The sequence below is a fragment of the Echeneis naucrates genome, chromosome 10, assembly GCF_900963305.1.
Source record: "Echeneis naucrates chromosome 10, fEcheNa1.1, whole genome shotgun sequence".
Taxonomy (NCBI): Eukaryota; Metazoa; Chordata; class Actinopteri; order Carangiformes; family Echeneidae; genus Echeneis; species Echeneis naucrates.
Window position 1 is genome coordinate 11,698,307 of NC_042520.1, and position 116,789 is coordinate 11,815,095.

General features: G+C 41.5%; 10 protein-coding genes across 11 annotated transcripts; 2 read left to right on the forward strand and 8 right to left on the reverse strand.

Moving 5' to 3' along the window:
• Positions 1-17,938: 17,938 nt before the first annotated feature.
• slc43a1a (solute carrier family 43 member 1a) lies at positions 17,939-35,073 on the forward strand. Its single transcript, XM_029512634.1, has 15 exons — positions 17,939-18,155; positions 22,380-22,543; positions 23,100-23,292; positions 23,753-23,808; positions 24,560-24,636; positions 31,341-31,433; positions 32,090-32,223; positions 32,337-32,467; positions 32,726-32,872; positions 32,973-33,008; positions 33,103-33,232; positions 33,386-33,515; positions 33,596-33,669; positions 34,351-34,474; positions 34,876-35,073. Exons 2-15 carry the CDS (start codon positions 22,390-22,392, stop codon positions 35,071-35,073), a joined length of 1,677 nt encoding a protein of 558 aa, XP_029368494.1. The 5' UTR covers positions 17,939-18,155; positions 22,380-22,389.
• Positions 35,074-37,588: 2,515 nt separating this feature from the next.
• Positions 37,589-40,592, reverse strand: med19a (mediator complex subunit 19a). The gene is made up of 6 exons (XM_029512635.1): positions 40,231-40,592; positions 39,713-39,835; positions 39,103-39,236; positions 38,776-38,872; positions 38,605-38,699; positions 37,589-38,037 (listed from the first exon to the last, which is right to left on the reverse strand). The coding sequence occupies exons 1-6, from the start codon at positions 40,448-40,450 to the stop codon at positions 37,972-37,974; spliced, it is 735 nt and encodes a 244-aa protein (XP_029368495.1). The 5' UTR covers positions 40,451-40,592; the 3' UTR covers positions 37,589-37,971.
• Positions 40,593-40,699: 107 nt separating this feature from the next.
• Positions 40,700-43,710, reverse strand: pmf1 (polyamine modulated factor 1). The gene is made up of 5 exons (XM_029512976.1): positions 43,462-43,710; positions 43,195-43,300; positions 43,015-43,115; positions 41,375-41,570; positions 40,700-40,857 (listed from the first exon to the last, which is right to left on the reverse strand). Exons 1-5 carry the CDS (start codon positions 43,683-43,685, stop codon positions 40,792-40,794), a joined length of 693 nt encoding a protein of 230 aa, XP_029368836.1. The 5' UTR covers positions 43,686-43,710; the 3' UTR covers positions 40,700-40,791.
• A 617-nt stretch (positions 43,711-44,327) lies between these two features.
• tmx2a (thioredoxin-related transmembrane protein 2a) lies at positions 44,328-48,560 on the forward strand. Its single transcript, XM_029512285.1, has 8 exons — positions 44,328-44,613; positions 44,730-44,790; positions 45,556-45,669; positions 45,843-45,919; positions 46,314-46,420; positions 46,675-46,740; positions 46,855-46,984; positions 47,087-48,560. Exons 1-8 carry the CDS (start codon positions 44,425-44,427, stop codon positions 47,243-47,245), a joined length of 903 nt encoding a protein of 300 aa, XP_029368145.1. The 5' UTR covers positions 44,328-44,424; the 3' UTR covers positions 47,246-48,560.
• LOC115049772 (zinc finger DHHC-type palmitoyltransferase 5) lies at positions 47,759-56,264 on the reverse strand. The gene is made up of 11 exons (XM_029512284.1): positions 55,881-56,264; positions 55,363-55,484; positions 55,087-55,244; positions 54,415-54,587; positions 54,206-54,308; positions 54,034-54,125; positions 53,649-53,781; positions 53,026-53,134; positions 52,720-52,826; positions 50,533-51,464; positions 47,759-50,018 (listed from the first exon to the last, which is right to left on the reverse strand). Exons 1-11 carry the CDS (start codon positions 56,027-56,029, stop codon positions 49,913-49,915), a joined length of 2,184 nt encoding a protein of 727 aa, XP_029368144.1. The 5' UTR covers positions 56,030-56,264; the 3' UTR covers positions 47,759-49,912.
• Positions 56,265-59,213: 2,949 nt separating this feature from the next.
• On the reverse strand, positions 59,214-65,497 carry clp1 (cleavage factor polyribonucleotide kinase subunit 1). Of its 2 annotated transcripts, none has more exons than XM_029512374.1 (6): positions 65,360-65,497; positions 63,912-64,186; positions 63,626-63,733; positions 63,409-63,528; positions 61,589-61,726; positions 59,214-61,449 (listed from the first exon to the last, which is right to left on the reverse strand). In XM_029512374.1, exons 2-6 carry the CDS (start codon positions 64,182-64,184, stop codon positions 60,763-60,765), a joined length of 1,326 nt encoding a protein of 441 aa, XP_029368234.1. In that variant the 5' UTR covers positions 64,185-64,186; positions 65,360-65,497; the 3' UTR covers positions 59,214-60,762. The 2 variants fall into 2 exon arrangements, with proteins under 2 accessions (XP_029368234.1, XP_029368235.1); XM_029512375.1 differs by having other exon boundaries at positions 65,356-65,412.
• Positions 65,498-73,371: 7,874 nt separating this feature from the next.
• selenoh (selenoprotein H) lies at positions 73,372-76,069 on the reverse strand. Its single transcript, XM_029512925.1, has 5 exons — positions 76,024-76,069; positions 75,542-75,665; positions 74,835-74,977; positions 73,983-74,102; positions 73,372-73,740 (listed from the first exon to the last, which is right to left on the reverse strand). The coding sequence occupies exons 1-4, from the start codon at positions 76,037-76,039 to the stop codon at positions 73,996-73,998; spliced, it is 390 nt and encodes a 129-aa protein (XP_029368785.1). The 5' UTR covers positions 76,040-76,069; the 3' UTR covers positions 73,372-73,740; positions 73,983-73,995.
• Positions 76,070-81,231: 5,162 nt separating this feature from the next.
• Positions 81,232-85,962, reverse strand: rtn4rl2b (reticulon 4 receptor-like 2b). The gene is made up of 4 exons (XM_029512788.1): positions 85,914-85,962; positions 84,349-84,575; positions 83,995-84,228; positions 81,232-83,025 (listed from the first exon to the last, which is right to left on the reverse strand). Exons 1-4 carry the CDS (start codon positions 85,960-85,962, stop codon positions 82,153-82,155), a joined length of 1,383 nt encoding a protein of 460 aa, XP_029368648.1. The 3' UTR covers positions 81,232-82,152.
• Positions 85,963-90,221: 4,259 nt separating this feature from the next.
• On the reverse strand, positions 90,222-98,534 carry slc43a3b (solute carrier family 43 member 3b). The gene is made up of 13 exons (XM_029512474.1): positions 98,240-98,534; positions 97,611-97,961; positions 97,248-97,377; positions 95,367-95,413; positions 95,168-95,244; positions 94,631-94,723; positions 94,397-94,536; positions 93,699-93,808; positions 93,423-93,566; positions 92,907-93,014; positions 92,343-92,529; positions 91,579-91,702; positions 90,222-91,464 (listed from the first exon to the last, which is right to left on the reverse strand). Exons 2-13 carry the CDS (start codon positions 97,795-97,797, stop codon positions 91,348-91,350), a joined length of 1,464 nt encoding a protein of 487 aa, XP_029368334.1. The 5' UTR covers positions 97,798-97,961; positions 98,240-98,534; the 3' UTR covers positions 90,222-91,347.
• Positions 98,535-102,602: 4,068 nt separating this feature from the next.
• Positions 102,603-106,886, reverse strand: LOC115050419 (basic salivary proline-rich protein 2-like). The gene is made up of 5 exons (XM_029513262.1): positions 106,473-106,886; positions 103,795-103,798; positions 103,433-103,711; positions 102,684-103,213; positions 102,603-102,614 (listed from the first exon to the last, which is right to left on the reverse strand). Exons 1-5 carry the CDS (start codon positions 106,884-106,886, stop codon positions 102,603-102,605), a joined length of 1,239 nt encoding a protein of 412 aa, XP_029369122.1.
• Positions 106,887-116,789: the final 9,903 nt, after the last annotated feature.

Here is a 116,789-nt window from a genome sequence, read left to right on the forward strand (position 1 = left end):
AAAATGTATTTAAAAAAACCATTTGAACTTTTCAGAATTTCATAAAGCATAGTGGTGCACAGATTGAGCAATATACCCCTGAAACCTTGGTGCAGTCACAAGTTTAAAATGTGAAAGATTAAAAAAAAAAAAAAAAAAAAAAGATTCCTGTTACTAACGGTGCAAGGCTGACAGTTTGGCTGCAGACATTTAGACATGATATGAGGCCGTTTATGAGACTTCCCACAGTTTCATCTGGAGGCATGACTGACTTTAAGGCTCCCCAGGACCTTCTGTCATGTAAAATCAGTGGTGCGCCACTTAAAGGATTATTCACTGTGTGTCAGGAAATTGCAGCGAAAGTAGAAATTCTTCACATTCATAGAAACTGCCAGGAGAGTGGGAGCTGACAAAAATCATAAGTGTCAGTCTGTGAATATCCAAATGTAAGCAGAGGTCAAGCATTTCATAAAATCATTATTCTACATTCATGGAGTTGACTTGAACATTATGTTTTACAATCAGTCGTCTGTGTCAGTTAGGGTCAAATCCGACCCATAAACCCTTTTTATGGGTCACAATTGCTTCCCTGAATGGCTTTCTCACCAGTGAGGTACCTGAGGCTCATTGATATCAGAGCACTATACTGACTGATGGCTATATAATGTACATCAATAGTATCACTATTCAAGAAAAGTATCTGTTGGAAAAAAAGTTAGGACTTTGCAGCAATAAAACACACAGCTGGACACAACCTGATAGGAGGAGGAGGCGCGTGACAAATACAGAGATTCACTTAAAATATGTAGCTAAAATCAGTTTTCAAACTGTGAGTGACTACAACACCTGTTTTTCCTGTTCAAATTATGTGATATATGGTTCAAATGATCTGTTGATAATACGAAAGTTAGACATTTCCAGATTGGGTTTATAGCCGATACGATCTCGTCATCTTCCCTGAGACCACGAAACATTCAACATCATTTTTGAGTCACATGATGATTGTTTACGTAGGTTGAGATGGCATCATTGTAGCTGACCAGTTGCCTGATCTCAGAAAACCTGGTGTACTCCTTTAAGACACACAGATGCGCTCGTCGAGCCGTTCTCGGACCTCCTCTTCCTCCCCGTCTGTCTTTTTCGCTGCGATTTTCTCTCAAGCCATTTTGGTCGCAGTCTGTCTCCCAATCTTTTTTCCATATGTCTAACTGCCTTCCTGCTTCACATCGTCCATCCGTAGGCCTTCCTCCGTAACTGCACGAGTAGCCATTTTGTGACATTTTCTGTCATTTTTCCTCATGTGTCCCCTTTTCTCTGCTACAATCAAACCCTTTCACGCTTCCCTCAAATTCCCTCGGCCACCCCCGCGTTCTCTCCCTCTTTTTCCATCTGTCTATCTCCTCTTCGTCTCCCTCCCTCTCTGTTCTGCTCACCTGCAGCACATAAAAATTCCTCTTTTCTTTCTCCAGAGAATTGTTCAGTCGCTCAGGGATTTACTGCATTCTTCTATGCTGTCTCTCCTTCTTTCTCCTCATATTTGTCTCCCCTTGTTTCTCTCCATTTTGGCAGCACTACATAGCACTTGATGCAGCCTCTCTTGTCCTTTATCCTTTTAACACATTTGTATCCTTCTTTAGCCCCTCTGTTTTCTTTCTCCATCCCACCCTCTTGATAAAATAACATATACTAATCCTTAACCTGTTGTTTCCATGACCCCACCTTAATTTTTTTCACTCCAGAGCACCCACTCTACCTGGCCCCACCTGGCCTCTCCCTCTTCCTGGGTTTCTGCCATGACTAGGAACATCCCGCCTCCACTTACTTAGCTGGAGGGCACAGGGATGGGCTGCAGCTTCTCACCACCGCTTTTTGGGTTGGTGGGGTGGAGGAGGAGGAGGAGGGGTGCTTGAGGGCCCGAGGTGAGAGGTTGATTTATGAGTTAATCAATTGGTTGTCTGTGTGAGTGAGCAAAACCACAAAGGTGTGTGAGCTCTTTCATGTCACTCTCTGTTCTTGTTGACTTAGTCCCTTAGGAAAACACTGGGAGCTCTCATTCCCCTTGTTGCTCGGCTTCTCAACATGTTTTCAGAAGCAATTAGGTAGAAAATGGGGCTGGGCGTTCATTCATTTGATGGTTGAATGGCTTATATGTGTGGAGATTCGTGTACGGTTGTGTGGGTGTCAAGGTCTTACAGAAGCCTTAGCTGGCTATGAAAAGTAGTAGCAGCCAAAATGTTGGCCTTTAAACAACAAACACGGAATGACAAGCCTTGATTTGCTGTGAGTAATGCAGGCGCAAAATCTTCACGTCTCTCCCTACCCACTGAAACTTGTTGCCTTCTGTAGTATTTTTGTCATTACCTTTGTCCAAAATGAAACACCTGATCAAAACAAATTTTTTTTTTTACAGTTGGTAAACACAAAGCTGCCCTCTGCAGCCAACCCCTGGGAGAAGTGGTGGAGCAGCAGGTAATCTATATATAAGGCTCATTTATAGATATCACATCACCTGACAAAATCAACATAAAATCAATGGTCAAAGACAGAGTTGCATGATTGTAAAAAAAATGCTGAAGACTTAAATATTAAGCAACAGACTACTAGTTTTGGTGCTGCCAAATTCATGGTCCATCTGCTCTTCTTTACATATTCTCCTGTTTTCAGTTTTCTGTTGTCATAGAACCAAAGCATTATGAAGTAACCGTTTAATCGTTATCCATAAATGGCTCGGTGTTTAAAAAGGGGACAATCAGATCCATTCATCAGATGAAATGAAAAGTACCTTTAGCTCTTTCACCTGATAGATTATCTGAGATCACAGCTTTGTACCATCACCATTTGATGCTGGGCAGGTAAAGGGCTATTAGCTTGTGTGAGCATGTAATGTGGGAGTTGCTGCCTGTAGGGCAAACAACTCCAGTGACTCCTGATTCTCCCCTCCTGGAGGACCAAGACAGTGACCTCAAAGCATTGACTGACAGCCAATCAGACAATTATTTCAACTTTGTAATGCAACTCTGTGATGTTTCTTTTTTTTTTTTTTTTTTTTTAGATTACAGTCAAATTCCAATCTTCAATACACTAAAACTGGAGTTTCACAGTCAGACATGTCCAATGAGTTCGCTCTGATAAATTTGACCCTTGGTGGGAAGAAATCCACAGTGGCACACAGGAAAATGTTACACCTGTTTATGACGGGCTGTGCTGTTATATAGCAGCAGTTTCAGTGTCATAAAGGTGTTGTGTGTTGTTTGTTGCAGTTTGTGCTTGTACCTCGTCTTACTGTCTGAGGAAAGGGTTTACACCTCATCTGGTGAGAGAATGATGAAAAGAGAAAACCAGCACGTTAAACGGGAAAGAATGAGAGCGAAAGCATAACCAGATGAGATAAATGATAAAGAGAGTCGATGGCATCTAATATATATGATAACTGTCATGCACTCTGCCAAAAGTGCACAGACAGACAAATTCAAACAGGGATTGGGGGGGGGTGTGAGTAGTGGGGACAGGTGGCCATTTTCATGCAATAGAGTGAGCAAAACACATGCATCCAAACACAGGGTACATCTCAGCACCTTTGTCCCTCGAGCCAATCTATCCTTAGGTGATTCCAGCAGCTATAGCCAGGAACTTCCCTCTGCACATTTGTTTTGCTCTTTTTATGATCATATCATATCATATCATATTCCTTCTCATCCCTCGTATAATTTCATTTATGATTAATGGCTGTGGCAGAGTGTGTGAGCAAAAAGTTGTTTCCTTTCCTTTTCCCTGAGGCCTTGGGTGGGAGTCAATGAGGCATTTTACATGTTGCTGTGTCACGGTCTACGTTACATGTTTGACATGTCACGGTTTGTTAGAAGCTAAAATGCCTGTTTTGGACCAGCTGTCCACCGACTCTATAAGGACTTACAGTGTGCTCGCTCTCTCTCTCTCTCTCTCTCTCCCTCTTACTCACTCACTCACACACACACACACACAAACACACACACCTCCATCCTGCCCTCCGACCTGAAAATGGGAGATTGGTGCGAAAGGTAAATAGAAAGCTTTTAAACTGTCTGAGAGACGCACAAAGACAGGAGATTATAGAAGAACCACAGACTCCCTCACGCATACACTCACACTTGTTTTTGTCACTCAGGAGGAGACATTGCATTCAGTCCACGAAGACCCACCCACTTAACCTTAAAAACATGTCTCAACCCCATCTTAACCTGACTAAATAAGTCTGTTTTTCTATATAGCTGCTATTGTCAACAAATTTCCTAAAAACCCCCAGATAATTACTGCCTATGTCGTCAAAGGCTGAGAAAGCTAACTGTCTCATGGATCTCTACTAAACACATAAAGGAGCTGCACTTTTGCACTGGGTTGCCTGTTTCTTCATCATAATGACCGTGAGACTGCTGTTCTGCTGCACCTAATGTGTATTAATCCACAACTGAAAATAGTCCCAGACAAATGGACAGTTTACAAGCCTTGAAATGAGCGCAAAGGCTGTTAGAAAGCAAGATTAAACAGTCAATATAGTCAAAATAAAGCGAACTCTTCAGGAGATATCAGCTTTATATTTTATTTCATTTTTTTTTCAGTGAGCATTTTTATGAGGTTGGCAGGGGGGGGGGGCTGTGCTCAGTGCTCCCAGCTGCTTCTTTAAACTGGAGCAGTGATCAGAATATACAGCAGATTAGACACAGAGTACAGATACGTACCGCAAACAAACTTAACTCAAATAACATGAACTATCACTTTAAGTCTTTAGGGGCTTGAGCCTTTAAGCATAAAAATATGTTCAGTATTTGTGACTAGTTTTTAAATCAGGAACCAACAGGCTTGGGGTTGCTGGAGTCACAAAACTTGAGACAGATTTATTCATTGTTGATTTTGGTCTTTTCATGAGATTTGCAGGAAAGAATAATATGTTCGTTGCCATATTTTTTAACCCAACATTAACCAAAAGCCTGAACCCTAAAATTTATTTCAGGATGTCTCCTCAGTCACAGACAATTTCCCCTGCAATGTCTTATACACACCTGTGCAGACACAACAAAGAGATAACACACTTTTCCCAAGCTTCCTGTTTTATCCTGTCCACAGTGCACCATTTCAAAAGGCAGAACCAAATATTTTCCCATTCCAGGCCTGTAAAGTACACAGGGCATATCTTTTTACGGTCCTCTTAAAAACCCCACAGTAATATGAGGCTATTTCTTCATTCCGTAACGCTGTCTGACTTTTCTTTTCTTTAATTCTTTTTTGATCTTTCACAATTTGAGGACATTAGGATGAGACTGGACCAAAACAAACTCAAGGGAGGCATGCTTGTCTTGAAGAGCGAACAGGGATGAGCAAGAAGGAAAGGTTAAGAGAGAGTTTTGACCAGAGAGATGAATGAAGCCAATTCACACCCCACTTGTGACACAAACTTGATGTTCCACAGAGATCTGAACTCTTCATCTCAAATCAGCAGAACCACATCCACCGATATCCAGAGGAGCGATTGCCAGCATGTATCTCTATATGAATTTGGAAAGTTTGTTCATCTTGAATATTTATACAAAGCAGAAAAAAAGCAGGGGAAAGAATAAGCTTACAGCTGCCATGCATCCCTTCCATCCAAGTATTTATTGCTAGGAGCAATAACATTCAAAGGGATCCAGAACAAGTTGTTTTGAATAAATTCTGCTTTCATGTGGGGTTTTCTTGGTAGATGGAACAAAGATCAGATGCGCTGGTCAGTTTCGCCCTGGGTGCCCTGGTTCTGTGTGACAGTCAAAGTTAATCCCTCGGCAAAGAGCTCAGTGGGAGCTGAAATAACGAGTGACGAGAAGTGGATTTTGTGCAACGTGCCCCACTTTGATTGACACATTCTCCAATCAAATCAAAGTGCTGACAGCTGGGACTGATTTCACACAACTGTTGTGGTTTAGCAGCAGAGAATCGAACGAATGGGAAAGCAAAATACAGAGAAACACAGCAAAGCAGAGACAGAGCTTGAAATACGGGTAAAGAATGAAACTTCTTTCCTCTTTGACATCACATGAGATTATTTTTTGGAACTTGGGTGCTATTTGTTTTATATTAGGCTGACTGTTGTAATTTCTGACTGGGAAGAGTGACTGAAAGCAGGAAACTGAAGCACACCACAGAGATCCTTGGATAAAATGGTTTCATAGTCCAAAACATGACAATAGTTTTATTTTGGGGGCTATTGCAGGGATTTCTTGACAGTTTAACATAAAATTGTGAAACAAAACAAAACAAACAAACAAAAAAAGTTGTTGCTACTGTCTCTAATCCAACAAACAGAAATCGAGGCTGAGAGTCTCAATGCAGCTTTAATTCCGCAATGATTGATATATACATATATATATACATATATATATATTTTTTTTTTTTCCTGCTGAGCTTTAACACAAAACTGGTGTATTATGAAATTTTCACAAACTAATGTCTTATACATCCAGCAGAACAATATTCTTATTAATTCAAAATCATCCTGTGATTTTTTTTGGGTCAGATTTGAATGGCTTTAAGCTGTTTTTCTTTCCCAACATCTCCTAAGGGAGATAACTGGCGTTGGATAAGAGTTGGATGAAAACCGTCTGTCAATGTGTTTCTATGCACAGCCTAATTTTCATTACATATCATCATTTTACCCATTACTGTGTTGATATTTGTTTCAAATGGCTGCACTCTTGAGTCGGGAAGAAAATCCTGTTTTTCTCCTGGCTGCATCACAGCACACAGCCCTGACCTTTCTCCAACAAGTCTGTATATCTCTGTACTCCCAGCATGGCAACCAATAAAAATGGGGAAAACAGTTCAACCTTACCATCGTCAAAAGCCATTGGAGGAACTACATGAAACCTGCACTGACGTTTCAGTATCATTGTTCATACTGGAGGAGCGCTCTCTCCTGTGCTGCTTTTCCAAAGATTTCATCCCACTTTCCCTGGGAGAAAAGGTTTGGAGCTTTGTTTTTCAGGATGAATCATTTCACCCAAACAGTCAATCCGTCAATGCTGTAAATATTTTAAAGCCATAACAGGAATATTTAGGATTTGCACTATATAAAACCCATGAAGGAGCTGGATAAAAAATGTGTGTGTGTGTGTGTGTGTGGGGGGGGGGCAGACAAGCAATTTTGGGGTGAAGCATTTGTTGGAGGGCTTTAATCAGACACACATGAGTCCAATAAGTGTCAAAGGTTAAAGTTGACTGAATCACTGCTGATCTGAACCCAGTGATGAGGTCGATGTCTTCTTGATTCCTAATTTTGCTGTGAAGGCCTCTTCAAAATCCACATTCCTACAGACATGCTAAAGTTTTGTATTGTGAAATTGTACTCTCCCTGCTGCAAATTTTGAAAAGAATAGCAAAGAAAGGCAAGACTGTAACAGTGGGTGGTTGAAAAAGAGAAACATGGTGAGTGTAAAGAATGGTGAGCGGGGAATTTGAGGTCAACACGAAATCATGAACTGAAAAACATCTACCGGAAACATGTATTTTCCTAACCTTGTGTGGGACCCATCTTTGCGTCTCCCTCTTTAAAGCTCTTGGTGGAGTTTCATTAAAGTATGCTTTTAAGTTAATGCATGATCTTATCACGCATCTCTACTCAGCTCAGCTCAGCTCAGCTCCTCTCCTAGCCTCTCTCACTTCACGTGCTATCACTTCTAATCTTCTTCTTTCTTTCAGCGTTTCCCCCTGCCTCCCAGTCGACCCTCACCCCGCACACACACCTTTTCTCTCTGCCCTGTTCTCTGTCTGATTTACTCAGCCTGCTTCAAGGCACTCATTATCTACTTGAAGTTATGGAGTTCCTTAAAAGGCAGAAATAGAAGACAGGCAAGAGGAGACCGTTAATACTTGAAGCCTGAGACTTTAAGACCTTCACCATTCCTCCGTCAAGCCATCTTTTGTTTTGCCTTTCACTCCCATCCCTCCATCCAGAGTTTGTATTACACCAGTTGCCCTGTCTCTCTTTCTCCACTCACCTTGTTCATGTTTTCTTTCCCTAGCTCATCCATCATGTGCTGTCGCTGGCGGTTGAGATGCTGTCATGTAATTATCTCATATTTATGCGAATATGCCTGTGCTGCACGAGTGCTGCTTTGGTTTATGCACACACAGAGTTTTTTGACTCAGTGCCCATGACTTAAAGAACTTCATGTCATAATTCAAGCCAGAGGTAGATGTTTGATTGGGCCAAGGGCCCAAAGGCAAAGAGAAAATCTCTTTGATTTTACACTGGGCTCAGTGGTAGCTGTCATTTTCAGACAGCAGGAGTCCCTGTGGAAAGAAAAAAAAGATGAATGTGCTAATTACTTATAGGCACCTCTTCGCCTCACAGGGTACAAATGCACCATAAGCAATTTGGAGGATACTTTTTATCATTGGTCCCTCAGAACTGTGCAAACATACAGTTTCAATTTTAGGAGCATTGGTGGGTTTAACCCCTAACCACAGCTCGGCTGGTGCCCTGCTCTGCCCATTGAGGATCAGAGCAGAATCGTGTGGAGAAACAGCAGGGGGGATAATCACTGCCTGCACTCAATGCCCCAAAGGCCCAAATGCCCCATGAAACAAAAACTATGGCCTCATTCAAATTGGCCTCCATTTTCACATCATCTTTCAATTCTGACAACAGGTCTACTTGGTCAAAATAAATCTGATCTCTTGTGCGTCTTTCTTGCCTGGCTCCTCACTCTGGCTCCATTCCCAGGGCCTGCGTCTACCGTTCGGCTTAATATTGCCAAAATTGTAAAATAGTACCAATGCAGCTGTTGCTCCCATTGCTTCGTTTTACACAGAGTGTAAAACAGTTTTTAGACATAGTTGAGGTAATACCCATTAAAATTCACACCTCTTGTTTCTTCTTGCAGCAGCTGACTAGCATCGTAGAGGTAGCATTAAGTACAAAGCCCTTTTACTTTTCAAAAAGGCCACGTATATATACACACACACGAATACACACACACACACACACACACACACACACACACAATATACAATATGTCAACAATATTTCACAGCAGAAATTGGTTTTCAATTTAGATCCCACACAAAACAACTTTTGAAGTCTGTGTCCTGTCCTCTGTTTTGTTGTTTTCCATATGTCCATATGATATGAAATGTACATCAGGGAGTTGAAAAACAAATGATCTGAGAGTGCATTTTTGGAGAATCCAATAAGCTTACGGGATTTGAGGGCCACAGCCGCAATGGGAAGATGCACAAAGATGTGCAGTGAAGCAATCACTGAGATATTGGGCAGTGTTGGTGTGATGAAGAATAATGGGAAAATACTTTCCAACTTGGATGACGCAAGAGTTTTAAGTTTTTATGCCGCTAAAGCCTCCAAGTTACTGGAGGGACCAAGAAGCTGGAACCAAAAAGATGTGTCAAGAAGATGAATTCATGGTTTGTATTTCGGGTTTGAGGAGAGCACTGGTTTATATTAAGGAAAGAGCTCCTGCTCCTAATTTTAACAGTGAGTAAATAACCCCACTGGAAACTGTTTTCTCTCAGCCCAAAGTTGTGTTTTCTAAATGATTGGCCAGTAGTTTAAGAGGTTAAATTGACAGCGCTTGTAAAGAAGAAAAAAAAAAAAGTTGCACCATGCTGTTTTTATGGGGCTCTGTTGCCCTCCTGTGGTAAACAGAGTGCATTACTATTAGCTGTACATGACTCTGCAGGAGTTGGGACCGTGTTGACCACCTGTGTGCAGTTCTGAGCTGAGAAGAATGATGTGTTATGGTCTTCTGCTAATGGAATCATGGGATTAGATATGTTTTATGTTTCAGGTACCGTGAGACTCAGCCGCTCCCTTGCGAACCCTCAAACCGTCCTCACATTAATGAAAATTAAGACCACATTGAGTTTGTGCGAGTGTGTGTGCATTCACTGATTGCTGTCTGGACCTTATTTAAGTAGAAACAGATTGAAGAATGATAATTAGGTCTAATAAGATGGAATTTCCCTAACTATGTCAAACAGCAGCAGCATCACAGGGCTGCTTTTAAAGTGGCTTCTGATCATATGGAGCTACACACACACATAGCCTACAAAAGGTAATAAGGGCCTAAGGTAACTTTCTTTGCTATGACTTTCCTTATAAAAATATTATTTAAATGTATTACATGTGGTTAATAACTAGATGTAAAATGAAAGCAATAGTTAAACTTTTTGGCAAAGTGTACTAAATTGCATTTAAGTTAGAAGGGAACTAGACTTAATAAAAAAGAACTAGAATTACTTTTGCGTGTTCTTGTGAAACATGAATTTACAGTTAGCAGTCTGCTAAACTAAGCACAAAGACTGTACAGAAAAAGAAAACAATTCTGCATAAAATTACAACCTGGTGAGTAAGAAAGAGGCAAAAACAACTACCAGGCTCTAAAATCTGCCAAATGGCAAATCTAAAGTTCCCCAACTCAGATGTTTTATCTTGTTTTTTATCCGTCCAGTACTGCCTGCTTAATTTAGCCTCACATTTTAAGGACAAATATGGAGATGGCGAAGATCATCTCCAAATCCCAGGTACATTTTCAATTTCCAGAGATATGAAATTATTCTATTACATTTAAACCTTATCATATATTCATTTGAGTGAGTTCAGAGCCATGGGAATCATAAAAACAGGTTATTTGCTGCCTCTTTGTGAGTGCTCTATGTTATTTCTATATTCTTTCAGAAAAGTGAAAGCTATCCTCTCTGATCTGGACTAGACTCAACCGTTTCTCATCTGACAACCTCTGGCCTCTATCCATCAGAGGAAAGCTATCACCTCACAGGTTTTTTCAACCCGTCATATCATGATCAAACACAATCCCACAACATCTCAGGAGAGAAGATGTTGACGCCTGTCAGTCTGGAAGTTCTTCCAAAGTCATTCCAAAAGCTCCAGGGCTTCACTGAACCCCAGCCAGCTACATATCGTACAAGTGAAGAAACTGTGGGACAGCAGTGAATCTTCCAAGAAGTGTTCATCCTGCCAAAACGCAAAGGCAGGCAGAAAGTCAAAAAGAACCTGCATTTCAACACTCAGCAGTCTGCAGCCGTCTTTGTCCTTGGCTTCGGTCACTGATCATGAGTCCACCATCAAAAGGAAGCTGGAGAAAAATGAGTCATGGCAGGACACCAAGATAGGAACCACTGCTCACGAGGAAGAGAAATGAATGCTTGCCTGAAGTTTGCCAAAACACACCCATGTGATTTCTGAAAGTGAAAACCTTTGGCAGATACACATACAGTAGGCTTCATAACAACCCCTGCTGTTGATGGCAAGAAACAAATGGTGCATTGACATCTAGATGTATAGTCATAGTCACACACAGTAAAACAAGCATTACTGTTGCTGCATTGACACTGAATCTGGGGGCATAAGTCTTTGATTAAGCTTCTCTGCCTGCAAATGATAGTATCAAAGCCAGACATGTTGGCATGGATCTGGATACTTACTTTTGTTCCTTATTGTTGTTTGGGAAAGCAAAAGTATTTGCAATCAATTAGCTAGCTATCATAAAATACTGACACTCTCTTACAGAGCAGACACTTCGGTGTTCCACATTCATGATGTGTTTGAGTTGTCATAATTATGAGCTTGTGCACTGTAAATATGAAGGTTAAGCTCATTTCTCCGAAACTTGGCCAGAAAACTAAAACCAGTGTGGTCGTCCAACATCAACCAGAGATGGTGTTACATTGACAATTTATTTTAATGACCACCTCTCTATTTATACCACATCTTGGCAACAGTTGCAAGTCATTAGCATGGGGCTGTGATGTGAATGTGGCAAAAAGCACAAGCGCTCTTGATAGCAGCAAAAACAGTTGCATCTCATTTAGGTAAGCCAGCAGCCGTGTCCATGTTCGTCACCGTCATGAAATGCTGCAACATTTTACGGCATTGAGTCTGGTTTGTCTCACACTGGGCCTTTTCCTGCAATTTTGAGTCAGTGATGTCTGCTGCGAATATGGACATTTGCGTTCGCATACTGACATGTATGGAACTTCATGCACACAAACAACAAATGCTCTAAATTTGAGCAGTAGGCAAAAGTTTTTCAACGAGGAACATTTACACAGTGAGGAGGCTCAATTGCAAAGTTAGTTTCTAAATATGATAACCCAGCCCAACCTGCCCAACCCTTTTTTTTTTTTTTTTGGTCTATGGACCATGCAAGCATGGGAAGAAATACAAAGTTAATAAAAGCCCAGCTCACCGTTAGGCTGACCAAAGCGTCTCCATGTGCCTCCTTTGCCGGCCTGTCGCCTGTCACCTGTAGCGCAGGACTCCTGTGATCGTCTTTGAAATGCAGATTTCTTTTTATTGGAAGTCCGAGGCGTTTCTGTTCGGGCCTTTCCCCTTTCCAAAGAATTTCTCCACAGACGTTTGTTTGTATTCGTTTTTGCCGGCGTGTGGGCTTAATTTTTGATGTACCGCATCACGTGACCGAGACGAGCATCCTGACGGATGTGTCTGGTCATTTTTTTCAAAATAAAACATCTTTCAGACGCTGACGATCAATAAAATACTTTTTTATTCAATCCTTTTGTGCACCCTTGGGCCCGGTGGTTGGGGAGCGCTGTATATATATAGAAGTGACATTTCAGCTGTCACTTCATTATTTCTTTGGGTTTCTTCAACACACTCATCTTGCAGGCACATAATGAGAACCCTTGCCTGTTATTGTGAAAGTCAGCCCTTGAACTGCTCATTGAACCATGACTTCATGAAATGTATGAAAAACAACTTTGGAAAATCCTGGCAGATGACCTAAACACAGGATGTCCCAACTCAGATAATGGAGCTAGTGTTTTGGCTATGCTGTGTGAATTAATTCATCCATTCGTCTTCAACCGCTCATCCAAAGTCTGGTTGTAGGGGTCACAGCTTCAGCAAGGAGCTCCAGACTTCCTTTCCCCTGGCAACCTTGGCTAACTTTGATTGGGGGATCCAGAGGTGCTCCCAGGCCAGTGAGGAGATGATCTCTCCACCTGGTCCTGGGCCTGCCCTGAGGCTTCCTCCCATTGGGCGTGCCAACAGGTCCTCCCAGGGAGACGCCCTGGTGAGATCCTTACCAGACGCCTGAACCACCTCAGCTGGCTCCTTTCCGTGCAAAGGAGCAGCGGCTCTACTCTGGGTTTCTCCCTAATGACTGAGCTTCTCACTCTCTCTCTAACGGAGACCCAAGCCAGAGAAAACCCATTTTGACGGTTGGTTTTGTTCTTTCGGTCATGATCAGAGGTGAAGGTAGGAACTAAGATTGGGTAGATCGAAAGCGGTGCAACACTACACTAGCTATCCCAATTCTGCAGTCAATCTCACGCTCCAGAGTTCCTTCACTCGAGAACAAGACCCTGAGATACTTGAACTCCTTCACTTGGGGAAAAGACTCCATCAGTTTCCTACTGTCAACCATGGCCTCAGATTTAGAGGTGCTGATCCTCATCCCTGTCGCTTCACACTCAACTGCAAACCGACCCAGTGAGGGCTATAGCTGTAAGGCCAATGGTGCCAAAAAGTCTACATCATCCGCAAAAAGCAACAATACCTGCAACCCCTCCCCTACACAGCTGTGCCATGAAACCCTGTTAATGAATATCATGAACAGAATCGGCGACAACGCACATCTCATGGAGGCCAACACCCAGCGGAAAGGAGTCTGACTTACTGCCGAGTACCCGCGCACAGCTCACGCCTTGGGGATATGGGGATCAGATGGCCCTTAAGAGTGACTCCCTCACCCAATACTCCCACAGCGTCTCCCACAGAATATGCCTGGGAACCTGATTATACACCTTCTCAAGATCCACAAAGCACATGTGGACTGGGTATTGTATTCCGAGACCCCCTTTAAGGATCCCTGCGAGAGTAAACACTTGTTCCATTGTTCCACGACCAGAACAGAATCCATATTGTTCCTCTTCAATGTGGGGTTTGAAAATTGCACAGACCCTCCGTTGCAGTACCTTAGAGCAGACTTTTCCGAGGAGGCCCTGTAATTGGCACAAACCCTCTAATCCCCTTCTTGAAGCGAGAGACCACCACCACGCTGACAGGCCCTCCATCCAGAGGGCCTGTCAGCGAGCGCCTGGTGGCCAAGGCACAGCTCAAAAGAGCAATGTGGACACTCATCCTCCCCCATTTCATGGACCTACCATCTGTGCGATAAACTGCCGGGGCCGCTGCCATATGGGTGGTGGTGACAGCGAGGACAGTCATGGAACATCACCTCTCAACATTGCGCAAATTGATATTGATTTACTTCCTGTTGACCTTCTGAACATCAATTTGTTTCCCTGAATTTCTTCATAAATCCCTTTTTGTATTGATATTCAAGTATTATTACATCCAATGTATAATTCCAATGAACATAACATCACAAATTTCTGCATAGTTTCTTGATAAATTTAAAGGCAAGTTTATTCAGTTGTAAAATTTAAATATTTTTGTTATTGGCCCCTAAAAGACAATGATTGTCCATCCAGGGCACTCTTTGCCTTCCATAAAGGGTCTTTGAACCTAAAATGTGCCAAATTGAAACTTGAATCTACAAATCTGGAAATTGGGAATTTCAAAATGTTATGTTTTCAGAGCAGTTTTTCAGTGTTTGTTGCTGAATTGGATCAATCTGGGTCTCATTTATGTGCGTATTCATTAATAAACCAGTCTACACATGCTCTTAGTGTATTCAAAATCACTCATGGAAGTCAGATGTCCTCGTTTAACTCACCAGGCGCTACTCTGTTTGTCCAAAGTTTGCCCGTTGCTCATGGTGATAAAACAATTTCTTTGGTCTCTGGTGATGAGACATCAGTGTAGAAGAATCAAAGGGTGTGTCCCAAGGCTGTCAATGCACATGGCTAAAATGTATTTGCTCTGAGAGCTTGCTTTATCGTGCACTATAAGCATAATAAGATGTATAGTTGGTCACTCCCACTGTTCCCGCTTTGCCTGATTTCCTCGTGTTTATTCCAAATGTGTCACCAATGAACAAATTATTTACAAACTGTACATGATTAAAACTGCTGCTCAAGAGCTGCAAGGTGATCCGCTGGGTTGTGGCTGTTAGTGCCGTTCATTTGAAATTGACCTGGCCTTTCACTTTCTTGTGATCTTGCCAAAAAAAAAAAAAAAAAAGAATCATGAGCACAAAAGAGTCAAAATATTTCTACTGGTAGCTCCCATGGTAGTTTGAAAAATAATGCACATAAAATGTTTTGAATCTTACATAAAATTCATCAGTATATTCAACTCAGGATCCAGTGTGAGCTGGAGCCAATCCCAGCTCACATTGGTTGAGGGCAGGGGAAGACTTGGACGTGCTAGAGTCTCATGGCTGACACACAGAGACAAACAGCCACCCATACTCTTATTTAGATCGATACTTATTCAGAGTCGCCACTTAATCTAAACCTCTGCGCCTTTGGACTGTGGGGGAGAAGCTGAACCCTCTCGGACGGAACGAGAACATATCAACTCCACACAGGAAGCCCTCAGGCCTGCGGTTTGCACCCAGAGGGACAGATGGGACACTAACTGTTGCACCTACCTCTGATATGACGTTTTTGATTTAACTCTTACAAAGCAGAAATAAACATTCATTTTAAATTATATAGTATTTCATCTTTGACTCAAAATTCTAAATGTGTGCATAGTTAACATGCGGTCTTATAAAAAAATGTGCTCCTCCCTGTGCTTGATCCCTGAATCCCTCATCAGTGCTGCTGCTTGTCCAGCAGGTGGAGGCATCGATCAAAGGTCTGGACTTAAATATCTGTATTCTTGTCAAAATAGGTGTCTGGCCACATTAAAAAACACATTGTAGAATTCATACAGTGGGAATTCATCAGCACGAACGCCAGCATCATTGGAAAATCTGTCAAATGAGTCACTTAAAGGGATAGTACACCGCAGCAACACTGGCTGCACAATAAGGTGTAGGCTAATCCAATATTGCATGCCGCCTTAAAACCTGAAAGGTTAGTGTACAATTGAATCAACATGTCCCTGACTGCAGATTTTTGCCAAACAGACATAATATCTGGATTTTTGCTACAGCTGCGGTTCATAAAGTCTCATTACTCCAAAATGATTCATAAAAGCATTAACTTGTAATGTATTTATGGCCCATGACTACACTGATTCAATCATGGTCTTCTAATTTGTTGGCAGGAAATTGAAAACTCCAGGATTATTGCTGCTTTCTTAGAAATCAAAATCTATATTTAACTTTATTTAATTTTTTCCACCTGCTTCCGACTGAACCCAAGAAAACTGGAGCGGCAGTGTGTAGCTGCATAATTCCTCAGCTACATATTTCAGCAGGTTTCCCCACTGTGACAGAAGTACATTAGCCTGAGTTTAAACCAACCTGACTGCAGGTAAGGTTAAAGGGCACATTTTCAGGTGTCCACAGCTGGAGAGAGCTCACACAAATTCCAAGAGGATTATTTTATTAAGAAATTGGGGGCCTACAGAGTCCTGATTTGCCGCTGCAGCTGGAACAAATGTCTCATGACCAAGTGTAAAGCTACGAGTGTAAAGCGACCAGCATACAATATGGGAAATTGCTATAGGCTCTAAAAGCAGAGCGCCTCCCTGTAGAGCCCAGCAGGATGCAAATTTTCTTTTGTAGTATGAACCCTGTCTGGAGTGCTGAATGCAAATGACTAATGCCTTTGTATGGAAACAAGGAATTACTTGAGAATTACTAGAGCTCAAATGTCGATCAAAAAAAAGTGAGAAAGATGCGGGCTGAAAGTTCAGTGCACAGCGGAAAGGTAAGCTGGTATAAACTAGATCCATGTCATGTTTGAAATAACGGACTCCTCTGCCTGCAGCTCCTCTTTGAGGAAAATAATTTGCAGTTCTAGATATTTTAAGCTTTATTACCAATATCCCTACATCATTTGTGTCTAGAATTAGACTCTCTCTGGTTGAAGTAGGTAATGGAGGCCAAAGGTTGCCATCCTTAAAGCCGTGGAGGCCGAAGACCCAGTGAACTCTTGCAATTACCCAAGAAAGTAGAGAAACCTAACTCTCCCCCCTCTTAGGTTTTAAGGTAACTCACAGAGTTTTCAATCACTTGTTGCCCCGTAGAGTAACTTTAAATGAGCAGTTCTACCTTTTTATTTGTTTTAATTGATAGCCTTTATACACTCACTGCTTACAGTAAGTCAAATCAAATAAAAATTAAAATAAAAATTACAGCACCACCTAATAAACACTTTACATATAGAGCAGGCCCTATTCTGACATAAAGACCATATTAAATAATAAACAAATAAATAAATAAATGCCCATCTACGAGTAACTGCTTGCATTTGAGTTTTCCCTTAGAAGACAGCCTGCGATGGTGCAAAATACTGAGGGCAAATATCAAAAAAATACACTCACGAGTCCATATAACAAAAACAAGAGACTGTAGCCACGTCTGCCATTTGTGTTGTCAAATAACCTGAATGATTTTTAACCTCAACAACGGTAGAGGTCTAATAACTAACTTTGCGCAACTCAGTAAAACTTTTTGAAACGTGTCCTTTTAATTTGCATTAGTGGACAGAAATGTCATCCCTTCTTCCTGCTTTGAAAATGACTTGCACAGGAAGCAGAGACTTTTACCTCAAAGCTGAGAGCATGCATTCATTACCATACCTGCTCTGCATATGCTACTAATAACTCAGGCAAATGACATCCGCAGTGCAATTTATTTTTACTTCCATAATGCCATCTTAGTCCGCCACATTGGTGCATTTCAATTGCTTGAGTGTCTCCTGCAGGCTCAGTGAAGGACATTTACGTTGAAGTGAGTGAAGCAAAGACAGTTTTTCAGAGTTTAGGGGATGAATGGAGGCTGGACTGACTCTCCACCCCTCAGCGTGGAAAGAGGGAGGGAATTAGAAGTCACATTTGAAGAGGGGGAGTCTGTCATGAAACCTAAGAAAGAAAAGAAGTGTGGCGCCTGGTAGGACCTACCACGAAACCCCCACAAGGAAGAAAGGAGGCAGAGAAAGTCAGGGCTGATTGAAGAAACGACAGAAGCAGAAATCAGCTGAAAAAAAGTCCGTTTTTAATTCCTCTTTCACAATTTTTTCTCAGTGAGCAACAAAAGCCATTAAAAGACTTTTTCCTGTCAGAGAACACATATACCACAACTGAAGTAAGTAAACGTGTTTTATTTATTTATTTATTTATTTTGCACCTATAACCTTCATTGTGTTTCCACTGTGTGTGCATAAATGTGGAACTAAGTGTATTAAGGTGTGTTACAGGGCGAACCGGCTGCAGTTTCTCACACGTGGCATTACACGGATCAGACATCACAAACGTCACTTTGTGAACCAAAAAGTGTTTAAAAACTCAACCAGTGGCTTATGTGTTAGATTATTTGTGACAAACAGGAGATCTGAGGTTCACGGAAGAATTAAAATTGCCGCTATCAAACCATCAAAATAAAGATGAGAGGTAAAAGAAGCGGGCTGTTTCGGAAGTGACCGCCTCCTACAGTAGTTTTCTCACCAAAACTCTTTTCTCTAAACACCGTGATGATCTGATGATTTGTTAGATTCAGAAGTTTTCCTTTAGTCCTCCTCAATCCTCACAAACCCGCAAGTGTACGTTTTACCAAACATTTATACACTTTATTATGTATTCATTTACTTCTAACTTTCCAGTGAGGTAGACACGCTGTTTCAGGAAGATAATGACAAAGTGTTGCCTTCATGTTCACACACTAAAGTTAGATTTTCCATGAGCTTAAATCAAACAGTTACCTCAAAAAAAAAAACAAACAAAAAAAAAAAAAAAACAGTCGAGATGACGAAAGCAGTTCATTGCCCTAAAAGGGTGTTTTATCTGTATTTGTTAGCTATTAACTTGCATCCTGAAAAATTCACAGTTCAATCATAAGCTAATCATTGAGCCTACTATAATATGAGTTGATAAAAGGCAGCATTTGTCCCAAAATAAAAAAGTGAGATATCATCCCCACATAGACATGTTAAAAGATCCAAATTTATAATTGCATTTGTTTTCAGTTAATAGTAAGGCTGCTGCTGTTTTGCTACTCAAACGGCTTGAATAATAACTTCTACAATTTTACAAGGAATGAGCCATCCATTGATCAGCCAACCGGCCCATCATTTCAGCAGTCGGTCTCACTTGTCGCCTGGTATCAGGGGAAATTCGGACGAAATCCCACATTTCGGATAGTACGTGAACGGCCCAAGTGGGCCGGTAACCGGACCCGGCGCTGAGGTCAGACCCGCAGAGAGACAGCTGCCCAGCAGCCGAGCGGCCTTTCTGGGCTTTGAGAACAGAGGCTCCGAGGGGCCGGTTTATTTTCTTATAAACTTGTGAGCGTAAAGAGTTTGCCCAGCGGCCCTTCATGTCCAGCCGAGGTTGATCAACACGGCTGGTCATAACTGGTCAAGGTCAGAAACCGCCCCGCAGGGAAAAAAGAGCAGGCCTGGATGCCAGCAGCAGCAGTGAGACTTGAAAGAAAGCAAGAAAACCACGTGGTGAATGAAACATGCCTTAAATTTGGATACAGAGTGACCTGAAAATGTTTGTTTTAACAATAATCGTCAGCATCACTATAAATACAGGAACAGTCCGCGGCCATAACAGTCCAGTAAGAGGTCGCAATGTTGCATCATTCAGTAAGCAGCCTCCTTTTATGGTGCTCGTCCCAGAGTAGAGTTAGACACCACACTCGGCCGCTTTATGGACACATGCGCGCGAGCACACACTTCACAGTGTTACTACAACAGATCACAGCTGCCTGCCAACTCTAAAATGTCATGTTTTGGCCTGTTTGCGTGTCGTCGTTGTGTATTGAGCCTCCACAGCAGCACGGCACTTCTTATTGTGAACCAAAGCATATTGGCGGGTTAATAGTTGACTGCCGGTCCCCATAATGACAACGCCTAGCTAACGTGCAAATGTTTTGCACCAGGCAGCACAAGAATATGGGATAGGCAGAGGCAGAGGCTGTGCCATTTGGCCAGATGGTTGTGTTGTACCAGTAAGACTTGTGTGTCTTGCATCAGTCCATGTGGCTGTTTATCTTTAGCTCAGTTCCACAGAACAGCTGATACTGCTGCCGTCCTTACAGACAGGCAAACTGTTTTCGTCATGGATGTCCTGTTGAATTTACAACATTGTTTCCATCTTTTCTGTGGCCAATGTGTATGTTATGAGTTGTTTTCATTGTTTGTTGATGCTCAGTGTGCAGCCGCAATCCAGAAAAGCTTGTCCATGTGACAGTCGCTTCTAAATTTAGGCCTTAATGGACTGTGTCCATTAATGTCTGAAAGACTATTGTGTCTGTCCGTCCTGCTACCTCAACACACAAATACTTGATCATTATAATATTATGGTTTCTCCAAGACACACAGTTCTGAAACTAAAACAGTAAATTAGGTCACAAGACTCAATCGGTTGTTTGATCAATAAATGCTTCTCATTGCTAGGAAAATGTAATTCAATTCATTCACGTTTGCCTTCAAACTGACGTCTGCTAAATAATCCTAAAAGCCATCCCTGTATACAAGACGAGCACAGTCCAGACGTTTGCTTCCCTGATGCTACCAGAGCAGGGCCAACTCTCTGGACTCAAATAGTGATCTCTTCCAAGAGCAACTACTTTCCTTAAATGTCCAACGCACGTCTGGTCTCCTGGCACTTATTCAGGGGATCCTATCCTGAGTATTCAGATCACCGACTGCACTGAGACTTTAATGTTGTCACTTTTCCCAAAAGTGTCCTCCAGATGAATAAGTGGAAATATTAACCATTATGTCACTAACAACAAGGACAAATTACATACATTTTGAGTACAAATGTAAAGTTTAGGTCCTGTAATGTGAATTAATTGTCTTTTTGTCTTGGTCTGCTATGAAAGCAAAACTTACTAAAACTCAGGTACATTTGCTTTTTTAATGTACCAAAGGTCAAACAATTAATGGGGAGAAAGAAAAAACGGTCAGTAGTTGGAGCCTGTCAGGTGTTACTGTCGCTTCAGATGAAAGACACTCATATCTAAACCTTCATCTCTTCATGTGTGTCAGCTCACACAGTAACAGCCTGAGGTTTCTCCTTTGTGCGTACATACCAGTGTGCACTTGTTAATTGGCGTGTTGTCCATTGACAGAGCAGGCTGAAAGAACGTCTTCCTGTTCTGTCACCTCAGTGTTAAATGTTGCGGAGCACTGTGTGTATGAGCACTCAGTGGATTCTTCATTGTGGGGTGTCAATGACCAAGAAATCCCTTTCCTCTCAGCACAAAAGCAGTTCACTGGGCTGCGGATAATCGTGTTACACACACAGTTCAGGAGCACATGCACAGACTCGGGCGCACGCGTAGACAAATCTGTCCCATTAGAGCCCGTCTCTGTCCAGTCAAACACAGGAGATGCTCATTAGGAACTCCTGCGGGAGACTTTGGCTTCAAGTGGCCCTGATTTTTTTTCTGCCCACTGGAAAATCTAGCTATATTTATATCGTTGTATTTGGTTTACAGTTTTATCATGAGTGTTGATCACTTGTGTCACAGGTTACAGTGACCTGCAGCTATGACACCTACTCTCTGGGTTGTTTGTGTGTTGTTCGGATACAAACTAAATCACCTCCTACTTTTGACCCGGAGAGATAAACCCTTTGCTAGCCTGTGCTTACATACTTTTGAAAGACGCCATCAATCCAACACGGGGCTGCTTTCGGATGGTAATATGCCCATTTTCAAATCAACCTGTATTTCCACAACAAAAGCAGAAAGATTGGGAGCTCACCATTGTTTCCTTTGGTCTAAATTAAAGGTGAAAATGCTGCTTGGTTGACAGCACAATGTGTAGATAACTGAGGACAATGCAGAGCAAGGTGTCAGGTACCAAACCGGAATTTACACAACAATAAGTAGTAACATTCCTATTGTTTTTAGGGAGAAAGGAAATGTGAATGGTTTTCTAGTTGGTGGAAGTAAACAGAATGACACAAGACCTGTAAAGTGTATTTCCTCTCTATTTGGGGGAGCAATTATTTTATTTTGTTAGCCAAAAAACTGAATCTGTCCAGGTTTGGCATAAATGTTCACTTCGACTCAAAGACAAACACATTAGACTTTGGTGCTTAAAGGCCAAATGATGTTACAACACATGTTTTAGCCAACATATCAGTAATAGCTTGAGGGATCAAGTTTAACTTTGATTTGATATGTTACAAGAAGCATCTCTGGAAAAAGGTTTTTGGATCGATAGTAATCTGTACGCTTAAGCTGAACGGTTCATTTCACGGATGTTGCTCTTGCTTTGGTATTTATTCTGTCCTGCAGATGACTTTGTCTTCCTATGAACCCTTTCACATCTTCTTCCTGTCTCCCCTACAGAGCAGCAGCGATGTCGCCCTCTCTCCTCCAGGCCTACAGGAGGCGCTGGTGGATGGCAGTGACAGCGGTTATTGAAAACCTGCTGTGCTCAGCTGTGCTGCTTGGCTGGGGGTCGCTGCTCATCATGCTTAAAAAGGAAGGCTTCTACTCGCACCTGTGCTCAGGTAAAATCAGCAAATCAGCAAGGTTTTGGAGTTCTCTGTGTTAAACGATTTTCGCAGATTCAGCTAATATTTTTTTAGAACGGACAGTTCATTAGAAACAGAAAAGTTGACTCAAAAAATCAGTGATGGCTTTTATAACGTATGAAATGTGGTGGAATACTTGGCTATACGAAAGTAAAAAAATGGTTGTGCAGTCTGTTTTTGCACATGCAGAGGCAGGGAGAGGATTTGTAATATGGAGACAAAGCCAAGGGCGAACAGTGTGGTCTTCTTTGGCGTTTGACTTGTAATATAAGGCAATATAAGCTCCTTGTCACGAGTTGCATTAGAAGGGAAATGATCCAATAATTTCGTTAAGATGGATTTATGTGTGAAAACTTCAAAAACCATTTTGCGGCAGAGAAGGTATTTTTTCTGTTGTCTACATCTTTATCATCTGCAGATCTCACAGATTTAGTTTCCCACCTATTGTTCAGGTCCTGACTCAGGACATGGATTTTCTCTTCACACTTGTGTCTCATGTCTCTGATTAACCTGTTTCCACTCATTTCTACAGAGAATGACTCAGTGGTTGTGCCCTTGGGGAACTCCTCTGATAATGAGGTGGACAAGTGGCCGAGCTGCGTGGACCAGGAGGAGATGCTGAATCTGGGCTTCACCATTGGCTCCTTCTTACTCAGCGCCACGACCCTGCCACTCGGTATCCTGATGGACAAGTTTGGGCCACGTCCAATTCGCTTGGTGGGAAGGTATGGGTTGTAAAAATATTCACAACAATTTGAGTAGCTCTGGAGTTGACATATTAATATTATAACTCACCAAATTAGGTAATTGTTTCATGGAGACTTGGATATTAAACATTTAGTTTATGGAGGCTAGGCTGAAAGTGACAAATGAAAAAATGCTGAAACTTGTGTTCATTATTGAATCATTGCCGAGGTTGTGTATATATGCATATAAAAAAAAGCAGATTGGTTGCATTCCTGGAGAAGGAGGAGGGAACTTAGTGTTTGTGGGTGTGGTTCTACTCTCAGTTAGTAGTAACATATTTTTAGTTGTGTAAATGTCATCGCATTTGTACTTGCTCATAAAACTATGGGATTCTGCCATCCAGATGAGCTGCGTTATCAGCTTTTCTTATCCGCAGCTTTCAGGTTTTTCAAAAATGATGACACAGGAGCTTGAAATATTGTGATTGTTTTCTTACAGTTCCTGTTTCAGTCTGTCCTGTATTATGATGGCTGTGTCTGCCTACAACCCTCTTGGTAAATAGAAACACACACATGCTATATCAATTAATCAACTGAAAGTAACTTGTCATGCACAGATGATTTCTTTCTTTCTTTCTTTTTTTTTTTTGCAAAGACTTGCATTGTGTAGCATCACCAATTTTTCCCATTAAATGAAAATTCACACCATATTTAAATGTTGGCTGACGGGTGGAGGTCATTCAGGTTATGATTTACTTTAAGACCACAGAGATGGAGAATCAGCTTTAAGAGCAACATTTGCCACTTTAACATACATTATTTTATTGATTTTGTGCAGCACACTGTAAGTGTAAGTCAGTTAGACTAAACATATTCTCTGAGACATGGTGTTGGGAGTCAGTTTCATGAAATTGTGGTCTATGTGGCTCAGCTTTGCACAGACAGTTTAACTCCAGGTGCAAGGTGTGTTAAAGGTGTTTGTCCACATTTTTCACATTCATACTTTCACCATTGTCCACCTTAGCTACTGTGGCATGAATTCACCTAACTGCAAGGCCAACTATGTACTTGTACCTGCTGGCAGGAACATTGCTACCCAAATCTTAAAAAAGGCATTCCTGTGCCTGCAAAGGGCCTTAAGAAGTAGTATTTTTGTCCTGTATCTTTTTTTTCCTGAACTCTTGTACCGATTGCATCTTCCACTTCAGAACCCAAACCTGTCAAAGAAGCACAACTGAATTTTTGGTCCTTTAACCTTGTTTCTTTGTCATTAACTCTTCTGCTCTATTTCTGTTTTGCTCTGCAGTCCTATCGCCACTCATATTCTTGGCTCTGTCTCTGAACGGCTTTGGAGGGATCTGCCTGACCTTCACCTCCCTCACGGTGAGACACAAATTTTATACATTTGGATAAATCCTCAACGGAGACGATCACTCTTCCACGTGACAGTTCTCATTATCTTGGTTTTTGAGGTCTTTTTTCTGTTTGTTTATTTTTTGTCGTTTCTTTTTGAGGTCTTTTCCACAGCGACATCTGTATCTTGATGAGGATAGTGTTCACCACTGACTTCAGTACAAACGGCCTAACCTCATTTGAAGACAAACAATTAAAATAAGAACAAGAGAGAAATAGAAAAGAACCTGCTCCTGTTCTCTTTGGGATCGCTCTCATTTGAAAACACAGACCTCCCAATGCTTCTAGTTCTCAGTCAGAACGGCATTACAGAGCCCAGTACAAGCAGCCACTAAACACACAAAAGGAGACACAACTGAGTAGCATACCATATGTACATGAGAGCCAGCAAAAAATAATGAACCATAACCATCAAACCATACTAGCGTTGCCTTGTTATATTCCACATTAACGTTGGCAGATAGCCAGCAGGAATGGCAACATTTGCAGCGCAGATTCATATTTGAAGCAGCAAGCTAACTAACATTATCAGGCTACTGTGACCATCACAAATGAAAACTGACACATAGCTTTATGTAACATCAAGTTACTTACACATTTCACCGGGGACGAATATCTGTTGGATTTATCTGCTGTAACACTAATGTCTACTGGCCAGTCTGAATTTGAGCCAGTTGTCCACATGACCAGTCAGGCAGTCGTGCTTTTGTGCGAACTATCTTTGATGGAGCCTTTTTAGATGATGAAGGTGTTTGTTCAGTGGGGGAAATTCTCACCTTTACACCATCTCTGTTACCTGAACATTGCCGAGTCAACAGTGCCAGTTAATGTGCTGGCTGCAGCTGCATATTTCAGGCTTCAACAGGAGGGACTCTGTGTCCAGATTTAAGACAAGCATTAAAATGAAATAAGGACCAAATGTACTTTTTAATATGTACACCATTGAGCCCAAGGAAAAGCCATCATGTAGAGGAGGATCATATATCAGGTTTTTTTGTCCTAATTTGGCAGTGTTGGATATGACAGGGAGCTGTGGGTTAGGGTTAGGTGTGTGATGTGTCAGCTGGTGCCGGCATTATCAAGTGTGCTTTACTGTTGTCGTGTGTCCTGATAAGTATTTTGGCTATGCTGCGTCCCGGTACGCTGTGTATGTATGTTTACTGCGTTTCCATCAGAGCTGGAAATGACTTCTCCCACATGGAAGGTCTCCCATTTGTTTCCACCAATGAGGGTGTGTGGTTAACCACACACCCTCACAGCTCAGCCCACTCACCTCTATTCAACACACTCAAGGCTACACTTGTGTTTTCAGCTACCTCCCACTTCTGTCCTCCTTGGTTTTCTTGCAATCTTTCTGCTCTCCTGTTTCTTTTTTCTTCTCTGCTGTCAACAGAAACACAATGCAAAACCTTTTTTAGCTTCTTTTTCTTTTTCTTCTTCTTTTTTTCCAATCTGTATTTGTTGTCATAGTTTAACCACGAGGTCTGTCACCTTTTTAGGAGGTTGATGCACTTTTGGTCTTGCAGCTAAACGTTTTTATTATTTCTGTAATGCAAAACCTTTTCAACTCTACATGACACATGTGGATGTACAAACGCGTATGTATGCTTAAGTACACACAGGGAGATGAACATGAAACAGATGTTTTGATAATGCAGGCCCCAGCTGAGTGTGGACCTCTCATCTGTAACGTGACTGTGGCCTGGATCTGTTGAAAAGAAAAGCTACGACACCTGTCTCTGTTGGCCAAGTCAGCTTTAAATAGATGCTCTGCACCATCACGGACCGCTGTGCCCTTATTCCGCATTAAATACAACTACTCAAAATTGATATGTTGGAAGCAAGAAAAATAGGCAAGAGTAATAATCTGGGTGACTCTAACAAGGGCCTAATTGTGATGGCTGGGTCAGAGCATATCACTGGATGTTCCAAGTCTGCAGTGGTCAGTACTTACCAAAATGTTTTTCTGGGGGTGAAGGCTGGAATATGTGGTGTGATCCAACACATGGGGTTGTGTAGATGCAGACCAGTCAGCGTGTCCATGCTAACTCCTGTCTGCCTCAAAAGGCAACTGCAATGGATCACAGAGCAATGGCAAAGGTTGACCAGGTCTGATGGATCACGCTTTCAGCATGCAGATGGCTGTGTGTGTGTGTGTGTGTGTGTGTGTGTGTCACCAACATCAAGAAGACACAGGCTGCACTACAGGACGAGGGCAAACTGGTTGAAACAGTGTGACACTGATTGATGTGGCTCGATGGAAATTATATTCCTTGGTGAAAGGGCCCACTTTCAGCAGGATGATAATAATCATGCTGACACTGCAAGATGATTATCAGTTATGATTATCAGAGTAGTAACACATTTGTTCATAAGAATTCTTCTAGATGGATGCCAAAATATTGGAACATAAAAATGACAATGGGAAATCATATCCATATCAAAACAAAGCGCAGTAAATACAGTATGTGTGTGCCACAGGGATTGGTTGGAGATTACATTATGTGCAATGCAGTTTGTTATCACTACACTTAGTGTTGTAGTATAGGACAATGATACATGAACATTTACATCTTAAGTACTTTTTAAGACTATAAGCCAGAGCCAGAAATGTCAGAAATGGGCAGTAATTTAAGCTCAATATGTGACCAAAAACAACCTGTTTGGTTCGTCAGTGTAGTGACATGGAAACTACTTGATGCTTCCACATTGTGCTCTTCCCCTATAAATAGCATATACAGTCTTAAGTGTAATAACTGACACACACGCATGCACACAAACACCTGAGAAGTGTGTGACCTGAAAAAAACCCCTCTTCTCCTTGTCTGTGTGTGACCTTCCCTCCCTCACTCTCTCATTTCTAATTGGGTACGGTGCGCCAGCACTGACTGACCTGCGCACACTGTTGCTGTTGTTGTTGCTCTGGAAAGGAAAATGATATCAGAGCACAAAGACTGAGAGTCACCCACATGCACATACACATCAGTATTTAAATCATGTGCTCAAGAGCAAGGATAAATGTTCTTTTCAGTTACTGTATAAGGAAAGATTATGTGTCTTTTTTATAGTCAATAACACAACTGCCAACGCTCAGGGACCTAACCCCCTGATGAGGAGGGTCCGTCATATGATGTTCATAAAATCACATGAGACCTTTCATAATATAGAATAAGAAAATAAATGTTAACATCTGCTGTTGTTAACATAAATTGTAATCAGTATAAAATGTAATTCAGACACTGCTGATGGAATAATTTCACTCCACCCTCACTCTACATACACTCTTTGCCCAAAGTTGTGTGCACATTTATTGCCTATATGAGAATACACCAAGTCACGTTACAAACTAAAGCAAAAAATTGGCAGAGATGTAAATTCCCGACAAAGAGCCTATAAATTACAGCAAGAAGGCAGAGGATTATGGGGTTTGTTTCAAGTTGTTTAGAGTGGTAATGACAATTGTAACTGAGTCACTAAAGAAGCAGGTTATCTGCGCAAGAGGCGCTCTTTAATCTTCCTTGAGTAGTTTGTCACCGTAATTGGAGGAGATCAAAACATTGTTGTTGTTTTTTTTTTTTTCGTAATTGTTTGAAGTTGGGATGACTGTCTTGGAGGAATAATTCAACAACAAAAATAATAATTATATATCTATCCTTCTGGGGATTAATCAGTTATTAGCCAGAGGCAGTGAGTGGCAGTGCATTGTATTTGCAGGTGTGTATTGTAAAAACACTGGAGGGAAAAGGATGTTGCTGAACTTAATGGATGTTTGAGGTTCTGCCCTTCATTGTAGTCGCACCTCTTGGTCATTGCGCAGTTAAATATTGATCGTCCCCAAAAAAAAAAACCCCAAGCCACTTACTTAGGTTGGGCTTAGGTATTGTTCTCTAAGAATTTGTTCTGAACGATCTGTAGCCTCATTAACCTCTGAACATATCTTTGTGGTTTTGAAGTTCATTAAATAACATTGCTGCCTTATTGAGAGGAGATTCAAGCTCCATGTGTCACCTGTTTCATATATAAAGGAATGAGGGAATGAAGAGGCCCTTTTATACTTCGGCTTAACATGTGGTTGCCCTTAAACGGGATTGGCTGGATATGGGGGGCATGTCTGTTCACATGCTAGTTAGAGAAGTGCCCACTCCACTTAAGAGAGCTGTCACTCTGAGTACTTTTAGACTTGCTCAACAAATAAAATGCATTCCAGACAATTCTTAGAAAAATACTCTGGGTCGAATACACAAACACACACACACACACACACACAAAAAGCAAATGCAAGAGTCAAATATCAAGGCTAAAAGCTTCAATATCAGGAACTTAAGTCAACATTTTTACATTTGACCATTTTCTGTGTTACATAATATCACTGCAGCTGGACAAGAGCATGGTGCCAGCGCTGTGAGGACTAAGGGTTTGACCTGTCCATGTTCAGTGACAAAGGGAGCCCGAGTAGAGGTGGAGAAAAGAAGCCGGTGCTAATCAGCTGTGTTTCCCTGCTGGGAGTCTCCTCAGAGCGAAGAGCTGCAGCTGTGGCTTGGAGAGATCAATCAAACCAAAAAAGTAGCTCCCACTTTCTCTCTTTTCTTTTTCCAGCTATTTTTCATATACCTCTGTTCTTTCTTCCTCTACTCTTCCCCCGTATTCCACTTACTCTCCTTCCAGCTCTCTCACCGGGATGCTCAGAGCTGCATCAGCGCGCCAGCCCTCATTAAGCTGCTACAGGGCCAGTTCTCTCAGCAGTTGAGGCCTTAATTAAACTCGGTGCCGGATTCTTACAACACCCAAGTGAGTGAGCACAGCAGTACAAGAATCTGACCTGATCAGTCGGGACAAGTGAACGGCCAGAGTTCCATCTGTCTGTGACTTTTTGAATCCAGTTGACCCTCATGTGCCTCCACGCAGTCACGTGTTTCTGGCCAGATCCCCCTGGCAGCGTTAGCGGGCATATGCTGCATGGCCCTTGTGTGAAATATGCATTTCCTGAGAAGTGCCAAACCATAGTGATGTGAAATCATCGCATGCACTTACACATGCATGCACACATTTCAAGCTTTTGCTCTCTGTGTCACACACAAATCTCTCAGTTCATCGCTCCTGCTCTTCTGAAAGCAAACATCAGTTAGCTGACATCGCACATGGCTGGAATATCTTTGCTTTAACATTAGGAAGAGATGCAAACTCCCCTGTGTGCACAGAGGGCCCTCTCGCCTACACTCCACAAACCTCCGCAGCCAGAGAGTCCAGCATTGTCGAGCTCATGGCCACAGACGGGTCGTGAAGTATTTCAGTTCTCAGAAGCGCTGAATGAGGCCGGGTGTTCTCAACGTTGTTTTTCTCATTTTACTCAGACAGTTGGGCTTTCTCTCAAGCAACCACAGGAAAGCTTTTTTCCCTGTTTGCCCACCAACTTTGTTATTGTGTCAGCAATCAAAGTGTGCTTTCCCCTGCAATTCACAGGGACCTTAGTCCGTCATCGCCACCCAATCGTCCTGCCTCCTTTATAATAATCTCACCCACAACTTCAGTGTAAATTCTCCTGGACTCCAGGAGTGTCAACTGAGGTAATACACTTCTTAATGGCCGTTTCTTGATAGCTATGCCATCGTGTCTAACCCACCAGGGTGACCGCAACCAAATCTGACAACGGAGTATAAAATGACTACATGTATGCAAAAGAGGTATCTTGTAGTCACAAGCTCTCAGAGAATTATCACCTTTCTGATCGGCCTGGTATCGAATAGTTTTTATGATTGTATGGTTTTGGTCCAGTCTCATTATGTTCATTGGATTCATTGCAGAGACCAAAAACAGAGCCAGCTTGACATCACTTAGTCCAGCCTCAGTAAGATAGTGTAACATGCAAAACGTTGGCACAATTGAAGGAGAGAAAGGCAAAACTGGCGCTACTCTGTACACTCAATGGTGTGGTTAGGTGACGCCAGCAGATGTTTGGCAAAACAGTTAATGTTAAAAAAATAAACAAAAAAATAGTGAGTTTGTCGTGCTGCACACCTAAAATCCCACATGTGATTTTTTAATCATGATTGACCCATTTAAAACTGTAATGAAAGAGCATTAAGTGTGCAGCCAGCACAATAGGTCATTGTTGCATTCACTAAGCTACTTATTACTGTAAATAGGTCGACCTAATGTATGATGTGTTAGGGCCTCATGTCCCACGCATTCCCTTCTGCAGGGTCTAAAGAATCAAGTGACGTTCACCAAGACATGGCCATAGATCGGCTTCCATGTTTTTAATCCTAATTCAAAGACTTTGCTGAAATTGTAAGAATAAAGACCATGAATGTCTGTCTAAGCATAGCTTAGTCTGTGTTTGAACAATGGGGTCAAGACCCAAACTGGGCCGTGACTTTGTCTCCCATGACATGGAAACTAATATTTTTTTAATGAGTCTGCTGTGGCGGAGGATGTCGGTGTTACTGGGTGCAAACTCCGCAGGCAGAAACAGAGCTGTTTCTGCCCGCCCCACTTGCCCGACTTGAGCTCTCAAGTCATCCCGTTCACACAAAGCAGCTGTCTGCTCTCTGCTGGTCAGAATAACATACTGCACCTCCACTTCACCTGGACGGTCTATTCAAATGGTGACTAATGACATACTTTGAATATTTGTGTCACTTATCTTTTATGTCTCTACTCCTCTGTCCTTGCAGCTCCCCAACATGTTTGGTGCGCTGAGCTCCACTGTCATGTCTCTGATGATCGGCTCCTACGCCTCGTCCGCGGTCACCTTCCCAGGGGTCAAGGTAACATGAACAAAACTAATGTTACAATGAATGAAATGCTTTATAAAATCATGTTAAAGGATTATAACGGTAAAATGGCCAATGTTTGGGTCAGATCAAAGAGGATAGTTGCATAAGTGACATTTACATAAAACCTTAAAATACCTTCTGAGAAGCTTTTCTTTACAAGGTGAGATTCGCAGATTTATTTCCATAAACTGCAGAGGAAGTTTCTCCAACTGTGAATTTACCATACAGTTTCACAGAGTGTCGTAGCCCAGTCCAGCCCACACTCATCAAGAAGCAGGAGACAGCTGTATAGTACCCTCTCAGCTAACAAACAAACAAAATAATTGGCGCTCATTTAGTTGGTGAGAGTAATAGAGCATTTAGCAGCCAGTTATTCCCCTCCGGATTTTGTGGGGACCAAAACAGATTTTAAACACAACTGCAGATTAATGGTAATGCTTCTCTGTGGCAGCTGAACGTGTAAATAAGCAGCTGTTTTTTGATACTTTCACATTAAATGTTTACAAGGTGATAATAGGTCAGGGTTGCTTTTCCAGATGTTTCTGTTTTCAACGAGTCAAAGCCGCCACTTAATGCAGCTTTAAAAGATAGTGGTTTCTACCTCAAAAACCATAACCCTCTTTGGCTCCCTCTTTTCTTCTTCTCAGTTGATCTACGATGCAGACGTGTCCTTCCAGGTGATCATGTGGGTGTGGTCAGGCATTGCAGGGTGTGCCTTTTTAAACTGTTTCTTGAACTGGCCTGCAGAAGGATTCCCAACACCCGACGAGGTGGACTACAGGTCAGTGTGGCCTCCAGTCTGTTCCTTCATTTCACCTCAGTGCCACGGTGGCAGTAAAGTATTTATTCGGACCTTCGCTCCAATCCTGATGTGGGTTTGTGTGCACATAACAGTAAGATCCTTACGACTCTGAAGGACAAGCCTTCATCGGATCAGAAGGCTGTAGAAGAGAGCCTGAGGCGGAAAAATGGAGACGTCAGACACTCCACAGAGAAGCTTCCCAATGGTCCTGACCCCGCGCCCAGTGAGTCAACAAGCACATTCAACTGTTGGCAAACATTTAGTTGATGCCATTTAGGTCGTGTTGTTAGGGCTTGTGTTCGTCATTGCAGGCCACATATACCAGCATTGTGACCAGTGTTACCAAAGTCTTCATCATGTAGATTTTTTTTTTTTAAGTTAGTTTGTCTCTATAGTTTTTGAGCCTATAAGGTGATAGTAAGAAAATGTCTTTGAAGAATTACATTTTTCTAAAATTTTTTACATTTCTTTCTGTCTTTAGATACTGTTCCCTTCCGCCGGTCTGTGTTCTCTCCCATCTTCCTGTGGAGTTTGGTGACAATGGGGATGACCCAATTAAGGATCATCTTCTTCATGGGAGCAATGAACAAGATGCTGGAGTTCATGGTCACGCACGGCGAAGAGCATCGTGAGTGTGCAACCTTCACAAATAATAAGTGCATTTCTAAATATATTGTACATTATTAAAAATGCTCCGCTGATAAAATGGGTGCCTCTTTTTATTTTAGCATCTGAACAAGTGAGGAATGAGGCAAAAGACAATGGTGAGGAATGAAATAACGTGGCTTTAAATTTCTGTACTTTCTGCAACATGTTGGTATTTTTGTTCCTATTTTGATCCAATTTCCTCTCCTCCAGTGAGTTTCTACTCCTCCATCTTCGGCACGCTACAGCTGCTGTGTCTGATCACATGTCCTCTGATCGGATACATCATGGACTGGAAGATGAAGGAATGTGAAGAGGAGCTCGTTCCAGGAACAGAGCACAGGTGCATGCAGTGTGACATGAGAAACTTAAACTATAAAACAGTTGTTTTCTGTACGGGGGGGGCGGCATAAAATAAAGGTCAAAACCTTTACATTAATCAGTGTGTGGACTTTGACGATGTAATGTTGGAGTACCTCTGTCTGCGCACCATCAGACTGACCAGCGGGCCCAAGAGAGACCGTAAGATCCAGAAGGTGACCAATGCCATGAGAGCCTTCATCCTCACCAACCTGCTGCTGCTCGCTTTCGGATGCTGCTGCCTCATAGACAACCTGCCTCTACAGGTAGGACACACAAACACACAGACACTGTAAATACTTCAAACGCTCGGATACTTTGGTTATACTGCCTCTTTCTTCTTTAGATTTTGACCTTCATCCTGCACACCATGGTCCGAGGTTTCATCCACTCCTGCTGTGGAGGCCTTTACGCTGCTGTGTGAGTGCTACTCTGCTGCTTTATCGGCCACATTGAACTGAACGTTATCGTAAGGCTGTAAAGTTTCCCGACAGTCACATTTAAGACACAAAGCAGCTGTTAAAGTGCTGAACGAATGACAATATTTTTCGCCAAGCAGAAAAAACAGACTTGAAAAGGTGCTTTTACTTTCCAGTTCATTAATTAGATGATATATATTCCGCTGAATCCCAAAGCTATACAATATTTAAGACCTGGAGATGACACATTAGACTCTTTTCTGACCCATTTAGACTTGTTTCACAGCACCACATAAACACAGAACATAAAGCAGCACTTTACAGTGTGATAAAAGCAACCAGATATGATGATCTGTCATCATAAGGAGACATTTATGTGAATTCATCAGTCACACTGCTGTAACACTTTCTATATATTCATTTAAAATTCGTAACTGTTGTGATTCAGATGATCTATCCACTTTTAACTTTTAGCCCCTGTTACTTCTTCAAAATGTTGTCGTGCAGAATTTGTATGTACTCCCTCCTTTATCATTTGAAGTAGTGTGGGGGCCTTTACACATGTACAATATTTCCATAAATCTAAACAGTGTGAAAGTTTAGATTTCACACTTGCAGGGCGAAGTAATGCTTCATGAGAAGTTTCACTTCAGACACTTACAAGCCAGTATCTCTCCCATAGCTACCCGTCCAACCACTTTGGCACCCTGACAGGCCTCCAGTCCATGATCAGCGCCGTGGTCGCTCTGCTTCAGCAGCCGCTCTTCATCGCCATGGTGGGACCACTGCATGGAGACCCCTACTGGGTGAGCCACAACTCTCAGCACTGTTCATTCCGCCAGAAAGTTTCTAGAACAGGTTTTAGTCCAAATAGGACAGAGAAAGAAAGTGTGTAAGTTATATCATGTAAATAATTGACTACGAGGCAAAGAATGAATTTCAGAAAAAAAAAATAAAAAATCCATGAATCCACATAAATCTAAATGGATTTGCTATTTTGCCAAAGTTTTACCAGCATAACCTTCAGCTCTATTTTATACATCTGCTTCTTCTCTAATGATTTACAATCCTACTAGTGACATAACTGAAGACTAAACAGTTACAGCACGCCTGTGTAGGACATTAAATCGCTTATTTTCATTGACAAAGTAAACTGCGACAGCCACCGGGAGATTTCAGATTTTAACTTTCCATCTCCATCCTTCAGATCAATCTCAGCCTGCTGCTTTTCTCATTGGCTGGTTTCTTGTTGCCGGGTTACCTGTTTTACCACCGTGCACATCTGCTGAGGGAAAAGAAGGCCAGAGATGGGCAGACCGCCAGTCGGGAGATGGAGGCCCTCAACCACACCGAGGCCAACGGCCACAAGCCTCACAGCAACGGTTTCGCTGCTGTGGAGGCTTAAACAGCATGAGAGTGCTGGGGAATAGTAGGAATTATATTTGCGCGTGCCTTCAAGCACCAGCAGTGTAACTTTGTGCAAAAGCTTTAGGCAGGTGTGGAAAAAATGCTGTAAATGGTTTTTAAAAAAACATGTTAATATCTTATTTTAATCAATTTCCAAAATGGAAAGTATATAAACAGAAGAGAAATCTCAATCAAATCAATATTTGATTCTGTATATTATTCTGTTTTTGAAAGCATTCTTGTTTTACAGCATTTTTTCACAACTGCCTTAAACTTTACTTTATATATATACACACACACACACACACACTGCTGGTGAAAACACCACACTACCCATATTATAGATTCAACATACAGGTTATCCTCACCCACCATCCCTTGGATGAAATCATGATCGTTTCAGATTATTTATTTTTGGTGTACATCAAAGAACCACATTAGACTGATGTTAAAAGCCATAGATTTCACTGAAACGCACACGCATCCATAAATTGTAAGACAGCTATTGCTATTACTGTGGTAGTTTTGACAGCCTTCTGATAACCATCACAAGCCTCGCTGACATCGGAGAATAGCTGAATGATATTAGGACGATACACTTGCTAGTTGAGTATTGTTTCAAAAATATGCTAAATATAAACACTTCTAGTGTTTGTGGTGTGTCTACTCTTATCCCGTTACCAAAAGCTATAAATATATATCAATACTAATAATAAACGTACATGAACATTTCAATACCAAAGCTTTGAGCCAATACAGTCACTGACACACACACACACACACACACACACACATAGATATGCTGGTTGTAGAGACACATACCTACCTCCTCTGATTCCTTGTGCTGTCTCTCTGCAACTGACTCCTATGTCTGTCCATTTTCTTTCACACGTTGGGAAACATTAAACATTAATCTTTTAAACACCCCAAATGACAACAATAATCAGCACAGAATTTTCTCCTTGTGTATTCATTTTCATTTGAGGTCATGATTCAGCTTGTGCATCTGTGGAATTTTTATACGTAGGAAAAACATTTTTTTTAAAAAAGAAACCTTCACAAGGAAAATTATGACTGATTTTAATTCTGACACACAGTGTGTGCTGGTGTTGTTAAACAGTTTGTACTGCTTTATGCACAGAAATTAACTAGTGCATGTATAAAATATGTATTTAAGTGTCTTTTTTTTTTTTTCTAGTCGCAACAGCATTAAAAAGGGAAGCATTTCTTTTCTGTTATTTTGTAGTGTGCTAATCATGAATAACTGTGTCTTCTGCTTTTGCATTTTTGCTTTGTCGTATTGATTTCAGAGTACACAAACCTCTAGCAAAATTTTATTTTGTAAATAGCACTGAAGTGTTTCTTTTATTTTCTTACATATTCTGCTTGCTTTACTCTATGTGAGTGTGTGCGGTATATGAATGGCTGTCAGGGACAGTGCTTAAACCTGTTTTTTTTTTTTTTTTTTATGCATTGATCCCTTGTTTCAGCCAGCTGCACATCAAAACAGATTAGTGCAAGTTTTTTCAAAGTAACAACAAAATGCATCTTTTCTGTATATGTTGTTTCTGCACACAAGTGTCATGTAAACTAATGAAATCAGATGTAATGTGTAATTTTTTTGAAACAGCTTTAGAAGATTCTTCTTGTCTTGTTGGATTTCTTTTTCTGCTTTATGGTTCTGCACTTTTTCATCATTCACACTGAGGATTATTTCATCTCGGTGGTTTAGCGTTCATCTGGGCTTCACTGCAGTAAAAGTGAGCGTGAGATGAATGTCTCTGTAAACCAAAGCCATGATCAGGGACTGTTAAGGTAGTATATAGTACAGTCTCTTTCTCAGGAGGACATGCAGAGGTAAAAGAAAACAAATGTTTTGTGACCAAAAGCAATAGCCCTGCAGTAAAGACCAGCAATATTATTGTTGCAGCTGTTGATTCAGCTTGTTCGCCATTTAAGGGCTGTAGTTTTCTTTAGCATAAAACCATTAAGTGCATTTCAGTCAGTATTGGTAAGGATTTCTCGTTTGGCATTTGTCATTCTGTCCTTATTCCACATTACAGTAAATGTATCTGGCCTCTTTGATAAGTTGCCTGAAAAGACAAATATTGCCAAAGGACATATAATGTCCAATTCATAGTGGTTAGGGTTACAACCTAAATTGTCAGTGTATGGAGTTTAAACAAAAACTGGCAGTTTCCACGCAACAACAAAACCATCTTAATGCCATATCACCTACACTGTCTTGTCCCATCTTCTGTCCTCACCCTGAGAGGTGACTTACTAGTATATCTTGCTAAATGCGTGTCTTTCTTGCCTGTTTTCAATCAATATATTCTGCTTGTGCATTTGAAAAATAAATTAATGGATATAAACATGTTGTACAAGTGGCATTTTTCCCTATTTTAAGAGCCATCACAGGGCAACAAGTTTCCCCAATTTCAGTCTGTCATTGTTTCTGCAACAGCAGGTCACCGAAATCAGAACAACCCACAAACTTCCATTTTAAAAAAGGTCTTAAAATAGGAACAATATATAATAATCATTGTTTATTTGATTTTGGAATTATGGTCAAAAGATATTACAACAAAATCAAAGGAGGTCATACATACTGATTCTGCTCACTCGACCACAAGACACTCTTTTAGCTTCAGGTTTCTGCCTTTTACACTGCTCTGTAATATGACTTGCTGTCATCACCCACATCCACTGTGGCATTGCTCCTTTCACTCTCACATTCATCCACCACTTTCATCCTTTGATTCATCTTTTCTCATTACAAACACTCTCCATAATACATACATAAAACAGTTCTGTAAAACACACACACATCCCCACCCTTTTACAAAATGTCGCACAAACATTCAACACAGACATGCACACAGTGGGCTCCTGTCTATCTGAGGCTATTGCTGTTGGGTTGTGATCCAGCGAGGCCAGGGTGGTCTGGACTGTGACGGTTCTGGAGGTGGACAGAGCATCAATACACCACACAGTGAGTGAGCTTCATTCCTGACATACAAAATCACATTCATCTCTACAGTGAGTCTGTGGGCCAGTATCATACTTTAAGATGGCGTCAGTGTGTGTGGCTTGCCGTCTGCTGTTGTTAACGCTGTGTCTGTACTGTTTGTTTAACTTGCTAGTTCAATCTTGCACCACCCTACCTCACGAAGTCACTTCAGCCTTATACTTTACTGCTACTACTTTTTTGTAATTTGGCCATAAGCATGCAGCGCAGAGTAGTGTGCAATATCCTCTGAGCTATCTTGATCTGTGTGAGATCATATTCTGTATATATATTAAACTTGAATTGACATCATAAATTAGTTTGAAACTGAAAATTGTTTTTTTTTTTTTCAATACAATGAGATTTTGTAAAACATTCAAGATAATTGAGTTTATATATGGAGTTGTATGACAAATTAAGGGTCTCAGATGGACCTTTGCGTTTGTCTACAACACCCACAATCACACCTAACTGGTACTTTCGTGAATTACTGAGTATTTGATATATACATTTTCTTACCTTCTTCTTTTTCTTGTCTTTCTTCTTTTTCTTGCGGTCAGGATCATCATCCCGCTTTTTCTTTTTCTTCTTGGGATCAGAATCTGAGGGGGTCTCTGTGATATAAAAAAAAAGCAGGTCAGCAGATTGATTGGATTCTTTGTGTCTATATAGTTATGGTTATTGTCACACCTTGTGGTAAGGGGTCCTGTGGCCGATGGTGTTTGTGCTTGTGTTTGCTCTTCTTCTTTGGAGGTTGTATGTGCATCAGTCTGTATTGTTCTGGGAGCTGGAAAAGAAAATAGAAAAACAGTAAAAAAAAAAAAAAATAAATAAATAATAATAATAATAATAATAATAAATAAATAAATAAATATTAAACTGAGAGCACATGTTAAAAAGGGAAAAATACTCAGTTCATCAGGAAATCATCTATGTAAGAAATTTCAGCAAGTTGAAAATGAATGCGGCATTACATCTTTGAATGTATATGTATTGTTTGTGTATGTTAGTAAATACCGGTCCTGTGTGTAATCTGAAGCCTGTGAGCAGAGCACCAGTCAGTGGGCTGAAGGAATTCCCACACACTGGAGGCTTGTCAATCAAAGAGCGCAAAGAGCTGCCATCCTGAGTGCCTGGACAGTCAATCATACCTACAGCACACAAGAGAAAAGACACATTGGAATGAGAAAAGAAGGTGACAGATATCAAAGTTCACATGCGGCAATTAAAGGCTGGACAGACACAGCACAAATATTCAAGAGGTGTTTCAATGAGCTGCTCTCATTTTCTCCACTATATTCTCTGTTATGAGAAGTTAACCAATCCTATCTATAAAACCTGTATGCCTAATTTACAGACATTATGCAGATAATGTGTGGTAGGGTTTTTGGAAAAACAAGTTCAGTAACATGCAGAAAAGTGCATCATTTAACCAAATAAGCCGATTATCTGACTGATAGCTTTGTGACCCTGATGAAACTGAAAGGTGATGTTCTCTTAACGAACTTTTACTGCATGAAAGGTTTGCTTGCTAATTTTAACCTTAGCCTCCTAACCTTTAAGGTAACAGGTGTGTTGCTCCCACCAACATTTGGCTGCCAGGCCACATGTTTCTACATAAACCCACCTGGTAACTCTGGGAGGAAGTTGCTGAGCTTCTCTTTCACCTTCTTCCCACAGAATTTGTTGTAGGCGTGCTCTAGGTTGTAGTGCGTGATGAGGTTGGTGTTTCCAGTCAACTCGTTTCCCACTAAACACACAGATTCACATCGGCACAGTCAAATTCAGCGCTCATTGGAAGTCGTTGAGGTCAACCAATTGATGCATCAGTTAAATTAGTTAGCAAATGCGGCCAGCGTTAAATCATGAACACTTACCAGAATCTTTAAAAAGAGAACCAGTGTAATAACATTAGACAGCTGGTTGGGAACCTTTGTGTGTCCCAGAAGTGACAGAGACACAAACTGAAATATTAAAAACAGCGGAGCTAACACCGGCAATTTGCTTCGCTAACAGTTATCCTGCTTGCTAACATCGGCTAACGTTGTTTACAAACTGCTTAGCAACGTTTACAGAAGCTCGACTAAAACCAACAACAAAAAAATAACAAAAGAGCAAACAGAATTTCTAGAAGTCAAACAGTACCCGGTAGCTCTCTCAGCAAGTAAAAAGGTTCATTCATGGCTCCGGGCTTCCGCAGAGCAGGCCCTTCATCCCCGAGCTGCGGTGGTATCTGCCCCGACATGGAGACTTGGTTTTGCGGGAGAGGCGGCGGAGGCTTCCCCGGTCCGAAAGCCAGAGACGACGAGCCGGGCGGTCCCTGAGCTTCATTTTGCCCGAAGATAGATGAAAACATTTCCGTCATATCTATCACGAGTAATGCATTTAAACGAAGAGAACAAGTCGTATTTCTTCAAGCTGTTGTAGTTGTGCCAAATCGCGGGTCCATCGGAGTATCAACTACTTCACTACACTTCTTTGTGGCATTATTTTTCGTGGTTCCAGTACCGTAATACCAGACATGAACCCGCACTGACTCACATTACCGAAGTTATTCGTGTAAGTGGGCCCACATGGATAGAATCACTCAGGTCTGCAGACATCATTTATTTCAAAGATATCAAGTTTATTTTAAGCCAAACAGCCAGAGTAAACTAAATCTAATATGTACAGTTAAGTTAGTTGATTTATAGATTATTTTGAAGATCACACATCAAAGACATTTGCAGGGCAGAGGGAAGATGCCAACCTTTCGAATTCAGTAACTGATGCCTAAAAGTGAGAGAAAAAACAACAGCAATTATTCAATTCAGTATAACTGATTATTTTGCAATGCTCATCGAAAGGGTGTGTTCAGGTATTAGATTAAAATGTTTATTTCCTTTGTTAATCTTAAAAAATAAATACAAATAAATGTATTTATTATATTAATTTATAAAAAAAATGTTCTAATAATGATTGAAAAACTAAATGTCCGTATCTATGTGCCTAACAAAATGTTTGTGTCCATCAGTAAATTAATTTGTCCAAGTAGTAAAAAGCCGATTATCAGAAATCCTGTTTCTTATGTGTTAGGCATTCAGAACAATATATTTTCCATGTAATAACAAGCGTATACACAATCAGTCACATGTATCCATGTATCATCTCAGTGAATGTAAAATTAGACACCATGGATGCACTAATTTGAAATTGCTTTTTCTAAAGGGAATTATAAGAAATTCCCCAGCACTTTCTTTTCTAGCCCTAATTGATCTTTTGCTTTCGCCTTTGATCTTACCCCTCTTACCTTCCACTCATCAACAGCTGCTGAAATCCTGTTTTCAGTCTGAGCAATATTCTCTCTGCCATCCTGAGCTTTCTGTGCAAGTGCAGCATTCTCCGCTTTGATTTTTTTCAGCTCCAGCCGCATGTAAGCTTCTTGCTTTTGATAGTAGGGCATCAAATAGCTGCAAAAGTCCTGCTCAGGAACTCCACTAGGCCGCCTAACAGGACAGGTGAGAATGCAAAGCCAATATTTTTGATTTTAACTATAGAGCAAAATTTAATATATTGAAAAATTAAAAAGAATGGCACTGTCAACACTGTCAACATCAAAAACATCACATCTGGTCAAAAGATTCTTGTTGCTGTTATTTATAAGGAATTGTGGCAACAGGGAGGGGATGGACATCAGAGGTCCAGTCTCTCATCTGTACAAAACAATTTTTATATGGACACAATAACATTTTAAATTTGGTCTCTGATGGTTGTGTTGTGTGCTACCTTGTGTTGCTGTCTCTGTTATTCACCTGTTATTCTGCCTCCTTTTATGATAGTACTTCTTGTCATAGATTGAGGATGACGGCAAAATTGGAGGCTTCTTTCTTTCTTCCAACATCACACTGACTAAAACTTACAGCGGATACAGCTGGCATTACTTCTCACACCATTGACTGGAGAGAGGGACAATCACGCTTCTCTGCAAGCGTACACACAACACAACATGGCTACGTGCTGACTACGTTACACATTACCCACAAGCCCGCCTCCTTAAAGGGGAATGCTCAGGCCAGTCACACTGCACAGCGGCCATGGGACAAGTGAATGAGAGACTCAGGACAGAAGACCCGGAGTCTGATCCCCTAAAATTGAGCTTAATCTTTGACAAAAACCGCTGAGTTTGGTAGCTCCTTCAGAAAGGAAGGGTTGGGGATTTAAGTTGTTGCCGTTATTTCCGCACTTTCCAACAAAGATATTGACCGCAAATTCAGAAGAAGTACTCCACCGCCTCAGACACAAAAACACAGACAAGGACCGCGACATTACTCATTGTTAATGTTTTTTTGGTGTGTGTGCAGAAAGACAGAAAGTGTGTGTCAGTGGTGACAGCTGTTATAAGCGTCCACAGAAGACATCCAAACACTAGCTACAAGCTAATGCGTGGTCATCTGAATGCAAGAGGTGTGCGTGTTTCAGGTAATAATACGGCCACGATGTATAATGAGATGTAGAATGAGCCAATCGTGATGGAGAAATAATCCAGGTAGGATGAGTATTATACATAAAAACAATGTACAAGTAATGTTAGACTAGCACAAAAGCAGCGAATAAGGAGAGCATCAATAAAAATGTAGTGAAGTGAAAGTAGAAGTATCCCCCAAAAATAATACTCAAGTAAAGTACAGATAATCAAAAACTGTACTAAAGTAAATTTACTTTGTTACTGTCCACCCCTGCTGATTGGCTAGTGATGTTTTTTTTGTTTTTTTTTTGAGAGGGAAAGCTGTTATTACTCTCATTCTCATTTAGGAGAACTCAACTGACTGCTCGAACTGGACAATATCCCGGATCAAAAGTTTTTTTTGTTTTTTTTTAATTGCAGTCCAACGACACTCGCTGGAGTACTTTCAGCCCTGTTTAAGTTTTAATATAGTCCTGCATACTAACCATGCAGGGCCTGGGTTGTTTTTGGCAGCACGCTCCAGTTTGTCCAGCTCATTCAGTTTGACCTCTAACCACCCTTCTTCAATCAGCCTGCTGATGTCATCCTGTAACACAAACAGTAAGGCTTGTAAACGCCCATGATTTGTTTATCTTCATTTTTTGCTATTTTTTTTTGCTGCACACCTGTATACTCCTGCGCAGCTCTTCTATGAACTGCTTGTGAATGCTCTCCATCCTCTGAGGGTCCTTCTTGTGCAGCGGACAAAATGAGTGAGCAAATCTGTTGAAGCTGTCAGTGAAAACAACGTCAATCAAAAGTGCTGCAAAGTGCGTCAAAAGTGCTTCAATTTGCGTTTACCCTCTCCCTCTTTACTCCAAATAAAGGCTCTGAGTAACTGACCCACCATAGCTCTGACCCTCTCCCCGTTAACTGGACGGAGGTCAGGATACCTGGCGTGGTTGATGAACTTCTCCAGACTCTTCTGTATCACCTTGTCGAACAGCTTCATCCTGTTGATCCGAGCTGCGGCCTCTTTGGGCGGGTTGCAGTCCAACTCGGGGTTTGTCTGGGAACAAACCTTTCCTGTGGCTTCATTGGGTTGGCTTTCAGCAGAGACTCCGCTGTCTGCGTTGCCTGTAGTCTCTGTTTGTGTCGCTGCAGGGCCTTCCTCCATTTTTGAATCTCCTCTGTTTACGTTCCTCCAGTACGCGCCAAAATCGATTTCTTCTTCTGTGGTTTGACGGAAGCCGACATGTCGAGTACTACCACCCTCTGGTGTTAGTTATCTTCCCTTGTCTTTACTAAACTCTGATCCACTCAGTTAAATTTTTTCATTAAACATTTTTAAAAAAGCAAAATGAAGTATCACGATATTACAAAAATAAAGTGAAATCTAAATTGATACGACGGCACGACGGCAATGAACAAAAACAAGAAAATTGGGTTAGACTGAACATAAATGTTGCTCTTTCTTTCTTCACTTAATTCATAGTGATGTTTTTCTTCGTCAAAGACATGAGGTTTAGGTTTTATTTCAGTTAAACCGTTCTGAAGAAGAGTAGAATTAAACAATCGTAGATTCATTAAAAATGTGGACATAATCCATATTTCACAGTAAACAGACGACCTTAAAGGAAGATTTCCAAAAATTTCAGAGAACTATATTTTGGTCGTTCCTTACAGAGGAAGGAAAACCCAGAGTTGGATCACAGTTTGAACAGCACAACACAACACATGACATTTATTATTTCACATAGTGTCCTATGTGTCGACGGCAAGCGGCGACGTCCATATGCGGCGAAAGCGTCCCATTTTGCGCAGGCGCGGTAGAATGCGATAGCTCCCCCAGACTCAGCTCCTTCAGCTGTCATTCGTCCTCTCGGCCCACCGTGCGGTCTGTCGGCTGAGCCAACATGGGCCTGGTCACAGGAGTCTGTACTTTCTTGTACCACTTCCCTCAGATTTACAAATGGCTGCTCAAACCGTATTACATCGCGTCGTTCCTGATGACCGTCGCCTTCCCGGTGGTGCGGAAGGCTCCCGGTCTGTGCGAGCACCTGGCGACCCAGAGAGAGGACGGCAACTCCTGCGACTTTGACTGGGTGAGCCTGCAGTGCTGCTAAATATGGTGGGGTCCGGTCGGCGGCTGTGGTGGTGTTGATGGTGATGATGTGCCCGTCGATTGAAAAGTTGCCCAATGCTTTGTTTTGTTTTGCAGCGAGAAGTGGAGATTCTCATGTTTCTTAGTGCAATAGTGATGATGAAGAACAGACGAGCCAGTAAGTGGATAAACCCACCGCAGCACCACGGGCCCAAATATGCAATTTGGGAGCTTAAAATGTGAGAAATGCAGTATTAATAGGAGCAGAGTATCTGCTGTGACTGGATTCTCCAGCCCCAATTTGTGGCTCCAGTACTGGAAAGAGATCCTGCCAAAATACTTAGTTGTTTCAGTTTGTATTCATAATAGTTTAGCCATTAGTTTAATCAATTATACAACTATCGGAAACCCTATGGAATTATTTACAATGAACAGGAAAATCTGATTTAATATGGAGGACAAAGGTCCTCGACCAACAAATGTTGTAATGGGGCCTTGTGAGTTAATGCTCCTATCCAACCTACACTCACACAGACATGTTTATTTATGTGTAAACCAACTAATGCTGTAACCTGGCAAGCATTTGTTTACACCACATGCAGCCTCATCATCGCTCAGTTTAGGAGCCCATAAAATACAAGTAATGTGTTTCTTTAGGCTTTATTGCAGTGTTTATTCAGAAGGTTACACTTAACAGTAAGAACCTTGGATATTTGTGTCTTTATAATATGTAACTTTTAAAATTAAGCCAAATAGGTTTTCATGGCCATTTGTCTTTTTTTTAAATCTTTGCGTGACATCCTGGTGAATGATCGTCTTGTTGTGTAAACATTGCAGTTAAGGTGTAATCGGGCCTTCCTCTGACCTTGTAGCAACAGGCTGAAGGTTATTCATCTGCTTTGTTCATTGTTCCTTCTTTCTTCTTTACCACCCTCTTTCTCAGTCACACTGGAGCAGCACATAGGAAACTTATTCCTGTTCAGTAAAGTGGCCAATGTCATCCTCTTCTTCCGACTGGACATTCGGCTCGGCATCCTTTACTTCACACTGTGTATTGGTCAGTTATCTCATAACCTTTATTACACATTATACTGCTCTCAACAAATAGATATGCATGGGCAGCCATATGAGTGGACAGTGACTGTAGTCATCCTTATAAGCAGCTCATCATATTCACCTAAAGATGGTGCAATTTAGATTTGTTGTTTTGTTTATCTGCTTTGTCTCCAGCTTTCATCATGACCTGTAAGCCACCTCTCTACATGGGCCCAGAGTATATCAAGTACTTCAGTGACACAACCATAGATGTGAGTCTGACAGTGTAGACTAGGAGGAATTGCAGTTGTTTTTTAATGCTTGCAAATCCTTTATGATACCAAAGGATAATGTTTTCCTCATATAATTTGTTACAACTGATGGATCCACAAAATCTTGATCTTAAAAACCTGCCTGTCAAGCAAACATATTAGGGTAAAATATATATTAACCAGCGAAGTTGTGGTCAGTCCATAAAAATGTAAAAATGCATAAAATGAGAATAAGTCAGTTCTTATTTAAATTATGTGATTGAACATCAGACATTTTTAAATTGGAAATAGTTAAATATTAGATGTGTCAATGCTAGAGATGAGTATGAGTGATGATTGAGATAGACACCTGCATAATCTGTTCTAATATAATTTTGTAATATTGAGTCATTAGGAAGAGCTGCAGAGGGACAGTCGCGTCACCTGGATTGTAGAATTCTACGCCAACTGGTCCTCTGATTGCCAGTCCTTTGCTCCTGTCTTTGCTGACCTTTCTCTCAAGTGAGGAACTGCATCCCTTTTCATTTCCCTGGCTCTCAGTTTCATGGGCCAGATTCAAAGTTGTTGTTAATTTGTGTCCTAAGATACTGAGCTTTACTATGTTTTTTGTAATCACAGTCACATTCTTGAATAAAGCTTTTGTGTTTCAGGGGAAATTTAAACGCTTTCCCAACAGACTACATCTTGGACTTGGTCTATTATTATTATTTGGTCAGATAAAAATATTTTTTGCACTTCTCTCTTTTCCATTGCAGGTACAATTGTGCTGGACTCAGGTTTGGGAAAGTGGACATTGGCCGCTATGGGGAGGTTTCACAAAGGTCAGCATAAGCAGTTTTCATCCAACAATATTGTTTGTTTCCAATTTCACCTCATTCTTTATTCTTGATGCATTTTTTGAGATATTGAGTGTCTCATAACTTATGTCTGAACAGGTACAGGGTTAGTACTTCACCTCTGTCCAAGCAGCTGCCCTCACTGCTGCTTTTCCAAGGAGGGCAGGAAATTATGAGACGTCCAATGGTGGACAGTAAAGGGAGAGCAGTATCTTGGACTTTCAATGAGGTGTGTCCATTGTTTGGTACACAAATATAATATTAAGTAGGCAGGTGCTGCCTGCTTTCACGTGCCAACAGTGACACTAATACTAAGTCTATTCATCCCTAGGAGAACATCATCCGAGAGTTTAACCTCAATGAGCTCTTCCAGAAAGCCAAGAAACTGAGCAAAGGTCGCGGTTTGAAGGGAGATCACGATAACAGCCCTCAGCCAAGTGAGGAGAACGACGCTGACACAAACACCACAGAGAGCAAGAAAGACCAATGAGGTGCAGAAGAGGATTTTGAGTGCAGCTGTGTTGAGTCTTGCATTTTCCCCCCTACATTGAAATAACCTGTTAGTGTTTAACCCAAAATACAAGGGACAGGTGGGAAGAAAATGGGTTTCACCACATCTATGTATCATCTGTGTCAAGTCTTTACTATGGAAAATAAACATCCAAAGAAGGTGGACCACATTTCCCTGGTCTGCCTGGGCAGCATGCAGTGTGTTCAATTGCTACAATGTGAAAGATCAAACACTGATTTACGGATATTTTACTACAGACCTCAAGTCATTTCAGAACAAATACTCTTTTTGTAATCCCCCCCCCTTTGGCTACTTTCAGCATCATCTCATCGCTTCTTGTAAACCTTTGCTGTCTGTATTTTGCAAGTGATGTTTACTGATGTTTCATATTTTAAAACCGTAGTAAAAACATGAAATTGACAGAGATGATGTCCACAGATTCATGAAGCATTAGTTTTTGTTTAGTTTCTTTTCCCCCCCCCATCACTTTGACCTTTTTATTCTGGTAAGACATCTTCTTAAAAAAATCTTGATAAGGCCATTTGGAAATGTCTTTAATGTTGTCATTACAGATATTTGTGAAACTCGTTCCATTCATAACACACCCCACAATAGCGATACTTGATCTCACATAGAAGTATACTTACTATACTTACATGGTGTCAAATTGTTCAATGGCTGCCATCATTTGCCAGAGAAGGAAGAAAATTTTCTCTCTACCTGTTCACAATGGCTATTTGTGCCACTCATGATGCTTCTTTTCTTGTGACCACTCACACCTGAATCAGTTAGGCATTTGACAGTATTCTCACGTATACACGCCAGTGAAGCATTCAGCACAAAAAACAAAAACCACATGCACACTGAAGACATAGCCCCGCAGGTCACAAACTCAGCACAGCCGTTTGGGTTGAATAACGGTACTTCACTTTTTTAAGTGTGCAACCTCCCCAAAGATATGCCACTCATTTAGCCAGCTTTGACATTCTGCTGCTTAACAGAAAGACAGAAAAACCAAAAAAGAACATTCTTTACTGTAATACCTGGTCCTGAGAGACAAACTCACATACACACCCTCCCTTCCTGTATTTTTTCCTTTCTCAACATGGTGGAAAAAGTCATGAATTGTACCTTTACAGAATTATTTTCAAAAATTAGCAAGTTATTCAGAACAGTGTAAAAAAAAAAAAATCTTAAAAAAGAAATACAAATGTACTTGCGACAATATTAAGTCTTAAGAACCAAAAAAAAACAACAAAAAAACAAAAAAAACAATAAGTCTCCAGTTGCAAACCAGTCCCTCCCTAAAAATCTACTCAGTGGTATATAGCATTTACAGTTAGATTTATAAACTTGTTTACAGAAAATATTCATCTTTCTTCCTCAAAAAAGAGCAAACTGGTAGAGACTGGTTTGAAAATGAGTCCAGAACTAGAAGGTTGTCTTGTCTGGTGAAATAAATAAGCCCTTCCCTCGCTGCCCCTATTTCGCTGGCCTTCCGTTAAAGGTACAAGGTTATGGTAGCATCTCGACTGAATGACAAGAACATTACAGAAAAGATTATTATATAAAAAATAAAATAAAATAAACAACCCCAAAACAAAAGGAAAAAAAAAAAAAAAAAAAAGAAAAACACACCAAAACGACACACAATGATCTTAAAGCTACAAACAGAATTTGCATAATGTCTCTAGCATAAACATTGTAAGCGTACATTCCACAAAGATGCTTGTGCTGCAATTGTGATTCAAAATTTCTTTGTGGCTTTTCAAAATTAATTCATTGATTTGCCACTTCAGCTGTCCACCAAAACATCGTCACTCTTTGGACGAAAAAAAATCCAGAAAGATCTCATGAGCGGCTGATGCAGCCATCAAATATAAACGGGCAACTGATGTGAAAATCGCTTTCATGAATAATTACATAAAGTACATCTGCCACCCTCATCAATAGTCATCTTCAATACCTGACAATCTGACCCAATAACAATCTGTAAGATTTTATACATGTATATAAAACAATATTTAAAAAAAGATTTATAAAATTAAAATGATACTGTGTTTATAGGTAGGACTCTTTTCTCTGTGACTCTTATCAATAAACAGGCTGCATGGTCCATTCAGACACTGGAAAACAAGACGTTTGTATTGGTCAACGCAGTTCTAAGACCTCCGTCTTTAATTTTAAATCCACTGGATGAAGGCCATCGTTTCCTTAAGTGTCAGACACTGCTGTCAGTACTCAGTACTGTGCGAATGAACCAAAGTAAAACAGCAAATCATTGAGTAGCTATGTGTATTCTATAGACATATCTGTAACCAGTCATGATGACAGAGTCACATCAGTCTATGGCTCACAAAATGACTAAATGGACACAAATTGATCCTGTGAAAAATGAACCAGTGTCCCCAGTTCCTCTTTGTTCAAATGTGAGAGGCTGGGAGAGAAGACTGGCCAGTGACATTACAAAGATAGCAAAGTGAGTACCAGACAGGATTGCTCCTTCAGTGAGTTGCAGTGGAAAACTGTCATTTTTCAGGAGCCTGCAGGTTAAGAATAATATCCAGCTCAATAAAGAGACTAGAAAAAGTAGTCCAGTGTCTGTTTCCCACCTCCATGTGATAGACCATGAAGGACATCTGTCACTCAAACTGATATCTCGTAAGTGGTCCCCCCGACGCCTGTCACCTTCTTCACCCCGCCCCCTGGTTTGGACATGGTGTGATTGGCCAAGACTGGGCGAGAGGTGGATCTGATTGGACAGCCATCAGGAAGGGGAGGGGAGGAGTGTGGGGGGAGGCATAGTAGGGATGAGGACAGAGAGAAAAGGGATGTGGAGGTGAGTGGTTCTACTTTAAAAAAATAACACAAACAAACTGTAAAATGTTCTCTACCAATGATTGTGTAAGGCATTTGTAACCATGGTGAATGAGTAAGAAGAGGACAAGGACAGAAAAGGCTAAAGGGGAAATAGCAGCAGGGTTACACATGCTTTCACAGAACTTAACACATACTGGCATGCTTATAATACCAATCAACACAAAGAACACCTGAGCCAAGATAACTTTCATACACAGATCCAAATAATTAAACACTAAATAAGCAAAGACAGACTGTAAACTGTGGAGAAGGAAAAGGAAGACTCACACAGATCAGAGAGGAAGAGGAGGGCTGACACAAACCAGGAAGGAAGAAGAGGAGGGTTAGGAGGAAAAGGAGGTAGAAGAGCAGCAGGCTGACGGATCTGGAGACGGATCACTACTCACTGTAGAGCCTGTTGCCCTCCTCCGGCTCCTCCCCCTCCTAGCACGGTGCCTCCTCCTGCAGGTCGAGGCTTGTGCTGAGGTCCTGTCTCCCCAGTGTAAGAGTGGGACTTGCCCAGAGACAGGCCACGAGGTGGTGGGGAGACAGGGGGCTCTAGTGAACGTGCCCCAGGGGATGAGGATGAAGATGAAAGGTTACGAGGGCTTCGGAAAGAGTCCTGGTTATGATAGAGTAGGTGCTGAGTCTCAGGAGGTCCAGTGGAGGAGGGAGGGGGTGGGCTGACAGCACGCAGGTAGGCCCTGTGGGGGGAGGAGAAAGTGGCAGAGCCCTGGAGCAGCTGCCCCTCCCTCTGCTGGGCAAACTGAGCTGAGAGGAAGGGCGACATGTAGCCCTGCAGTGGGCTACTGGGTGACACCACCTCAGACCGGCCTGTTATAGTCACCGAAGGAAACGGAGCGTGAGGCTTCTGTGGTGATAGCTCATGGGCGGCTGACTCAAACTCTGGGCTCTCGGATGGTGTCAGAAGACTGTCATAGGACAGGCTTCCATTTCGAGGTGTCTGATTGGCCAGGCTTTTGTAGCTGGTGTCTGTGGTGCCCTCTGATTGGAGCGTGGCCAGTGGATTATGTGCTGTGTGCGCTGAGCGCATACTGGAGGAGCGTGAGCCACCAGCAGAAAGAACGAGAGAGGATGGGTAGGAGGTGTAGGAGCGCCCAGTCAGGGAATAACCTGACATGCCCCCTGACACCCCCCCAGAAGTCCCACCAGGGCCTCCGGGGCCTTCACCCCTCTCCCCTCCCCCTCTGCGCACCCCTACACCTCCCCCTACTACTGTGGCCCCATCTAGGCTGTTTGGCTCCGAGCGATATGTTGGCTGGCGGCTGGACTGGAAGATTGAGGGAGATGGAGAGTCAAGACTCTCCCCACGAATCATCTGAGGAGAAGAGAGGAGAAACAGACCATAGGTAGAGTGGGGGAGAGGATATGGAAAAGTGCGATGAAGGCAAGAGTGAAGGATAGGGAGGAAAAAGAACATTAGCATGTTAACTCAGGAATAGATAAGAGAATATTTTACTTAACACTTCACCTTTAGTCTCAGATATTAGCACTTATAAGCAGGTGAAACAATTTACAAAAAGGTTTCTCACAGTTTGGTTTCAAGCAATTGGAGATTATATAGAGATTGTAAGTGTTTAGTAATGAAAGCTGGCCTCGGACATTTTATATTATTCCAACTATTAAAATATTTTTCGTCAATGTGGGTCATTATCTGTTATTCAACAGCCACCTCCGATTGGTAACCAGAGGAGCAGCACAAGTTGTAACCAAATTATTAACTATTATTAAACACTTACATCTGTTGACAACTACTTACTAATTAATTTTATTGTACTGTATTTTAACTTTTTTTTTTTTTTTTTTTTAACAGTATGCAATAAATAAATATATTTGTTGATTGATTGTTCATTGCTTATAAATGCTAAAGAGGGGGGCATAAAGTGTTGCCCTTTTTAAATATATATATATTTATATATATAAATGCCACCAAAAAAATGAATACATAAAAAAATTGTGGTAGGGAGAAATTGGATGCTTGATCAGTGCTGTACTCCATCATCACACTACTGGATTGGTAACATTGACTGGCTTGAACAAGCACTGACACTGCATGTCAAAGACTGCGTGTTCCAGCACATGAATGGAAATATAACGTACAGTACACGGACTACACATTCCAGTCAATGCAGTCTCAGGGGAAAGGACAGATTCACTCAAACACACACAGACAGTCAAAGGGATACACACACAGATGACACTAGCTGAGACTTACTGATCGACCGATGGCCACTGAATGATCAATTTAAAGTAAAAACACAAAAGAGGGGCATGGTATTAACCACAAAGGAAATTAGGGTAGGGGCATAACAGCCACAAGACCATCTGTTACAAAGGGTAAAAAGCTTGTTAAATGATACTAATAAATAATAGAAATAATAATAATCTAGAAGGTTGTTTGAATTCAAAGAGTCTACATGTGTATAAGAATTGCGCTCCTTTCCCATCAGGCAAAGACAGAGGTCTGTTGAATTTCACAGCTGATTCTTTTTTTTACAATTAATATCCAGTGCCTATATAATACTATGTAAATATTTAACACCTTGTCATTGCAAGTGGATATTGACATGTACCTTGTTGGGGTGCGTGAGAGCAGTGTGGTTCCTTCCTGGGCTGCTATAGGTTGGTCGGTACTTGAACATTGATGGTGTAGGTGGAGCTTCAGTCAACAAACTGTTCTCTGAGTGGCAAGAAACCAAAATTGACATAAATAAGATGTGTTTGGGATTAGATAACAGACAACAGGTAAAACACTGCAAGTACATGGTCTTACAGTACAGGTTAATATACCTGTACGTATATTAACGGCCTAAGAATATAATATATTTGCAGAGGTTCTTTTGTTGTCCACTATGCAATTCTATTTTTGTATCTCTCACCTTCAGTGTCTGCATGGGGCAAGCCAGGGTAACGCAGCTCTGGTTTTGGAGGAGGTGGAGGCTCAGCATCAGCTGACTGACTCTCCATCGGATCGAGGCTGCTTTTTGACTGGGGGGGAAAAAAAAAAAAAAAAAATAAAATCAGAATTAATAATTCCCTGGGGAACTTAGGTAAAGCCCAAGAGATAAAGACACACAGAAAAGTTGTGAAAATGACATTTCAATTAAAAAAAAAAAAAAAAAAAAAAAAAAAAAAAAAAATCATTAATTAATATGAAGAAGAATGAAATGATCATTCTTCTGTTTACCAAGCAGTTTCTATATTAGACAAAGCTTGTGTCCATTAAAGTTGGGGGGCAAAAAAAAAATAAAAATAAATCTTCCAGGTTTAAAAAACCTATTTCACACACCACTCTTCATATGTAGCATGTTGGCGAAAAGCTATGAATCCATCTCTTTAACCAATTTTCCATGTCTACACTGAAAATACTACAGTATATGCAATCAAACAGGTTATAATTTCTGAGCAACATACATCTGATTTTATGGAGTACTCTTATCCAAAACTTCCACATGTAAATTAGTTGGAAATGAAGGCAGCTTTGGGATTAAGTACAACTCACCCTGGTGCTGTGCCGATCATTCTGGATGCCGTTGTCCAGGACCTTGGCTTCTAGCTGAGCCTCAGTGAAAGACGGCCTAAGAAATGGTGGCTGAACTTCCAAAGACTGGGGGCTTCGCCACCGACCCATATATCTTTGAGAGGAGAAACACTCATAAAATCAAATCCCTATTAAAATGTGATTCCTTACACTAAACTGTACCAGACGCCTATCACCCTGATGGCTTGTGCTGGTTTAGTCAATGAACTTAGAAGAGTGAGAACAATAAAACAGGGTGGAAAAGGAGAAAGAGAGCAGGGGAAAGAAAGAGGCAGTGGAAAAGGGGATAACTGCTGGACAGAGTGTTAAAGGATGGGAGTAAACCCGATGAATAGGGAAGGCTGACCTGGGTGCCTGGGAACTGCAGAGGACATGTGAAATATTCCTCAAGCAGCCATTGGTGAAAGGGTTAACACCCCCTCGAAACTTTCCTGTCACCTTCAGTGAGAGTTAAAAAAAAATGATCAATTTCACAGGAATGAAATTGTTGAAGTTTACGCTGCAACTCTTGTATATACCTGTTCATTTGTGGTCCTGCCGCGGGCCACCAGCACTATGTGGAATCCAGTCAGGCCAGCAACTGGGACGAAAAACAGGCCAGCCACACACATTACAGCCATACTGGGAGGCGAAGGTCAAGGAGATTACAAACAATTCATTAAAAAATTTAAATAAATAAATATGGGAGGAGAAAGTTTGTCAAGGGTTGTTGCCAAATGAAGGATACGTAACAGCAGCATGTGGGGTGTCCAACTGCTGGCGGTGGTGCAACACATAAACTAAGCCAAACCCAAACACGTCCATGATGTGGGTGGTAAGTGAGAGCAAGAAGAGGAAGAAATAACGATAATTTCTCCGACCGATGCAGTTATTCACCCAAGGACAGTGGTGGTCGAAGTCCTGCAAGAGCACAGAATCAAACCACATGAAAATGCATCCACCAGTAAATATAAGAAAGAAAAATTTACAGATAGGAGAATGATGATGATGATAAGATGTGCACACAGTCTACCTCCCACACGGAAAACTAAGAATAGGACAAATCTAGGCTGAGCAGTCAAATCACACAGGAGTTTATAAAAGCTTACTGTGAAATTAGGATTTGCTATTAAAACTTAAGACACACAGGTATGTGTAAGGCAAACCCAGGCGAGGAGGATGACACTGAAATGCTGACACATTAGCACTTAGTACAACAATAAAATGGCAATTAATGGGTCTGATTAAAAAAAAGACTAAATTAATGTCAAAAGTTCTTCTGATGCTCTATAAATAAGTGAAATTACAAAAAATTAGCTGAATTCACAAACTGTCACTCAGTTTTAGAATATACCATTCACTTATTGACATTGAATTATTAAAGTACAGAAATTCCACCATACTATATGTGTGTGTGTACCTCCACACAGTTGTCGCAGACTGAGCAGTGCGAGCATCGTGGCGGGCGGTAGAAACGACAGGTTGAGCACCATTTCATGCGCACTTGGATGCCTTTGATCTCGACTGTCTTATAAAGCGGAGCGCGGAAATCGTCCTCTTTGTCTTCATCCTCCTCAGCTACAGACAAGAGACACATCATAGTACGTGATCATCTTCCTACATCTAAATTGTAATTTAGATTATGATTATTATTTAGAAACCACAAAGGCTTGCAAATCTCTTCTTCAATGTTCACCTCTGGGAAAGACTCCAGGGTCCATGAAAGTGGCCATGCAGAAGTTGGCAAGGGTGAAGAGGAAGATCACAGCATTATATATGGGAATGACAGAGGAGAAATACTCTGACAACCATGGGCACCTGAGAGAAACACAAAATAGCAATTGCACATTATTGCCATGATTACAATTTTCTTGGTCTATTCAAAACACAAACAGCGGAAGAGACAACGCAAGTAAAAATGCCTAAAAGTGTCTTCTGACGTTTCAGTGTAGTTTGATGGGGTAATTATGTATGAAGGTGCAACAGGTGGAAAAAAACTGTAAGAAATCTGCTTGGTTTCAGAATATAGTATAGATAAAATTTAAACTACAGGTCACATTAACAAGAAACACAATAAGACAGTGATGGTCACGCATGCCTTAAGCAAACACAAAGATGTGAAAACATTGGCTGGCAACAACTGTGTATGTATAAATATGTTTAGCCTCTGACATCATGTTTGCATGTATGAGAGATGGGCCAAGTTTCACTTACGTGAAGCAGAAGAACAAGGTAGTGGATCCAACAAGGAAAGTTGTGGCTGCAGACACTGGGACATATCGGCTGGGGCGAAATGGACGGGGAGGAGCAGAAGCCGGGCCACCTACTCCTCCCCCAACCCCCCCACCACTGAAGCCCGGCATCAGAGACAGAGAGAGAGGGGAGGAAGACAGAGAGGTAGATATCTACTGTCTACCAACTGCTAAAGGTGCTACAGGTCAAAATGGCAAATATAGTATCAGTTTGGGAGGATGGGCCATAATTACTGATTGATAAGAAAACAAACACTATGCGAAGCAGCAACTCAATGACACATGATTCTCTGTGTCCAGACACAAAATGTTTCCCCGCACTAATATAGTCACTCAAAAATTTTTATTTATATTATATATATATATATATATATATATATATATATATAAATAAAAAAATATACAGCTATACTTCCATAGTTTGTTTTAAATGTCTAACTTGTGTGCATAAGCTTAATAGAAGCATATAAAAACAAAACTTTATAAGAGAAACGCGATACAAAAATATGTGTTGGTAATTCATAAATATTTTTGTATGGCTTTAATATAACTGTATTTGGTGCACCAATATAAATAAATGTAATGTTAAGCTGCTCCCTGGCACCAGTGCAACCCTAAAACTAATCTGCATGCACACAAAAGCAAAGACACCCACGCACGCAACTACATTTGGAGAAATCTAGGTTGCTCTCCACTCCCAAAACTCAGTTTGTCTGTGCTCAAGTTGACTATGCTTCTCAGAGAAAATGGATATTAAAAGAAAAGACAAAGAAAATAAAAGAGGTAGTGGGTGGATAGCCAGCAGGCTAGGGGCAAAAGCACATGGAGAAGAGCAGGCAGAGGATTGAGCAAAGCAGCTGCTGATGACTTCTGTGATTGTCCCAAGAGGTTCTTATTGAGGCACTGGGTGGGCTGAAGAAACTGAGGGTGGCAACACGAGGGACAGTTCCAGCATTTCAAACTAAGTCAACAGAGAAAAACAACTAAACAAATTCACTTTTAAACCAGTTGAGGGAAGTGATTCGGCATCAAACAAAAGTCCAGCTGGAATTTATTTGTAAAAAACTGATAAAAATAAACAAAATTTTTTAAATTAAGTCTACACTTGGCTTCTCAAGTTAATTAACTCAAAAAGCCAATATGAGTCCCCTGGATCATTTGAGATCCCTGCCTTGAGTCTTTTTTCAAAATGAGGACAAAATCAACTCATTCCAAAAAGAAACCCCGTGTATGTCACCGAGGTGTTGCCGCACTTGGCTGGGGCTGCACGAGGAGACCTCTCCCACCTCCAGATTCTCTGAAGATAGAACCCCTGTCCCATTTCGCATCTCTCAAACAAAGCCATGGGAAGCACTGATGTTATGTAGTCTGATGCATTTTACTTCTTATTTTCCCCTTTATCCACCTGTCTTCTTTCACCCCCTGGCTCTGTGGATAAACCGCTGGATGTCCCTGATAAATGAATAAAAAAAAAAAAAAAAAACAACACACAATTTTTCAGTGGCAGACAAAAACAAATGCAGGCAAAATATAATGTTGCAACTAATTAGACCATATAACAAATATTAGCAGTGAAACTGTCACTATGGATTTCAAGAGGTCATGGGCATTTAATGTTATTTTTTGTTTTGTTTTGTTTGTTTGTTTGTTTTTTTGTTAACAGTTTTCTGTTAATACTACATTTCCATCTGGATGAAAATGTAATTACTTGTGGTTATATGTACAATAAAATGAGCGAGAGCACAAGAATGTACATTATTAAATGCATGAGGATGTTCCCGTTTCATTTTAGACGTTTAACATTCAAAACGTTTCCTTGTTAGTTTACAGGGCACAAATTCACCCTTTCACAACAGCCTGTCAGACTGACTAACCAACTTAATACTGCCGTTAAAAGCTTGCGTTATTCGGTGCCCTGTGCATTTCTCACCATTACTTTGAAGTACTCCTCAATTGTTCAACAGTCTGTTATTAAACAGGCAGCTGTCAAGCTGTCTGAAGCAACTCCGAATACTGGAAATTCAAAACAGCTTGGATGCAACTACCTGGCACACACATCATGTTCATTTCCATGATCTAATGAAAAACTAGTCCGTGCAGTGCGTAAAAACGTAGAAAACAGACCCAGAGTAATCCGATAGTTTGGACACACCCCTCTTTTAACGATCAACACCGCTAACACATTCTGAGCTGAGGACAAGCCAGAGTGTCACTATGCCTGTTGTTTGTCATCTCATCTGCCCCGCAACAAATCCCCCTCGACTATAATGGATGGTAATCCTAAAATCTCCATGTCGAGTCCTGTCTGTCGTGTCACCGCCAGTCTACAGTTTTCAAGTCACACCATGAAGTAGCTGTACGAGTAAATGTCATCATATTCAGAGGAACGATGGTGCAATAATAGATTTATTGCTGCTACTTTTGTATAAATGTTGAACACATTACTTACTATCAGTGCACGTTTGAGCCATAGGCTGAAACAAACAAGGCGTTTAACAGCAGGCCAGGGCTGAGCTAGGATTCAGTCAAGACAACCTTCCCATAATATGATCCCCTTTAAATTACACTTCACTTCTTTATAACCAGCTAACAGAGCCTATCGTGTTTAACTTAGCGGGCAGTAAAGTCAGATCTAACCGCCACTCACACTGAATAACTAGTTAGCTCTTACCTCGCTTCGAAAGTTTTTGGCGACACCGTTCAGTCCTTTGCCACACAGCTAAAAGAGTTAGCAGCCTTTACCTGGCTAGCATGGAAGCTTAACGCTCGCTTGGTCAAGCAGCTTTCACTGACGAGATAACCGTGGCTTCTTTCAGCTAAATAGTCATCATAAAAACGCAGATAAAACAAGCACCTGATGCCGAGGACGGGGGCTGTCCTGCCCGTGGGGTGGGGGTCGTTTAAGGCCTCCTTGAGCTAGCCACTAGCAACGTAGTTAGCTCGCAGGCTAGGCCGACATCGGAATCCCGGAACTGGTCCTTCGTCGCTCAGGTGGGATGATCAGCCAATCAGAAATCGGAGGGGCGTGGCCTGTAAACCTGCTCAAACACCGTAGATGGTGATTGGCTGTGGGAAAGTATCTGTTGTGACCATAGATGAACGCCATCGGTATAAATAACATGTATTCATAAAATTAATTGTATCACACTAATGTGTAAGTGTTATATACAGAACATATACATTATTAATCTAGTATAAACTGCATGTATAGAATGCACATTGTGTAATTTTATTATTCATTCTTAGGTTTTACTATCACATCAAGTTAAAGCACTAAACTCAAAATAATGCCGAAATATCATAAGTGTAGTGAATTTAAAATTTTGTTTTACTGAAGCTGTCATCAGTTGAAGAAAATATCGTTTGCAGAAAAAGGGTAGCTGTATCAGTATTGCATACTATATATAACATTTTCTCATTCAGTGCAAGCCATAAAGATAAATATTGAATTAGTCACACAAAAACTCTTGTCTCCTTTATCATTAAAATGAGATATACCTTGACAGAACTGTTCCTAGTGAAATTTTATAAGCAGATCACAGATGGTCAACTTAAAACTCCCACAACAGACCCACCTACACAAAGCAGCATCCTGCTGTGCAAAGCTAATGCTGGAGAAGAAGCACAGAAAATATGAATATAAATGTAGAAATTATGAGAAAACATTCATTATATGACAATCTACAAAAATTAATTAAGCCAATAAAGCAGCTTTAAACAACACATTGCCACAAAAATACAAGATTTATAGGTCATCTAAAGCTAAGAAAAAAAATACCACTACTACTATATTCTATCTTAATTTCATGAGTTGCATTTACCTAGATAATATGCAACAATCAGATACTTCAACTTAAATAAGACACAAATATTAATAAAAAGAAAACACCTGCTGATGGGAATCGAGACAAAGATCTCAGAAGGCTAAGGATCAAGAATTGTTGATTTGCATGAAGCTGAAAGGGTCACAAAGTCATCTTGAAGAGTTAAAGTATTAATCAAAAGAGTTAGATAAACTGTCTGTAAAAGTAGACAAGGCAGTTTTGTGGCTGCTCATCCTTGAATAGGGCATCTAGCTTATGACGCCAAAAGTACAATGCAGAATTATTAAAAGCCTCAAAGTAAAAGCTAAAAGTTTAAAGAAGCATTAGAGCTGATTTTCATCTCTGTTCGTGCTATGCCTACATAGGCAAATCATGAGTGGATTGTGGTGTTGTGTCATGGACATGATTGAGGAAGCCATTACTGCCTTGCAGTCTCCACCCCTCAAACAAGCCTCAGTTTGCATCCCTGTTTCAACAAAAACAAGACAAATATTAACAATTTGGAGGAATTTTTGGGCATCATTGCTCTGTGAAGTGTCAGCCCCAACACTGTTAGATAAAGTTTGCTGGGGGGAAAAAAAAAAAAAAAAAACAGTCCGTATTTAAATAAACTTAAAACACAGAATCACAAATGTTTCTCTGTTATTCATAAATGGCACAGAAGAGTATATCGCCAGTGGCAACATCTAAATGAATGCAAACTGACACAGCACATGTCAAATGGTAAAACAACATGGAAACATGAAATTTTGTGTAGTAAATACAAAACACAACTTTTAACATTAAAACATTTATTACTAGTGAAAAGCAGTTAAAAAAAACTGATTATCAAGAAAATAATTCCCCACTAATAAAACAGCCTTTGACAAAAATTTCCCAAACATCTTCACATTGTTGTCTACAAAATGGAACTTTTTGGCATCTAAATATTTTCTTTTGCCCTCTGGGATCTGTACACTGCCCAAAAAAAGACCTCTTGGAAAAACAAATCCTCTCCTTTTATAAAGGTGAAGTTTTGCTTCATTTCATGTCCATGAAACGAATGTCCATGATAAGCAGAGTGTGTCTGGGCAGTGGTCTGGGTGCTGGCGAAAGCACTTTCATCACTTGTGTTTGCGTGTCCACATATGTCACCACAATAAAGCCACATACAGGGCTCTCGACTATACCCTTTCTAGCGCCTTCCTCTCCATCCTCAGCACTGCTCACACTCAGAACATGATAAGTAAGGTCTCTCCCTGGTGTCACAGGCACCAGCTTTAGCTGTGTATCATCCTGAGACATACCCAGTGGAAGGCATGAATCTGGGATGGATGGAGCGCCAATCTTATAGATGCGAACATCTGAGAAACGTACTTCATAGGAGAAAGGGTAGTAGGATGATCCCCGGAAGCCATAAAAATACTCGCGGATCTTCTCATCCCGTGCATCCCGCCGGCACTCTTTGGAGCGCTCAACCACCCCTCCAGACTTGGGTAAGAGCACAACCCGCACAAAGTGAGGGAGGTCTCGTTTGAGTTCATTGTAGAGCCTCTCGTGGTCCAGGACTAGCACGACATCAACTTGAAAAGCAGAGGCACAGTGGACCAGAGCCTGATATCCTGAGCCCTTCACCCAGCCACAGGTGTTAATGATACAGCCTCCCACGCTAGCCTTCCTGTTTACCTCACAGCGCTGGGAAAACACCTCTGCCAAGCATGACGTCAGCTACAGGTCATGAGAAAAGAACACATTAAGACGACAATCCAATAAAAAAAAAAAAAAAAAAAAACAGAACGCAGAGAAATTTTGATTAAATTTTAACAGGGAGCATATTGGTATGTTACAAAATAACCTTTCTCCTCACCTTATTGTAAAGTTTGATGTTGGTCCCTGGGGTAGTAGAGCCAAAGTGGTAGACCAGGGGAGCTTGGACAGAGAAACCCTCTTCCACATCTGCTGGACGTTCAATACACAAAGCAGATACTGTCCCAGGTACAGACACCTGAAGGGACAGAATTGTCCTTAATACATATATTGATAAGATGCAGGTTCAAAGGTGCAGGTGAAAAATCACAACCCATGAAATCTAATTATAATGAACAACTAACAATACAAGTAGTTAGTGCTATTGCTTTAAATTAACAAATAGAAATTATTCAAACCTGTCTTTAGTGGTCATTCTTTATAACTTCTGTAAGTAATGAGGATAATATAAAAAACTACTCTTATTGGAACGCTATATTCAGCAATTCAAATGATGGACAAATGTCACTCAATTTTCTTTTTTTTTTTTTTAAACTTCCATCCTATAAAAGTTCTATCATCTGTGGTATATGATTGTAGTCATTCTTCTCTAGATATCTTTGCATTCTAACATTCATGAGGATGGCCTGAAAGCACACTATAAAGTATAAACATTAGGGGTGGGAATTTTTTTACTATCTCATTCGATTAAATTCTGACTTTTGGGGCAACGATTTGATTTATAACGCTTTGATTCAAAATGATTTCTGCTTCAATCTATAGGTGTGCAAAGGATCCTTATGATCTACCCCAGTCTGCTTTGCAAGACAGAATGACAAATGGAGACATTAAAGTGTATTTTTCACATTTATTAAGATTTAAACATTTATCCATGCTTAGATGAAATTGTTGCATAAAGGGAATATCACATATTGCCTAAGTAACAAAAATAAAAGTGTCTCTTTAAATATAAATAAAAATAAATAAAAAATAGTGCCATGAGACATGGACTCCTCATTTTGCAAACCTTGAAGCTCATGTCAAGCTTGGTCTTCCTGGGCATTCGGTAAATAGAGCCCTATAAAATCTGCAATCACAGAATCACGGAAGATCACTAGACATTAAAAACGGAATTCATAATAAAACGTGGAATAACAGAACTGGCCGACATTTTACATAAAAGTTTTTTTCCCCCTGGAATAAAAAGGAACTATCTGTCGGGAAGATGCTCCGAGGGGGTCACTAATAATGTACGTCCTCCTACCCATGCATGAATGAAAGAATAAATAAATTAATGACTTGACTTGACTTGAGCAGCATGGTGGTGTAGTGGTTAACGTTGTCACCCCACAATAAGAAGGGCGTGATTCGATTCCCAATGGGGGCACCTGAAAATGTCTAGGTAGAGACCAGACCCCTCCAGACTAGACGGGACACTGGACTCCCCAGAGACTATACCAGAGACCGGACCCCTGCAGAGTGTAGAGACTAGATCAGACTAGATGAGACACCGGACCCTGGTCTTTTTTCCGGAGTAAAAAGGAATGTATCTGTCCGGAAAATGCGTTGTAGAAATTTACCAGTATTTACCCACGTTTTTTGAGACTAGTTGATTAGATCGATTCTGAATCATAGTAAATGAGAATCGCGATTCTTATATGAATTGATTTTTTGGCACACCAAAAACATTATCCCAACATCCCCAGTTTAATGCAATAAAATTAGAGTGCACTCAGACAGTCAAGCTTTGTGCCTCATCTTTTCTTGACCAAGAAGTTGAACATCCGCACACACTTCATGCAGTGGTGCAAGAATTTCTGACTATTTTCCCAATTATGATACAATACAGTTCAAATTATGAGCCGATGTTTATTGTATTAATTCATGTATTAATTAATTTCCATGGCTTTGACTGATTTTAATAAATGCATTGCATCTTACCCCACTCTGTCCAACATCCAGTTCAACCAGTGTTGGCCTCCTGCCAACCCTTACAGCATAGCTTAGTAGCAGCCTGCACACTGTGGACTTCCCCACATCTGTAGGTCCTACCACCATCACCTGAGGGATGAGTTATTCATGAATTTCAATGCAAAAATAATTTAGCGAGGACAACGCTTTATACATTTGCCTCAAAACATAGCTTATCCACACCTACCCTTGGCCCCCTTTCATTGTCCCGCTCTGCCTGTTTTCTCATCTGTTCCAAAGCAGCATGTGTGTTCAGGTAAAGCAGCATGGGAGTGTCCTTGGACACATAAGCCACCTATGTTGATGAGGGAGAAAATGTAGTTATTTGAGCATCTCATTCAGAGAATGTCAGACGCACTGAGTCTTGCAGGGTTAAATGTGAAACTGTTTGCAAATTTAAACACCAAGGTATTCATAACAGAAACTTCCACAGAAACCCTCTCAAAATGACAGTGCCTTCTGCAGGTGCTCACCTCGGGTTTGCCATAAAGATTCACACTGCACCCTTGCCAAGTGAAAACTGCAATCTTAGAGCCTGGTCCAAATGTGTACTTCTTATTTCGGTTAAGCTCTGAGCCAAACACTTCAGCCATTCCTGTGAGGAGCTCCAGCTCAACTTGCTCTGCTGCCTCTCCTGCCTCTACCTCGAACCGAAGCTCTGTCTCCTTCTCAAGGTCAAACCTGTTGCTGACCTTCCCAGCTGCTGGTACATCTTCGCTTGTCTTTTCCACACCCTCTGTTGCCATGACTGAGAAGGAGAAAGAAAAAAAAAAAAAAATCAAGGTAGAAAATTCATGACAATAACAGCACACTGAAGGATAGATATGCACAGTTTGAGCAAGTCATATTTTATGTTCTATTTTTCCTTATATTCAGTTTTGTTTGTGCAATAAACACTTGAAGAAAGGCACGTTTTATTTACATCTCGTAACACTAGCTTACAAAGCATCTTAGGAAAAACAATGAAAGATGGTAAAATGCAATGGTTAAATGGTTTTTGGGTGTGCTTAATTTTATTTTGAAGAAAAAGCAATCAGCAATTTTTCTAATTGGTAAACACTAAGATCTGCGGTTTTTCCTTATATATCTGCACAAATGGATTATCGTTGTCTTCCTTGGACTGTTGGTTGAATAAAATCAGCTGTAGGGGGGAATAAGAATAGGTACTTGATTACTTGCATACTTGACTATTTCCATAAAGAAACAACATGTTTTTAACTGATCAAAAGAAATCCAATCCACAAACAGAACTTTGTTGCATCCCTACAGGTATATGAAGTAAACATTAAAACAACACAATAAAGCTTGTCACAATGTCTCAAATAATGCGGCACCTATAGAAATGCATTTAAAGGCTGTCTTCGTTGTTTATCCATTCATCAGTCTGCCAGTCAAACAACAATTTACAAGATCCACACATCAAACACAAAAATACAAGAGGCACATCCTTTGACTGGTGGAAACGTTAAATACATGAATATTGGGTTTAAATGTTAATCTATGTTTACTTTATCGCCACCACAGAACTGGATGTATTTAATTCATTCTTTCAGCGAGCTTCAAACCTGAGTGAAACTTCGGCTCTCAACACACCACGCAGTCTTACGATGAGCAACGCCTCACCACAAGATTGGGAAGAGATTTTGTGCAGTTTAATCTAATATACATCTGTGATCGGCAGAGTTTAGAGCTTGTTGGATAAATTCAGCTATGAGAAAATCCATTTAGTGTATGAGGTCTTCAGGAAAACACAGCAGCTTGGTAGCGGCTAGCAGGCCGCGGCTAACTTAGCTTTACTTATTTCAACAGCAAAGACGGAGAAGCTGCCTACATATGCTCCAACAATCAGTGTAAACGTCCCCCCTACTGTCTACTGGCTGATTTTTACGTTTATTATTTTTAAAATACGACACTTACATACCAATTTTATTCTTCCAGAAACCAAGTAGCTCAAGTCATGGGTCGTTGTAGCAGCACACGTGACAAAAACGTCACGACCTTAGCAGCCAGTTGTTCGTAAGATAGCAACGTTTACGTACGTCTATCCGCCTTATTTTCAAACACGGAAGTCAATAGTGACGAACTTCCGTGTTTTTGTGCGCCATTTCCGGAGCTAGTGGTGCAAGCTAATGGCTTACTACATCGGCCGGTTGTTCCTGCAGTCACACATGAAAAAAAAATTCATTTGACACTTATAAATGAGAAGACATTTTATTTAACATCAAGTTGTATGTGTAATTATATAGTCTGAAAATCTTTTGGTACCATTCAGTTATTGAAATATAAACACAAATATAGAAGAATTAATGAAAAATAGAGGTGACAAACACGAACTGTTCAGAATAAAGCGAGCTCATTCAAGAAACACAGTCTTTCTCATAAATTGTAATTGTTTAGTTCATGTAAACATACACATATATGTATGTATATCATATGTACAAATGATAGCACAATCAAGGCACAGTGGTCTGTAACTAGATTAAAAAAAAAAAAAAGTGGACATGACATTTTTTGCCTAAATGTAGGCTGCCATTTTTACTCAGCATCCTGGATGAACCACAGGCAAAGGGATTTATCGTCTTTAGGCGGAGGGAGGTGGAGTCTAGGCCTATAGCAGCAGCCAAAGAGTAGATGGACTTAAACATTTTAACGATCAGCTCTATCATACAAAAAAGTTTTAAGGCTGGTCTTGAAAATTGCTAAAGAGTCTGCCCCAAAGACCGATACTAGAGGTTGATTCCATAGAAGAGGAGCCTGATAAATGAAAGATCTGCTTCCTGATTTCCTCTTGGAGGAACCACAAGTAAACCTCTATCTAGGGAGCGGAGTGGCCTACTAGGACAGTAAGGCACCATGAGCTCTCTGAGATATGATGGAGCTTGGCCATTAAGAGCTTTATATGTTAAAAGAAGGATTTTAAATTCTATTCTGGATTTTACCTGCAGCCAATGAAGAGAAGCTAACACAGGAGAGATGATATCTCTTTTTGTAGTTCCTGTTAATATAATCAACTGAAGGCCTTTCAGAGATTTGTTTGGACATCCAGATAATAATACGTTACATACGTTACAGTAGTCCAGCCTAGAAGTAACAAATGCATGGACTAGCTTTTCTGCATTCTCTTGAGAGAGGATATTTTGTCCTGGTCAAAGTTTACTCCAAGTTTTCTTACAGTGGTGCAGGAAACCAAAGTAATGCCATCCAGACTAATTAGATGGGTTTTTCTAAGGTGCTTAGGGCTAAGTACAATAACTTCAGTTTTGTCAGAATTTAGAAGGGGGAAAAAAATCTGGGGTTTGTTTCTTTTTAACGACACCACTTCCTGGTTTTTGGCATAGGTACACTTTTAGTATGAATTCCACAGATTTATAAATGAGCTGAGCTCCATAGATGGTGGTTTCTTCTTTGATCATGGAAGATCATAACTTGGTGTAACATACTAGGGTGACTAGGGTGACTGCTCTAATCAGCAGTTGTGCAACCAAAAGTCTCCAACTCAGGGTTCATGGATAGACTCCGTGTCGTTATGTGTATGTTTTTATATCTCGTCAGGCCCGTGGAGATACCCTCAATAAGGGCAGGTTATCTTCTGCAAAATGCCTTTAATTGGAAACCTTTATGTGGCTGTGGTAGTAGAAGAAATTATCATCCTACATGACATCAGAAGGCTGTCGAGGTACGTCTTTGAGCTCCTTCAGGAGGTTGTCATGAACATCGTGAACAACAGGACCAAACCTCAGCAAGAGTGCATGGGCTCAGAAACAAACTGCCAAACAAATGACTGCTTTGGGGGATTTGGGATTCAGGTGAAGACAAAGCAAGCTATACAGTAAGTGCAGTGAGGCACATGCAGTATATTCCCACTGCAGTGTCAGGGTGGATTATGTAGTTGGGATTTGTGTCTCTGTGTTGAATTAGTTCTGGTCTCTCGGTTCAGAGAAACAAGTTAAGACTCCATCTTGCTTGGAGAATATTAATATTAAGGCTGGGTAATATGTTTTAAGAATAAAATGCCAGATTTTTTTCACACACACGATTTTAATCAAAACTTTTTTTTCTTTGAACCAAACTGCAAATTACAAAGAAGTAATTCAAAACAAGTTTACTTTTATTTAGTTTTCATTTTTGCTTGTGTGATTTGAACAAATTTCCCCTCAGTTTTAAAGTGCCCAAGTTTTTATTTAACGTTTTCTGACTGAGTTGGGTGCCATTTATGTTTAAGGTGAATTGCTGTACGTAGCTGTCCAAGATGAATAACTCTCATTAAAAACAAAACGTCCTAAACTACAAATTCTAAATAATAGATCAAGTTAATTAATCACCCAGCCCTTGTTAGTAGAATAATTTTGGGGGTAATTTGTTGAGCTATTTAGCCATGAAAGCATGTTTAAATTTCAAATTTGAAGGAAGAAATTACAAGTCGTATAAACATTTCAACTATTTAAACTTCAAACCATAAGCATAATACAAGTAGCATCAAAACTGAGTAAGTGACCTTAGTGGTATGTGGGGTATATTGAAATCAGGGTTACTTGACTGACAGCAGTCATCATGGTAATCATGATTCTGTGTGATTCCGCACATGTCATAGAAAACTTAAATGAGCTTTGTTGCATCACAGTTCTACAGAATGTTTCACACAATGAGAGATCCAAGTTTCAGCTCAGTTCACCTGCAGCCATCACAGAGAGAGACACAAATATCCTCACAGACCTCAACTAGAAACATCAACAAGACCAGGAAACGGTGAACTGACCAAAGCATCAGTGAACGCAACAAGTATGAACTGAAATAGATTTTTTAAAAGCCAAGCTTTAAAAAAAATATTTACTAAAAATGTTTTTTCTTTGTGTTTTTCAATATCAGAAATTTAGATCAACTCCCTCTTCTCTTCTGTGAGATACTAGTTTTTAACTTCACCAGAGATGTTGTTGACTAAGTGAAGAAACTCAGTTTATTGTTTTATTGGCTGAAAGTTAGGCTGATAACATGATTACATTAATATTTTTAAACATGCTTGAGGTGAAAAGAATAATTATATATTGTTGAATAGTTTGGTCTTTTCTACATACAAAGTTATTTTGAAAAGTCAATACAAAGTTGAGCTGTTAGGTGAATGTAGCAAAGTAACATGTACAGTTTTTCATATTCAGTGTCTCACAAACAGCTTTCTCTTTGTGTCCAAAGCTCAGCAAAGATGGACATCAGAGAACATCTGGATCATCCCAGCAGAGGAATAAAATGGTGTGAGATCTTTCAAACATTACCAGACATGGTAGATGAACTCATCTCTCCACTTCTGCCTCCATCTCCTCCTCCCTCCCCTCCTATTCCTGCTTCCACCCCTACTCCTACCCCCTCCTCTCCCCCTGCTTCCTCTGCTACTCCTGCCCCTTCTCCTGCTCCCCCTGTTCTCTCTCCTCCTTCTCCCATCTTTCCCCCTGACCTTGAGGACTTCATCAGTGACCTCTTGGATACCACCAGCAGTGGAGACATTACCACCGAAACAGCTCCACAAAGCTTTGAGCAGCCATCAGGGTCCATCTTTGCTCCCCTTCCCCCTGACCTTGAGGACTTCATCAGTGACCTCTTGGGTGACACCAGCAGTGCAGACATTACTACAGAAACAGCTCCACAAAGCTTTGAGCAGCCATCAGTATCTGCTCCTGTATTCTGTGACGAGGCACAGGTAAGACACTAAGCACAGCTTATCAGTGGAGTCATGAGAATTTTATCAACCTCTGAGTCAAAACTGATTTTTAGTTTTAACACAGGAAATCTGATTTATTATTTAGATATGTAAATCAGGGCAAAGGTAATATAAGAATATTACTGAACAAACTTCAGACTGACTCATACATCCACTGCTGTATTGTGTTGGTTTACAATAAAAGTCCTGTATATTTATGATATGTAATATATTACATATATAGGTAATTAACCTCTGCTCCCCTCTTCACAGTACCTGCCCTACCAGTGGCCTGGACCCCAGATCCTGGGAACAGTAGATGCCCTCGCTCCTCCTCCACAGGTAAGGCCCAGGTTTTACACACTGAAGAAACCTCACTGACCTGGTGGACAGCAGCTTCAGGAGCATCAATTTGGTATCAGTGATGGATTTCAAAATTCTGATACAAACAAATCTTCTTTTTATCATTTGACTGGAATGGAAACAGGTCTCACACTGTGATGCTGACACTCCATTAAAAAGTGATCAGAAACCAGGTTTAATGAGATGAATAAAGACGTATATTTTTTTAAACCTAAGTCTATTCAAGGTACACATTTAAATCATATTGGAGTCATTAAAGGTGGTATTACAAGATGCCCAGCCCCTCCCCTCCTCCTCCCACACATTCACCGTTCACCAATAAAGAACCGACTTCAGCTTGGAGTGAGGAGACGTGAGAAGACATGGCTCCCCTGTATTTGGATAAAACACTTGTAAACAACTTCCCTTGCTGGTGGACACTTTTAATCACAGTCCTGCTTGTCTTGTGTTTGTGTTTATTTGTGTGATATTCATTGTGGCTGTTGAATAAGTCTAAATGTTCCTGAAGGAAATTTTTATGTATGTACAAATAAAGTCTCAAAACATGGGCTTCATGAAATAATTAAAGCATTTTCCAATGTGTGATGTGTGCATCAACCTATGTGATACACACATTGCAGGTTTGTGTAAACTGATATTTATGGCCTGTATAGATAATCCTGACTCCTGCGACCCTCTTCAGGAGCATCCACCTCTGTGGTATCATGGTGATTTACTGTGATTGTTTGCCAGGTGACACAGATGATGAAGATGGAGCAGCTTGTCTAATCACTTGTTATGTGTGTTATTTGTGTTTTGTGTCTCCAGTATTACAACGTGCCTGTTTTAAGCTCTCCAAACAGCGTGCAGGGAAACCTGGTTCCGGTCAGTGTGTTGTAAGTAACACGCACACACACCTGGAAGCCTCAGTCTATATTTTGAATGACTTTTTTTCTGTAATCTTATTTATCTCTCTGATGTTATTCAAGCAGGAACGGTGAGGTGTTGTACACATTTACAGCCGTCCAACCCGTAGTCTCCTCTGTTCCTTCTGTTTCCAACACATCACAGTAAGTCATCCTGACTGGTTCACAGGAGCATATCACATCCAGTCTCTGTGTTTCATTCCAGTTTGGCTCATTTGTGATAATCTGTTTTATCTCAGTAAGAGAAAACGTGAGCAACAACAGGACGATGACCGGGAATATGTGAAGAAGCCACTCAACGCCTTCATGCTCTTTAAGAAGGAGCAAAGGAACATCGCTGCTGCAGAAATGAACACCAACAACAGTGCAGTAATAAACACTCTGCTTGGACAGAAGGTATGTTGATCGAGAGATTGATTGATTGCTCATTTCCTGAATCAGGATTTCCAGTGTTTTAGGACTGTGGGGCCCGTAACCGTTAATGTTTCCAACGGTATGCATTGCAGCGTGCTTTGAAAATGTGCTGTTCTTTGTCTGCAGTGGAAATCCCTTCCAAAGGAGGAGCAGGCGAGATATTATGAGCAGGCAGCGAGGGAGCGACAGCTCCATGCCCAGATGTTTCCAAACTGGTCCTGCAGTGACAATTATGTATGTACATGATGCAAATGTGTTTATATCATATTAGATAATGCTACACAGTCACTGCACAAAGGTGATGTCACGCAGAAAGTCTAATGTGTTGGCGATTTCATAGGGCAAAAAAAGAAAGCGAGTGAGGAGAAAGGCCACAACTACAGCTGAAGGTACAATAGTATTTCTACTTAAGTGATGAAAACCGTGATGAATGCCAACCTTTATTTTCTGCTGTAAACAGAATAAGAAACTGCTGAGAATAGTGGAGGTTTTCTTGACAGTGGTGGCAGAAATTAAAGTGTTAGAAAGTCTCAGTTGACTGATCAGTGTGTTTTTGCTTGTTTGCTTGGCAGCCATCTGAAGCATCAGCTCCGGACTGTCTGGACTGGGCTCCCTGTCAATCCCAGTCCAGACAGCAGCCATGGAGCCCTCCTCTTCTCGAATCAGCATGATAGAGGCCAACTCCTTTCCAACCTGCATGAAGCCTCACACTCCACCACCACAGAGACCTCATCCTCCCAGACCACCGCCACAGAGGCATCCACCCCACCAACTGAACAGACTGAGCCTTCCTGCTCTGCAACCTGCAGCCCTGAAATATAAATCTGTCTGATGTGCTGGAGTTTCTCAGATTAACATCTGAAGCTCCACCCCGCTCCCCCACTTTGAGCACGTCTTCAGCTGCCTCCAAGTTCATCTGAGGATTTACACTCCCCCTCAGCTTACACCCCACCCATCTCTCTACAACTTCCAGATCCCAGCACCCTCCTTCACCCAACAAACAGCCCCACCTATCCCTCTAAGCCCCCCAGAACTCATGGTGGGAATGTTAGGCTTCTGCAAATAAAATAGTCTGAACTCTGGTCAAGGCACAAATAATATTGATGAGTGAGTGTTGTCATGTTGTCGATGAAAAGTTTCAAGATCAGCCACAATGACTCAAACTCTTCAAGTCATGAACTTGGAATCTCTACATTAATTCTTCGGATTTTAGCAGAATGCATTTTACCTTGTAGATTTGATACATTTACACAAGTAGGAAATACAGAATGCATGAAGAGCTTCACCTGCAGCTGATCTCAGACTCTCCGGGACTAAATACCAATCCACCGGGACCTACTGGTGCCTTGGACCCTGATTGGCCACTGCGAGGCCTCAACCACTATGAGTGATACATGGAAAAGAGCAATACAAGTTCCACTATGAAAATCTCAATGGTAACTTAGAAACATGACGATGTGTATGTAAAAATCAGAGTATCACTATCACCCTACTCTTTTTCTTGATATAAAGATGATATAAAGATGTTGCTTATTTGTAGAACACTACAAGAAAACAACAGTGCTTGAATGGAGAAAAAAAACAAAAACAAACAGAATAAAAACTAATTGTATATATATATGCATATATTCACATGCATACGGTATCAGTATCAAATAAAAAAACATACATTCAGAGTAACCAAGCAACTTGTACTACAAAAAAAAAAAAAAAAAGACCAGACTCAGTGACTAACTCCCTCAACTTAACAACCTTGCAACCTGCACTACATGCCCTCAAGATAATTATATCTAAGTAGCCCAGTGAGTGATAACTACCGTCTTTGGGGTCATCAGGTGGGAACCTCCTTTCACCAGCGTTTCGTCTCGTTGGTCCCATGACACCTCCAGTCACCCCCCTAATGCCACTCATCACCGCTTCTCACATCAAGACAACTATCTCAAACAGCATACCGTCAACTCTGACCTCTGAGCAACTGCATCAGTAAAATCGGGGTGGGGACACAGGCCCTGGTTTGGACCTGTGCCACCACTGGAGGGTGGCATGGGTGGGTCGGAGGTCCAGTTCCCACCGCTGGGACAACAGCCAACCAAACTGCACCATCAACGCCTCCCGAACCTCCAGACAAGCTGTTTGGCCCTCAACTATCCCATGCTTCAGCAAATCTTTCATGGCTGCACTTGGAACCTTTTCACTGAGTAACAGTCCAGACATGTCAGACTAATGCACTGTAGATATAAACCTACTTAATATGGGAGATATACACGAGAAACACAATTGCAATCCAATTATTAGATTAAAAAAAATAATCAATGATGGCTATTGCCCTACCTTAATCCTATGGAATAGATTAAAAAATAATAAAAGATGGACTTCGCTATTAATTTAGCAAAAAAATTAATAGCAAGGTCCTTTTCCGTTACCTGCTCTTTTGGATTATGGAGATGCAATGAAGAGTTGTATTTGTATGTTGAACCAAAGGCAGTTTAATTTGAGTTAAATACTGAATTTCATTCATAAACCACATTATCTCTAACATCAGTTAATTCTTGAGCGTCAGTTTAACCTTCTAGTCACAATATTCATGTTTCTATCAAATTTACTCCCTGCAGCAAAATCCTTTGATAATGGTAAAGTAATTCCTGAAACTAATGAAACAGTACAATAGCTTTGAAAGAAGTACTTTATTTACTAAAAAACAGCCATGCAACCGCAGTAAACAGAAATATAAACGGAAACACTTGAAATGAAAAACATCGGCAGGATCTTGTGTTTAAGAAATGTGTTAGCTCAGGGAGGTTCCAGTAGGTGTCACCATGTATCCAGAAGATGAGCTGTTGGAGCTCAGACCATCAGAGGAAGGACTGAGAAAGTCTCCTTCGTCACTCCTCTTCATTCTGCTTCCAAAAGCCATATTTTCTGAATGCTCACCTGCATGCAAGTCAAGACAGATTTTGTTGGATAACACCAGATTTGATGAAGCCAACTTTAAAGGCATGAAACAAAAAAAAGACAATTTCAAATCTTAAATTGTTGCCCATAAACTACACATTGAATAAATTGTGATGTCAAACTTTTATTAAAGCTGAACAAGATAAAGCAAATGTGGATTACTTATTTTCCCCAATCTCTTTTGTCCCAATGTTAAGAGTTCTCTCAGTTTTGAAACAAACCTTCACTGGATGTCTACTCAGCCTTCAGAGCCTCCTGCAGAGCAGTAACTACAGAGTCAGGTTGAGGAAACTTGAGCTTACGAGGTGGACCCTTTTTTATTCCAGTCCACAGAGACATTTCTTTAAGAATGAGAAGAAATCAGAGAAACCATTAACATAGAAGATAAGTGATGGTGTTAATGTTGAGACGAAAGAAACATGATCAAACCAAGACATGCTGAATATGTCAAATTAAAAACACAAACAAAAAAAAAAAAACAAAAAAAAAAAAAACAACAATGGGAACAACCAACTGTTGCACCAACATCTCACTCCAGAACAGAATGGTCACATATGAACACAAAACATATTTGGCACAGACTGGGTAACATTGCGTTTCTTAGCTTTTCCCTAAATATGGCTGTTTATTATTCAAACAGATTAATGAATCAGATGAGACAATGACTCTGCCAAGTATGTAAATGTTTGGCAATCCTACCTTCACTTCTTTAGCCTCAAACCTACAGCTGTTGCAAAACCTTTATAGCTTGTGGATGAAATAAAATGAAATTTGTGTGTTGGTCCTAAGGATTGGTTGGAGAATGCCAGATTAGAATTCACTTTCATCCACAATGTCCCAGTTCATTCCATGGGGTCCATAAACTTTGCTGTAAACTCTATCAATGATTATTGTTGTTCACAGTAAATTAGAATTCCCCTTATATCATCTCGTGCAAATAATAAACAAAGGCTCATGGCAAATAGTGGTTAAACATTTAAAATTAAATGTTTTGTCTGTAATATAAGTGAACTAAACAATCAACAGTCAATATAAATGGTCACAAAGCTACTTGATGTCAAATAGCCGCTCACCTTTGCCTCCATCCATGAGAGTGATCTCAAAGCTATTCCTGCGAGGTTTCTCCGGGTTTAGGACCACAGTGAGTCCAGGGCGGGCAGCCAGGAGGGCGGATCTCACCTCCTCGGCATTACGCCCATAAACTCGTCAGCTCTTACTACCAGAAAGAACAAATCAACCAAGAGGTGAATATCTATAGACTACTTAAGTCACCCAAGATGCATGTGGCTATATAAGATTAAGTAGCAAGGTAAATATATACACATACATGTTGTGTTGTCTTATTTATAGTCATTTTTATTATTGTCTAACAATCACTCAAATGTGGGTAAAGTAAGGTACACCTGACTTAAACTGGAGGTAAATTAAGAGACTTTCTGGGCTATTTTCTGTAACAACAGGGTATATCACAATCAAACAGGGCTGTGGGGTAATGTGAAAACCCCAAAGGTTGAGACTTTAATGTAATGGAGCACATCTCTTTGTAGGGTTAACCCTACTTTGGAGGTCAGCATTAGAGGATGCAAAACGTGTGATGATCTTAAATATGCTGTACTAAGATAGAGTAAACAAATAGTAAATGGTTGGTTGCGGTTAAAATTTGCTAGACCATCTAGAATGAAAATCTACACAATTACACTATCTACGGTTTCACACTACTCCGTGTAATGAAAATAAAAAGAGTGACTGCTGGAAGAGGACGTGCAAAGTCTTTATTCACCAGTGTTCAATGACCACCCTTTGGCCTTCCTGCCCTTTCTGCTCGTCCTCTCTGGTCTTCTTCTCCTCCACGGTAGGTGTCTCCTCCTCCTCTGCGGCAGTTTTGCGCTTTGTCCCCCGACGACCTGGATAACACGTTGTTTCGGCTTAGTCTTCACAATACAAACTTCAGCAACAAGGAATAATCTTAAGCATTGGTTTGGGGGAGGCCATTCAGCCAGCCGACCCAAGATGCCAACCACATGATTGACGGACCGCACCCAGAAACAGAAGAACTAGACCCTTTGAACTGTTAGCCTCGAAGCTAACATGCACAACTCAGCCCATTTGAACTGTTAGCCGCAGCAATTTAAACAAATCGAGTCAGCCGCTGTAACAAAAGGGCCAACCTGCCTTTATGTCGACCGGAGAGATAGTATATCACATCCCTAACCTCTCCGATATAAACGTGTTTTTCACCAAATCAATCACAACTATCCTCACCTGCTTTGGGCGCCATCACAACAACAAAACTTCTGCGCGTGGAGAGTAGGACTGTACCACTACCGTTACCGATGGGGGGAGAGGGTTTATTATCACGGACGAAACCACTAATCTCAGAGAGGTTTCAGCTGAAGCATGGAAAAAGCATCCCATATATAACATTATTATACGTATTTATACTTATTTACAATTAATAGTAGAGTAAACACACACACACACACACACACATATATCAAGTTATAGTTGCTGTCTAGTCTGATTTAAATGTCAGATATATTACCAGCTTGTTTGGTACACACAATGGAAGTGATCACAGCTACAAGTGTGGGTCCTTTCAAACTTTTCCTTGTCGCCTTTTGTAACCTTTTGTGTGCTTCACCAGAGGTTTTGCTTCTACCCTTGGAGCGCACTGAAGAGATTTATAGGATATATCTCTCAGAGCTCTCAGAGCATCTTTCTTCTAACTGCTGTTCGTACATGATGCCAACTCTGTCAGCTGATGTTTGATACAAAGAAGATGAAGTAAAGACTTGTCTTTTTTATTATTTTTTTTCCAGAAAACTCATTTGGACCCTTGACAAATGAACAGGGGTCAGACATTTTTGTTCCCATATATGAGGCATCTCTATTTCAGTCACAGCCTGGGTACACTTTGAGGTCAATCTTCCCCTCAGGCACTCTTGAGAAAATATTTTCTTAATGTCCTTTGTAAACAATGACAGATGATGGTAATACTCCACATTAAGAGTTGCGAGAGAAGGCTGAAAGACAGTATCCAAGACAAACAAGAGGAATGTGAGAGCACGGAGAGCAACAGATTGATCTGTTTGTGTATTACAAAGTAAACAACAAATATGGTGTTACCGGAAAAGCAACACCAAATCTTTGTTTCCACGGGGGATGTAGCAGCCAAATTTCTGGGCACTTAAACAAAGTATCTAAAGGACGTCACAATTTCCGTCTGTGCCAACAAATATGGGCCAGACAACCTCCCAGAGCGAGGCGATGTGATTGATTCATAAACACCCATCTAGTCACTGTTCTTTTGTTTTCTTCTTGACAAAAACCTCAAGACGCACACTTTACCGTGGTTGTGCAGTCACTTTCCTTGTGTGTCATTGTCATAGAATTAAATCTTCCATTCAGTGCACCCCACAGCAGATCTCTACAGTCTCTTTTGAACGCAATATGTCTTTGCAGTCTGTTGTAGGGTATTTTTAGCAGTGTGCGTAAAGCTCCAGAGGAGTAGACAGACTGATGGACAGATGTGCCCTGTCTTCACCCCACTCTCTCCTTTTACTTCTAAATGACTCAAGACCGGATGCACACAACTCTTGGCTGTTGTCTAATTAATGCTTACTAACACTCATTCAGACTTTTCTTTGCGTACGTACCAGCAATGACAGAACACCAGAAGGCAGATTTTTTTTTATGTCTGCTACTACAATATTTTATCATTTGATTCTTCTTTTGAAAAGAAATTATCAATCTTAAGAATAGCTTCCACTTGAAATTATGCATTCATATAGTTAGAGGATCTCTCCGCTTTGTCCTACATTTTGTCCTTACTCTTCTGTTTGGTGCCAAAGGTCCATCACCCAAGAGGTTCATGTTTCCTTCTGCTGGACAATGAGAGCTGGTCAGTGCTGCAGGGCAGCATTTATTGTTCATTATTTATGGTGTGTGAGATCACCTGTCAAATTTACCATTCTTCTGCACTGTCAGACTTTAATTCGGGAGCCTTTTATGTTCTCTAATGTCAAGTAAAAACAGTTACTCAAATGTGTTCTTTCTTAGAGCACGCAGTGGCTGCAAAACTACTAAACTTACAAAATTAATCCTTGTTAACATCTTTTGAAGTTTGGTTCGGCCTCTCCAAATAAGTCGTGTGTGAGGGTGAAGCTCAGTGAACATGCCAATTCGTACGAGTCAACACGTGGAAAACAAGCATATAACCATGTAGGGGAAGCTGACAGGAGAAAGAAGAGCTGGGGGGGGGGATTAGGCTTCAGACAAAAACTGAGTGACAGTACTGAAAAGGCAAGCAGACACATAAAATAGAGGCAGGAAAAATAGGAGGGAGAGTTGGGAGAATGAGTGTGGGCAGTGTGTGTGATAAGCGTGCATCATCAAAGAGTGACAACTTCAGAGAAATGCTTTCTGCATTTCTCTGAAGTGTCTTGGTTGTGTTCCTGAGCCAGAAAAATGTTAAATGTGACCCAGGCAACTGCTTTGGGGCATGGAAGGCAAACTCTGACATGAAAAAGCAAATCCAATGGGAAAGGCTATCTTGTTAGTTATGATTAACATTTTTGATGTGCACTCCTTGAGTTAGTGTATGCAAGACCTGTAGCGTATGAATTAGTTCCAATGGAGAGGCATCCATCCCATAGCTACATAGCTAACGTCAGATAGCTCCCCTCACCTGAAGACCCGTAGTTATAAGTTGTGAACAAATCACTAATTTCTACACTGACCCCCAGAAGTTTGAGACTGTGTTTATTGTGACTATGACTGACTCCTGCTGGATAGGAAGCAAAAAAAAAAAAAAAAAAAAATTGAAACTGCAGCTTTATGGCTCTTTCCTGATCCCCTAAGGTGGAGCTGTGTGGATATTAACCAGGTGTTTTACCACAATGTCTCATGTACAACAAGTATCAACATACATTTCAATATAGTTCCCCATTGCTGAGCCTATTTTGTGTTTGTAAACCTTTCATCATCTAATCTAATTGTAAAAAACAAAAACGAGCTGTGTGTCTGTCATGTTGGGAAGTAAAGCAGATTGCAGTGTAAAGGTGAGGCAGCAGGTCTCTGTATGTCTTATTGTTTGGCTGTTGAGTGAATGATGGATGTGAGGGAATATAAATAAAGTATATATCTATCATATCTATCACAGTTTTCTGCCATGTTCCTTGAACAGCATAGTGGCGTAGGTGTTCCCGGCCAGAACATGCCTATGTCAGTTGGTGACTTTAAATTGTTGTGAGTGATGGACTGGGAAACAGCACAGAAAAGCAGTATGATACAATATGGATCCCCCTGCCCCAAAAAACTAGACTGGACCCTCCAGAGACCTGTAACCACATGAATAATAGGCGAATGAGCCAAAGACCCTATTTTGAGGTGTGAACAATCTATTTCTCTCCATTTTTCATCTTTGGTTCATCTCATAGTATCCCACAATGCATTGTGAAAAGTATTAACCAAACCCACAGGGAATGTAAATACACCATTTTGTATTACAGCCACACTGAAAGCCCATGGCACAGAGAAAATGACAGGTGTGCATTCCAGGTCTCCTTTAGGTGTGCAGATGAGCTTACCTGTAGTCCTATAGCAGTGAGGAGAGGAGAATGAGTGTATGATCTGGGTCATAACCGCAGTGCACAGAAGTTGTATCCACATCGATTGAGCTGTTTTGCTGACTGATGTATAAAAGACAACTTTCTGACATAACAAGTTACGCACTAATGATAACTTGTAGCTTAAATGTCTGAGTGCAGCTGTTGTGTTGAAAATGAACATGGAAAATAATTGCTCTCAAAGAAAGATGACGTTCAAGACATGACTGCCCGGGCTTAGTGATTAACTATCCCTGAATAGTTCGAGAGAGTAAGGTGTGAAGTGGATGAGGAGTTTGTGAGCTGTAACACAAACAAAGATGTGAGTTGAGGGGATACAGGCTGCCCCGGTGTGCACAGCGTTCGTCCTTGTACTTGTAAAGACGTGCACTAGTTGAGTCTGACATCATCATCATCGTCATCATTATCATGGTGAGAGTAAGTCTGTTGTGGGGGTGTGCTGATTACGGGACACGCTGTCACATTCTCTTTCTGGCATGTTTCCCATTCAGCCCCAATCCTGACTCATACCCCTGCTCGCAAACACACACGTGTATCTGTTTGTTCACCCATCTTCCTGTGTGTTATGTCCCAATTTAGCCGCCTTCTGCCGATGGTGAAAAAAAAAAAGAACTGAACAGGGAGGGGGGCTCCTACAGCTGAGGTTGGTCACCTTTTCCATCCACCATGACACAGTGCCATGGAACACCATGATGTGATGTTCTCTATCAACGATTCTGGACAATGTTGCCCTCATTTCAAACGATCAAAAGTTAAAATTACAGACTTCTTAGATGTCTTCTGATAACTCATATTCATCCCCAATTTGTTTAAATGATTTGATTTGAATGCAAAACTGAAACATTGCTTTGTAAAAATCCACTTTAATAAATCATTGTAACACTGTCTCCATTTCTGCTGTGTGCTTTGAGGCCCAGGTCATTTTTCCATACCAGTATGCAAAGGTTTTTTCCACACATTCCTATCTGTACACATTTTGGTTGTGCTCGTGTGGCAGCTGAGTAACTTTTGTTATTTTGTTTTCCTTTTTTACATCCTTGGCAAACAAAGACAACTGTAAAACAAAATAAAGAAACTCCCAATCACTTGTGTCTGATTATTTCTTTATTTTTAAAAAAGCAAAGCACTTTTCTGACAAGTCTGTGTATTGAAAAACACAGAATCTGAAAGCATCACAGTATGTTTTAAGTTTTATGCAGACAATTATGATTCCGATTGCTCCAAATTTTATATTTGGGGTTGAAAGGAACAGTTCAGGCCCACATAAAAAATGTGGACCATAATCAGGATTGGCATTGTGTTGGACAGATTGGGGAGTAAAGACCCTCCAAAAATACACACTAGATTCAGAGAGAAGCTCCCTGATACATTTTTAGTATGTCTGGGTGGAAAATCTGAGATACATTTGAAGAAATATGAGAATTTAATTATCATATCATGTTAAAGATCAGCATGAGCATAAAATACAGACAAATATCAAATGTGATCAGAAAATAGAAGAAAAAAAAGAGTCAAAACAGCTTTGGGTCCATGCACGCACACACGCTCACACACATAAACACACACTGATTTTAATTCATAAAGACTCAACAGGACTAATGTCTCCTATTCTACACATGAACAGCTTCAGTCAAACACAAATACAGTGGCAAGAACAACAAAAACAAAAACATAAAAACAGGAAAACAACACTTTACCCTGTTATCTAATGGACAACAATTTCTGTGTTCATGTTGAGAGTGGGCTCTAATATGTTGAATCTCGCTGTGTGAATTTTGAGATTTTTCTCTCCGGTTTGGAAGCAAGTCTAATGTTGGTCTGAAAGAAGAAAAGACCATTTCGTATGTGGGCTGCTTCATTTCTCTGCCTTCCATTAACAATCTCTACTCTCACCACAAACTGTCATTTACTAAATGGTACTAAAAGGAAAAGTACAAATAAAGCTTGTCTTAAGTACAGAGCAATGTGTGATGGGTGTATGTAAAGTGATGATGTGTGCTATGTACAAGTGTGGGTGGTGGTTCTTCGCTGGCATCTCTGGGATCAAGATTTTTCATCTGAAGGAGAGAGGAAAGCTACTCTTGGCTGGAGATCAAATTATGGTCTCATCCCTTTCTGCATTTTAGATGACTAAAACTCTCTCCTCTCACGCTGTGCTGATTTTCTTGTTTCTTTGCTCTTTGTTGCCTTATTTCTTCCCTCCGAAACCCTTAATTATCTGCGTATTTCCATCTTTTCCTCCTAAATCTGGTAATGCCACGTTATCTTTTAATAACCACTTTTATTCATGATTAAAGTAACGCAGGGGAGTGTTAGCAGTGACTGGATGGTGAGCATGAATTGCTATAGAAAATCGCTGTTGATGAATCGCAACACCTGTGTTGTTTACAGCTGTGATATCAAAAAAGATCTGGAAGCCCCAGATCGCTGTGTGTCTTATCTCTGCCTTTTGATGAAGCTTTTGCTTTCTTTCTGTTAATGCCAAAGCCACTTTTTATGATGTAATCCTTGCTATTTTAAAGCCTGCGCTGGTAGGTAGTAGCTACTTCAGTATTGAAATCCTGTCTTGCTCTACACGAGCCCAACTGATCGGTGCTCTTTGAAAGAGCTCCCTGCTGCTTTGCCTGTCTCCTGTGTCAGTGTAAGAACCTCCTGCGCCTTGAGGAGGTAACTGAAAGTAATCAAGATCCAGGTTTTGTTAGAGTTAGAAAGAGCAGGGGGTGGGGGAATCAGAGAAAGAAAAAGGCGGGGAGGAGAGAGGAGTTCAACCAAAAAGGAAATGAAGGGAGAGTGTGGCTGTGGAGAGGGAAAGGATGCAGAGCAGGGATGGGATGATTGCCAAGGAGGAGGATGAGGGGAAGGGTTGGTTGTCGTAGCCTGGGGGGCACTCCAGCTCAAAGCAGCGGATAGAGGAGTCTTCGTTGCCATAGTTGGCCCAGTATTCTTCTGGGTCCAGCTTGGGGAGGGCGGCTTCATCTTCTGACAGTTCGTACTTAGAAGGAAGGGACTCAACAGGGGATTTGGGGAGATACTGAGGTTTGACGGCAGAAAAAGGGAAAGCCTTTACCGTCTCGGTGCTCTTCTGGTACTGGGCCTTGGATGAAGATGCAGGTTTGTGCTTGGAGAACCACCAGCGGGTCTTGGTGCTGAAGGTGGTTGTGGTGGTTCCAGCCAGAGAGCCGGGGTCGGGCAGAGGGCAGAGGGCGAAGTCCAGCTCCCGGAGGAATCTGAGGTCCTGGCCGCGACGTTGAGACGGGGAGGTGCACATGAGCTCAGAGGAGGAAATGCGGGCCTTGCGGAACCACTCCCACAGGGGACGGGCCTCACAGCCACAGGACCAGGGGTTACCATTCAGCCGGAGGAACTGGATGCCCTGGACATCTTTCATGCTTTGGCCTGGCAGCTCAGCCAGGGAATTGTTGAACAGGTAAAGGATGGTCAGACGGCCAAGGTCACGAAAAGCACGACGGTTGACCTGCCTGATACGGTTGTCATGGAGAAGGAGGCGGTCAAGGTTGACCAGGCCTCTGAACACATTCTCAGAAAGGGTACGGATTCGGTTTCCATGCAGGAAGAGATGAGTGAGGTTGACCAGATCTGAGAACAGGTCATCGTGCAGAAAGTGGAGCTGATTCTCCTGCAGCAAAGTGAGAATGCAAGAAGATTTGGTGCTGTGGAAAAGCAGGTGAGCTTGACAAAAACTACAAATTTCAATCTCTCAACATGAATTAATCTATACACATGGTCAAATGTGTGAGGAGTTGATAATGTCCCTCACTTCCTCTTGAGGTATCTTTTATGTGAAATTGTGTAATGTCCAATTCAAACGTTCCTTTACACGAAGCACAATGACTGGAAACACACAGAATGTGAGAGGGATTTTTTCATTCTCCAACAAGACATGTTGGCTGGGACCTGTCCTAATAGATTCAAAGACTCTTCAAGTGATGAGGATTCACAGCCCACTGCCAAAAAGCTGACAACTCTGGCAAAAAAAACCACACTGAATACTAATGAAAAATCTCTGCAAGCTAATTTTCACAGTGTACTCAAATGGAGTGACCGCATGAGAATAAATAAATAAAAAAGTGTTAAAAAAAAAAAAAAAAAAAAAAAAAATCATCGAAAATGTGTGACAACATTGGAAATTTAGTTTTTGTACTTTTTGTTGGTGGTTGATCCGTACCGTTTAATTTAGTTTGGTGTTTTTTAAATTGCTTGTTGTTCCAGTTTTGTTTGGTTTTATTTCAGCTGTCTTGCAGCTACAACGGCTGTTGAGAAGAAACGTGTGGGCTGATTTTCATGTACTTTACAAATTATGCGCACAGAGGATTCGGCAGTGACTCACTTTGCAAACACTGATCACTCCTTGTTTTTCACTGTAGTAACCTGGGAGCAATTAGTTGTGTTTGTTTATATACAAGATGAAGATAAAAGAAATGCAAGGTGCATAATCAGAGGTGCGTAATCTGTTGCTTTGTTCTGAATGTCTCAATTTGCTCTCAGGATAGGATGAATCTTTCTGTGTGTAGGCCGATGTGAAACTCAGTGGCTGACATCATAAAGCAATCCTGCAGGTGTTATAGAGTATATGTGCAGACTTTACCTGCAGGTAGAGAAATTGCAGGCTGTACAGCTTGTGGAAGAGGTCATGTGGGAGAGAGGCCAGCTTGCACCGATGCATGTGCAGGCTCTGCAGCTTCTCCAGTCCCCTGAACGCTCCTCCTTCCAGGTGCCGCAGCGAGGGGTTATCGCCCAAATCCAGCTCCTCCAGCACTCTGAGGTTGCTAAAGGCTCCTGCCTCAATCCATGTGATATTGTTGCCGTATAGCCACAGCACCTGCGCAGAATGAAGGGAAAGTAATCAAGTTTTGAGGAGACCAACTGTGTTCACAGTATCCCCAAATAGCGGAGGGGGAATTCAGCAGTGGGACGCAAGTTGACGCACTGCCAGCTTTACCTGTGTTTCGAAGCCGAAAGAGTCTGCGCGAAGCTCTGTGATGCGGTTGTTCTGCAGGAAAACACGTTGGGAGTCATAGGGCACACCGGCCGGTACTATGGTGAGGTTCTGGGACTGGCAGCTGACCGTCATGGGCGTGGGGTAACACACACACAGCTTGGGGCATGCGGACACCCCACCCGGCTTCATCACTACCAGCCACAGAATCAGCCATAAGGACAGCCCACCTGGAGAAGGGCAGAGAAAGGCAGAGGTGGTTATTTCTAATTAGAAATAAAGCAACACAAGAGGAGATTGGGTTGTTAGGTTGTTGCCCTAGTTATTCCCGGTTGGGTAAACAGAAACTGACAAAAGGAAAGAGGTGGATTTCAACTTTTCTGTCCTGGCTGTTGGTCAAACCTGTTGCTGATGTCAGTGATTCCTTTGAACACGTCTGTGCTCTCACCCGTGACTTGTTGTCGGTCCCCAGAGCTTAGGTCTTCATATATAATTCACCAGATTACATTACAGAAATCATTCATCCCTTCATATCTCTCGGATCACTTTACAAAGGTCTCATGTTTGTTGTGTCATCATTACATAATGATGGGGAAAAATCCCCTAAAACACATCTAAATCCGAAACACGTCGTTACGAGACGAAAACGTGAGTCACACATGCACCTCTGAGTTAAATGAAGTCGGTTTCCGTGTTGTTAGGTCATCTACACCAAAAGGATGTTTCCACTGAGAGGTACAGAGGAGACGACACGAGAAAGGGCACACCGACACACGGATCCGTTTGCAATCTCCTCAATATTGCAAAAGCTTTTTTTTTTTTTGGCACAGCTCGGATGACAGCGCACAAAAGCGGCCAACGAAAGAGTACGGAAAAGTACATGCATGAAATAATGATGAAGTTCCCTTTCACCTGACGCGCGCAAGATTTTCCAAAGGCTTCACCTCCTGACCTCCGAACAAGCTCAACTATTAGCTGGACGATGACGGAGAGCCGGAGATGGGGCTTTAACAGGAAACTGACACCTTTCCAACCTCGGTGTTGTTGACCCCGAAGTGGAAGGGAGGTGACAATTACAGCTGAGCATGTGCGCGTAAATCAACCTTCCATCTCTCCGTGCGTAAAAGAGATAGGATAGTGGGTACTGTACTCAACTTTACAGGAAAGACTAAATCATCACTCTTAAAATCCCGTCCTTTCAGTTACTGGTATGTTTGCAGATGATTCGATCATTTTAATCAATAAATAAGAGGAAGAAAGTGCTTTTCTTAAAGATCATATACTTTAACATAACATACTCCGCAGACACGCACTTCTTACAAGAGGCGACATTCATCTAAATTACTGACACCCAGAAATGAAAATGTATACTACTAAGATTAATTTAAGTATCGAAATATTGATCTTGAATTTTAAATCTAATCTAAAATAACGTGCATAAAAGCACAGAGGGAAACTACAAGCTGCAGCACGCCATCATATACATTCACAGACAACGCATTTAGAAACTAAATCAGGTCAGATGGCTCCATCCTGCAGGTGGAGGATGTCATCCGGCAGAAACTCACTCTTGAAGTTGCGGGCGGTGGAGCTCCTCACGGTCCAACGAGTCTCCATCTCGAGCCAAAGCCAAAAGCGAGTTAGCCTGCGCGGCCTGGAGGTGCCTGCTTGCTGCTATCTCTGCTGAGGTTGAGCTCTGGGGACTCGAGTCGCTGCGGCTTCAGGCAGTGACGAGCAGGAGCTCCGGGAAGCCGTTTATACCGGCGGCCGCTCGTCGCCCACAGCCGTGGGCACCGGAGGACCCGGTCTACGTCAGCCCGGGGGGAGGCGGGGAGCCACCTCAGGAAGAGACATGAAAGGCATGGAAGGCCGGGCGGGCTCTGTCAGCCCTCACACATCACTGTCAGGCAGAAGTAAGAATGTTTCCCAAAAGGGCGCACAACCATTTTTTCTGGTGGTTAGTGAGTTACAGGAGTGAGTCTAAAAGATTTTAAAAATGCAAACACTTTTTGATTCTAGGCACGAGAGAAAGAAAGAAAGAAATTTATACACTTGTCTTTGCAGATAGATAAATACTATTTATCTTCATATAAGGAACGCCCCTAGTCACCATTCAGCAAAGCTCAGTGTAGGAGGAAGATGGAGGAGGGAGATGGTGTTTGGTGACAACAGTTTCTTAGTGAAAAAAAAAAACAAAACAAAACAAAAAAAAAAAACAACAACATTTACTGCATGACAGCATCCGATGAAGGAGAATGTGCTAGGGTGGTTTCACCCTGGGACATGTGCTCACAAAGGAGGAGGGTGTGTTGGAGGAGGACAGGAGGTGGCAAAACTAATTTGGCATTAATGCTGTCTCATTTAGTGTAGGCCAGTTTGGAAAGTAGCCAGAATTGCCTCCAATTCAGAACAACAGACTAGTATGAAAGGGAAACCCAGCAGAGAACCCAAATGATCTAATGCGGCATATGGACTGCTTAAATGTGTGAAGATGCGTCACTGAAACATTTAAACGGGACATAACATTCTTTGCGTTTAGTTACTTGTTTCATCTACAAATTTCCTTGTTACGTTACACTGAGGAGGTTCGGGGAGGTTTGACCTGAAATGGTGGAACCAAAACTTGGCCTTTCAAAGCATGGCCACTGAAGATGAAGCCACTGGAGAAGGTGCGGTGCAGCATGTTGGTGGGACGTGGGATGGGACTGGACATGGAGGTCTTGTGCACGGGCAGGGGTGTGAGGGTGGGATTGGCTTTACTCGCTTCGTGCCACATTTCGAGGCCAAGTCAATCATGATGCACATCATCTGTTCCCCTGTGAACACACCCTCACCAAAACCTGCTCTGTAGAAGGTCATCTCCAGCTCCAAGCTGTGCGCAGAGTGCAGGGCATACATTGCGTGTCTGCAGTCACACTGTTTCTTGGCTCTGGTAAAGTCACTGGGGGAGGCAGACAGCTCATCAAGACATTAGAGCGTGTGCACGTGTATGTAGTGTACTCTCACTGTTTTTGGCCTCAGGGTAACCGAGGGAGCTCACCAACAAGACGCCATGTTCAGGGTGGCTGTGGGAGCGTGTACGAATGCCGGAGGTCAGCGGTGCCCCCACGACAATACTTTCATATTCACTGTCTACACTGACGCATTCAGGCTTCATGCACACCTCTGTTTTCGATTCGAGAATTACACTTATAAGTAAAACTTGTGCTGGGATGATATCGATGCAACTACGGCCCATCAATGTTCATGGGCATGGATGTATGTAAGAACATATACACACGTACATGTGAACGCCCTCTCACTAGCCTGCTGTGTCAAAGTGAATCACAGGAACATTGGCATTTGAACTGGTGTAAACAAAACATGTTCAAAGTCTTGATTCTACTATACAGAGATAGGTTGATATGTGTTTAAATACATGAATCAGTCAAAATGTGGGTGTCATTTGGAGCACTAAAGGTCTCAGAGTACTTTGTTAACAAGATAATGAATCAGTTGATATTGTGATTCAGTGTCAGTGTCAGAAGAAAGTGTGTGAAGTTCATATCTGCAGAGTAAATGAATGCTTGTTAATATAGCAAAAAGCCTGAAAGTCAAAGTAAAATGTAATGTGGGTGTCTGACTTTTTTTCATCACTATTACATAAAAACTTTGATCATGCATGGTTAGCCCAAGTTTTAAAGTCCGCTGGTCTTTATCTACGAACAGCTATCTCCCAGGGGAAGGTTGAGCCACAGTGTTGGTGGTTTGAAGATCAACCTCCAACACTGATCGTAGCATCATGCTGTCAGAACGGCCGTAATCAGGGCTGGACGATACGGACCGTGTGTCACAGATGAGGTCTCCAGCACATGACGAGCCTCCTCCACATCAACCAGCAACAGCCCCCACTGATGACAAAATGGCGCCTTATGTATGGTGACAAGTTGAATGAGGAAGAATCCATTTAGCATTCTGACATGCTCACATTGTCCTGACACATGTTTTCTCTTTCCTAGTTACCCACACAATCTTACTGGCGTATACATAGTGATATTAACAAATACGACCTCATCCACAACCCCAGTACATTACAACAATAAAATACCCCCTCTTCCAAATCCCCACACTAATTACCACTGGAACTATAAAAATGGTGCCTGTTGCCCAGGGAAGTCTTTTGCCCAAACACCCTGGAGACAAAGAGACTGGTGAGTACTGTTTCACACACAGATTTTACAATTCCCAATGTAATGGCACAACATATATATATTAGATTGTCACATTACTTCATCTTAGCGCTTCAATTACCACACAAATACACAATAAATGTCATGTCCCTCCCTGGCAGGTGGAACCGTGTGGCCCTCACAGCACCTACCAGCACAGTTAAGGTAAATATAAGTCAATAAATGTAGCTATATCTTTACCAAGTGTCCAAACTGTCTTGTGCAAAACCGATAAAGTGTGAATGCTTTACCAAAGTGCCTGTGTAATTATTAAAGTGCACATGTCACCAGTTAAAATGCGTCGTACCATATCGATGCCACCCCGCCTCAAACTCCAGGGAGGAAGTGCTCATCGATACACAATACAGTTCAAATGGGCCAAAGTCAGAGTTGTATCAAAAAGCTGCAGAGCCTGCACAGTAAATGTATAAATACAGTTATCCCATTGTGTGATTATACATGTATGTGTTATAGCTTTCGAATTTTTTTCCTAGTTGTGTTGTTTCCTCATTGTGTTCTTGAGTCTCGAACAAATTTATCCTCCAAAACTCAGTACGTGCAGTTTGTTTTGGAGCTTTTCATTCATTCAGTATGAAACATGATTAAGTCAGCAGCCAGCTCCCCGCAGCAGATGGAAGACGGTACATCAAAGTCGACAATGTGACACATTTACATCTTCTCTCTGGCTGCTCCAAACAAAGAGCGAACATGAGGTAGCACATTTTGCGTATGCTTGTTAAATACATGTCATAAAGACGTTCTCAGTGTTTGCAGCAGAATTATTCCATTTGTCAAGAAATAAATAAGAAATTAGACAACACATAACAGACAACTTCATGAATGGAGTGGCTTATTTTTATCGTCTGATCCTCCAGCTTTCACTCCTATTTCTGTCATACATTTGTTAATGTGAGCCTTTATTTTTAAATCGCCTCAACACTGTGGTTCGTCAATGACGCAGATGATGAGGGAAGAGCCTGTCACTGTGCACATGTCATCCGCACACACACACACACACACACACACTCACACTGAATGTGAGATTTTGCAGAGCTCAGTTAAGCTTTTCTGGGCTCACAGTGTCATGGCACAGAAGGTGCACAGATAACTTGAGAGTGTTGTGGGGAAGTGTTCCTGTTAATCTAGTTTTATTATTACGTGCCAGAATTTTTGTTTGTTTTTTTGCCCTGTGTAAAACTTGTCCTGCGCTCAAGGGACAAAATGGCAGCTCCTACTCAGACTGTCAACACTCCAGCAAAACTGGAGATGACAGACTGCCCTCTAGGGTTGCTGTGAATCCTGCAGTTTTGGTTTTGATTTATTATATCTGATCTTCCCATCTTGCTACTTTGCAGACATAAACAAAACAACAAATGCCATGCCACTCATTCCAAGTAAAACAGTTAAAGACATAAAATAGGAACATGTTAAAATAACTTGAGAACGGTTTGGGTGGGAGTTGAACTTTATAGCTGTGGCTTTAAATGTAAGATAAAGGCTCACAATAAATGTTGCATATTAAAAATGGAACCTTTTGTGGCTGATGTTGCATTTAATACAACAGTTAATTAAATGAATTAAATCAGCTGATAAGCAGGGACTCCACCAAACATTAGGGAAACATGGAATTCAGGGATCAGATTGAACATAGACTTTACAAGAGCTGTATCATGTGAGTCTTTGCTGTTTAATAGATAACAATTTACAAGTACAAGTTTTAAGTACACACCTTTTCTTCCAATACTTGAAAACTGACTAAGGATGTCAGGAATGTAACATTTCAACAAGTTCATCTATTATTTGGCACTTCAGTAAAATACACAACATAAAACAAAAACTTGTCGGTGAAACAAACCAATATTCACTGAATATGAAAGACATCCCTTGATAATCCTGTGGCACGTTTGAAATGAAAAACAAGCTCCAGGACGTACCATACTGCTTCTGAGTTACACACACTATGGTGATTGTGTCAGGCATCTATCTAACAGCTGAGGGCGGAGTTGTGCTGCCTTTCCCAGAGAAGAACAACAATCAGGAAGTGTGATGAATTTACATATTAAATAAACTCCCTCATAAATGCCATGTTTTAAGTTTGACCTGAGTTGTATTTTCAGACTGAGCATACAAAAGACTGATCCTTGTTATTTTTGCCCTCAAGTGTCTCTTCAGTTACAAAACGTTATTTACCCTTTTCATCTGTTTTAAAACACACACACACACACACACACACACACACACACACGCAATGAGGTATGCACTTACAAAAACAAAGCGGAACTCAAAGTCTGGCCACTGATAGGTGATGACCACTACACAGAATATAAAAATGTAAAGAATCTCTAACATTAAAACAAAAGCAGCCAGGCCCAGGATGACAACTTCCAAGAAAAAAAAAAAAAAAAAAACGAGCAACAAGTTGATAGTGCCCTGTTTCCAAAAAGCACAGCAGCATTGCATTTGATTATGACTGAGTGGTGAGATGTGTTAAGGAGGACTTGAATTATGTCTCAGACAACTTGGAAAACAAGTAATTTATAGAGTTTTTAAATGTCACAAGAACTGGAGGTTATTCAGCGGCTCAGCAAAAGCAGTTAGTTGTTAATATTTGGTTATAAATTTGCAAATAGCAAATGAACTATGACTGTGCCCTGAATCACACTTCATGATAGTTTAAAACGATTCACAAGAACTTGGTGTTATGTTCAAGATGGCGCTTATGTAACAAGACAGCAAACATCAATGGTGATGTAAGTGAAATTTAACGCGTGAGTCTTTGGTCTGGATTTACAGATTAGGAGGAAACAGCTTCACTCTTGGTTCGTTGGGAGGCAAGGCGTCGACAGTGCAGGTAGACTGACAACGGATGGATGAAGGCGAGCAGGCTTAACAGCGACAGAGTGATGTTCACCTGCAGTCACAAGAGGAGGCGAGGGAGACATTGATGTTTCAGAGACGGTGACGAAGGAAGGGGAATGACCGGAGTGTGTAGGTGAGCGTTTTAGCTGCTCTGTCTTGTACTCACATATAAAGGATCGCCACTCAGAACTCCTTTGACCAGAGCAAAGCATGGATACTGGAGCAGTGAAAACAGTGCTGACAGACCCATGACCAGCCCATACACCTTCCCGAAATGGCATGATGGGAATCTAGTCAAAGTACCAACAAGGCAGAGAGAGAGAGAGAAGTGGTGAAAATGGAAGAAGAGTTAAAATTGCATTTCTAGGGAATTTCCTTTAACCCCCAATTCCTCATTTAAGAATAGTATACAAGTATAAAATAATATAATGGCCTATTGTTTGGCCATTACCCTGTGCACATGTAATTTTGAGGGACATCCAGTTGTCTGTAATTATATAAATACACATAGTCTAAAACAACTGTAGTTGTTGACAATTAAACCAACAGTAGACTCTTAAAGAAGCCTGATTACACATGGCAGTGAGTGGGAGTTAGAATGAACTGCTACAAATGACGATGTCATGCACACATTTATATTCAATCACCTTCACCTTAACTTCCTAAGTTGGAAAAACAGCACAACATGGCACAAAGTCTGGTTCCATATTTGCTACAACTTAAATGTTATGTTGTTGTATAACGTCTCCAGTCTTATCAAAGCATTTTGCAACTAAAATAACTGAATTCAGCAGTGCAGTCATGAGTTATCGTAGCACCTTACTGGTGGGGGTTTGCTTCACTCTGTGGTCAGCTGTATAAAAAAGGTCTAAAATGAATTCTCTATGCGCGTCCCTGTCTCGTTAACATAAAGCATGCAGAGATACTCACGCCACGCTGATGAAGGCTGCGTTGCCACCGTAGAGGAAGGAGCGGTTGAGCACCTGCAGGATGAAGGTGAAATACTGCAGCGGCAGATACGGAGTGGAGGCACAAACTGAGAACAGAAAACACTGCAGCGCTGTCAGGAAGAGAGAAAGCACCGAGGCCCGCAGGTCTGCCTCCTGTTCACTTTCTCCTGTAAACACAAACACACACCTGTCTCTCTTAAAACACTTCTTATCAGCAGGTCAGAGTCCAGTGAGTTGTATCTTAAGGAACAAAAGATGTTTATTCCAACAGAGACGGGAGTTATACTAACAATACGTTTTATTTTAAAGTTTCCCTTTTCCACACAGGCGAAACAAAACTGTGAATTAATTAGCCCAGCTACATTACAACCTCAGTCAGAGAACCGTTGCCTTTCCGTAACTAATTCAAGAATTAGTATTTTCAGTTATTTTGTGCACCAGTGGCAGATCTGTGCTGTGCTGTCGTACCTGCTTTTTGAATGCAGGGGCCGAACACGCACATGCTAAACATTCACTGATTAGGTTCCTCTGTATTCAGTCGTACCTGCAGCTCGGGGTTTGCCCTTGAGTCTGTCCATGATGACACCATTCCAGGGAGCACACAGCACCCCACAAAGCTGGGTAATGGCAAAGGCATTGATATACTTGCTCACTATAGAAACAAAGACAAGATGGTGAGATAAGAATGACTTGAGTACTAATGCCTGCCAGACTATATATGTGATAAAAGACAGGCTGAAGTCTATGACATTAGAGATGAATGAGGAATAATTTATACAAGATTTATACAAGAAAGTCATAATTCTTCCATCTGTCTCGAAGGTTTGGGTCCAAGAAGATATTTTTGAGAACAAAAAAAAATGTTTTGCATGTATATCTTTGTCTGTTTGTATGTACCAATGCATGTAGACATCCATATAAATAAGTGCATCATAATGTAATCAACACTGAGTAGTGGAAAGACAGACAATTTGAATATTTCTGGAAATGGCTCGCTGTGTGCCAAGCTGATGAAATCAAACCAAAAAGGGAATGGAGTTGATGCAGTGAATGCGTTTACCCAGCGACTGCTCTCCCAACGCCAGCCTGTTCAGCGTGGGGTTCAGGGTGCCGATGAACAGGTAATGTCTGAGCTGCATCACAGACAGCCAGACCACGTGCCACAGGAAGAACCACGACAGGACACACTCACGCAAACTCTTTTCTGAGATGGAGGAGGAGAGAACAAAGAGATGAAAAAAAAAAAGTGCTGGTGAAATATATGATACAGCATATATAGTTCTTTTACATTTCGCATTGATCGGTGCCACAGAAGCCAGCACAAACACACACAAACCTTTTGTCACATGGGAAGTTGTGTTGATTGGCGTTTTCTCGGCTGCATTCTCTTGATTACCATTTGTTTGAACAGTGCAGCTCGCCCTCTTCGCTTCACCACAGGTTATACTGAGAGGAGAAAAAAAGGTCATAGTTGAATCAGCCACCGCCCCACTGAACTATGAGGGTTTATTGTTTTTTACTGAAAAATCCAAGGGTATAGTCAATCCCCCTATAATTACTAACAGGATACGGAGACTATTTCCAAAGAGGGGTGGGAAATAACATGACAATAAGTTAGTCTGTGTAATAAAAAAAGAAAAGAAAAAAGGTGTAAATAAATCATGAAATCACTGAAGTTTAGTTTTATGCTAATTTCTTTACAGGGGGCAATATATTTCCTCCCCAATGTTGTCTTGTCACACATGAAACGTGTTTTTTTTTTTTTTTTACGGCGACTGTACACACATTCATGTATACATCCACAAATTGAAGTAAACAAGAGTAAAGACAAAGAAACTACACTAAAATGCATTTCAAAATTGCTTAATGCCACATCTTTTTTATTACTATTTCTTAAATTAATTTTCAATCACAAATAAACGTGTATTTATGGCGCTTGTATTTCTTCATTTGGCGATGGGGTATTATTTTACACATACCAGATCTCTGATTTACATGAGGCAGTGATGTCTGGGGTGTGTTTGGGATTCATACCCATATGTGTAGTATTCAGGCAGCGGATAGGGAATGATGTTTCTGGGCAGCAAGAAGAAAGTCCTGAGCAGATGAATGATGCTGCAGGCAGATAGGAAGAGGAAGGAGACCAAAAGAGACACACCGGACTCATGTAAGAGCTGTACGGCAAAACAAGACACAGAGGAGATCATCATTTAGCACTCAGTATATAGACTGAATAAATGAATCAATGAATAAATGATGCGTTCTCACCTTGATGATGAGGAAGAGCGCTGAAGAAGAATCAAAGGCGCCGCTGTAAAGTGTGATGACGGTAGAACGATAGGAGCCAAACAGATTTCCTACCTTGAGGAAAGAAATAATTTTTTAACTTTTTAAAGAGATAAATGTTTCATCTCCATATATGTGGAGATTCACATTCAAATTGAGACTAATGTCTTTTCTATTCATCTCTTGCCATTCATTGAGAAATTATATTCTAAGCTTTGCAGAGGTGAGTTGTGTGGTTGAAACTGAGGATGTGATATTAGTTAGACTTAGTGTTACGTGCGTTTGTGCTGGAGGATTTTTGTTTTCCGTATATTTCTGTGTGTTTGGTTTTAATAACAAAGTTAACGGTGGGTCAGTTTTGTTGGATCAAAATGGATCATTGGGTGAATCAGTTAGAGGTTTTTGATAATGCACTTTTTTAGACATCCATGCATCAAGAAACAGCTTCATCTAAATATGATGGTGTAGCAAAAAATGCAGATCTACAATTGAAATGTGCGCAAATGATAATTTTAGTACCTGCATGTTAGTCATAAGAAACATTATGCCACCAACTGAAAGGAAGGAGATTGCTGGGAAGAGCAGGTTGGACAGAGCTGGAGGGAAAAATGGAAATAATGAGGAACCACACCTATAACAATAGCCCAGGCTCTTCTAATATTAATATTTTCAATATGAACCTGAAGGCGCAGACACAGACAAAAAAAATGTTTTTCACCTGAACTTGAGAAAGCCACCAGCAAGGTGCCCATGGTGTAAAGGAATCTGGAGGGGGGAAAAAAAATCATTGTAAATCTTTATTGGGACATGATGATACTGATAGGGATGTATGTCCCATCATGCCTTTGCACGGCATTATCATCATTTTGTTCAATATAACAAAAGGAGGAGAGGAAAAAAGATTTTAAAGCTGGACAGAAATCAACATACTCACAGCAATTAGAGAGAACTGTGACACTTGATACATGTTGTCACAGTAAACGCCCATTCAGATGTTTAGGGTACTTTTAGCTGACTTTAATTTCCTTCTCTTGATCCATCCTAGTCTCTGCCCTTTGCACAACTATTTGCATTCCTTGGCTTTTTATTTTCCCTCTGGCCTTTTTTTAGTGGAAGCATATGGTTGTTCTTCACAACAGTTTGTTATTGTATCTCTGGATATATCTGGATCAATAGATAGGTTTGTGTGTGTGAGTGTGTGACAGAGAGAAAGAGAGAGTCAGTGCAGCGTCCCAGATAATGGAAAGACATCTGAACATCTGCACAAAAATCTTTTCTCTCCATCAGGGCTCTGGTGATTAACGGTCCTGACCTCTTTGTTTCATAACCGCTCTCTTGTGTTTATTTTCAGCTTTAAAGATTTGGCATTTCGTTTCCCGTCAATGCTTTGTTTTTTCTTGCTCCCTTTACGTCTACAACATTTTTCCCCCATGCTACTTTGCTGAGTGTCAGGCTTCTCGATGTGCTCTCCATCAGTATGTGCTTGACAGCTGCTCTGTAGAAATGTTTTTTTACGTAACGTCCCGTGGGGGCAGCATGGCCTGGGGCCTGGAGTTTGCACGTTCTGCTGGGTGATCCAGGTTCTTCCCACCATCCAAAGACATGCATGTTTGGGTTAAGTGGTGACTCTAAACTGTCTGTAGGTCTGAGTGTGAGTGTGAGTGGTTGTTGGTCTCTGTGTGTCTCTGTGTGTTGGCCCTGTCATAGACTGGCGATCTGTCCAGCGTGTAGAAGATAAATGAATGAATGAACATCCCTTGGGAGAGTGATTCTGGCCTCTGAGCTTTCACAGCTCTTTCCCTTTCACTTTTATAACTGCCCTACCAGCATGTGCAGTATATTTATCCACACACAAACAAACACAAAGCAGCATTTCTTGCACACATCAACAATACCATTTCCACACCCCACACCACGACTTCTCTCTACTCTCTGTTTCAGAGAAAGAAGTTCTTTCTCTAATAAAACAAGTTTCAGAATCCCGCAGACAGACTGAACTGCAGCAAAGTGTATCACTCTTTCTGTACACAGGCAGAGTAATTTCATACAGGAAGATTACGAGGAGGTCAGAGGTCTATCCGTCCTCAGTGAAAATCAGTTTGGTTTGGCATAAGCAGCAGAGACTTTTCTGTGGAATCACATTTTGCTGAGGAAACGTCTCAGTTTTTGTTATTTGCTCCTTTTTTATGGATTCATGTTTTAATTTCATGAGTACAAAGGTGTCCTATTTCAGTGCTTGGTGTGGAAAAACATTGAAATATCCTGTTAAGATTGAAAGTGATCACACCAATTTGAATAATCTGTTATTAGCAATAATCTATGTTACCATCAATATTGTAACTAAATTCCTCTATTCTATGAATAGTATTGTTTAGTACTGTTTGCAAATTGTGAATTTCACATATGCAACAGTAAATAATGAAACTGCACTGAAACCTTGCTGCAGAAGAATATGCAAAATATTGTTGTAGGATTAACCCCTCACAACTGAATGCACATCTGCTGCAACCAACTACTCTGTGCTCCTTTCAATAATCCACCTGTGAACAACTGGAAACAACTATTTAACTCCATCAACTCATTAAAATGTCGCACTCACATTCCAAAGACTCGGGCCACTGTGGTGCCAAACCGGTCAAAGAGAAAACCGTTGGGTATTGTGAGGAAATTGTTCACAAAGGAGGCGATGGTGAAGACCAGCGAAAACTGTTCATCCTGTCCACTGCAATCTGCAGACACAAAAAAAATCAGTAAACTACAGTTGGGAAACTTGTTTAAACAGGCAATAAAGGTAAGAGCTACTTGAAAAATATCTTCATTCATTTTATATTTTTAATTACCTGAACCTTTTTAAAACTTCAATTTACTTAGAAAGACAACATTGTAATTTTTTGGTTTGACATGCTTGGATTATTTTATTAGACATTTCAGAATTTTGTGTTGTCGAGGACATCAAACTGACCTAAGACCTGCGTGCCATTGAGTCCTGTTGTGTTGACACACAGGGAGCTGAAGTATCCCTCTGTCTTCAGGACAAATACGAGAGAAGCCCACCCGAACACAGCTCCAGCAAAACAGAGGCACTCCACCAGACCCGTGGCAAAGGTGAGCCAGCGTTTCACTGCAATGGGGCTCTCAGACCGCAACATGGTTCCAAACACACACACGCACACAGGCAGCCAATTCAGAAATACTAGATTTTCTCCTCCAGGTACGCTGTCCACACATGCACAGACACACACTCACACGCAAACAAAACAAAAGAATAAAAAAAAAAAACATGTACGGTGGAGGTGTGTTTATGATTATGGATCTGGCAAAAAAACAAAATAAAATTGAAATTAGCACAGCATAAAAACATATAAAGATAGAGATAAAACTAGAAACATCTGGCCACAATGGTCAGTTCTTTTCTCATGAAGCATGTGAAGTGCTTAAATTCAGCTTGATAACAGAAGAAACATCTTCACCGAGATTCAGGTGGGTCATAAAAGTTACATTTGAAAAAGTTTAAGGAAACAAGCGAAAAAGGGTTAGGGTTAGTGAAAAGTCAAAATTCTAACAAAACAACGTAAAGAGAGACTCTCTCACCAAAACAAAAATGTGCTGTTGTCACGTTTCTTCTCCCGGGGTTGCTACCATAGCAGGAAAGATCACTCTTATATAAACCACTCCCCCATCGTCTAGTTCAAGTCTCCCTTCACAGTCATCACAGCTTCCTTCCTGTTACTCACAATTTCCCTTCTTCTATTCTCTCTCTGTGCTGCTTTTCTGTTCCTCAGTAGCTCTGTCGCTCTGTTGTGCGACTGAGCGACAGAGCTGTTACACAGCACATTAAATTGCCCTCCTGTCTGTGCTGGTGGCTGCAGAAAATAAACAACTTCATTCCAAGTGAGCCCCACAGAAGCAAAACTATGAGGTGAGATCTAGATAACGATGCTGGCTGGTCTTGTTTAACCAAGCATTCACGTGACTCACACAAGGGAACAACTTGGTGAGTTCCATGTAAATACTGGCCAGCTGTCAACATTACATTAACCTTTTCAAGGCTTCACAGACCGCATTAAAGTACACTGTATGAAAACTGATTTGCCGCAATGCTTCAGGCCCCAATGGAGGAGAATCAGATTGTTTTGAAATACATTTTTGGTCTTGTTTTGTGAGCGTTAGGATCTAAACTTTCAGCAACAGTTGACAATAAAAACCCTTGTCCTGTTTTATTATGTTTTTACACTGGATGATTATCACTTTGATCTTGTTGATATTTTTTTTAGGAGGGGGGGCCTGCAGGCTGGCTGATCAGGCTCAACAGGTTCAACTAATCTTTATTTAAATTCTGAGGAGCTTGTGTGTGCGTTTTTTAAAATATAGTTGGGTGCAAAGTCAGACTTGTTTCTTTCATTATTCTATACACCTCGTGTGTTCAAGTCATATGACGCCATAACAACAATGAAAATGTGAATGCCTTCAGTAAATGTAATGATGAAATACCCTTGGTCCATCTGTCACTTCCTAATCCCGTTTATCACCACTTACACCTATTGATGCTGCTCTTTATCTTTATCTGCAAATTTGTCACGCAGTTTTTTTATCTCATTGTTGTCTCTGTCTTATTTCATGTTTTTTGTCGCCTGTCCTCTGTGTCCTATTTAATTTCTTTATTCGTCATCTGTTCTCTTGCCTTGTGCTGCTGTGACATTGAAATTTCCCCAGTTGGGATCAATAAAGTATTATCTTATCTTGTCTTATCTTATAGGGGAGTGTACTTCAGGAAGAATGTAATGATGAAATATCTGTAACTTCCTCATCATGTTTAATACCACTTACACCTATCACTGCCGCTCTGCAGGGGAGTGTACTTCAGGAAGGGTGAGTGTTTCATCAGTACAATGTCATTATAATGACAGTCACACATTCATTCAAGGGTTGCAGTCAGTTTCACTTCTTATCTATTTTGTATGTTACCACTAAAAGAGAAGCCCTTTCTCTTGTCAGGGAGAGATGTGTGTGATTCTGCACTCCAACTGCACTGCTAAAACTGTAGGGATTACTATTGATTATTTTTTGGGATGAATTTTGGTAGATTTCAGTTATATTTAATGCTTTGATTTAACTGGTGAATGGAAAAAGGCCACTGTGGCCACTGTGTATCAACTGATCAAGTGAATCTGCTATTCCAGAGCAAAATCATTTGGATCAAGCGGGTTGTTAATACGCAGCGTTTGCTATCAGAGCACATTTTCTTGCACACTCTTTATTAGCAAGCTCAGAAAGATTCATCATGTTGAAGGCTCTTTGATATACTATTTTTGAGTTGGTGGTATCCAGCAGGCTGGTGAAGGTCAGAGGGGAGCTGCTGGTAGGACAGAAATGCTGATCACTGCTAACGGCCTTTGTGCATCTCTAACACCACTCACAAGACCCATAGATGTATGGCTTCACTTCCATCGACATCGCATCATGAGACACAGCTCTCTTTATAGACTCACATGGCATGGCACGCAAACAAGCCTGTTCACACTTCCTAAAATGAATGACAAGATATGTGTATACATAGCTAAAACCTCAAGATGCTCCAAAAAGGATCAGCGAAGCCACATGACTTCTCTGGTCACAATGATGAGCCACTTTAGTTTCAAGGATAAAGATGGCATCAAAATGCCTGTACCCCACTTATCTGGGCATGCCTGTACTGCGCTCATTAAAATAGTATTAAGCGAAAAACAAACTGTATCAGCATTAATTCAACCTCAGTGCATGTCTTCAGAGAAACGTGTTACCCTTTGTTATTTACATCTACTATTGCCCTAAAAAATATTGCTCAAATACATATAAAAGCTGCACCCGTGTAAAGGGCGACATCTTCAGATTATATCCAGCTTTCCCCGTCTAACAAGTGACATAGATAAATGAGTTTGAGAAAGCCATACTCAAGTTTATATCACCGATACTAAGCCACCTGCCTGAGTGCGATGGTGGGGGACTGTCATCTATAAAAACACTGTCCTTCCCCTGCATAGATGTGGCTGCACATGGTGGAGGTTTTAGGGGAGCCGGGAAATGAGCCACCCATAGATCTAAGCCACTGTTATGGTACCAGAAGTTAGTCACGTTGCTGTAGTAATTATGGATAGAGTTAGGTGCAAGGGAAAGTGCTGATATGAGCAACTTTTTGGACAGCTAATGGTCAGATGTCATTGTTTTTGTAGTATAAAGCCACGGGACTGTCTTTCCACCACACTCACTGCTTCTTCTTTTTTAGAAATGTTGAAAGTTAAAGGCACGACATGACTGATCCGTCATGACAATGACCTGAAATGCTCCTATTTTACTAGTGTGAGATTATGATTTCCAAGCAGTATAGTAAAATCAGTTGGTAACTGGTCAGATGTGTTTCGTTTCTTTCTCGTGGCTCACAGACAAATTATGGCTTTATTTGAACTGCAGAGTCAAATGTAAATGTAGAATGTACTGAGCTTCACTTGTGCACAAAGAAATCTGACCGTGTTTAACGTTTAAATTCAATTCAGTCAGTTTCCACCCAACACAAATACTGAACCCTTTAATCAGAATCTGCTCAGTGGTGTTATGTAATACGTCTATCCTGCGGGATTTCATTTAGTTTTGCTCTTCCCCGGTACAAACCTCCAGTATTGTTGGGAGTTCATATCAGGACTAGAAGAACTGCCAGACTCAAAACTTTTTAAACAGTCTCACCATCTTTAGATAAATCATAAATATCATATGCAATGCTGACTCTGTGCATCAAAGGAACCAATGTGCGAGCCAAACAACTTAACATTTAAGTAATTTGGGAAACATTTGGAGAGTCTATATAAGTTCTGTTTATTTCAATAGAAATGTGTCCGCTTTATGCTGGATTCTGTAAAGATTGCCACAAAAAGTAGCAGATCTTGCCCAGTGGTATTTGAATGAATTATGAAGCAAAACCTGATATTTAAAAAAAAATTAAATATACACACACACCCCCCAAGCATTTGAATGGTGTGAGAAAATGGGTGTTGGTCCAATTGTCACTTACATGAAGTTAAGGCCTCCCACGGTGAGTCTTGCAGTGCAGCGACTTCATTGGTTAAACCCGTCTGCGGCATCCTCATCTCATTACCCTCCAAAGAGGAAGTCTGACCAGTGCTTTCACAAAAAGGTGAGTTATACAGCCAAGTTGTTGCAGAACTTGGCCCGCAGACGCACAGATGAATGCTGGAGGAGTCAAGTCTGTACTGCAGCGCCATCCTGTGACCGATTGCCTCTTCTTGGAAATGCAAAATAAAGCTCAGTGAGGTCTGAGATCATGGTACTGTGTTGTAAATCAACTTGTTCACAACATTTAGAGCTGAAAGAGGGTGATATTGAGAGAAGCAAAGTAGGAGATTCTGTTTAGAAAATTGTTCAGCCATAGTTTGAATCAGCATCTCTCTGAAGGGGGGGGGGGGGGGGAAGAAGAAAAAACAGACAAGAGTGACAGCAAGTTGGTGTTAAGGTTTGAGCTTCACTGCTCATCTCTCCAAAGCCATTGAGGGATGAAACATGCCTTCAGAGTCATTTCAGTCTTGGTCACCCAAAGGCACCAACAGATACACAAGGGTAGCCACAAATAGCATGGAATGAATTTGGGTCCAGCAGGTGATATTGTAATCCTTTGAAGGACTGGTTTGGAGCATCATCTTGATTTTAGTCCATCCCAGACAGTCACACCTGCTGGAGGACAGGTGACTGCTTTGATCAGGGTCACTTCATTTCACTGATGTCAATGAAACAAAAAGGTTCAAAGACAACTAGGACAGTCACTTTCATGCTATACAGTCACATTAAGACTAACCATCTTGACATTTAGCAATAAAAGTCATCTGTTCCATTTCCACTCCAAACACTAGTTAAAGTTTGACAATTGTTTATTTGTCTTTGAAACATTCATGTTTGAGCGGTCCACCTCCTAGTATCCAGCCTGAAAGACAAGAGGAACAAATTAGTGCATGTTGCACACCTAGATAGTTGCAAAGTTGCAGCTTCTTACCACAACTGGCTGCTTTCCAGGAAGCTGTGGCTCTGAAGGATGCTGAGGGGCTGCTGGGTAACTTGGAGCGCTCCCTTTCTGCTGTACAGGTGCAGAGGGAATATTCTCCTTCACATAGTGAGCATCATGCCAGTGGTCCATCCCCTGCTCAAAGTTGTTGCTGGCATATGTGAATGTGCCTGGAGGAAACTGGCCAGTCAGGAACCTGTAGTCATAGTAATAAGGATAGAAGTCCCAGTATCCAAGTGGAGGTCCTGGCCGAGGTACGCTGGTGTGGCTGGATTCAGAGGGCTCAAAGGGCACGAAGGGAGGGGGTGGTGGGGGCGGCATGAAGCCCGTCTCCTCCGTCTCCCTCTGGGAGTCACCGTGCTCCAAGGTTTGCTCATAATGGTCCAACTCCCCAGCCTGGTACATGGGGCCAGGTGGTGGACGAGGTGGACTGACATGTGCAGGACTACTGAAGACACCATGAGGAGCAGCTGCCGGTCTCTGATCAGAAAAGCTACGTGGAGGCACTACCCAGTCAATCTCTGATGAGACAAGACAAGAGTTGGACTCAGTCAAGATCCTAAAGTAGGACTCACAATAAAGCTGCAGACCTCCATATTACTGCTGATTCTTTAGTCTAGAAAGAAACTTCAAGATGCAAACTACTGAAGGCTTGGATTGTGGCATGAAGTTAGTTTCCAGCAGACACCTAAAGATTTTAATGCAGTAGCTGCTCTTATACATGTAAGCTGATTTGCTACCTTGAGGCTGAAAGCCAGCTCCTGCTGGGGCCACAGGATTCATCCCCACTGCACTGCTGCTGTAGTCTGACTGAGCAGGCCTGGAAGGTGAACTGGAGCCAACAGGTGCTGCTGACTCTCTATGAACAGCAGCCTGAGAGTGACCAGGCTCTAGCACAGGCTGATTAGCATGAGGCACAGCTCCAGGTGAATACTGGCTGGAAGATACTCCATAGTTTGAGTCAAAACCAGGAGCTAGATTTGCTTTATTGACCCCCTGGGAATCATAAAGTTGGCCTCCTAGAGAAGGAAGAAAGTTTCAGAAGATCAGTTACCATAAACTGAGACTGAGGTTGTAACTACAGCAGGAGTGATAAAGTTACCTCTCTTAGCAGGATAGCAGAACACGTTCACATTCAGCAAAACAAAGAGGAAAGCCCTGAAACCATTTAGAACTGGACTTTAGTATTACAAAAACTCATCAACATACATGAACACACAGCTCCAGCAACTTACCCTAAGAAAAGATGTGCAGACATCATGTTGAAAGCTAACACTGAAGGACCAGTCTCCCACAACCACTTATAAATGTTGGCAGCCATGATTAATCAGAGCTTAATAAACTAACCATGAACAGCTGCTGCTGACGGACTCCCAGTGAAGGTGGCTCAAACCCCAGCATTTAGTCCAAACGAAGGTCAGCTGCCAAGACTTGGTGGCTTCATCTGGTTATCCTTATCTCACTTTGAAAATGTAACTCATTAATGCCCACCTAAGTTAAACCTAAGTTTTTAACAGCAGAGTGACCCACCCACACCCAAGACACTGACATGACAGACAGGACAGCCAGGGGGAGACAAAGAAACCACAAAGGAGGAAACACCCTGGAACTCAGAGGCAGAGAGGGTGGCCATGACATGGGGTTCCTTTTTCAGATGTAATGCAGGTCCAGCCATCAACAGCGGTCTTCAATTGACATGCACACAGTCAGAACAAATTTTCTCAGTTTATCATAACTATTATTTCTGGATGACTGTGGTCGTTTTTTGACCCTGACAGGATTTGAACATGTGTCCTGCCGAGCTGAAGTCAGATATGCTTCTGATGCAACAGCAGCAGTAGATCAGTGAAGGAGAAGCTTTAGTAACTGCTCCCATTAAATTTAAGACCCATTTATTTTTTATTTTCAGAGCATTGCACACAGATGTGACATTGCCAGCACTTGTTGTGGATCCAGAGAAATAATAGTAGAACAGTCTTAGCATGATCAGTGTATTTTCAAGACAACTTAACCGCAATACTTTTTTTTTTTGCCACCCCTCACCTCCCACATAGCTATAGCTCTATATGAACACACCTCTGTCTGTATATACACATACATCTACTTACATATACATGCTCTGTTTCAAGTATGTTCACATTTGTACCCCCCACACATATACTCATTTACCCGTACTGGTTCTTCTCTGCGTATGAGCCTCAGTACATTTCCTACATTCTAATACAGGGAGGAAAAGAAGAGAAAAGGGGGGGCAGGGAGCTTTAATGAAACATTAGCACCTTAGAACAGGGATGTATGACACTGGGACAGAAAGAAAAATCTAATTGAAAAGTTTCAGCACTTTTTTGGGAAGATTATGGAACAAATTTCAGTCTGTTGTAGCTCTAAAGTTTGGCTGTATCTTAGAATTTATCTATTTGTAAATTCAGTGAAAAGGTGATTTTTTCCCCCCCCGTCAAATATACTGTATGTCATTGTATGTGTGGAGGTGGGGGGGGGGGGGGGTCAGGGTCCAACCAGCACCAAGTGATAATGTTCCTGGCTGCAGTTACTATCAATAGATTTTTATTGGCCTGATTTCATTGTCACCCAGGAAAATATTTAAGTGGTTGGGTATTTCATTGTTAAAAATTTCTGTCATTTTATGTACCTCTGACCAAAAGTGTTTTAATCATGGACATTCCCAAAACATGTAGATGGTTTGCATCCTGCCCACCACAACCTTTACCATACTGGGCCTTCTCCTGTATGGTGAGATATCTTGGTGTGACCAAAAATAAAACATTTCTATTGTACTTTGCCATTTCTCTTGTTTCTAATCCTGTTTGTTTTTGGTAGACTGGAGTATTTGTCAGAAAACCCTTGTAAAGTTTTGAAATAGCCCCTTTAATAGATTTACATGAATATGCCCTGAGGACTTAATATTGGGTCAACACCCTTTGTTTGAATCAGCATCTCTGAAAAAAAAGGAACCTCACTCCATAAATCAGTGTCACAGACAGCAGTGTCCAGCTGCACGTCACCCCCAAGTTTCACTGAGAGTCTCAGTAGGTTGCAATAAGATGTCACTGTTATACTGGAAAGGGTCAAAGCAGCCACAAGACAAGACTTGGTTCCCTTTTGCAGGACAGTCATGGCAGCACCCTGAATTGCTAAACATACGAGTTGTGCTACATAAGCAGTTACCTTGCAGTAAGGCTGTTTGAAGAGAAAATATAGAGGGGACAAGAGTGACAGCAAGTTGGTGTTAAGGTTTGAGCTTCACTGCTCAACTCTCCAAAGCCATTGAGGGATGAAACATGCCTTCAGAGTCATTTCAGTCTTGGTCACCCAAAGGCACCAACAGATACACAAGGGTAGCCACAAATAGCATGGAATGAATTTGGGTCCAGCAGGTGATATTGTAATCCTTTGAAGGACTGGTTTGGAGCATCATCATGATTTTAGTCCATCCCAGACAGTCCCACCTGCTGGACAGGTGACTGCTTTGATCAGGGTCAGCATCATTTCACTGGAGTCAGTGAAACAAAAAGGTTCAAAGACAACTAGGACAGTCACTTCCATGCTATACAGTCACTTTAAGACTAACCATCTTGACATTTAACTGTAAAATCTGTTCCATTTCCATTCCAAACACTAGTTAAAGTTTGACAATTGTTTATTTTTCTTTGAAACATTCATGTTTGAGCGGTCCACCTCCTAGTATCCAGCCTGAAAGACAAGAGGAACAAATTAGTGCATGTTGCACACCTAGATAGTTGCAAAGTTGCAGCTTCTTACCACAAGTGGCTGCTTTCCAGGAAGCTGTGGCTCTGAAGGATGCTGAGGGGCTGCTGGGTAACTTGGAGCGCTCCCTTTCTGCTGTACAGGTGCAGAGGGAATATTCTCCTTCACATAGTGAGCATCATGCCAGTGGTCCATCCCCTGCTCAAAGTTGTTGCTGGCATATGTGAATGTGCCTGGAGGAAACTGGCCAGTCAGGAACCTGTAGTCATAGTAATAAGGATAGAAGTCCCAGTATCCAAGTGGAGGTCCTGGCCGAGGTACGCTGGTGTGGCTGGATTCAGAGGGCTCAAAGGGCACGAAGGGAGGGGGTGGTGGGGGCGGCATGAAGCCCGTCTCCTCCGTCTCCCTCTGGGAGTCACCGTGCTCCAAGGTTTGCTCATAATGGTCCAACTCCCCAGCCTGGTACATGGGGCCAGGTGGTGGACGAGGCGGACTGACATGTGCAGGACTACTGAAGACACCATGAGGAGCAGCTGCCGGTCTCTGATCAGAAAAGCTACGTGGAGGCACAACCCAGTCAATCTCTGATGAGACAAGACAAGAGTTGGACTCAGTCAAGATCCTAAAGTAGGACTCACAATAAAGCTGCAGACCTCCATATTACTGCTGATTCTTTAGTCTAGAAAGAAACTTCAAGATGCAAACTACTGAAGGCTTGGATTGTGGCATGAAGTTAGTTTCCAGCAGACACCTAAAGATTTTAATGCAGTAGCTGCTTTTATACATGTAAGCTGATTTGCTACCTTGAGGCTGAAAGCCAGCTCCTGCTGGGGCCACAGGATTCATCCCCACTGCACTGCTGCTGTAGTCTGACTGAGCAGGCCTGGAAGGTGAACTGGAGCCAACAGGTGCTGCTGACTCTCTATGAACAGCAGCCTGAGAGTGACCAGGCTCTAGCACAGGCTGATTAGCATGAGGCACAGCTCCAGGTGAATACTGGCTGGAAGATACTCCATAGTTTGAGTCAAAACCAGGAGCTACATTCACTGTATTGCCCCCCTGGGAATCATAAAGTTGGCCTCCTAGAGAAGGAAGAAAGTTTCAGAAGATCAGTTACCATAAACTGAGACTGAGGTTGTAACTACAGCAGGAGTGATAAATTTACCTCTCTTAGCAGGATAGCAGAACACGTTCACAGTCAGCAAAACAAAGAGGGAAACCCTGAAACCATTTAGAACTGGACTTTAGTGTCACAAAAACTCATCAACATACATGAACACACAGCTCCAGCAACTTACCCTAAGAAAAGATGTGCAGACATCATGTTGAAAGCTAACACTGAAGGACCAGTCTCCCACAACCACTTATAAATGTTGGCAGCCATGATTAATCAGAGCTTAATAAACTAACCATGAACAGCTGCTGCTGACGGACTCCCAGTGAAGGTGGCTCAAACCTCAGAACTTAGGTGGGCATTAATGAGTTACATTTTCAAAGTGAGATAACAATAACCAGATGAAGTCACCAAGTCTTGGCAGCTGACCTTCGTTTGGACTAAATGCTGAGGTTTGAGCCACCTTCACTGGGAGTCCGTCAGCAGCAGCTGTTCATGGTTAGTTTATTAAGCTCTGATTAATCATGGCTGCCAACATTTATAAGTGGTTGTGGGAGACTGGTCCTTCAGTGTTAGCTTTCAACATGATGTCTGCACATCTTTTCGTAGGGTAAGTTGCTGGAGCTGTGTGTTCATGTACGTTGATGAGTTTTTGTGACATTAAAGTCCAGTTCTAAATGGTTTCAGGGCTTTCCTCTTTGTTTTGCTGACTATGAACGTGTTCTGCTATCCTGCTAAGAGAGGTAACTTTATCACTCCTGCTGTAGTTACAACCTCAGTCTCAGTTTATGGTAACTGATCTGACACTCTCTTCCTTCTCTAGGAGGCCAACTTTATGATTCCCAGGGGGGCAATACAGTGAATGTAGCTCCTGGTTTTGACTCAAACTATGGAGTATCTTCCAGCCAGTATTCACCTGGAGCTGTGCCTCATGCTAATCAGCCTGTGCTAGAGCCTGGTCACTCTCAGGCTGCTGTTCATAGAGAGTCAGCAGCACCTGTTGGCTCCAGTTCACCTTCCAGGCCTGCTCAGTCAGACTACAGCAGCAGTGCAGTGGGGATGAATCCTGTGGCCCCAGCAGGAGCTGGCTTTCAGCCTCAGCCTAAAGGTAGCAAATCAGCTTACATGTATAAGAGCAGCTACTGCATTAAAATCTTTAGGTATCTGCTGGAAACTAACTTCATGCCACAATCCAAGCCTTCAGTAGTTTGCATCTTGAAGTTTCTTTCTAGACTAAAGAATCAGCAGTAATATGGAGGTCTGCAGCTTTATTGTGAGTCCTACTTTAGGATCTTGACTGAGTCCAACTCTTGTCTTGTCTCATCAGAGATTGACTGGGTAGTGCCTCCACGTAGCTTTTCTGATCAGAGACCGGCAGCTGCTCCTCATGGTGTCTTCAGTAGTCCTGCACATGTCAGTCCGCCTCGTCCACCACCTGGCCCCATGTACCAGGCTGGGGAGTTGGACCATTATGAGCAAACCTTGGAGCACGGTGACTCCCAGAGGGAGACGGAGGAGACGGGCTTCATGCCGCCCCCACCACCCCCTCCCTTCGTGCCCTTTGAGCCCTCTGAATCCAGCCACACCAGCGTACCTCGGCCAGGACCTCCACTTGGATACTGGGACTTCTATCCTTATTACTATGACTACAGGTTCCTGACTGGCCAGTTTCCTCCAGGCACATTCACATATGCCAGCAACAACTTTGAGCAGGGGATGGACCACTGGCATGATGCTCACTATGTGAAGGAGAATATTCCCTCTGCACCTGTACAGCAGAAAGGGAGCGCTCCAAGTTACCCAGCAGCCCCTCAGCATCCTTCAGAGCCACAGCTTCCTGGAAAGCAGCCACTTGTGGTAAGAAGCTGCAACTTTGCAACTATCTAGGTGTGCAACATGCACTAATTTGTTCCTCTTGTCTTTCAGGCTGGATACTAGGAGGTGGACCGCTCAAACATGAATGTTTCAAAGACAAATAAACAATTGTCAAACTTTAACTAGTGTTTGGAATGGAAATGGAACAGATTTTACAGTTAAATGTCAAGATGGTTAGTCTTAAAGTGACTGTATAGCATGGAAGTGACTGTCCTAGTTGTCTTTGAACCTTTTTGTTTCACTGACTCCAGTGAAATGATGCTGACCCTGATCAAAGCAGTCACCTGTCCTCCAGTAGGTGGGACTGTCTGGGATGGACTAAAATCATGATGATGCTCCAAACCAGTCCTTCAAAGGATTACAATATCACCTGCTGGACCCAAATTCATTCCATGCCATTTGTGGCTACCCTTGTGTATCTGTTGGTGCCTTTGGGTGACCAAGACTGAAATGACTCTGAAGGCATGTTTCATCCCTCAATGGCTTTGGAGAGTTGAGCAGTGAAGCTCAAACCTTAACACCAACTTGCTGTCACTCTTGACCCCCTCTGGTATTTTTCAATCCCAGCCTTACTGCAAGACATCTACTTGTGTAGCACAACTCATACGTTTAGCAATTCAGGGTGCTGCCATGACTGTCCTGCAAAAGGGAACCAAGTCTTGTCTTTTGGCTGCTTTGACCCTTTCCAGTATAACAGTGTCATCTTATTGCAACCTACTGAGACTCTCAGTGAAACTTGGGGGTGACGTGCAGCTGGACACTGCTGTCTGTGACACTGATTTATGGAGTGAGGTTCCTTTTTTTTTTCAGAGATGCTGATTCAAACAAAGGGTGTTGACCCAATATTAAGTCCTCAGGGCATATTCATGTGAATCTACTAAAGGTGCTATTTCAAAACTTTACAAGGGTTTTCTGACAAATACTCCAGACTATCAAAAACAAACAGGATTGGAAACAATAGAAATGTACTAGCTCCCATGCATAGAATTTTTTTTATTTTTATTTTTTTTTTTTTTGGGTCACACCAAGATATCACTGTAGAGGAGAAGGCCCAGTATGGTAAAGGTTGTGGTGGGCAGGATGCAAACCATCTATGTGTTTTGGGAATGTCCATGATTAAAACACTTTTGGTCAGAGGTACATAAAATGACAGAAATTTTTAACAATGAAATACCCAACCACTTAAATATTTTCCTGGGTGACAATGAAATCAGGCCAATAAAAATCTATTGATAGTAACTGCAGCCAGGAACATTATCACTTGGTGCTGGTTGGACCCTGGACCCCCCCCCCCCACCTCCACACATACAATGACATACAGTATATTTGATGGGGGGGGAAATCACCTTTTCACTGAATTTACAAATAGATAAATTCTAAGATACAGCCAAACTTTAGAGCTACAACAGACTGAAATTTGTTCCATAATCTTCCCAAAAAAGTGCTGAAACTTTTCAATTAGATTTTTCTTTCTGTCCCAGTGTCATACATCCCTGTTCTAAGGTGCTAATGTTTCATTAAAGCTCCCTGCCCCCCCTTTTCTCTTCTTTTCCTCCCTGTATTAGAATGTAGGAAATGTACTGAGGCTCATACGCAGAGAAGAACCAGTACGGGTAAATGAGTATATGTGTGGGGGGTACAAATGTGGACATACTTGAAACAGAGCATGTATATGTAAGTAGATGTATGTGTATATACAGACAGAGGTGTGTTCATATAGAGCTATAGCTATGTGGGAGGTGAGGGGTGGCAAAAAAAAAAAAAGTATTGAGGTTAAGTTGTCTTGAAAATACATTGATCATGCTAAGACTGCTCTACTATTATTTCTCTGGATCCACAACAAGTGCTGGCAATGTCACGTCTGTGTGCAATGCTCTGAAAATAAAAAATAAATGGGTCTTAAATTTAATGGGAGCAGTTATTAAAGCTTCTCCTTCACTGATCTACTGCTGCTGTTGCATCAGTAGCATATCTGACTTCAGCCCGGCAGGACACATGTTCAAATCCTGTCAGGGTCAAAAAACGACCACAGTCATCCAGAAATAACAGTTATGATAAACTGAGAAAATTTGTTCTGACTGTGTGCAGTTCAATTGAAGACCGCTGTTGATGGCTGGACCTGCATTACATCTGAAAAAGGAACCCCATGTCATGGCCACCCTCTCTGCCTCTGAGTTCCAGGGTGTTTCCTCCTTTGTGGTTTCTTTGTCTCCCCCTGGCTGTCCTGTCTGTCATGTCAGTGTCTTGGGTGTGGGTGGGTCACTCTGCTGTTAAAAACTACCACTTAACAGTCAGAGCATCAGCCCTATACTCTGCTTGGTCTGCCTGTGCCCAGGATTTTGTCCGCTTTCTTCATTACCCCCGACTCAAATAGGCACACAGGTTATGCAAAGTAATGCACATAGACTAACACAAACACACACTAGAGTTTCTTATTCCCTCTGTTGTGTCACCACTGCAAGGTTTGACCTGAAGTGAACATTCTCGCAGCTGGTTATTGATGAACAAAGATCATGGATTTAATATTTCTGTCTTTTAAAAGAATTTGTTTTATTCAGGTCTGACACGTGTTGGTTTGAAACCAGCAAAATACTCATTAAACATCTCAGAGTTCAACCTCTCTGCTGGAGCTAAATATGTGGGATACTCGACAAAGTGAGATAAGGATAACCAGAGGAAGCCACCAAGTCTTGGCAGCTGACCTTCGTTTGGACTAAATGCTGAGGTTTGAGCCACCTTCACTGGGAGTCCGTCAGCAGCAGCTGATCATGGTTAGTTTATTAAGCTCTGATTAATCATGGCTGCCAACATTTATAAGTGGTTGTGGGAGACTGGTCCTTCAGTGTTAGCTTTCAACATGATGTCTGCACATCTTTTCTTAGGGTAAGTTGCTGGAGCTGTGCGTTCATGTACACTGATGAGTTTTTGTGATACTAAAGTCCAGTTCTAAATGGTTTCAGGGCTTCCCTCTTTGTTTTGCTGACTGTGAATGTATTCTGCTATCCTGCTAAGAGAGGTAACTTTATCACTCCTGCTGTAGTTACAACCTCAGTCTCAGTTTATGGTAACTGATCTTCTGAAACTTTCTTCCTTCTCTAGGAGGCCAACTTTATGATTCCCAGGGGGGCAATAAAGCAAATCTAGCTCCTGGTTTTGACTCAAACTATGGAGTATCTTCCAGCCAGTATTCACCTGGAGCTGTGCCTCATGCTAATCAGCCTGTGCTAGAGCCTGGTCACTCTCAGGCTGCTGTTCATAGAGAGTCAGCAGCACCTGTTGGCTCCAGTTCACCTTCCAGGCCTGCTCAGTCAGACTACAGCAGCAGTGCAGTGGGGATGAATCCTGTGGCCCCAGCAGGAGCTGGCTTTCAGCCTCAAGGTAGCAAATCAGCTTGCATGTATAAAAGCAGCTACTGCATTAAAATCTTTAGGTGTCTGCTGGAAACTAACTTCATGCCACAATCCAAGCCTTCAGTAGTTTGCATCTTGAAGTTTCTTTCTAGACTAAAGAATCAGCAGTAATATGGAGGTCTGCAGCTTTATTGTGAGTCCTACTTTAGGATCTTGACTGAGTCCAACTCTTGTCTTGTCTCATCAGAGATTGACTGGGTAGTGCCTCCACGTAGCTTTTCTGATCAGAGACCGGCAGCTGCTCCTCATGGTGTCTTCAGTAGTCCTGCACATGTCAGTCCGCCTCGTCCACCACCTGGCCCCATGTACCAGGCTGGGGAGTTGGACCATTATGAGCAAACCTTGGAGCACGGTGACTCCCAGAGGGAGACGGAGGAGACGGGCTTCATGCCGCCCCCACCACCCCCTCCCTTCGTGCCCTTTAAGCCCTCTGAATCCAGCCACACCAGCGTACCTCGGCCAGGACCTCCACTTGGATACTGGGACTTCTATCCTTATTACTATGACTACAGGTTCCTGACTGGCCAGTTTCCTCCAGGCACATTCACGTATGCCAGCAACAACTTTGAGCAGGGGATGGACCACTGGCATGATGCTCACTATGTGAAGGAGAATATTCCCTCTGCACCTGTACAGCAGAAAGGGAGCTCTCCAAGTTACCCAGCAGCCCCTCAGCATCCTTCAGAGCCACAGCTTCCTGGAAAGCAGCCAGTTGTGGTAAGAAGCTGCAACTTTGCAACTATCTAGGTGTGCAACATGCAATAACTTGTTCCTCTTGTCTTTCAGGCTGGATACTAGGAGGTGGACCACTCAAACATGAATGTTTCAAAGACAAATAAACAATTGTCAAACTTTAACTAGTGTTTGGAATGGAAATGGAACAGATGACTTTATTGCTAAATGTCAAGATGGTTAGTCTTAATGTGACTGTATAGCATGAAAGTGACTGTCCTAGTTGTCTCTGAACCTTTTGTTTCATTGACATCAGTGAAATGAAGTGACCCTGATCAAAGCAGTCACTTGTCCTCCAGCAGGTGTGACTGTCTGGGATGGACTAAAATCAAGATGATGCTCCAAACCAGTCCTTCAAAGGATTACAATATCACCTGCTGGACCCAAATTCATTCCATGCTATTTGTGGCTACCCTTGTGTATCTGTTGGTGCCTTTGGGTGACCAAGACTGAAATGACTCTGAAGGCATGTTTCATCCCTCAATGGCTTTGGAGAGATGAGCAGTGAAGCTCAAACCTTAACACCAACTTGCTGTCACTCTTGTCCCCTCTATATTTTCTCTTCAATCCCAGCCTTACTGCAAGGTAACTGCTTATGTAGCACAACTCATATGTTTAGCAATTCAGGGTGCTGCCATGACTCCTGCAAAAGGGACCCAAGTCTTGTCTTGTGGCTGCTTTGACCCTTTCCAGTATAACAGTGACACGTTATTGCGACCTACTGAGACTCTGTAACTTGGGGGTGACATGCAGCTGGACACTGCTGTCTCTTGTGACACTGGTTCATGGAATGAGGTTTCTTTTTCAGAGATACAATGCTGATTAAATCTAGGGCTGAACAGTTTTGGGAATTTTGTTCCATCCATTATTGCAATTTCTTTAAACTTTCAACAAAACATGAATTTTAATCTGGCCAACACAATATTAGATTAATAGAATGTTCTTTCATACAGGCTGGGTGTCTGTCAGAATTAAAAGATCAAAGGTCACAATAACCTTGTCTTTCAGGCTGGATAGTAGGAGGTGGATTGCTCCAACACGAATGTTTCAAAGACAATTGTCAAACTTCAACTAGTGTTTGGAATGGAAATGGAACAGATTTTACAGCTAAATGCCAAGATGGTTAGTCTTAATGTGACTGTATAGCAGAATAGAAATAAGTCAACTTTTGGCTTCATGTCTTCTTGAATGTAAAACTAGGAGGGAGCAGGCTTTAGAGCCAAATGTCAAGATGGTTAAAGTCTCAAGGTAAACATCCACCTTATTTTCAAACACGGAAGTAAATAGTGATGAACTTCTGTTTTTGTGCGTCTTTGTCTTCCAGTTAGCCGCTTTCCCTTAGCGGGGGTAATGTTCATCAACGGTGTCATAGGTACACTATAAAGAAACCCTAAAAGCCAAGATGGGAGGCCGGTACCACATCCTCAGACTCTTACCAACTGACAGTACCAGTTCCAGTACAAAGCTGATGTACTGCCCAGTCAAAGCAAAGCTGACCTCCACTCTGCCAGGGTCCTTACTACATCGGCCGATTGTTCCTGCAGTCACACATGAAATAAAAATTCATTTGACCCTTGAAAATGAAAAGACATTTTATTTAACATCAAGTTGTATGTGTAATTATATAGTCTGAAAATCTTTTGGTACCATTTAGTTCTTGAAATATAATCACAAATATAGAAGAATTAACAAAAAATAGAGGTGAAAAAAACAAACACCTTTCTCATAAATTGGAATTGTTTAGTTCATTTAAACATACATATATATGTATGTACATCATATGTACAAATGATAGCACAATCAAGGCACAGTGGTCTGTAACTAGATTAAAAAAAAAAAAAAGTGGACATGACGTTTTTGCCTAAACGTAGATTGCAATTTTTACCCAGGCAAAGGGATTTATCGTCTTTCTGCGGAGGATGCAGATCATATCGAGCCTTACATCCACTTTCAGCTCTCGTACGCGGCCGATGTTCAAAACACCCCCCCCTCTAGGTGAACTTTGCGTTTATACCAGTTATTACTGTAGCCCCTAACTGCACAAGAGACCCCGGTCTTCCTTTAAGCCGTTTCTGAACCAAAAACAAAACAAAACAAAACACAAATATCTCTCTGTCGCTGCGGTAGACAATAGTTAGCTAATAGCTACACAGAGGTGAAGAGTGCTGGACTGGAAGTGTCGCACAAAAAACTGGAAGCTGTCTGCGTCCTGTCTTGCCTCCGTGCTTCCATGAAAATTAAGGTGAATAGCATGGGAAGTGACTACTGGTGGTTCTGTTCATTGGGTGGCACTCAAACCTTGTTGCAGCAGGGGCCTGAAATTTAGTTGGAGTAGCAAGTTGACACAAGATTCTGATGTTTTGCTACAATGCTAGCATATCTGACTTCAGGTTAGAACGTTGCAGTCAGGAGTCAAACTGTCTACCAGAAATGATGGTTACCAAGTGAGCTAATTTGGACTGAGTGTGCAGTTTCGATTGAAGAACCTGCTGTTCGGCTCAGCACATTTCTGAAAGGTTGCCCCCCAGTTCTGAGGTCAAGTCTTTTCCCTGTTTTTCCCTGTCCCCTGTGGTTCTTTTGTTAAAGTACCACTTAACAGTCAGCATCAGCACACCTGCTGTTCATCACCTCATCCACCCAGCTGAACCTGGACTCCAGCTCTCGTCACTGGATTGTTTCTGCCACCTTTGGTATAACTCTCTGCCAACCTTATGGTTTGTTTGTTTGTGCTTGTACATATTCTCCCTGTGCCCACGATCACACCACCTCTCACTGAGCCTCAACCAGCACCTGCCAACACCAGCCTCCTTCCTGTCCTGTGGACCTTCCCCTGTTTTTGATCTCCTGCCTTGTAGGCTGTCACTCCCCAGTCCTGCTGCCATGCATGCACCATTCCTCTCCTACCCTGTTTCCTAGAGCTCCTGGATCCCCATACCCTGTTAATGTCCTGGTTGCCAGTAAAATCCTCTTTAACCTTTGACCTTACTGTGTACCAGATGTTCAATCACGTCAGGGATTGTTGCTCTCAGTGATTATCAATTTCACACAGATGCATCTTTTCATTCTTCGCGTTTCTATGAAAACTTTCTGTGAAGAAAACTATCTCAGCTGCAACTTGTAAGAATGTAACCCCAGAAATAAAAAACAGGAAGAGTGGTTCACCACAGCCTATTATAAAGCCAGGGTGTGGGCTCTGCTATAGGCTCAAACACAAATACACACTCTCAAATCTGAATGACA

Bases quoted from the DNA above. Each gene is read 5' to 3' on its own strand.
- clp1 (XM_029512374.1), bottom strand. From the start codon at position 64,184: ATGGCAACAGAGGGTGTGGAAAAGACAAGCGAAGATGTACCAGCAGCT. The intron at 63,734-63,911 runs GTGAGCACCTGC...TCATCAACATAG, and splicing joins ATCTTTATGGCAAACCCGAG to GTGGCTTATGTGTCCAAGGA. The intron at 61,727-63,408 runs GTAAGATGCAAT...CTGTCCCTTCAG, and splicing joins TGGATGTTGGACAGAGTGGG to GTGTCTGTACCTGGGACAGT.
- pmf1 (XM_029512976.1), bottom strand. From the start codon at position 43,685: ATGGAGGAAGGCCCTGCAGCGACACAAACAGAGACTACAGGCAACGCA. The intron at 43,301-43,461 runs GTATCCTGACCT...TTTCACTGACAG, and splicing joins AAGTTCATCAACCACGCCAG to CTTCAACAGATTTGCTCACT. The intron at 40,858-41,374 runs GTAAGAGGGGTA...TCTCACTTTTAG, and splicing joins CAGCTGTTGATGAGTGGAAG to GCATCAGTTACTGAATTCGA.
- LOC115050419 (XM_029513262.1), bottom strand. From the start codon at position 106,886: ATGTACCAGGCTGGGGAGTTGGACCATTATGAGCAAACCTTGGAGCAC. The intron at 103,214-103,432 runs GTAGCAAATCAG...TTGTCTCATCAG, and splicing joins AGCTGGCTTTCAGCCTCAAG to AGATTGACTGGGTAGTGCCT.
- med19a (XM_029512635.1), bottom strand. From the start codon at position 40,450: ATGACGGAAATGTTTTCATCTATCTTCGGGCAAAATGAAGCTCAGGGA. The intron at 39,836-40,230 runs GTACTGTTTGAC...CTGTGTGTTTAG, and splicing joins CTTGCTGAGAGAGCTACCGG to TGGGAAACGAGTTGACTGGA. The intron at 39,237-39,712 runs GTGGGTTTATGT...TGTGTGCTGTAG, and splicing joins CTTCCTCCCAGAGTTACCAG to GTATGATTGACTGTCCAGGC.
- LOC115049772 (XM_029512284.1), bottom strand. From the start codon at position 56,029: ATGCCGGGCTTCAGTGGTGGGGGGGTTGGGGGAGGAGTAGGTGGCCCG. The intron at 55,485-55,880 runs GTAAGTGAAACT...TGTTTCTCTCAG, and splicing joins ACCTTGTTCTTCTGCTTCAC to GTGCCCATGGTTGTCAGAGT. The intron at 54,126-54,205 runs GTATATACAAGA...CTCTCACTGAAG, and splicing joins GCAGGACCACAAATGAACAG to GTGACAGGAAAGTTTCGAGG.
- tmx2a (XM_029512285.1), top strand. From the start codon at position 44,425: ATGGGCCTGGTCACAGGAGTCTGTACTTTCTTGTACCACTTCCCTCAG. The intron at 45,920-46,313 runs GTGAGTCTGACA...TTGAGTCATTAG, and splicing joins TCAGTGACACAACCATAGAT to GAAGAGCTGCAGAGGGACAG. The intron at 46,985-47,086 runs GTGTGTCCATTG...ATTCATCCCTAG, and splicing joins TATCTTGGACTTTCAATGAG to GAGAACATCATCCGAGAGTT.
- slc43a3b (XM_029512474.1), bottom strand. From the start codon at position 97,797: ATGTTGCGGTCTGAGAGCCCCATTGCAGTGAAACGCTGGCTCACCTTT. The intron at 93,809-94,396 runs GTATGAATCCCA...TTCTCCTCTCAG, and splicing joins CCTGAATACTACACATATGG to TATAACCTGTGGTGAAGCGA. The intron at 93,567-93,698 runs GTTTGTGTGTGT...CCTCCATCTCAG, and splicing joins AACTTCCCATGTGACAAAAG to AAAAGAGTTTGCGTGAGTGT.
- rtn4rl2b (XM_029512788.1), bottom strand. From the start codon at position 85,962: ATGGAGACTCGTTGGACCGTGAGGAGCTCCACCGCCCGCAACTTCAAG. The intron at 84,576-85,913 runs GTGAGTTTCTGC...GCCCTTCTCCAG, and splicing joins CACCGCCCGCAACTTCAAGA to GTGGGCTGTCCTTATGGCTG. The intron at 84,229-84,348 runs GTAAAGCTGGCA...CATTCTGCGCAG, and splicing joins CTTTCGGCTTCGAAACACAG to GTGCTGTGGCTATACGGCAA.
- slc43a1a (XM_029512634.1), top strand. From the start codon at position 22,390: ATGTCGCCCTCTCTCCTCCAGGCCTACAGGAGGCGCTGGTGGATGGCA. The intron at 33,009-33,102 runs GTGAGGAATGAA...CCTCTCCTCCAG, and splicing joins GAATGAGGCAAAAGACAATG to TGAGTTTCTACTCCTCCATC. The intron at 33,233-33,385 runs GTGCATGCAGTG...GCGCACCATCAG, and splicing joins GTTCCAGGAACAGAGCACAG to ACTGACCAGCGGGCCCAAGA.